Source organism: Vulpes vulpes, chromosome 5 (assembly GCF_048418805.1).
Source record: "Vulpes vulpes isolate BD-2025 chromosome 5, VulVul3, whole genome shotgun sequence".
Taxonomy (NCBI): domain Eukaryota; kingdom Metazoa; phylum Chordata; class Mammalia; order Carnivora; family Canidae; genus Vulpes; species Vulpes vulpes.
The window spans coordinates 21,166,700-21,288,595 of record NC_132784.1 but is presented as its reverse complement, the minus strand read 5'-3'; the positions used below and the strand labels follow the sequence as shown (position 1 = coordinate 21,288,595).

Here is a 121,896-nt window from a genome sequence, read left to right as displayed (position 1 = left end):
TCCATACTCATGTTTTCCTCTCACTGGAATATTCCCATTAGCTTTACAAGTGTTTTAGCTACCAAATTTGTAATTGTGTGTAATATAAAAACTCAAATGGTAAAATTAAACCTGTTAGGAGAAAGATCAGTCCCGTACTTTAATGCCACTCTTGCTTCCCAGAGGCAAACTCTGCCAACTGCCAAATCTTTCCCCTGGAACTTACCTTCCCCTTTCCAAACTTCAAACTTACAGTTATTCATTTTTTACTTAATTTTTTACTGTTTAGTCTCAGACATTAATTTCCCACTAAGAAAGATTAAGAACGTAAAATCACAATTTGTGGTTATGACCATATTTAGTGTTTATATCATGATGCCGGTATAAAAAAACATCGTTTTTAGGTGGGCCACATAGTATGTTCTGATTTCATTCCCTCTCTGTAGAACTTATTTTGGTTCTCTTATGTTTTTGTTTGTACATTTGTTTACTTTCCAGGTTATCAATCACTAACTCATCCAAAACTGTCTTCAGAGCTCTCTAAATAAATATGAAAAATAGATGGAAAGTCAGCTCTATGGGAATAAGAGCACTGAAATAGTAAATATGTGGGTAAATAGAATATATTTAATTTTCCTCTTTAATTTCTTTAAAAGAGCTATTTGCTGTTTAGAACGATAACTACAACATGATATTGTAGGGTTTATAATATACATTGAAGTAAAGCATATGACAAGAGTGGTGCAAAGGATAAAGCAGTGATAAAGGAAACAGTTGTACATGTTTTATAGTTTACATGAAAGGATGCAACATTAATTGCAAGTAGACTGTGATAAGGACACATAATGTTTAGAACTACCAAAAATGCAAAAGTACAGAATTAAAAGTAACAGAAGAAACAAAAGAATGTTAAAAACATTTTTTTAAGAAACAAAAAAGAGCAGGAAAGGAGCAAAAAAGGAACAAAAAGCAAGGGAAATACAGAAAAGCAAAATCAAGACAACAGATGTAAATTCAAACATATTAGTAATCATATAATGTAATTTATGTATTTGTTGTTTACACACACCAATTAAAAAGCAGACATTATTAGACCAGATAAGTAAGACACAACTATACTATAGATTGTCTACAAAAGACTCACTTTAGGTATAAAAACACAAACAGGTTGAAATTGAGAGTGGCAATATATGCATCATGCTAATATAAGCTTAAAAAGCTGATGCAGCTACATTAATATTACTAAAGCAGACTTCAAGACACCATCCTAAGAGGTGGAGGACTATTTTAAGATCAAGTCATTAGAAAAACATTAAAATTCTAAGTCTGTATGTATCAAATAAAAGAGCTTCAAATACAAGAAGTAAACATTGATGGGACTCAAAGGAGAAATGAACAAATCCACAGTTATATTTACTAGGCTACTGCTACCTTTAGGATGCTGCATTAGTCTTACACACATGGTTTCATTTACTTTTCACAATTCCTCAGGTTGTCTGGTTTATGATAGTTTAAGAGAAACTACTTTTCAATATTTACCTCATTCATGTGTCATGGGAATTATCAGTTTCTAGAAAGTTTGAAATCATTTCAATATAAAGTCAATCTAATTCCAAGCCTTTTTTGAAATCATTTCAATATAAAGTCAACCTAATTCCAAGCCTTTTGTGAAGGTAATTATATAACTGTTTCCATTTTTTTTCCTTGATCTAGTCAATTTGGGTAATTTGGAATTTAAAAGGGCTTTCCTGGACTTAGTCCTACTGGGATTCTCTCACTTGGATTTCTATCCCTAAGACAAGACACACAAACACAGAGGCACTGCATATCAAAAAGCACAACCCTTCACCTCTACTGAATTTCAGTAAAATCACCATTCCCTCTTACCCCCGGGCTGTCACAATTGTTCCTTTATAGGAAGTGCTTTTCTTCCTCTATGCCTGGCTAGCAAGTGTGGACTGTGAGATGTGCTACACCGCACCCTTTACTTCCCTTTCACAAGGTTTATATTTTGTTACTGATTTTAGTAAATTCCATCAGAACGGGACATTTCTCTCCTATTACATTCCTAGCTAGCACAATCTGCTGAATGAGTTCATTGCTGAATAAGTTCTTCTTGCAGTAGGTTTGCTTAACATATTCCACTTGCCATACAAGTTCTGCTGTATCTTTGTAATTTTATCTTTGCCTTCTCCTTTTTTGTGTGTCCTAATTGGTTCTTCCCACTTTGCCTCACATAAAATGTTTTGTTTATGCTTTGGAGGATATGTATGTATTCTATTCTAAATTGTACCAGAGGATAGAGTTAACGCTTCTTAATTTAAAAAAGTCCTTAAATGTTTATAACTCAAAGTTTAAAAACCAGTAAGAAAATTTTTAATTTTTTTAAGAAATTTTTAATTTTTAATTCCCATTTATGCAAAAGGAAGAATTTTATACTTTTATTTCCCAATTCCAGTTCCCCATCTTCCTCTTGTCCGGTTTCTTTTTTATTTATAAGAGATGACCACTTTTACATTCGTATTTATAACACTTGTATTTTTACATTTTATATAGGTTTTACTTCTAAACCAGCCAGGGTTCAACAGCAAGGTAAGATGGCCCCTTTGCAGGGAGGCTAATACCTGTCTCCATAGGTCTTCCTGAAGGGAAGGAGAAGGGGCAGGCAGGGTTTGGAGCCTACCAGGTTGAGACGACCCAGTTATGGTCAATTTTTACATTTCATATTTGTATATGTTACAATGTTAGAGTTCCTTCTAACAGTTTAATACTCATTGCCAGTCCTCTTAAGCCTCAACTTCCTATGCCTAGATCCATTTTTATTAATATTCATCATTGCCTATGCTTCGGGTACTGTGTTAATATACTACTTCTATGTAATTTAAATGTTAACTTTAGAAGTTACTACATAGCTAAGAGCTTTTGAGTCAAAATAGTTTTCAAAGTATTGTCAGAGAAATATGACTTTAAAATATTTATTTCTTGGATGCTCACACTATCTTTCCAATTTTCAAGTCACCCAGTGTCCCTAGGTTTGGGTTACTACTGATGAATCCTAACTGGAGCACTATAAATTTTCTCATTTCCAAAAATCATTTTTTAAAAAAATATTTATTTTTAAATAATCTCTACACTCAACATGGAGCTCGAACTTACAACCCCGAGATCAAGAATCTCATGCTCTACCAACTGAGCCAGCCAGCACCCCAAAATTCATCTTTTTTAATGAAAAATGATTAATATTTTTAGTCACTGTTTGTGTTCAATTATTCCTTTGGTAATATCAATTATGCAAACATTTGTTCTCCTGAACTCGTCCTCTGTAACGTCATGGTCTCCAACCTCAAGTAGGCCATCCACTTTTTTTTGTATCGGTTTAAACCTTCGAACCCCGAAAACCAAGAGTCAAATCCAGCCTACCACCTGCTTTTGTAAATAGTTCTAACAGAACACAGCCACACTCGTTTCCATGTTGTCTATGGCGGCTTTCACACTACAATGACATTGTTCAGTAGGTAAATATTTACTACCTAGGTCCTTTACAAAGTTTGCTGACCTCTGATCTAAACCCATCACCTATCTCCTTTACTCTGAATAGATGACTTCACAGGGAGTAAGATGTAAAATGTTAACTTCCAGACTCAAATAAAACAATTATATAAATCTGACTCTGCATCCTTGCATTTCTCCCTCCATGTTAGGAATAATCTTCCTGTCTAGCATCTTGATTCCATTTCTCTTCTCTTCTGACTAAAACCTCAGTAATCCCATCTGTTTCCACTTTGACTCTTCATCATTACCTTAGTATATGGACACTTCTACCATAAAGACAGCAAATTAAGAACTGATCCCAAATCCCATTCCAAAACTAGTTTCTTCCTTGAGGTCTTTGCTGAATGTTCTATGTTCTTATACTTAGGAGTATCCATTTTCTCATTCCAATTCTATTTCTCTCCCCACTTTAGACTCCTGTCACATCCTCTTTCAAATATTGAATTCATATTCTAGCTTCCTACTTGATGGCTCAGCATTGGACACTGTCAGCCAGTTCTTCCCTTGAAGCATACTTTTTTCCAACTTCTGAGATGGATTACTCTTCTGGTCTTATCTTTTGTGGCCAGTCATCCTCTTTTGTAAGCTGTTCTTTCTCTATCCCTGTTTCTTCCCTGTGCTATCTTCTCTACATTAACCTGCATGTACCGATCATTTTCTGCATGTTGAGGATTTCTGACTTTATAACCCAGGTCACTCTCATGTTTAAGATTCACATACTCACCAGATTGTCCAGTAGAAATCTTAGGCTCGACAGGCTCCAAATCAACTGTTTTTTTCCCCCCAAATTGTTGTTACTCTTGTGATTACTGTATCTGTGGATGGTACTACCCTCCATCCAATTGCTCAAATACAACACCCAGGAGTCGCTCTTAAATACTGTCTCTTTCTTCTACCACATGCAATTATTTCCAAGTCCTTGCAGTATTTCCTCATAGATTTCTCCCTTTTGCTCTATTTCAGGGCTCCTAGCCTACCAGAGCATTCCTCATCTCTTCAGAAATCCCCTTCTTACCTTTTCCTCCAGCTCCCTATAATTCATCTGAAGATTGATTGGTCATGACATACGGCACCTAAAATCCCTCAATGCTTAGGTTATATTGGATTCCTCTGATAGGCTCAAAAAAATCATGAACTTCACATTCCGATTTACTCTTCCCTTCTCTTACACATAAGGATATAGCCATATTCATCTTCATTCCCATACATGTTCTATATGAACCTTGGTCAACCTCTGTGATTTCACGTAATGGGTTGGATGACACTCCCACTAAGCTAACTTCTACTCAACTTCAATTTAGAAGACACTTCCTCAGAAGCTTTCTGGGATCTTCATCTCCATCCCAGATAAGGTGGCCCTCTTGTACTCTTATCTCAATTCACATACTGTATTACATAACTGTTTTCTTTAATAATATAGACTTATAAGGATATGGGCTATTTATAGTTTGTTTATATTATCAAGTTTGGTACAGTGCCTGGCACTCTATCTAATTACTTGGTGATAGAAATTAAACTGAATCATCTTTATTTTCATCTATTCTTGTTCTTGTGATCTGCGAGTATTTATAAGCCTTGTCTTCTTTTGATTCAAATTTCTGCTTTACATTTCGGCATTAATCAAGTTTGATGCATCTAATTTTGCTTCTCTTTTTTAACAACACATCATTTCTATTTTTCCTGATTTCTACCCATTCCACCATTTTCATGAACTGTACATCTTTTTGGCTAAAATTAAGCATATATTCTAATAACCTGCTATGGCAGTAAACCTGTTTTTGAGCCAAGTTTTGTTTTGGGGTTTGTGTGTGCTACTCTGTTATTCCTAAATTCTACAATTATTTGGGTATACCTGACTCCTTTATAAAAAACATTAAGGATGAAAGGCAATAGAAGTGGTGAAAAGGAAGCATTCGTAACAGAAAAGACAAACTTTTTTGCCACTATCCACTACAGATACATGCAAAGCTCTCTAATACCAAAAAAGGAGCAATAACGTATCACAAACAAGATTTCTACCAATGTGTCTATTTAAAAATACAAAACAAGTAACACTCTTGGCATTCTCTTAGAAATAAATGATTTTTGGGTGGTAGAACAGAGGAAACACTACATTCCAATGTTCTAAAAACTATATTCAGAGTGCTGGCTGTTGCAAAGTAGAAGGGGAATGGTTATACATACTTCATTTAAGGTTTAGAATTATGACCACTACCTGTCCTATTTTACTTTAACTGAATAGACAATGCTCTTAAGTTTTTTATTCTTCCAGGGGTAATTTAAGTGTGCGTGTCTGTGTATATGCGTATGTATCTGCTGGGTGTATGGAAGGTTTTCCACTGTGCATTTGTACCGCTACTTTGCCCATAATTTTTATGCATTGATTCGGTTACTGTTACTAAACTAGGCCTGGAACACATTGCCCCAATTCTGTCCTTTTTGAAGCCAGTAAATAATTAAGTTGTCAGTTAAAATTGAGAAGGGACAGGAGGACCAAGGAAAGGTGATCTTTACTACATTAAAGTTACATGACATTAGCATAAATCTTTCAATAATAATGCCTACATCAAAGCACATATAGGTATAATATCTCAGTTAAGGAATAAGTTTTTAGTAGGTTCCCCAAAATGGTAGTTTTCCTATGTAGGAAAGATTACTATGCTTAAAGTTACCACATGGCTCTTTTGCAAAGCACCATAGCAATCTGAAAATGAAAAAGAGTTCGTATTTTCAAATAAACACAAAATAAACCAATTAATTCTGAATAAGTAGTAACAACTTTATTTTAACTCAATGTGCTGAAATGCAAAAAATATTTTCAGCAACAAGATACAAAAAGTATGTATCTCATCATTAACATCAGCTGATTAAAAATGAGGCTGAAAAGTTCAATATAAGTCTTTACACATTTGAATCTTGAAAATCAAGTTCCCCCAAAATTAATTTCTAAATAATTTTAGCAGAATTTTATTTTCAAAAATGGGACTCACTTAAGTTATATCTTCATTCTAAAAAACTGGATGTGAAATTAACTAGGTTACAGTATACAACGATAAACTCTAACAAACAGAAAGATTTAAATATAAGAATTCCTTTTCAAACATAAAATCCACATACTGCAAACAGAAGACACGGTGTGGTGATTTTATTCCTAGTGAAGAGGAAGTCTTCCATATGGTAGGCACTCAATATTTGTTCAACTAGACCTAAAATTGACATCATTCCATGAACACTTAAATAAAGTAGAGCTTATAATCTGTATAAAAGAGGTTTGCAAAATACTCATGTGCTGAAAGTGCAGTCTTTATAATCTGAAAACAGTAAAACCCACCCACCTCCTTTTGCAAGAATACATTGAATATTTTTATTTTATCCATCAAAGAGCAAGAATGTCTGAGTCAGAATAATTCACCTTTCAAACACCTTGTTATGAGGAAAGCTTGCTGAGTTGGATTTTAATAAAATAATTTACTAAAGTCTCTAGTGTCCACTGGGTAGCAAATATGATCCACATTTTTATAAAGAATTTTACTTAGTTTTACATTTATGCACAAAACTTACATGGGCAAATAAATCAGTAATTATTTGGCAATTTAAATTCTAACTTAGGTCTAGTTTAAAAATAAGCTAATAACGTTCATGACAAGTTTTTAAGAGCTCTTTCTTTGCAAATATTTTAAAACTTAACTTTAAAACTGATGTCCTAAAAAGGCACTGTTTTCACATTTCATCATGCAATAAATGGTCACATTTGAAAATTATAATTTCCTGTCAACCAATTGTACCCCAAAAATAAAGCACATTTAATGAAATATTTCAACTAACCTGAATTCTCAACATTTAACTGAGTCCTATTTTCAGAAATTCACTCTTCTGAACATACCACACACAAGTCCAAGCAAACACAAGTACGTGCACACACACACACACACACACACACAAATGACATAATACATGCATGGTTCTCCAATTACTATTTCAATCAAGACAATGACACACGAGTATTCAAGGAGGTAACAATGGCAAGCCATAACATTATGGCACCTTCATATTTGTGCTCTAAATACCAATATATGTTAAAATTTAAAAATGAAAAAGGCACAAATATAGTGTTTCTATATCTCAGGCTGATGAACAGTTCTCCAATGGTTACTTTGATAACATGTAACATTTAAAACGAATCACTACTTTTCTAAGGAAAAGCTCTGTTTAGGTGATAAAAGGTAAACAAGAGCAGGCTGACAAAAGGCAAAACTGCTCAGGACAGAGTCTGTGCCTACAGAAAACAATGTGTGTGGTTTCAAAATGAAAAAATAAAAAAGTCTATTAGAGCACTCACATCAGAATACATTGTTTTTTTTTTCATTGCCTCAAGAACCCACAATACCAACAAAACAAAACAAAACAAAAACAAACCTTAATAAATAAAAAGAAAAAATAAATCAACTATGATATGATTCTGTTAGTATAATGATAGGCATTATATTATCTAAAAAGTGGACATTTCTACAAACGTGGATATTCTCACAGCACAGTGTTTGACATTTTTGGTACAAAATGTGCTACCAAACTTAAAACAAAAAACAACTTTATAATAAAACCCTTAAGATTTGCAATAAACACTATAAAGTAAGTAGGTAGGAGCAAGCCGCAGTGTTCATTATATGGGTATTACTGAAGTCACTATGGTTAGAAATGTAGATGCAAGCAGTGAATTAATTCACAATGTGCCTGTGTGCATTTGATATAAACTGATACACCAGTACTTTTGATGTATGAAAACAAGGTTCTATAGCCTGAGGAATTTTAAGACCGTGGCAAAATATCAAAATCTTAACTTGTATATGTATGTGTGCATATTAAATTTGTACATTGTAAATTTAATGGACTCAATCTGGTTAAGGAAGTAAGTTTCTGCTGCCTCCAATATTCTTACACAAGGTGGAGTCCAATAATATGTAAGAATCCTTCCATCCCAAGAGATTTTTCTTCAGATTTAACACAAGAAAGATTCCAATTAAACTACACAGACAGAAATGAAGATATCTGAAAATATCTTTTCAAACTACAGTTTGTTGTGGATAACACTTATTTGACAGTCTATGTTTAATGTAAATATGAATCACTCTTTATATAGTAAGACTGCTTCAGTGAATACCTAATAAAGAGATAACAAAAATAAAATCTATTTTAAAACTCTGGGCTTCATTTTTTTTTGTCCTAAATTCAAAAATTAAATAAACACATCATACAAATTTTAATTTGGAGAATAAAGTATATATGCGAATATATAAGAATATGAGTTTTTTTTTTTTCCAGTGACACCTTTTCCCTTATGGTCAAGTATAAACTTTGCCTAAGAAGCATATTGTCACTATTACAGGAAATCAGATGCAGTGACTTGCCACTGATCATTCCTATTTCTCTGGGACAATGCACCAGAACAGACCTCCACTGCGAACAGAGCTATCTAAACACTGAATATGTGTATGTGTTTAAAGCTAAATTCATTTATAATAAAGAACTGGCCCATGAAAAGCAGTTTATAAATAGTTTATCCTGTTCACATTATGCAGAATTTCAATATCATCCACAATGTTAGTACAGTAACTGAAACAGAAAGGAGAAAGCTTAGGGGGGAAAGAAAAGGTTCAGAGTGTGGCCTAACATATTTCTAAGGGCTCTCTCTCCTTTAGTCTGCAAATATCAGTTCACTGTTTTCAGGAGAGTATCCAGGATTTGTTTATTGTTCAAATTGCCTTCTCCAAAGTGTGATAAGACAGGAATAAATTCAATGATAAATATCTGAAATTCAAACCAATTAACTATAATCAAGAATATCTTTCTTATTATCACAAACATCCCAACTGCCTCCATCGATCTTAAAAAATTCTTTCAAAAGTTAAGACACAATTAACTATACCTTATTAATACCCTCAAAAACAAACAAAAAAAATATATGTACCATTTAGCATACAAAAGATACACATTAAAAGTGCATATATTTCTTAATTGGCCCACTCATTAATTTTACATTTGGTCATCCTTATTTTCAACATGGACAGAATTCTTCATATAAATGTAGGTCACTATAAATTAAAAAAAAAAAGTTAGTTCCGCACAAAACATGCTTTCTTTTTATTGAAATCTTAACCTCAATCAGTTCTCAATCATTGTAAACCTGAATAAAACCACAAAAAAAAACAAAAACAAAAAAAAAAAACACACAAGCAAAGGTTTGTTATGCTTCTCTTAGTTTGTTGGACAGTCAACACACAGACAAACATCACAAATTTTACTAAAAATTTGGGCCAACTCATTGCATATTTGCCCCAGAAATGAAAAATAAATTAGAATTGAAGCAGTGTATTGCCGAACTTACCTTAAAGGTAAGCAGGTTCTCCTATATTTATAGAACTTAGACTGGAGACATTATTAGTAATCTCCAATACAAGTGCTTTTAAGAAGAACCTAGTTTTAAACTTTGAGACAGCATAGGACAAACCTACAATATTCATTATGTTTTTCTCAAACTAATGGAAGATCCTTTTGTAACTTAATATCTTCAGTTATCAATATTACTGCATTATGGAGCTAGTGCAATCCTGCATAGCCTTAGTCAAAATGACAAGGCACAATAAAAAAATTAAAGTATATGAACAAGAGAAGTCATTGAAGATAATTTAAGGCCTTGAAGTGAATTAGAGTATAATCAGTCTAATTTAAAGCTGAAGAATAAACCATAAATTATCCACCTGAAATGCAAGCAATATGCTTTTTCAGCTTCTGTTCTGTGGACAAGACAACAGAAACAACTCTTGTTTATGGTTTGTGTATTAGAATCCTTCTGGACCTGGAGGAGTAAAAGTCAATTCCATTTTTCTACAGTTCATGGAAGATTTCAGGACTGTTTTAGCCGTTTGCGTGGAATGCCAAACTGTGGACACTGTGCAGACGCTAGTGCTCGGAAGGCTTCTGCTACTAAATGAGGGTGAGACTGAATCATGGACTTCCACCCTGATGTTTCCATTATGTCCGCTGCTTGGCTGAAAAATAAAATTAAGTCATATTTATTAAAGAGTTCTTTTCAAAATATTGTTATTTTAAAAAACAACTTTCAAATTTCAAAATGTTTTAAACACTTTGCCTCTCTATGTCATCAAGCCCTGTGAATTCATGAAAATACCACCTTTACCTTACTGGTATATTTTCTGTTGCAACGCAACTATTAAATTCTTCTGGAAGTGCTATACTCTGGAAGTATGTATGTGATACTATTCTCCATAATCCCAACTTCCATTGTTACCATTTCTGTACTAGCTCTTTCAAGAGTTCTTTTTCCTGGCTGTTACACACAGGTTTTCTCTAAAGTTCCAAGGCTGGACCTCTGCTCTTCTCCCTTAACTTTCATTATTCATCCTATCGTATCCACTCTTCACAACTACCATATGATGTATGATGGTAAGGACTGACTTGCTAAATCCTAGACCTCCCCACAAGGTACATTCCCAACCACCCTTTTTCCTTATTTTGCTAGGGTCTGAGGACTTACACTTTCAGAATTGTCGAATAAGAACTCAATAGGTCCCTCTTCACACTTAAGTTCTTCCCTCATTTTCAATCAGCTAATTCTTCCACCATTACCCAGTTATTCAAGTCAAAAAATGTGAGAAATTCTAGACCCCATTCTTTTCAATCATCACTATTTTAATTCCCCAAGATATTTCAAATACCCAGTTAAGGTTCACATCATTTTGCATTTGGATTATCACAACAGTCTCCTAATTTGTCTTCTAGTTTCCTATCTTGCTCCTCTCAAAAGAGCTTCCATGAGCTGTGTTAGTAACAAATAGGTCTATATTATATCCTCTGGGATCTTCTCATAACCTCACTCTGATCCTATACTTTTCTTATCACCAAACTTTCCACATCTGATTCCCTTTTGTGTGGGATAAACTTTTACACTTCCCTCTTCTTTACCAGGGTAACTCTTAGTAATACTTCAGGTGTTTATTTATACAATAATTCTTCAAAAAAGGCTTTCTTCCCCTACTTCTTTTACTATATGCTTGGATGGGTATGCTATACTTATATCTATTGTTTCACTTGATTTCAATTACTTGTCTAGTTCCTATTCGCCTCCTGCTAAACTATAAACTCCATGAAGGCAGGGGAAACATTTGCCATGTTCACCACTCTATTCTTTGTATAAGCACAGTGCCTAGGGTATTTACTGAATAATAAATACAAATATCTGTCAAATCAATCATCACTTACTGGTTCATGCTTCTACACTTTGGATTGAGCTATCCTTTCTGTTCACAATATCTGTTATTTCCTTCTTAGTTTTGCTAATTTCTAATTCATGTTCAGAAGACTCAGATGTCACCCAGGAAGCCATCCTTAAACCATCCAGCCTAAACATATCTTCTATCACATTACTTACCACATTTTAATGAAATAATATATTCATGTACTTGTTTTTTTCATTAGATAAATTTCTCAAGAGAGGGTTTTTTTCCCAATTGTTTTTATATGCAATGCCCTAGCATAGTGCTTGAGACACAACAGTTTGGTTTGTGGAACCAAACAGTAGCTAATAACAAATCAACTTTTTTCAATCTGCCTGACATCTTATTACCTGCATGTCACTATGTTTATAATTTTAACTGATTGTTTAGAATCACATAAATACCCCTCAATATACCTGACATTTTCATTTATTTAATTCAACATATATCTATTGAAGATCCGTATATACCATAGCTTCACCAGGGGATATGAAATAAACTGGTATTTTTTAACAGTGAAAAAAGTTGCACAATGTAAAATATTTTAACAGAGTAAAACTAGAACTTGAAAGTGGCTAAGCATCAAGAATCACAGAATTCATAGAATGATTCAAGAATCATTTACTGCTAATAAACTATATTTTAAATTCAAATGGATTTGGGGGATCATATTCCATGATGATAAGGTATTATCATACACTAACCAATATAAAGAACCAATAACTTGAAAGTATAGTCACTAATGCCTACTTTGTGAAAACAGAATTTACAAATTCATAATAGTTCAGAGTTAACCAATATCATATAGATAAAAACAGATAACAATGGGAGGTATTAGGTCAACGCTCCTTTTATTGTCTAACACTGTTTTTTTTTTTAGCTTATATCACCTTTTGATAATGTGTGAAAATGGAATTGAAGGATTTACAAGGCAAAAAACCAATCAAAAGCAGGTGCAAATTCTTGACACTATCAAGTCTTCACCTTCTGATTTTGAAAAAATATGAAAAGTAGACAAATCACTCTAAAAATGTGAGAAGAAAACATAAGAAGGGAATAATTAAGTTTTAGTAGTTCACATTCAGAAGGCCCAGGCTTAGGAAGATGTAACAACTACCATACCTCTTACAGTTTTACCAGGGAAAGGAAAGAACAAAATGCTACCATTTGGAAACATTAGGCAGCTCATCTAAAATACCATGTGATTCAAGGTACTTGGTTAACTTAAGAAGCAGTGGGTGAGGATTCAAATGAAAAGATTTTCTAGGCAGATCTGCAGGGAACACTCCTCAGAGGATAAAATGAGTATTTCCCACATTTTTAGAAATGCTTTCTGAAGGGGCGGGGAAAAGATCCCCGGTAGCCATTGAAATACCTGGACTCAGCTATATACTATGAGCATATGTGCTTAAGAAATTAAAATGTCCATCCCAGTTCACATTAAAAGCTGATCTACAAGGGAGCATAGCCTCAAGAATCCACTAAGTCAAATTATTATTTCTTAAAATTATTGGCAGTTTCATATAACTAATATCTGGATTCATACTTATTGCAGATGAGCAAAAGGCTATGCAAACACTTAATTTCATGTATGCAGATCAACTTTAAGTCAGAAACTGATGTCATCTTACTTGCTGTTCCAGTTTTTCCCATCTTTACACCCAAGCTGTCGAAGTACACTGCACCTGCATTGAAGATTTAAACACACTTAAAAAAAAGTCCGGTGAAAAAAATGTTGAAAGTGTCATGTCCACTGAAATACAGGCATATAGCTTACCTATTAATAAAGTCTATGGCTTGTGCTTTCAACTGTTCTGCACTGTGCAAATCTGCAAGGACAAGGGTATCAGCAACATTTTCTACTGAGAGGTTACTACACAAAGCTTCTTCACACATGACCTTCAGCCGTTCCAGTGCATACTATCCAAAAGGAAAACATAACAATTAAACATTTACTCAAACTACCAAGTTTTAAATACCTGGTACTTGTAACTTATAAAATACTTGATATCTGTAACTTAGAGAATAGTTAAAGCACACTACACTCTGAACTGAAAGTTTAAAAAGTCTTAATGTTATTTTAACCTAATATTAAGGAGATACAAATGATGAATTCAATATAAAGAGCAATTTTCTTTAGGAAATCTCAATTTGTGCAAAATACATACTGTCAATTTTAAAATCAGGGTTTTAATTCTTTTAAAAAACTCTTCTTGTTCAATACTCTTAATGAGTGAATTTCTATTCTCTATTTAAATGCCAAAGTGTATCAGCCAGTACACTGTATATTGCCACTGCTCAATCTTGAATAAATTCTAAAACTGAACAAACCACTTTGATAAACAGTTATTATGACAGCTCTAGCAGCTTTATTGAAGTAAAATTGATATACAACAAACTGCACATATTTAGTTTATATTTTGATAAGTTTATACTATATGGTATCATTAAATCATGACACTGAACATAGTCATTATCCCCAAAAGTTTCTTCCTATCTATAATTCTCCCCTCTTGTGCTACCCCAAGCGACACCTCTGATATGCTTTCACATCCTTGACCATACTTAATATGGTCTTTGTAATTTCAGCTTACAGTATGCATATAGAAATATCTCATATGGTTTTAATTTATATTCCCCATAATAATTAATGATGTTGAGCATCTTTTGATGTAGTTAACTGACATTAGTTCAGGAAGTGTTTGTTCAAATATTTTCTCTATTTTTAGAAAAAAAGATTGTTTTCTTATAATTAATTCCTGACAGTTCTTTATATAATTGAATACAAAAGTCCTTCAGCAGGGGCACCTGGGTGCCACAGTCAGTTAAAACAGCCAACTCGTGATTTTGGGTAAGGTCATGATCTCAGAGTCGTGAGATCAAGTGCCATGTCAAGCTCCTTGCTCAGTGAAGAGTCTGCTTGAGATTCTCCTCATGTCCCTCTGCCCTTCCCTCTCCTTATGCAAGTGTTTTCTCTCTCTCCCTAATAAATAATCTTTTTTAAAAAGCCCTTTAAAAAAAAAAAGCCCTTTAAGCAGATATATTCTGAATAAAAGCTGCTCATTGGATATATGCTTTGCAAAGTATTTTCTCCTAGTTTGTGGCTACTGTTTTCATTCTCCTGTGTTTTCCTGAAGTTTTTAAAACTTACATACATAAGTCTAATTTATCCATTTTTCTTTTCTGTGTTTGTTGTTTTCTGGTGCCAATAGCTAAGAAGTCTTTGCCTAACACAAGACTGTGAAGACTGTTTTCTCTTAGAAGTTTTAGATTTTAGGTTTACAATCCCTTTTGCATTACTTTTTTATTTGGCTTGAAGTTCATATAAAAAGTTCATTTTTTTCAGGCATTCAGGTATCCAACTGTTCCAACACCACTTGTTGAAAAGACTATCCCTTCTTCACTTAATTGTCTTTTCACTTTTATCAAATTAGATATCCACATATATGATAGATTGTTTCTATACTTTCCATTCTGTTCCAATAAATTGTTTCTCTTGTCACCAATCAACACGGTCTTAAATGAAGCTTTATAATAAGTCTTGTTACCATGCAGTTCTAGTCCTCCATTTTGATCTTTTTCAAAGTTGTCTGGCTGTTCTAGGTTTTTGCACTTGCACATAAATTTTCAAATCCACTTGTCAGAAAGCAAAATAAAAATCCTGTAAGGGACATGCTGGCTCTACTAATGAATTTTAAAAACTGAAATTTTAACAATATTAAGAATACTAGTCCATAAATAAATTTTTTTAAGATTTTATTTATTTATTTGAGAGAGAGAGAAGAGGGGAAGAGTGAGAGGGAGAGGGAGAGGGAGAGCCCTTGCTGAGAGGGAGGCTAAGGAGGGGCTTGATCCCAGGACCCTGAGATCATGATCTGAGCCAAAGGCAGCTGCTTAACTGACTGAGCCACCCAGGCACCCCCCAAATTTCTCTCCGTTTATCTAGGTAGTACCTGAATTTCACGTACCAATATGTTGTAATTAACAGGTTAGTTTTGATCTTTTGCCAGATTTATGCCTATATATTTAATATTTTTGATGCTACTGCAAATGTCATTTTTAATTTAAATTTTTATTGAGATAGTTATAGGTTCATGTACATTTGTCAGAAATTAGTAGATGCCAGCTTAGGAGAAAGATGGCAGTGGAATAGGAGGACTCTAGGCTCCTCTTGTCCCAGGGACACAACTACATAATTAGACTCATCCTAAATACCCTAGAAATAGACTGGAAGACTGACAGAACAAACTCCACGTAAGGGAGAGAAGAGGCCACATGGATAAAGGGAGGAACGTGGAGATATGGTTTAGGGGAGAAATGGCTGGTGGGTGCTATGGAGGGGAGGGAGCTGTGTTTATGGAGGAGGGTGAGAATAGAGGAGCACACAGGATAATGCAAAGGGGAATGTTTCCCCAAAAATACTGGCTTGCAAAATGAGAGGAGCTGAAATTCATGACTTCCTACAGTACACAGGGCTTAAAGCCTAGATTTTAACAGTCTGTGGGCTTGGCCAGGATAGAGTTTGGAGGTTACTGTCCTTCTCCTTCCTGGATGGAAGGCAGACAACAACCTAGGGACAGGCTGTGTGAAAACAGCAATCTGAACTACGACCTGGACACATCTGGGTAAGAGTATTTGCTCTTCTCTGAGAGCATCCCCAAGAGGCAGCATTCATAGACACTTCTCCTAGAATATAGGAGCTAGCCAGTGTCGGCTAAATCCTCCACCCCTCAGCATAAACACAGAGACAGCACAGCACCAATACTGGGTGCCTTACTTGTTAACTTCAAGCCCTACTCCCTTGCACTCTCCAGGATCATGCTTCTCAGTCAAGCTTTGATGAGTCCCAAACAGCAGGTCCTTCTTTTCCCCAGGAAACCAGCACAAACCCCTGCCCATAATACGGCAGGGCCAGGCACTTCTCAAGTGCACACAGGACATTCTCTAGAATAACGACAAATTAGGCTACAAAGAGGCCTTAACAAGAACAAAAAAATCTGAAATAATACCATGCATCCTTTCTGACCACAATGCAATGAAACTACAAGTCAACCACAAGAAAAAACTGGAAAGACCACAAATACAAGGAGGCTAAACAACATGCTATTAAACAATGATGGGTCAACCAAGAAATCAAAGAAGAAATTTAAAAAAGAAAAACATAAAAACAAATGAAAGTGAAAACACTGGTCTAAAACCTTTGGGATGCAGCAAAAGCAGTCCTAAGAGGGAAGTATATAGCAATCCACAGACCTACCTTGAAAAGCAAAAAAAATCTCAACCTAACTTTTCACCTAAAGGAGCTAGAGAAAACAACAGAGCAAGCCTAAAGCCAAAAGGAAGGAAATAATAAAGATTAAGGAAGAAATAAATGATACAGAAACTTAGGAAAAAAAAACCAAGAGAACAAATCAATGAAACCAGAAGCTGGGGAAAATTAATGGAATGGATAAATCTCTAGCCAGACTTACCAAAAAGAAAAGAGAAAGAACTCAAAATCACAAAGTGAGAGGAGAAATAACAATCGATGTCATGGAAATACAAACAATTTTAAGAGAGTATCATGAAAACCTATATGCCCAACAAATTGGCCAACCTAGGAAAAATGGATAAGTTTCCAGAAACATATAAACTGCCAAACTAAAACAGGAAGAAATAGAAAACTTGAACAGACCGATAACCAGCAAAGAAATTCAATTAGTAATCAAAGAACTCCTAACAAAGAGAAGTCCAGGATCAGATGGCTTCACAGGCCATCTTTAATACCTATTCTTCTCAAACTATCCCAAAAAATAGGAAAGGAAGGAAAACTTCCAAACTCATTCTGTGAGGCCAGCATTATCCTGATACCAAAACCGGATAAAGATACCACTAAAAAGGAGAACTACAGGCCAATATCTCTGATGAACAAAATACTTGCATACTGAATCCAACAATACAATAAAAAAGAACATCATTCACCACAATCAAGTAAGATTTATTCCTGGGCTACCAAGGTGGTTGGTTCAGTAGTATTCATAAATCAATCAATGTGACAGATCAAATTAATAAAAGAAAGGCTAAGAACCATGTGATCATCTCAACACATGCAGGAAATGCATTTGACAAAGTAAAACATCCATTCATGATTAAAAACCCTCAACAAAGTAGGTTTAGTGGGAACATATCTCAACACATAAAGGCCACATATGAAAAACCCATAGCTAATATCATTCTCATTGGGGAAAAACTGAGTCTTTCCTCTGAGGTCAGTAAGAAGACAAGGATGTCTACTCTCACCATTCTAATTCAATATACATAGTACTTGAAGTCCTAGCCACAGCAATCAGACAATAAAAAGAAATAAAAGGAGTCCAAACTAGCAAGAAGTAGTAAAACTTTCCCTATTTGCAGAAGACAATAAAAAAATCTGAAAGGCTCCACCAAGAAACTGCTAGAAGTTGTACATGAATTCAGTGAAGTCTCAGGATACAAAATCATTGTACAGAAATCTCTTCCATTTATTTCTAAACACTAATCATGAAGCAGCAGAAAGAGAAATTAAGGAATCCATGTCATTTACAACTGCACCAAAAACAGTAAGATACTTAGGAATATACCTAATAACAAAAGAGGTGAAAGATCTGTACTCTGAAAAATATAAAACACTGATGGGAAAAAACAAGATGAGCAAGAAATGGAAAGACATTCTATGTCTCATGGATTGGAAGAACAAATATTGTTTAAAATGTCTATGTTATCCAAAGTAATCTACATATTTAATGAAATCCCTATCAAAATTATCAAAAGCATTTTTCACAGGGCTGGAATAAACAATCATAAAATTTGTATGGAACCACAAAAGACCCTGAAACCAAAGCAATCTTGAAAAAGAAACGCAAAACTGGAGGCATCACAATTCTGGACTTCAAGTTGTATTACAAACCATAAAAATGCTAAAAGAACACCAGCAATAACATTTGGCCACACCAACTTCTTTCTGCATGTCTCGTCTAATACAAGGTAAACAAAAGCAAAAATAAACTATTGGGACTTCATCAAAATAAAAATCTTCTGCATAGCAAATGAACCAATCCACAAAACTAAAAGGCAGCCTATGAAACAGGAGAAGATATCTGGAAATGATATATCCAGTAAAGGTTTAATATCTTAAACATATGAAGAACTTACAAAACTCAATACCTCAAAAAGAATAAACCAATTTAAGAATTGGAAGAAGACATGGATAGACATTTTTTCAAAGACACTCCAATGGCCAACATACACATGAAAAGATGCTCAACATCATTTTCATCAGGGAAATGCAAATCAAAACTACAATGAGATATCACTTCATACTTGTCAGAATAGCTAAAATCAACATAATAAAGGAGGTGTTGGTGAGGATATGGAGAAAGGGGAACCCTCTTGAAGTTGGGAATGAAAACTGGTGCAGCCACCGTGGAAAACAGTATGGAGGTTCCTCAAAAAGTTAAAAATAGAAAGAACTACTGTATTACCCAGCAATTGCACCCAAAGAATACAAAAATATTAACTCAAAAGGATACATGCACCCTGATATTTATAGCAGCATGTCTACAACAGCCTGTATCCACTGACGGATGAGTGCATAATGAAGTTGTGTTATGTATGTACAATCGAGTATTACTCAGCTGTAAAAAAAAAGAATGAAATCTTGCCATTTGAAATGACATGGATGGAGCTAGAGAGTATTATGCTAAGTGAAATAAATCAGTCAGAGAAAGACAAATATCAAAATAATCTCACTTATATGTGGAATTTAAGAAACTAATGAGTAAAGGGGAAAAAAAAAAAAACAGAGAGGCAAATCGAGAAAAATAGTCTTAACTATAGAGAACAAACTGACGGCTACCAGAAGGGAACTGGGCAGTGGGGGGAAGGGGAAAGGTGGCACAGGATGTTAACTAGATGATGGTAATAAAGGAGGACACCTGTGATGAGCACTGGGTATTTTAGGAATTGCTGAATCACTATACTGTACATCTGAAACTAATATTACATTGTACATTAAATATCTGGAATTTAAATAACTTGGGGGGAAACAGATTCTATATATACCTGGCCTGATAATGACCCCACTAATAACATTTTACAAAACAAGTACAATATCACTCTCTCCCCACCAGTGTGTTTGTGTGTATATGTGTGTGTATGTATATATATGTACATACATATGTATATATACATGCACATATTCACACACATAGGCACATGGACGAAAGTGGCATAAACATCAATACTTTCAGAAAAGCCTCCCAATATGCTTTCAGGGTTGAGAACTACTACTGGCTTTGAGATTCTTCTGGTATTTTTACATTGTTTCTCAAACTTTAAGAAATCACCATTATAAAAAAATATTATAAGACTAAAATTTTTTCCTCTATGCTATCATGTTAAAAAAATCTCTGAATACAGGGAATTAAATTAGAAAAAATCTAATATTTTCTTTTTATTTTATATATTCTAACTAGCTCAAGATATTTTTATGCCTTATTCATTACAAAAAAATCTTATTTCCTATTATCTTCCTCAATATACTCAAGAACCATCTATAAATTGTATAAATTAATACTTCAATATTAAGTTATGTGGAGTTTTCACTTGATGATAGCTTTCTATATACATGAAGCTTGAGGAGATTTTTCAGCTTTTTAAGACCTAATTACTTACTTTGTCTGCAGCTGCCAACAAGTTGTCAGCCATTTTGTCAAGGTTTGGTGCTTTCCCTGTGTAAATGAATCTCATCATTTCTTTAAAAACCTCAGGGTCTACATCATTTATTTCCACTCGATTCTGATATTGAAAACAACAAAAAAAGTTATACTCAAAGAACTTACACACCAACACACACACACACACACAAATGAACCAAAGCGAAACTTTGATGACAATTTAAGTAAATCTGCACCCACGTACTCTAAAATGGAGGTAAGTAAATCTTCAGTAAGCTAAGTAGACAAAGTGAAGCAGGCAGGTCTAACAGGAGAAGCACTAACATGTAGGCATATAAAACCTCAATTTCTCAATTCAAGAGTACAACAAAAACCAAAACAAGCATGTCAAACAAAATGTGTGTTCAGTTTCTGACTTCTATTTTACAAGAAGGCAGCTATTAACTTTTTCTTTGTTGAATTCTGAGGTCATAGTACAATGCCTAAGACCCCATAACCACCAGTGCTATTCCCAGCTTTAAGCAAAAGTAGGGTCAGATAGTTCAAATAATTCCACACCCACTACCTTGGAACTCTTCCTTTTGCAAAAATGGCAAGCCATAGTATCTACTGACGCATCACCTCTTTGCTCAATACATACTGAAGTCCAAAGAGTAGTCATTCCTATCTTACTCCTACATTTTTGTGTTTGGTTTCAGTCACAGGATCAATGAAGCTGAACATCTAACACTAAACAATACCACACTTTCCTGCCCCTTTGCTGACAATGATATTTGACATTATTCATGTCTCTTTACGTGGAGTCATCAGAAGGCTAACCATAGTACCTGACAGAACAACTAAAGGAAAGAAGCACCTATGTGCTGCAGCCTTTAGTTTTACAGAAAGAATGAAGGAGAGCCACAGAAACAAACTTAGAGAGTTATTCAGTTAGAGCTCACATGTAATGCAACCAGCAAAGAATCAATCTCTGATCTTTAATCTGACTACATTTCAAGAATGACAAGTGAAGGCGAAACATTTGGGAAAACCAAAGAGGTAGTATATTGATTACAGTAAATATATAGTAACACTGATGTAACTTGTCATTTAAAAAATCTAATAAATATCTTATTTTAGTGGTAGAAAGAATGTAAGCATTATTTTTGTTCTCGGGAAAAAAAGGGTTACAAAATCAACCCATAGTCTAGAAAAGATTAATAAACATCTTCACCAGAGAACTCTCAAACAGCTATAGACCGGAACCATCCGTTTGGATAACAACTACCTATTTATTTTGCCACCAGATGGATGTCAAAATAGCTATTATTTGGAATATTCAACCACATTAGGCTACATCTATTGCTCTACTACAGAACACATTTTTTCCACTTTCTATTTCTTTTCCTATCTATTTCTAAAATCATAACGTAACAATAAGAACATGCACCGTTACTTTCAAAATATACATTTCCCTACTTTACATTTGCACAAATTAAATATTAGCCTTTAAACAATGTTTACCTTTTTGCTTTCTTCCATTTCATGTTCAAACATTGCATTAAAAACTGGGGATCGAGCTGTAACAAGATTAAGCATTATTATTTAATGCACAGATTTATGGAAAAAATGTGTAATATTACCCAAAAGTTAAAAGTACCTGCAAGTACAGATTTATGAGCTTTAAATTCTTGTCCTCTCACAAAAAAACTGCAATCTGTAAATCTTGTGTTTTCCCAGAGATTACCTAAGTCTTCTGCTAATCGACATTCAGGCACCTTCAAAGTATTTGTATTTGTATGTCCTGATATATTTACTGAATCTTGGACCACACTCACCTAATAAAAAGGGACAAGAAAAACACTTTTACAAATTAGTACCAATAATTAGTTAAGTCTGTATTTAAATTTCTTACCATTAAGATCATTTGGATATTTCAAAGTACTCCTGACCAAAAATGTTAATATTTGGAGACTAAATTTAAGGACACAATTTAAAGGAGAGAATATAGAAAAAAATTAGAAACAAGCTAGATCATTTTCTTTTCTTTATTAAAAAGTTTTTATTATTTGACAGAGAGATAGAGCCAGAGTGTACAAGTAGGGAGAATGGCAGAGGGAAAGGGAGAAGCAGGTTCCCCCACTGACCAGGGATCCTGAAATGGAGCTTAATCACAGGACCCGGGATCATGACCTGAGTCAAAGGCAGATGCTTAACCAACTGAACTACCCAAACACTTTCCAACTAGATCATTTTATTTTTTTTTTTAAGATTTTATTTATTCATGAAAAACACACACACAGAGAGAGAGGGGGGAGGGGGGAGAGGGAAAGAGAGAGAGAGAGACAGGGGCAGAGAAATAGGCTCCCTCTGTGGAGCCCATGTGGGACTCGATCCCGGGAATCCAGGATCACGTCCTGAGCCAATGGCAGACTCTTAACCGCTGAGCCACCCAGGCATCCTTAACAAGATCATATTCAAGTGACAATGTAAATAAATGGCTTATCGACTGGCTGGAATGCTTGGTTATTAAAGTAATTACAGCAATTATTTTTCAGGAAAATAAAAGTCACAAGATTATGTCAAACAAATAAGCAGGAGACATTTTTTCGTGAGGTGAAGGAAGAATTTCCCTAATTTTTATTTTCTCACACCACAGACCTATCAACATTTAAAGTTTATTACACATATAATAAACATGGCATCCCACTCATAATGACTTTTAATGGTATTTTAAAAACGGTTATAAAGCTATAATCTATGATACGTAATTTGGAAAGTATTTTAAGTATGATTCCATGTTTTGACTCTAGTAAAATTGATTTAAATATCTAGTAATATTGATTTAAATTGTAAAGTACAAGAATTCTCACAAAAGCAATTGCATTCATTAAAATTCATAGAAATCTTTTATAATAATCAACAGTAAGAATACAAATACAATTTAGTTCAATTTGTAGACCTCTTGTTTATGAAATAATAAAAGTTAGTATGATTTAAACACTGCTTTTATAAAGATTTCAATATAATATGGATTAAATTTTCTCTCATTAAAGGTGACTATATACCAAGTAAAGTCTTAAAACCACTAAGTCTTGTGCATCACTTTTAAGAAAGAGTATGTCATTAATATTAGAGACTTCATACTACATTTAATAAACTGAAGAAACTACTACTCAACTAGTAAAGCAAATGTTTCAGAGTAAATGAACCATTATTAGTGCTATGTATTAGCTACCTACTGTTTTAAGCTTCTTAGCTTTGTGGTCATGTTATATAGCAGTAACTATTCACTAAAAAACATTTCATAAGGCATTAATTAAATAAAAGTAGGCATAAATAAGGACACATATCAATATAGTAAACTATGTAGAAAATCTAACTTGGAAATGGATAAACTGGACCAAACTACTACCATGCTAACACAGAAAGTATAATAATGGTCCACTGTAAAAAATTTGGAGAACATTAAATCTCAGGAAGTTCTCTTTCATCCCGATGTATAAACCAGTATCTCATGGGAATGAATGGATACTTCTACAGAAAAATGAAATTTTTCATTTTTCTAAGGATGTTTTTATTAACCACTTTGTTTTTCCAACTTGCATTATTAACTATTTGGAATAATACATATAAAGAAAATCATCTAATCCAATTACTTTATTTTATAAAAAGATTTCAAAGGAAGATCAAAGAAGGTAACTAATGTGTCAATGACACTGGCAATCAGTATCCAAGGACGACTAGACCTATCATTCTCAGATTCCTTTTATTTTTTTTTTAGCCCATATTTCTACTACATAAATACTTCTTTGGATATCTTTTAAAATCAGTGGTACTACTTTAACGTAACCATGGTTCAAAACAGGATTTATCCCAACAGTCTTGTAAGATGATTTTCTAAATATAGGAGCCAAGAAAAGGCTTACATACACACGCACATTAATAAATAAATAAATAAAGCAATAAAGGTTCTATTAACTTAATTGTCCAAATTATTTTTAAATGACTACAAAAAAGAAAAAAGCTTCCACTAATTCTTATCTGATTGCCCTGTTACACCATCCATTATAATTTAATACTTTAAAAATGCTGGTATTGATATGCAGGATTTAGAGATCACTTTTTTTATCATAGACAATAATTATTTCTTCCTATGAAGCACTGTTTTTAAAAATTTCTAGACAGTAGGAAGTGGATCAGTTCAAGTATGTGCATAAAACATGCAGTCAAATCATTAAAATGTGACAACATATTTAATTTAGGAAAAGATTTTTTAAATTTTATTATTATCCTAACTCAAAATAATACATTAACTGTAAAAATTTGGCCAAAGTCAGGTGAAAGAAGAAACAGAATGATTAAAAAATAAAGCCATTTTTATCAGGCATAGATCTTGATGATGTTATATTTTTATTTTGTATATGTAATCATAATTCAGGAGAAGCTATATTACTGACATATACAACTACACAGTATTATCATGGCGACCACAAATTTTAACTAAGAATTAACATTTCATACTTCACGGTGTATTCAAGGGACTGTTTATATAGCAAAATTAATGATCTAATTAAAAATTAATATGGAATTAAATCTGATCATGTTCTTGATACCTATGATTAAAAAACTGGTACATTTTTCATTTTTTCTAGCACATATTCAAGTATAGGTAATCAAAATTCTTACTGAATGGAACCTAGAGTAAAAAATTCAGAAAAAAGTCTGAGATTCCTTCCTATGGTTAAATTGTTCTTTCAAAATAAAAAGGCAAAGGTACAATATTCAAAATTGACAAATGCTGCAAAGTGAAACCTCATACACACGTGTAAATTCTAATCAGTTGTGACTACCCCAGAAATCTGGGTTTCCTATTAATGTGAACTGAAGTGACTACTGTTTCTAGTTTTAAAAAATCTTAATTCTCCAAAGGAGTTTTAAAAACTAGAAAGTTACAATGGTTCATAGTGGTACAAATTTTGCCACTCTAATCAACTATATAACCATCCCTCACAGTGGCTCCACAGTGAGAAACTTTCAATAGTCCAACTGCGCATCATCTTCTAAAATAGTGGGTTTTAGACTTTTTGATTGTCATAGATAGGCATTCTTCTTAAAAATTTGGTTGACAGAAACAGGGCTGTCAACTTTTCATTTTGCCATAACAGGGCTTTTTAAAGAATAAAATCTAACCTCATCTATTATCACAAGTATTTTAAAACAGAAGTGATATCTTAGCAACAACAACAAAAAATACGATGGGAAAAAAGGTGTATCCCTCTAAATGAATTAACTTTATGAAAAACTCAATATGTGCATGTATTTTACCTATATCTGTATAGTCTTCTGCAATCAGGTAATAATAGTATGGGTCTATAGATTATGAGAGTATTTAAACTCTGTTAGATTTTAAAAGATGAGCTCATCTAAACAGTTTTCTTTTTTTCAAACATATTCCTCGATTCCTGTCTTCTGAATCTCTTTGGGAAGGAGACAAGGGGCAGAGCTCTTTACACTGCTAGAAATATCTACCTCTGGCTATTTGATTCACAGTATGGAACTTGCAAGATGAAGTTATGTCTTGCAGAAAAAGGGTAGCACCAAACTGCCTTACCTGTCTACAGCACCACTTGCAGGGGAGGGGGAGGAGGCAGTTCTTTAGGTAGAGCAGTGCAATGCTTCCTCCTCTTCTGCAAGCAGTGCTGGAGGTGCTGTAGAAGGAAGGGCATCAATGAGAGGTATGGAAGAAATGGTGGAGGGCATGAGGACTGTTTGTTCAAAGTACTTTTGCCCACCAATGCTAAATACGGTGCCCAGGGTAGAAGTCTCTACATCAGTAAAAAGATATATATTACAATTATCCAAAACTAAATCTGATCAATGCCAACTTAAACTGTAAGTCATGGTGGGTTATATTTTTAGGAGGTCAATAGCATGGATAAAAAACAGAACTTCAAAGAACATGTTTTGAAAAAAGATCTTAATTTCAGCCTTCATTCTGAATTTCTTGGTTGACTAGGTTCCAATATAATATGCTCAGGAAAATAGAGACACTACTTTAATTCTAAAAAAAATTATTTTTCTTAAAGTGTTTATTTATATAAAGACTTTAAACTGCAGTAAATTTTTAAACTGGACTATATAGCTTTTTAAGGTCCTTTAAATTTGAAGATTTAAGATATCTGCTAAAATTCTGGAAGAGTCTACATTAAGGATGCTAAAATTTTCAAATAACATAACCTGTATTTATTTAAAATACTACTTTGAATATATGTCTATTGGCAACAAATGCTTTAGTATTTGTTTTACAAATTATTTAATGATAAACTCTGCTGAAGACATCTGTGGTATGTGCTTTAACCAACCAAATAATTATATTCATAACAAATTCATCCTACAGTTCATTTAACTTGTCTAAGCGAAAATAAGATACACTATATTTGCATTAGTCTCTAGAGCCACATTTCAATTATTTTTCTGACAGCATAAAAATGTACAATTAGTTTATAATGTTGTCAAGAAATTCTACATATTTTCTACAAGGAGATTAAAGCTAATTTAGTAGCAGCTAAAGATACCATGCTTCCAAGACACTCGTTGGTCTACAATAACTTACTGAAATCTAACAATGAGTGTACTTGATCATAACCTTTCAATTAATATTCTTATGAAAATTATCAACTACCTTAAACATTTTGATAAAACTATGTTACTGGTGTATATTCTCTATAAGTGTATTGGTAACATAATATAATCCTTGAATTCACTCTAAAGAGGAATCACGACAATTTGTATAGATAAAACCATGAAATGATAATGATGATATAGCAAATTCCAGCCCCAAATTAAGAAAAATCTTAAGTGTAAATTATTACAGGGGCTATGCTGTTAACTGTTAAAATATGACATTTTATACAAATAAATATACCTCAGAAGTTAGTGAACAGGCATGGGCAAATCTTAATAAACATTTGGGATGCTATTGCTTATAATGCCAATAACATCTGTTTAATTAAATGAACTCAATTGTCTGAATAAGCAAAAAGCTTCCCAATCTTTTCAGGCACTCTCATTATGTATGTATGTACATATTTCAGTACGTATTCAAACTGATACACTACTAATCATGTTTAAAATGGTCAACCTGAATGTAACAAAAAATAATGAACATCTATGTTAGAATTACTCAGGATGAAGAAGATACTTAGAAATTTTCATATAAAGACATACACATCCATAGTCTCCCTAAGAGCAAGAAGTATTTAGTACGTGGTAGTTTAACTATCATATATAACTTATAGCTATAGACAAGGCATATTTTTCAGAATGGGCTACTTATTATATTGATTTCTATGACAATCTAGTCTTACTGATAAAACATTTACAAATAAACCTTATTATACCAGTTACTTAATTTCAAAAGCATACCCAATTTTAAAAAAAAGTATACACAATATCACTCTATTTTATATTTCTGTTTTATCATGAAATAAAACTTTGGGGTTCCTTGAAATAAAAAATGTACCCACCTCACAAAATAATGTAAGCTTGTCATCTGGTAAAAGACCATTAGCTTCATCAAGCAAAAAATCCCTTCGAATGAATTTTTTAAAACCCCAGTCTTTCCCTTGTACAAATCGATATGCTCTTTGGCTTTCTGGTGGAAAACAGAATAGAAGCTTAAATTAAAAAATCATCTAAGAATGTTAATGATAACACAGTTAAATGAAACCGCAAACATAAAATTTGGCCAATACGCCCATCATAAAAATAATAGATACATGTATTCATAAATGAAATGTCTTAAGAGTTATATCAGGACAAGATTGTTTCACAGCACGATTTGATTTTTGGCCACCATCAATGAACTCACTTTTAGATTTCTGGATCTCTTAAGTAAAAGAAAAGCCATATTAAATCTCCTGGAGAAGAAAGATCTTTCTAAGAATGCAAGCCCTTGAGTAAAGAAGGAGGAACAGAATATACTGGCCTAGGCATACTCCTCATCAGAACTTGATTAGAAACACACACCTCATTTCTTGCTTCTACTTTAAAAATGTACACTCTAAATCACCAGGGCATTCTTTAACTTTCTTGGGGGCATCTATCCCACTAATTTAAGTTTTACTGACCTGGAGAAATATCCATAAACTGGATATTTCCAAAAAATATCCAGTTTTTTTTTAAAAAAAGCTAAAGTCTCATCACTCCTAGATCTTGGGACATAATTCCATCACCCCTAAAAACAACTTTCATAAAAGTCTAACCATCTGGTTTTAGTATTATTTGTAAAAGACTTTATCAATAATGTCTAAGGTACATGTTTCAAATGCCTAATATACTGTAGGACTGCATATTATATAAAATAAACGAAATCCTCAACAGAAAGTATTTACAATCTATTATACAAAGAATTAACTGGAGGTGAAAAACCAGTAGTAATAATGTCTAAGGTACATGTTTCAAATGCCTAACATACTGTAGGACTGTGTATTATATAAAATAAACGAAATCCTCAACAGAAAGTATTTACAATCTATTATACAAAGAATTAACTGGAGGTGAAAAACCAGTAGTAATAAATCTAATTGAAAGACTCCACATTATGGAATGCTGGTAGCTCCTCAAAATTCTTATGTGGAAATCCTATCCCTCAATGTGATGGCATTAAGAGGTCAGTGATTGGAATTAGAGGAGTTCGTGAAGAGTGTATCCCTCATGAATGTCATTAGTGCTCAATTAAAAGAGACTCCACAAAGCTTCCTAGCTCAATCAGCCATGTAAAGACACAGTAAGAAGTGAGCAGCCAACAATCTAGAAGAGGGCCTTCACCAGAACTTCACCATGTTGACACTCTCTCTGATCATGAACTATCAGGTGTCAGATCTGTTAGAAACCAATGTCTGTTGTTTATAAGCAACCTGGTCTATGGTACTTTATTATAGCAGCTTAAACTAAGACACTTCACTACCATAAATGTCAGATACCAGGAAAATATGTGAAACTATGTATTACTTTGACAATAAAAAATATTATTTAAAACTATTCGGAGGAAATTTTTTTGTAATGATATTACTTGATTCTGTGCTTTACTTCTAGAAATCACTTAAAATTTAATGTGACAGTTCATGATATATTTTCCTACTATGCATACTGTACATTTTCACAATGCTCTTCTATTATGAAGCTTTAGGCAACATCATTTCAGCTGGCTATATATGTGAAGCTTGAAATGAATGTAATAGACCCGGAGACAGAAAAATTGATTTCCTTTGGTGAGTGTTCAGTCTACTGCTCAAAAAAATTCTAGTGACAAAATACCAGAACATTCAAACTTTTACATTGTTCCACAGATTCTGTTAGCTGGCAAAAACAGCAAAGGGGAATTATTTCCTGACCACAATTGTATTTGCCAAGAATTGAACTAGGCACCTTGCCCTAAAAGCAACTATTTTTCTAAGCAACAAGTATCATTTTAGGACATGAAAAAGTAACATTTTAATATTACTTTTAACAAATGTTGCATGTCTTATGACTAAGATTTTGTTTTGTTTTTTATATTTATATATTTACTTAACAAAATCTTTTACAATGCTTATTACATGCCAAGCTCTAGTCCATGCTGAAATCTAAGCTTTAGTAAAACAACCATAACTCCATTTAAAAATAAACAATGGCCACATAGCATATTTTAGGTTAAACAGATTTCAGTGGGGGAAAAATATCCTTTTCTAGGTAAAAGTACATAAGTTAACATGTAGTTACTGAGAAACTTCTTTACTCCAATTCACTTACCCATTGCTTTTGTTTCTTCCCTTTTAGCGTTTAGAAGGGAAAATTTGAATTTTGCTCGAACTTCACTTTTTGGACAGCTGACTAAAAGCAAATATAAGGACAAGTAGTCTTTACTTTCATCATCTAATCCCTTTGGATTTACCCTCAGGCACCTAAAATAAAACAATAGGCTCATATGGAGGAATATAAAACTTAAAACATTCAAGAGAAAAATAAAATTAGTTATTAAATAATATCACAAATACTATCAATATCTCTAGTTCTTTATAATTCTCTATACTATTAGGAACTGTTTCTTAATGGATATTAGTCTAATTTTATATTAGATTTTTAACAAAATCATAAAGTAGCTGAAGATTATTTCAAAAACAAAAATCTTACCATTTCATTTTGTCACTGGGGCTGGATGAGAATGTTGAACTTTTTAACACTTCACCCATCTCCTCTCGACAAAAACTGAAGTTATTGATGGTCCACATGTAGGAAAATTTCACTACTTTAACCTATGAGATTCAGAAGACCACTTTTACAATGATGACTTTTTGCTTTTAACTTGTCACATGTTAAAAATCTCCTGACCCACTTTCCTAATACTTGGAATAACTATAACAAAATGCTTTACAATATTTTCAAAAGACTACAAAATTTTTAAGTGACATTAAGTAAGGCACTTTTAACAGCATGTACCTGTGTATAACACCAGCTTTCTGCTATAGGACCAGTAGACATATCTCCAGGGAGAGGTGGGCTGGGTTCCCGAGACATTGCCACTTTATTGCAGTCTTCCAAGATTTATGCAATATCCCACACAGATGAATGCTTTACTGCAAAGAAAAAAAAAGTTTAACTTACTGATCGAAAAATTTAAGTGACTGAATCAAAAGTAAACAGTCATAAAACGATTAGTTTCCCAAATTCGATTATGAGGGAACATGCAAGGATTTTGTTACTTTAATAATTAAGAAAAAATCATAACCATTTGTGACATAACATTTAAAATCTAAACAAACAATGCTTATAGACATTATTTCATAAAGGTATACTTATCAAAATATCACAAACCAAAAATAACACTTAATAGTAAGGTTAATCATTGATAGCTTAATAGAGTATAAACATAAAATCATAAGATAACATGGAAACTCACTGACAACAGTTACAATTGAGCCTTGAACAAGGTTGAGATTAGGAGCACTGAACCTCCAGCAGTCAAAAATCCACATATAACTTCTGACTCCCCAGAAACTTTACTAATAGCCTACTATGGACCAGAAGCCTTATTGATAACGTAACAGGTGATTAACACATATTTTGTATACATGTATAATATATACATATTACAATATACTGTAGTCTTATAATAAAGTGTAGTCTTATACTAAAGTAAACTAGAGAAAAGAAAACGTTATTAAGAAAGTTACAGGGTGGGATCCCTGGGTGGCGCAGTGGTTTGGCGCTTGCCTTTGGCCCAGGGCACGATCCTGGAGACCCGGGATCGAATCCCACATCAGGCTCCCGGTGCATGGAGCCTGTTTCTCCCTCTGCCTATGTCTCTGCCTCTCTCTCTGTCTCTCTGTGACTACCATAAATAAATAAAAATTAAAAAAAATTTAAAAAAAAAAAAGAAAGTTACAGGGTTATGCCTGGGTGGCTTAGCGGCTGAGCGTCTGTCCTTGCTTAGGGCGTGATCCCAGGATTCTGGGATTGAGTCCTGCATCGGGCTCCCTGTGAAGAGGCCTGCTTCTCCCTCTGCCTATGTTTCTCCCTCTCTTTCTGTCTCTCATGAATAAGCAAATAAATGAAATCTTTAAAAAAGGAAATTTACAAACAAAATGCACTTACTGTATTTATTGGAAAAAAAATTTGTGTATAAGTGGACCTACACAGTTCAAACCCATGTGTTCAAGGGTCAACTAATATCTGATGCACCTTGATCCTCTGATATATTCACAAAAATCAAAGAGGCTGCAAAGTTAGAACAGTCCTGAATATTACTCATCTGTCAAAGCCTTGTCCAAAACACAGAGTGGGAACTAATAAGCAATATTTTATATGAAGAATTACTTAGATTTCCACAAGTGTACCTCTATCTCAGACAAACAGGTTTTCAAAGATTTTGTTCCTATCAGAGTGCCCCCTACTAGATAATATGTACTTACCATAAAATTTCCTCCTAGTGAGCTATTCTTATACTACATCCATTTGGACACATAATTAATTCAGCACAACCTGGCCAGGACATTAGTGACCAGAGGATGATACTTTCTAACTTGGAAAGTCTATAAAAGAAAAGTGAAACCCAAGAGGACACAAGTAGTGTTAGTTTGCAGGGGTGTGGGCAGAGATGTTTTAAGATTGCTTTCAGACATAGGCATATCACCCAAAATTCATATATTTGTTCTGTGTCTAAAACAATGGAACTATAGTATGAAACAAGAAACTAAAGACTGAAGAAAGCTATCGGAAAGATGCACAGAAACAAAATGACCTATGAAAGCTATGAAAAAATTTAATGAAGAAACATATTAAAAAATCTGCACCAGAAATAATAATATAAAACTACCACTGAGATATATTTCTGTGAAATTCAAAATGAGAAAAAAATGTTAAAGGTATACATGTGTTTGTTTCACTATGGCCCTGTTTTCATTTTTAAAGGCCTAAGGATAACAGGATAATTACTATAGAGTTCTAAGGGAAAAAGAACTGTAGCATAAGGATTCTATGCTATATTATGTTTTTATTCATGTTTAAAGCAGCAAAAATTTATTTCCAGATTTGTAAAATATGTAAACCACCTCCACAGCAATTTGGTGAAGGGACAGATTCACCCAAGTTATTTTCCAGCCAGCCAGATGAATCAAAAGCAGAAATAGAGACAAAAACTTCCATCATGATGGAAGTTCTGATTTTTATACCTCTGAACATTATAATAAACCAAAATGTTTTAAAACTGAATAGAAATATAAAAAAAAAGTTCTCAGAGCACTGTGACAAAAGTCAAATGAAAACATGAAATATAAAGTATGAAAATACCTGTGGCATTATTTGATGGCCAAGAGAATAATTAATATCATTTCTGGCAAGTAAGAATAATTTCAAAAAGCATTCAGAAAAATAGTGAGATATCAGCAATTCAAATGAAAAGAAAAAATTTAATCTCATTTGTAATCAATGAAATACCAAAGAAACCCCACATACAATTTTTTAACCTATAGTATAGTCAAAGGTTATTTTAAATTAATCTCCATAGTCAGCAAAACTGCAGAGGCAAACATTTACTAGTTAAGTCTTTTAATTTTTTTTCAAGACTTGTGAGAGAGAAAGAGAAAGCGTGTATGCACAAACAGGGAGAGGGGCAGAGGGAGAGAGCGCAGCAGGCCTCCTGCTGAGCAAGAAGTCTACCACCTGGGCTTAGACCCAGGACCCCAGGATCATGACCAGGGCCAAAGGCAGCAGTGTCACAGTCTGAGCCACTCAGGTGCCCCTGGTAAGCGTCTTTTTAAAACAATTTTACAAGAAATTTTTTACCAGATTCAGCCTAGCAATTTATCTTGGTAAAAGTATTACAGCCCTGGAAAAGCATAATTAAGTATAAATAAAGTACATTTTGTGATCTACATGTAGAACTTCACAACCATTAAGAGTATTAAATTTTCTTAATGACAGGGAAAGCATTCAAGATCTGTTGTATGTGGGTATACTTTCAAATAATAGAATACATTTAAAAATATATAATATATATACATAATATACATATATTTATACACACACACACATATATAAAGAGTATGCCTAAAAAGATCTTTTATAAATAGGATATAGAATTAATACAAGTATGGATGCATGAAAAGAACAGACTGGCACATAGATGCACTGAGTTGCACTTTCGCACTGCAGTTGCAACATGGATAAGATATACACCTAAATATTAATAGAGGCTATCTCTAGGTGGTGAGATTTTCTAATTTTTGTTTATATAAAGATATTTAAGTCATTTTTAAAAATAGAAAATAGTTACTTGCACACCATATGAACCCACAGAAAACATACGCGCGTGTATTACTTTCCAAGTAGATATTGAGGCATTCAGTTAAACACTAATGTTAATCTTTAATTTTCTTAACACACCAACTAATTTAACATTAATAAAATAAATAATTTTTTTAAACCATAGGAGTAAAGACTAGAAAGTTCTTTAATGCCTCTACAAAAGTTACTACTCTCAAGTATAACTCACAACATAAACATAATTCATATATAAAAGCCAACTAAATAAAAGGCTACAAAGATTTTTGGTCTTTTCCCAACTACATCTGCAAATGATGCAGTTATGTAATGGGATATGGAGAATTCTGGTGAGCAGACTACTGGTGAGCGCTCACAAGACATTATGTATCTTGTGTATTATTCTTCAACAATTCTATGAGATGTATTTCTATGTATTCTATGAGATCTTAACCATGACAAAATGATCAGATAGGTTAGAAAGCTTACTTTAGACTGTAGATAACCAGAAAGTAGTTGAACACAACGAATTTAACCAGCTCCAAAGTCTATATATACTTTTTTCCATGGAATCAGCTGTCCCTTCTGATATTACAGAGCTGAAACAGCCCAAACCTATCTAGCCCAACTCTCATTTTATAAATGTGGACCAAGAGGAGAGAAATGGACTAGAGAAATAAATTTTCCAAGTTTATATTGTTAAATATTAGAAGAAAAAAGAACTCCCAAAGTCCATTTCAATGCTTTTTCCAGCATTTTATTTTTTTCCTTCTCTACAAAAAAAAAAAAAAAAAAAAAAGAATAGTAGACTATCAACTACATCCAGGACATTCAGGACTTCCTAATCTTGTTCTTACAGAAAAGCTTGCAGAAAGAGAGAGCAAAACTAAAATAAGATCTAGAGAATAATGAAAGATAATCAACACATATTAACAAATAATGTAAAGGTTTCTTCCATATTCTACAGAGGATTTTAAAAATTTTAAGTAGGGTTTCCCAGTTTTACTTATTAAAGGAAAACAAGACTTGTTACTAAAATAAACACGTAATTTCCTACCTTAACAAAATGTTTGAGTGCCAAATTAGTGTTCATATGTTTGTCATAGACATATACATAACTCCATAAATTATAAAGAATTTCAAATGTTCAAAAATGTCATGGAACCATCTTCCCACTATCCTTGTGTGCCCTCTCGCCATTAAATCTCCTCTCCCTACTAGAAGTTATCTGTATCCTGAATTTATTATCATACCAATGAATTTCATCACATTATTAAACACTGGTGAATCTCTCAACTACAGAGATAGAAGCTCACAGATGATATAATAAAGTATATGTACACAGATGTCACCAAAAGTATCAAAGTGAGGAACTCCAAAACTCCATCCCTTCACAAAAAGCAATGAATAGGCTGGCAAAAACTTTTCTGGAACTCTGGAATCAAATGAAAACTTAAAATCAGGAATGGATGATGAAGAATGTAGCTGCTAATTTTCATGGAGTACGTTTTAGCATACATATAACCATGGCCCCTCCCTAGTTCAGCAGCAACCATGAAGACATCAGCCTATATTCCTGGTACTGGCTGCTGGTACCAGAGGGACCTACACAGACTTTTCTAAAAGAATTGTGGTTGTATGCTTTATCTAGGCTCTAATTCCCTGAAGGATCAGCTCTAGAGCCTGCCTTTGTTTCATATGCTTCAGAGCTTCCATAGTGAAAGTGAGGACTAAGGCAGAGTTCTAAACGGCCTGCCTAAGGAATGTCCTAACAGAGAGCATCGGCTGCAAGGCTAGAAGTGGTTTCCATGTATTTATGAAAGGTAAAAGTAAGTTGAAAATGAAAAGATGGGAAAAGATATACAAATAACCAAAGCAGACATCACTCAAAATTGTTACAAGACACAGAGAAAGACATACATATTGATAAAAGGATCAAGACAAAACAACTATAAACATATATGCACCAAACAACAGGATCCAAACTATATTAAGCAAAAACTAACAGAATGGGAGATATATATAATTCTATAGTAATGGCCGAAGGTATCAATAACTGACTCAACAATGCACAGATCAGGAATAATAAACACAAAAACAGAACTTGAAGAGCATTTAAAAAAAAACTAAAACTACAGACACCTATCAACAGAATATATATTCTTTTTAAGTGCACATGGAACAGTCTCCAGTTATACCATATGCTAGGGCATAAAACCAGCTTCTAATGAATCTTAAGACTGGAATCACACTAACCTAGAGGAAATGGACACATTCCTAAAAAAAAATAAATAAGAAAAAAAAAAAGAAAACACTGACTCAAAAGCAAACAGAAAATCAGAACAGACCTATAATCAGTAGAGACTGAAAAAAAAAAAAAAAAAACAAACCACACACACACAAACAAACCCAAAACAAAAAACTTCGAAGCATGACAACTTGAGGAACTCCACAGACTTGCTCTCCAGTAAAAATTTCAAAACTACAACCATTTGTTGTAGTTTTGGAAATAGTCCTGGGGACAAAGAACAAATGAAGAAAGATGTACTCAAGAAAATCTACTAGGGATTGTAAGAAAGGTAAGAGTTTGTGATGTTTGTACCAGGACCTACCTGCCTGATCTCTTTCTCCTAGCTCAGGAAGGCAAGAAACTCCACTACAGACTGATACAGCCAAAAAGCACAGGGCTCCCTCCTCCCTCTTTCCCCAGTGGGCTCAGGGGTCTCTCTTATTAGGAAAGTTAGGATGTCAACATTTCTCATCCTGCCTCCAGCTACCTATTGCTAAAGCTAAGGTACTAGATAGATGTGGCCAAGAAGTATGTGTGAGGAGTGGGGGGCTCTCTCCTTCGATGCAATACACACTGATGGGATGTAGACTCTGCCTTTGCATAAAGCTGCTAGAGCAATGGCTGCTATTGTTCCAGCTTCTAAAGTGAGGATTCCACACTGGGAGAGCCAACCCAAGAAGACATGAGGGTACCTTCCCACCCCCATTCCACCAACTGCTCAGATCCTAGAGCAGAGATATCGGGTGATATCACTGTCCCCATTACATACTCAAGCTCTGATCTGGAGATATGCCCTGTGGGATGGTGAATGGAGCCATAAAACATATAGCTTCAAATCTCTTCCCTGAGAAATACTGACTTCATTTGCAAGGGAATGAACAAAAGTGCTCTGAAAAACAATAGAGGTCCTGGTGAAAGGCAACCAGGAGACTGGAGGAATCACTGGACATAAAGACTAAACCACAGGTTTGGCTGGCTGGCTGGTTTGCCAGAGAGAACAAGAAAGGGAGGTAGGCAGAAGTAGGCCTCCTAGAGTCAGAACAAACCTGTAGCACTGACTTTAAAACTATCATTCCAAAGGAATTCAAATTTGATTAGTCTGTGTAGCAATTAATGCCTGAGTGTACTGTTGAAAATGAAAGTGTAATTAGCACTAGATTAGGGGACATTAACAGCTATATGTGGTCAGGAAGAGAGAGCCTAAAAGAGCCCTGCCAAAACCACTGTCATCTCAGTGTAATTGTAGGAAAACTCAAGGTTGTGCCCCTTCAGAAGAAACGTCCAAAGGTTAACATTCTGGTGTGTGTGTGTGTGTGTGTGTGTGTGTCTGTGTAAGGGGATGTGGGGGTAGAAGAGGAATGCAGACTCCACTAAAATAACCCAGCCAGACACTAAATAAATAAGTGAGATACAGTAGCATGCACTAGAAGGGAAAAACCAGCTCCAAGAATTTCTACATTATATAAACATGTCCAGTTTTTAACAAAAATTATGAGATGTGTTAAGAAGAAAGTATGGCTCATATAACAAGAAAAAAGGAGATAACAGAAACCAGTTGCAAGAAGATGTTGACTTTAAGAGACAAAATCTTCAAAGTAGCCACTGTAAATAAATATTCCTAAACAACTAAAGGAAGTGGATTAAATACAGAACATCAGTAAAGAGTCAAAAGCTACATATACACAAAAAAGATATTCTGGAGTTGAAAAGTACTATAATATTAAAATTTCACATATGGGGCTATATTCGTATACAGTAGATATGAATTGGGAGAGGAATTATTACACTTGCACAAAAATCAAGAGATTAGACACTCTAGACATAAAAGAGAGGAACAGAGACTCTGAGAAATGTGGGACACTATTAAACACACTGACATACAAAGGAGAGAAGAGACAAAAAGGAGCATAAAAAACATTTGAAGAAATGACTGAAAACTTCCCAAATTTATTGAAAATGATATATGCACATTTAGAAAACTCAACTAACTCCAAGTAGAATAAACACAGAGATCCAAAGACACAGCATAGTAAACATGATGAAAGGCAAAAACAAGAAAGGAATAGTCACCACAATGGCTACAATTAAAAAAAAAAAAAGGAGAAGTACTAGTGTGACGAGGTATAGAGGAATTGGAAAACTTGTATATTGCTGGTAGAAATGTAAAATGGTTCAGCTACTGTGTAAAACAGTTTGGCACTTCCTCAAAGTTAAACACAGAATTACCCTAAAACCCAGTTGTTTCAGTCCTAAGCATATATCCAAAATAATAGAAAACAAGTGTTCAAGCAAAAACCTGTACATGAATATTCACAGCAGCACTATTGACAATAGCCAAACATTACTAGCTAAAATCAATCCACAGGTGAACAATCCAAAAGACCATCAAGAGATAAATGGAAAAATAAAATGAGGTACGCCCATACAATGAAATTTCATTCATTTTATATTCATAAAAAGTAACGAAGTACTCATCTATGCTACAACATGGATGAACCACAAAACACCATGCTAAGTGAAAAAAAGCCAGACACAAAAGGCCATACATTGTATGGCTTCATTTATATAAAATATCCAGAACAGGCTGATATATGTGTGTGTGTATATATACACACACACAGACAGACGGAAAGCATAGTGGTTGCCAAGGGCTGCAAGGAAGGGGGAGCAGGGAACTGAGTGCTCAATGGGTATGGGGTTTCCTTCTGAAGTAATAAAGTTCTATAACCAGCTAGTGGTGCTGGTTACACAACATCATGAGTGTACTAAATAAACACCATTGAACTATACACTTCAAAACTGTTAAGATAGTGAACTTTGTTAGCTGAATTTTAGTCCATTAAAAAAAGTATATGCAATACATGTCCATATTCACATAGACATACTTCTTTTGTGATTAAAAAGGAAATAATTATAAAATTTCTTCTATCATTGCAGAGTCTAAATTAGCTACTATTATATAATAAAGTACTAAACAGATTGTTTTTAATGACTCTTAAAAACTACTAAATTTTTTGACATTTGTCTTCAATTGGGTATTAGCTATTAAGTTTCCTAGTATACTAGGTATCAAGTTTCCATCAATGAAATATGAATTAAACAGCAAAGTAAGGGTACCTGGGTGGCTCAGTTGGTTAAGCGCCTGCCTTCAGCTCAGGTCATGATCCCAGGGTCCTGGTATTGAGCCCTGCCATCAGGCTCCCAGTTCTGTGGGGAGCCTGCTTATCCCTGAGAAGAGTGCGTGTGCACGCTCTTGTCAAATATAAAAAAAATTCTTAAAAAAAAAACCCACAAAAAAACAGCAGAGTTGTTTTTTTAAAAATCATTGTCTGAAGAATATTATCAAAATTCTATCCAGTCATACAATGGAACTACCATGTTAATGAGATGCCACTTTGTGATATTAATTATCTAGCATTTTATTAATTCTTCAAATAACAAAATGTAAATTACTCTTCAACTGTGAAACACTATCATATTTATGCTAAAAGTTACCTTAACTACATCAAGAAGTTATAAGTGAAAATAGCCTGAAACTGCTAAAGCAATTTTATATACATGATGACTACGATTTTGAAATGAAAGGAAATAAATCAGTATGTAACTTAATATATTATGTTCAACAATTTTGCTAAGACTGTTGTCAGGAAGACTAGACTATTACATGTTTATAAAAATGATAAAGTAATAAATAATGTATGTGTCATAAATTTCTTACTCTCGAATTAAGAATATGATGACTTCGTGGGAGTACAATAAGTATTTATTATATGCTTAGATATATCATGCACTCTGACCTTGAACCATAAAAATAATTAACATATAGTTTCTATTCTGCAGAAGATTATAATATAGTAGGAGGGACAGACACATGGTAGCATACTTTCAATATGATGTGACAAGGGAATGTACACAGAAATAATGAAGCACTTTCAAGAAGGATATCCTGAAGATAGTCCCCGAGCTGGATTCTGGAGGAAGCAAATAAATGATAAGAAGACCACAAACTATAGCACAGATTTTAACAGCAAGTGTTCCATGCTGAGACCAGCTTGTGTCATTGTTTTGTCATGGATTCTACAATCTTATAGACATTGGGCCTTTCCTTTCTCTATTAAAGGAATTTTTAAATTTCTCTATTTACTTTCTCATTTCCCTTGTTTGTAAGTGAATAAAATGAAATTGTGTGTATGCTTACACTCTGCACAAACTGAATACTAGAACAGACATATAATAATGAAAACTTCACAAGTGACATTTGAGGATAAGCAGTAGTAAGGGCAGTGGTGGTAAGGGTGATAATGACCCAGACAAATAATTAAGGTATATAAACAGTACTTGAAGGCTATCACAGGGTCTTCTGTTTTGAGCATAACAGAATACCTGGCAGGCAACTTAGGTTCTGTTGCTAAAGTAGAAAACCTGAATTAAAAATAAAGTATCTGTTTAAAGACCTCTAGAGCTGCTCAAGCAATCAGGACCGGGATTCCAAGATTCCAGAGAAGAGGGAATAATCTAGAGGTAAACTGATAGATTCTAGCTACATTATTCTCTAAGAGTATCTGCTGCTCAGTCTAGCTAAAATGCAGAGTGAGAATCCAGGTTTTGCCCAGGTCAAGGGCTACTGCCAAGGGACTGAAATAAAGATTTTGTTCCCCTTGTGGGGTAGGAGATAAAAATAGGATACTTGAGGGGTTAAGACCCTGATTAAAAGTGCCCTTTAAGATTTCTGCCAAATGCTGACCTTGCATGGAGCAGGAAGCCAAGAAAAAAGCCTCCAAAAAACAAAACAAAGTTTTCAGATATTTCATACTGCTGAGAAGATAAGGACTAGATAGAGTTCAGGATCCGCCAGGGAAAGGTACTAGAATAAGGACCTCAGGTACTCATTTGGAAAGCCTGAAAAGGTAAACCGAAAGATGGAGAAAATAGATGAAAACAGAGTTTTATTTTAATGCCTTAAGAAACAATCAAGTGGAAATTCTAGAACTGGAAAATAACTGAAGTTAACAACTTAATACCTAAGTCTAAGCAGCAGACTAGACAGCAAAAAATAGAATTAGAAAACTTTAAAAAAAACAATAAAAGATACACTAAAGCACAAAAAAATATGAAAAATATAAAAAGTACTAGGACAAACTTGAGACACAAAGTCTCATATGTGTGAGTGGATCCACAATATTTGAAAAGATAACTAAAAATTTTCGAAAATTGGTCAACAAAACAATAAACTGTAATGTCTTTTAGGACTTAAATATATGTACAATTAAAATGTGTGACAACAATAATGTAAAAGACATGAGGATAAATGGAATAAAAGCATTCTAAGGTTCGAGCATTCTTGGGGAATAGTAAGCATAAGTAAAAATATGATAAACAAGGGCACCTGGGTGATGCCATGGGTTAAGTCTCAAACTCTTGGTTTCAGCTCAGGTTGTGATCTCAGGGTTTTGAGGTACAGCCCAGAGCAGAGCCCCCTGCCCCTCCTCATCACGCTTTGTCCTCAGCATGGAGTTTGCGGAGATGTCCTCTCCTTCTCCCTCTACCCCTCCAACTCGAGCTCTCTCTTTAAAAATTAGTGAATCTTAAAAAAATTATATGATAGACGAAAAGGGAAAAATATAAAAACAGAAAGTGAGACGGTACATAATAAAATAAATAACTACGATTATATATAAATGTTACCTATGCCAGTTATCAGTCTGGGTTAAATAAACAAATACTCGAAGACATAACTACTAAGTACAATATCAGATCCTGGAATGGGAAAAATATAATAGTGGGAATACTGTAGACAAAAATAATTCCACCAATGTTAATTTCTTTTTTTTCTTTTTCTTTTAACATTGTTGTTTTATTCAATAATATTGAAGCATTTACATTTAATGGCTGTTTAATATGGGGCTTAATATGGTGTTATGGTGTTAACATGATGGGAGGCTGTGTGAGGAAAGGAAAAAAAATGACACTATTTGCTGTTTGCAGAAGACATAAACATAAGGGTAAGAAAAGCTTAAATGAAAAGAATGGGAAAATGTATACCTTACAAATCCTAACCAAAACAAAGCAGGTATGCTATACTAGGATCAGACAAAACAGATTTTAAAGCAAGAAGCATTAGGAAACATAAAAGGGAAAGTAATAAAGAGAAAAAAAGGTCAATCACAAGAATGTAATTATTATTTTTTTAAGATTTATTTGAGATAAAAAGAAAGCATGTGCATAGGAGGGAGGGATTGGGGGTGGGGGGAGGCAGAGGAAGAGAAAAAGAATTCCAAGCAGACTCTCCTGAGCAGGGAGCCCATGTGGCTCAATCTCAAGATCCTAAAATCATAATCTGAGCAGGACACCAAGAGTTGAATGCTTAACACACCCCAGGCATGCACAAGAACATAATTCTAAATATGTCTGCATGCAATAGGATTTTGCTTTCAAAAATCATTTAAGAGGACACTTTAATTCCCTCAACAAGTGAAAGAACAACCTTAATGACATATATACACACATATACAGGAAGAGAACATGGCACTCAATAGCAAAAGAATCAAAAGTCTTCTCAACTGCACAGAAAACATTTACTGAAACTAACCATATTATTGCAATATAAAGAAAGCCTTGCAAATAAATTTCAGGTCACAATGAAGTCAGAGTATGAATCTTTATCATACTAAAATTAAGTCAAAAATCAATAAGGAGAAGATAACTAAAAAATTAAATCCCCAGAAATTACAATAGCATTGCAAATCTATTGGTGAAACAGAAATCACAATGGGAATCAGAAAATATTTTGAACTTAATATTAAAGATAAGGAATTTCCAAACTTGTAAGATGCAGCTTACAACTGATGCTTAGGAAATTTATAACCTTTCATGAATATACCGGAAAAAGAAGGCTGATAAATCAATGACTTAAGCTTCCAACAACAGAGGCTAGGGAAAAAAAGTTAAGCTCAAAGAAAGCAGAAGAAATAAAGGTATAAGCAGAAACCAATGACTAGGGGAAAAGATACAACAGAGAAAACACAAAGCCAAAAACTAGCTCTTTGAAAAAATAGTAAAATTAATAGCTTTCTAATCAGGGAAAATAAAGAGGACACAAATTTACAGCACCAAAAATGATACCATAAATGATAAGGCTATTATAAAAATGTTACTATTTAGTTGGTACTTCAGATAAAAAGAGAAACTATTTGAAAAAACATAACTTACCAAAACTGATCAACAGAAAGAAAAAATCATAAATAGCCCTATTTTGATTAAAGCTGAATTCATTATTAAAAACACTCCACAGGGCAGCCTGGGTGGCTCAGCGGTTTAGCACCTGCCTTCGGCCCAGGGCCTGATCCTGCAGACCAGGGACTGAGTCCCACGTTGGGCTCCCTGCATGGAGCCTGCTTCTCCCTCTGCCTGTGTCTCTACCTGTCTCTCTCTGTATCTCTCATCAATCAATAAATAAAATCTTTAAAAAATAAAAATAAATAAAAACACTCCACAATGAAAACTTCCACAGATGGCTTTACTGTATAAGCTGTTCCCCAGAACAGGACACAAAAACAAATTTATCAGTATGTATGATGAAACCAGTGTTAGTTAACTTTTATACCAAAATCTGTTAAGCACATTTTAAGAAAGGAAGATAAAGAAAATCTCTCATGAACACAGATGTAAGAACCCTAAATAAACTAATAGCAAAATCAAACCTACCATCGCATAAAAAGTATACTATATTTCACAACGAATGGGGCTTTGAGTAGTGCAAGAGCAATCAACATTAGAATTAATAATGTAATCATCCTGTTAGCAAAAAGGAAAGACAGAACACCTAGATAAATGCAGAAAAAGCATTTGATAAAATTTGATACTCATTCTGGACAAAAATTATTTACAACTAGGAATAAGAAAAGCTTTCTTAATTTTACAAGTATCTTAAAACATACACCTATACCCCTAAAGTAAGAGTTCCTACTGAGATAAGGGACCACTGTCAGTGCTTTCATTCAACACTGTACTAGAAGTTCTAGCCTTAAGGCAAGAAAAATAAGAGGTATTAAGAACTGAAAAAGAAAAATGATCATCATTCATAGATAACATGAGTGTGCACAAAATAATGGAATTAACAAGCAATTTTGAACTGAATCTCTAAAATTACACTGACAGTTAAAGTATAAATTAACATAACCACTTTGGGAAAATGTCTGCAATACCTATTAAAGTTAAACAAATGAACACCTTACAACCCATCAAATCCACTGCTGGGTATATAGCCAACAGCATATATACTAATATTCATGAAAAACATGTACAAAAATGTCCCCGGTTGGACTCTCTATATAAATATGAAAAAAAAAAGGATTAGAGTCTTGTGATAGACAAAAACTTCTTAAAAATGACCCAAATGTCAATCAACAACAGAATGGATAAATTGTGGCACATTCATATACTGGAATTCTATATAGCAAGGAGATTGCAGCATGGATGAATCTCACAAATAATGTTAAGACAAAAAAAGCCTGGCATGCTGTATGATTTCATTCATACAAAGTTTTAAAACAGGTGAAACTAAAGGTATAAGTCACAAGAGCAAAGGTATAAATGGCAAGATTTTGAGAACTTGTGAATGATAAAGTTTTTAATTTAGAAAAAGTTAATTCAATGACAAAGCGTTCTGTAAAAGATATAATAAGTTGGGTTTTGTACAACTCAAGAGTTTGGATAAAGGAAGTAGGGGGAGTAGAGGTTGAATTACAAACATATTCAAAAAGGCCAATAAAATTATACATAATTATTATAATTTTACACAAGTGTGCACAGAGCAAAATGAGACAATGAGATGAGTGTTATTTATTGGCTTCCTATGAACCCAATAATGCAGAGTTTTACTATTCCAGGAGGTGCTCCCTAAGAGGGAACAAGACTCTAGTAGCCAACCCCTGCAAATACGCTTGTTACAGATTCTAGCAAGCCACTAAACAAACTTCTTTATCAAACGTTTAAGTCATATAACTTAGGGATTTTTCTCTGCAAAAGTATCTTCAATATTACAAAGAGAATCAAAGTGAAAATTTATTTTCTAATAATCTGCTTGATAGCCAACTTCCTGGAAACTCATCTGCTCTACAAGTGCTATCTAAAATGTATAACTTTGTCCTAAATAGTAGCAGCAACTTATAATAATATCAAGAGTATTTTGTAAAGACTTCCTACATGCCAAGCTCCAGTATGTATCTAATTTGGTTTCCAAAATAACTCCATGAGGAAGGTAGCAAGTGCCTCTGCCAATGTTACAGATGAGCAAACAAGGGTGCAAAAAGGTTATTTAACCTGCCCAAGGTTTTAATGCTAAAATATGGCAATATCAGCCTTGACTTGAGCTTAAGCTTATAATAAATTCTTAAGGAGATCCTTTCCAGCACCTGTTTCTGTTTGTAACAGAAGGAAAACAGGGAAGAGCTTGGTTTAGAAACCCTGAACAAAGGAGATTCATACCCTCTTCCAAACTCAAGTGGAAAATATAGAGCCTTCTATCAATTGAAAATTCCTAAATACCCAGATCAAATATTGCACCTAGGATGGAACTCTGAAAACATAGCATGGTTCTAGACAGAGAAGTGAGCACATTTATCTTTTATATCTTAATCTAACATTATCAATGAGATTGCAAGTTTTTTTTTACAAAAGAATAAAGACATAACAAGGTTGGAAAATAAGGGTGATATTGGTGGATCAGAAATTGAGAAATTCAAGGCACATAAATGGGAATAAATTAGCAAAGACATTAATTAGATGCGAACAAATTATGGAAAAATTAAGGAAGAAAAATCACTATCCAAGACAGGAGAGATATCCACAGTTCTTTCAAAGAGGCCCAAAGAAGAACCGACCTTTCATCAAATACAAAGGGCAGGAAAAGGCCAAGTGGCAATCATAAAGTTAATTATTTTAGAAATAGTGTTTGGGCTAGCTGAGACAGCTGAGACCCTCCCCCCTTTCCAAGGCTAGCAGTTGTGGCTTCTACCATCATGCCAAAAGCCAGAAACTGCTCTCTGAGGGAAGGTGGCCACCTGTCTGGGGACATTCCTTATAAGACTGCTTGAGAAACAAACAGGACTAAGATAGGACACAGAAAATTTGGAATGGGGTAGGGAGAAGAGATAATTCCTAACAGAAATTAAATGCTACACAAAATAAAGCCATCCTTACTTTGACAAGTGGGGGAAGGGGGTGGAAAGGGTCCCCAACCTATGCACACAATCTAAAGAGAAGTAGGTAATGTTGAAATACTTTGTCCACTTAAAATGAATGCATCTCTAAAGCCTTCCCATTCAGGGAAGAAGCCTGATGGGGAAGAGACCTATGGAACTTCAGGGAAAACCATGCCAGCCAAACACCATTATTTAGTAACCTACTTATTCACCACAATATATTAATGGAAAACTAAAGACAACAGACATTTGGGAAAAGATCCAAAAATGAAAAACAAAACAAAATAACTGGTAGAAATAAATGGAGGCAATACAGAGGGCAGAATGGTATACTCAAAAAAAGTTCTCATTAAGTCCACTTGAATAAAACAAGAATAAGCTTTGAAAAAGTGGTCACAAAAGATTAATTCTTGCAATTCTTATACATGGCCATAATTGATGCATGAGTGCAAAGTAAAGGATAAAAGACTACTTTTGAGGAGATAGACCAAATATACAAAGAACATAAGAAATAAGAGAAACTAGGGACCTGAAGGTCAGGTTGAAGAGAGAATATTCACCTAATAGGTGCTCCTGAAGGAAATAAAAACAAGAAAAATGGGACATATAAAAAGGAAAAAAAAGAAAGCGAAGCTACTACCATGATCTGAAGGAAGACACAAGTTTACAGACTGCCCTCACCAAGTTTCAACATACTCATTGAAAAAAGTATCTATTCATAGACACATCTTAGTAAAACTGCTCAATTTCACCATGTTATCTACAAAGGAACAAGTTACACTGAAATCTGAATGCCATTAAAACATAGGATAAATGCTTTTAAGATTCATAAGGAGAAAAAATTTAAACTTAGAATTCCATATTTAAATTTATTCATTAATGCAAGCCAAATAAAGGATATTTTCAGACAACAAATACTTGAAATTTGTCAGCCTATATAGATAATTACTCAATGAGGTATTCTGAACCCAAAGAAATCCAAATGCTTTTTGCATGACACACCTTTATGAGTTAAAACCATCTGAACATATGCTCAGCATACATGTTTATAAATAAATATAGCATTATACTAATATATTTGTGTATTATAAAGCATATCAAAATAATTAAATAATCAGATAAACATAATTTCAGATAATATTCCGACACCCCTTAAAATTATTCTGTGTATCCTCTTTAATGTGGATGGATGCTTCATTTTGAAGACCACAGTTCTAAATCAAATGAAAAACAAATCCAAGGGGAAAAAAACATGGAATTGAAGAACAGAACTGAACATGTCTCAGAAGAAGAGAAGGAAATTGAAAAAAACTAAAGGAGAATCTACCAAAATTTGATATTTGAAAATTTTTCAATTGCAGTTTTAATGTACACAGGATTACATTTCGTTCTCTTTGAGACCATTCTATTTTGTTCTACAGGAAGTGTTAAATAATCACATTGTAAATATCTCAAGGTTTAAAACTTTTAGTATTGATCTATAAATAAAGCAAAAAAGAATATACAGTTAGAAAAGAAAATGTAAATACCTTCATGATATAAAATTAACAATGACTAATTGGAAGATGAAGGGAGTATGGAGAGGACCAAGGCTATCTATCATTCCTAGAGGTAATACTATCCAGAGCTAAAAAAATAAAAAATAAAAAATAAAAAATAATAATAAAAACCACTAACAGAAATAAAAGCAGTCCCATTTACAGTGAAAGGTGGAACTGGGAGTGGGAAGATTACTTCTTATCCTTTTCACTCTCATGTAACATGAATCTCAACACAATTAGGACTTCTATTTTTAAAAAGTAGTATTAGCCAGGAGGGGGGAGCAGTATATAATACAGTATGCCCATTTATTATATTATTATTTTCTTTAGTATGCCTATTTAGAAAACTGAAATTCATTACTCATTTCCATAGCTCACATTAAACACTCCTATTATCATCTCCATCACCCCCTTCATTTAAGTGCATTTTACTACTTAATGTACTATGATTTCAATGAAGGTTTTTTGTTTTATCTATTTCTGTACTGCAAAGCCTCAGTGTGTAAAGAGGGAGAAGGATTAATTATATGGCTTAAGGGAATTAATGGAATAGCTAATTATAACTAATATACATACATAAGAACAGAAAAGTCATATTGTAGTTCCCACTGCTTAAAAATCTAAAGTTCACTAAAATGTGTATACCACGAGAGAAGAAAAGTCTCCTCTTCCAAACAGAAAGTTACTGACACTCAGTAGAATGATTTAACTCAGTGGTAGTATATCCAGACACAGTGCTGAGAAGAATCTTTGGGGGAAGGAGCAGATGGTGATAAATATACCAATGGCAATATTTTAAACTTTCAAGAAAAAAACTGGCTATAGATGGGGAGACCATTCCTTCTTCCTGGCGATAAGGGGAATACCAAAAGAGCTGCAGGGAGTAGGAGGAGTACATGGACACCAGGAGCCATGGCTGCTGTTGATGAAATTATATGGGGCCTTAGTCTTAAAGGAAAAAAAAAATGCATGGGGTTGAAACAATACCTTTGTTTACCTTATAATCTACTTGCCTGGGCTTTTATTTCTTTCCTATTTTGACTACTGAGAGGCTTAAGTAAAATAACTGTCTTATAGTTTGAACTATAATATGAAAAGCAGAAGAATATTGGTAATTTTATATGATCCAGCTTAATGGTGCCAGTCTCTAGAACCACCCAGAAGGGTTGTTAAGCCAGAACGCTATGCCCAAACTCAGAATTAATGATTTAGTGGGTCTGAATTGGGCCCTAGAATGTGCATTTCTAACAAAGATCTGAGGTGGAACTGGTGCCGCTGATCTAGGGATCTCACCTGTATGAGGGTTCGATCGGAAAGCTATTAATATTATAAATACAAAAAAAAAAAAAAAAAAAACCCTCATCATCACTACCCTAACTATCCAGGTGTCCCAGCTCTGACTAAATCTTTCACTTTACTTAAGTGTTATCCTGCAGGATTAGGTCAGCTTTCAATTTTTTTTCCAGGGTCTTATGGACTCTTCTTTTGAAATTCACAACATCTGATCACTGAAAGTAAGTAGGTAATTTAATTGCATACATACATGGAAACTTTACAAGGATAGGCAAAACACAGACATTTAATGACAATTCTTTTTCTATTTGATGATTCCTAAAGGTCATTAATACATTGTGGTGAAGGTATCTACAGAGATTTAAAGCCTCTGCTTATTGCTGCCTTGTCAACACCAAAGTCCTCCCTTAAAACAAAAACCAAAAACGGGATCCCTGGGTGGCTCAGCGGTGGGGCGCCTGCCTTTGGCCCAGGGCACGATCCTGGAGTCCCGGGATCCCCGCATCGGGCTCCTGGCATGGAGCCTGCTTTTCCCTCCTCCTGTGTCTCTGCCTCTCTCTCTCTCTCTCTCTCTCTCTCACGAATAATAAATAAATCTTAAAAAAAAAAAAAAAGACTAAAAGTCAACCCCTGCATATGCACATTGTAACTTCAAAAAAAATCACTGCATTTCTGTTGCTTTATTAAAATTTCAGAGAAAGGATTAAAAGTAAAAAATCATTTAACAACAATCCTAGGTATAGATACGTCATTTTCCTTAACAACGGATAAAAATGGGGGAAAATAAGCTCTTGGGTCCGTGTATTCTATTCCTAGCCATTTTCTGCAAACGCTGAGCTTTAGCTATACAAAGAGTCTGGGGAAAGTATCATTAAGTCCCACCGGGTTCTACAACAACTTAATACAGTAAAACTCATACCCTGTAGACTAAGACTTACTTGATATCACCACATAATTTCCTCACACTGCGATGAACTTCTTTTAAAAAAATAAACTACAGATCATTTCAGAACGAGATTGCTTTTCCTACAGCATAACATAATTAAGGACACTCTGGATCTCTGGAAGCTACTTTTAAAAATCATTTGCAAACAACTACAATTTTATGTCCCGTGAGTTGCTGCAAGTTTAATTGTTTTCTTACTACTTATGTAATACACGTCAAATACAAGCACAATCAAGAAAAATACAAGCCTATCTGCAAATATATATTTTACTTTTTAAAAGGAGGTTATTTCCAGAAATCTCATAAAGACAGGAGGGGTTTTTAAAAATCAGCTTTCATTAGCATGACAGTTTTTAAGCATGGTTAATAACCTCATAAGGTAAGATTTTATTTTATTTTATTTTATTTTATTTTATTTTATTTTATTTTATTTTTTTTATAAGGTAAGATTTTAAATTGTGAACTCAAAAGTGGTGAGACTTTTGAGTTTAAGCAGTCAGGAGACTATTCATTCAAAGTGGCCAAGTTGCAAAACATTTGTTTTTTCATTTTTTTTAAATCAATTATTCATTCCTTTAGTCTCTCTCATATTCACTGACCCATTGGGGAACCTACACTCATTTAGACCCCACTGAAACTAGGAAGGATGACAGATAGCCCCTGACCTCATAATTTGAACTAGATCTTGTAGGTCTCTTAGGGAAAAATCTTCCATAATTTCAAACGTGCTTAAGAGAACAAACAAAATGTAAAAAACCTGATCGTGTCTTTTTTGGTAAAAATTTCAAAAAGCTAAAACTAAATGTTGTTACCCAAATACACGTGTGTGTGTGTGTGTGTGTGTGTGTGTATTTTTTAAAGTAGTCTCCATGTCCAGCGTGGAGCCCAATGCAGGGCTTGAACTCACAACCTGGAATCAAGACCTGAGCTGAGATCAAAAGTTAGACGCTTAACCAACTAAGCTACCCAGGTGCCCCTATATGTATATACTTTAAAGTAGCCCAAGTACAAATAAGGGAACAAGATCATCTAGATACTTTTAATACCAAAGCATTACCTTGAGTTCACGATAGTCTCTAAAATCAAGTTACTTAGGCATTAGTCTAATTTTTGAAAATTTTAGCAATGGCTTAAAGATCCTAACAAGACAATCAGAAATTACCTATGCATAATTTGTTCTGTTTAAAATGTATGAAAAGCATGACAATATATGTTATAAACTTTTTGATATAATTTAAAAATGTTAATTTGCCTAATTCAAGAACTAATTTATAAGTTACAGTACCATACCACACTTCTTTTACCCAACTCAAAGTAGTAAATTATCTCAATTAACAAATGATAATTTAATCTTATCCTTTCTATAAGCACCAACACTTTAATCTGTACATCTTAATTGCCACCTCTTCTATAAAACTTTTACTAACCAATCTATAACTCCACATATTTCCTCAGTAAAATGAATTACTCTCTAACTACTCAAGTACTTGTATAACCAATGCCTCTTGCATAGAATTTATTGTAGTTATTAGTACAATAATCCATAAGATTTTACTTTACACTTCAGAACTTTACTCTTTCACGTATTAGCTAACTGGATCCTCTAAAAACCCTGTGAAGTAGATACTTCTATTTTGCAGATAAGGAAACTGAAACACAGAAGCAACGTGATTCATGGTCATACAGTTAAGAAACAACAACAAAGTAGTCAAAAATTAAATCCAAGGGTTTTAGTTGATAATACACTTTTTCTTTATATATATATATATTTAAAAAAATTTTACTTATTTATTCATGAGAGAGACAGAGAGACAGGCAGAGACATAGGCAGAGGAGAAGCAGGTTCCCTGCGGGGAGCCTGATGTGAAACTTGATCCCAGGACCCTGGGATTACGACCTGAGCCAAAAGCAGATGCTCAACCACTGAGTCACCCAGGTGTCCCATAATACAACAATTTTTCTAATTCATCAAATACGCCTAACTAGTTAAGAGTACTGTATTTTTATATTTATGTAACCATGGCTTCATACCGAAGGCAACAGATAGCAAAGATATACTACCTGGTTTGAGTTAGCTATGGAAAAAGTATTATATATGTTTTAGGAAGCATATAATTTATTGCCACCTAGAAAACTAAGTAGCAAATATAATTTTGTATTACAGAATGATACAGGAAATACTATCAGGGTTTTAAGAATTTGGTTTCTGATATTAGACTTAAATTCAAAGCCTGAAGCTGTGTGAGGTCTCTGGGCCTCGGTTTTGTTTGTAAAATAATAATAAATGGTAATACTTCAACAAATGAAGTAATAAATGGCAATTACCTCATATGACTAGTGTACTATGTGGAAATGTATAGAAAACATCTAGATTGCGCCTGGTATACAGAAAGTGCTGAATAAATGTTTATTGCGCATACCAATATTAAACTCAAAGATAGAACTAGTTTACAAGACAGTAACAGTCTCATAAACTACTAAGAGGAGCAAAGTCCAATTTCCTCTAAATATGTTATTTTCAGGTCTTATTTTTGTTTTTTCAACCTTTATCACTTGGCTGTCCAACAAACTGTATCAGCTATTAACTGCTGCTCGCACATTGCTTATCTCTAATGGCTTCAGTTCCTTTTCAATGCAAGTAATGTGGAGGTATAACTGGAAAAAGAATGATGTCCAAATGTCTCTTAGGAATCATGTAACACTCAAGGAAACTTTTTTTTTTAAAGATTTTATGTATTTATTCATGAGATACACACACACACACACACACACACAGAGGCAGAGACACAGGCAGAGGGAGAAGCAGGCTCCATGCAGGGAGCCCAATGTGGGGTTTGATCCGGGGTCTCCAGGATCAGGCCCTGGGCTGAAGGCGGTGCTAAACCCCTGTGCCACGCGGGCTGCCTGCAAGGAAACTTTCTGGTGTAATGAAAATGTCCTGTATCTTGACTGGGCTGTTGTTACACAGGTGAATATATTTGTTAAAACTCACTGAAATATAACTGGAAGACCTGTATATAAAACAATGGAAATAAAGGACTTATAACCCTTGAACAAGTTACTTTTCTTTTCTGGCCCTTAGCATCCTCATCTTCAGAAAGAAGAATTCCTCACCCAGGAAGATTTCAGTGAGTATTAAAGGAGATAAGGTCTGAAAAGTACTAACGGTAGTTTCTGCAGTTAGTTGCCAATTCTGGATCCACTAAAATTAACCCTAGACATTTTTCAAATTTACCTAAGTCCTAAAACAAGGATTCAAGACAAAAGCTGTATTTCCCTTTTCTTACTTTTCCCAACTTTGATTGGTGTTTTTGCCCTCAGTTATGTTTTGTTGTTTTTATTTTTTACAAAGTCATAATCTTTAGCTTTCATATTTCTCTTCCTGCTCTAGGTTTTGCAGGGATCAAAATTTTTTACCTTTAAAGTGAAGACTTCTGTACCCATCTTGCTCAAAGCTAATCAATCTACTACTATTCCTTCCTCCAAGAGTTTAGTGCTTCAATGACAAAACACAGAAACCCACTGCCAGAGATAAGAATTTTAATAATTGTCTAGAGATCTGAAAGATATACAATTTTGAAATGTCATCTAGTCAGCCTCTGAAAATCAAGAATAGTCTCCAAATATTTCAGCGACCCTTAATAACCCACTAAGAAACTACCATCCACTGATTTATGTAAAGTTATATAATTTATTTCCGGTATTACTCTTTCAAATGTAAAAATGTCTAATTAAAATTGGGGTAATTAATTCCATTTTTGAAAATACAATTGTGTTAAAGAAACAGTTCCTTTTAATAGTTCTCAAATAATTTTTTAAAAGTGTCTAAGCAATGTCCTTTGTTCTAGAATTCTAGGACACTGAAACAACTTCACATTCATCTAGCATGTACTGAACAAACATTAAGTACCTAAAAGGTAAGGCACCAGGCACTGGAGAAATAAACACAAGGTCAGAGAGGCAAATACCTAAAGAAACTAACACAGAATTGCTAAAATAAAGTCCTTTCCTTACACCTGTGAAGAATCTAGAAAAAGGAGACAGACACAGAATTCTTTCAACCTTCCAGTGTGGCTTCCAGACCACTTTTCTAAACTTCTGCCAAAACCATATGACAACCACATGAATGAGGTGTTATGTTCTCTTACCCTCTTCTCCCTTTTATCATCTTCTCATCCCTCTTCCAGTCAGGCTCCTTTATGGAGGACTTCAACACTTGTCTCCATGTCTTTTTCACAGTTCTTGCCATCACTTTGTATGGCCGAACTCCTGTTCACTTCCAAACTCCCAGCATCAGAGTTACTTCACCTTCCTGAATGATCTTATCCACTTGAAATTTTAGCAATCTTTTTCAAAGATTCTGACTTAGAACTTATTACCTAAAATAGCTTGGGCAAATGATGAAAATTAGGCTTCAGTATACCATTTTTATAATAGAACTTATTCCTTTCTGTCACCAATTTAATCCCAATACTGATTCACAACATTTCATTAAGCCCTATCCATTCTTGTCATTATGCCCATTTTGGCCTCACTTATTCTAATCAAACTCAAAACACCCACAATACCTCACTTCAAACACTCTCTAGCAAACATCCTTCACATTTCTCTCCTTTGCTATTTTACTACAGCGATTCTGTAAACCTTCCACTCCATGTCAATCTAACCACCCACAACTTGCTCTTTCATTTGGGTTTCTGAGCAATGGTGTAAAAAATCTTTATAAGCAGAAGAGTAGTTTCTTAAGTGGATGCTTTCATTAAGTACATAGTTCTGTTTTTAACTGTTGTCAAAAGGGTTTGTTGCACAATAAGTCTTAACAAATAATGAAATAAATTAAATTAGAAATTCAGTTCCTCAGTTGTATTAAACTCATTTTAAGTGCCCAATAGACACAAGTGGCTAGTGGCTACCACAATGTAAAGTGGAGATTATAGAATGCTGCCATCATAGCACAAAGCTTTATTATAATTGTTGCTCTACACATTCCATGGCAGGACGAGACAGCCACTATCTATTTCAGCTCAAGTAGCCTATAATTTCCCACTGCCTACTGCCATCCTTGTGACTCCAATCTTGTAGGCTACAGCACCCGACATGGAACAAGTTGGTACCTAAAGTAGTCAATAAGGGCAGTGGCATCACCTATCTCTTAACACCTGAGACCAGAAGTTGGTTGCCCACCTCCCGTTATTTGCATCCCAGACCACTTAACAATCATAGAAATCCCCATCTTGATTAACTGTCATTAAAGGAAAGAAGGGTTAGAAAAAGAGAGTTGTACTTAGTAGATTCCTTTCAGATTTTACCACCTGTTAAAGACAGAACTCATTATTACACATTCATTTTATATATCACTAGACTAGATCACAGCAGCAGCTGGAAGTAAAAATCTACCAAACCCACCCAGGATTATAATTCAACAATTAGTAAATAATACTTCATTAAAAAGATATCTACTACAAATGCTAAATAGAACAAGGACAATGAGACACAAGACTAAATTAGTACTACCTAAATAAAAGTAGGATAAACCATTGTCCTCAAAAAAGGTAAAAGAAACTACACTTACTGGATCTTTCAGTTATTAAAATCTATGGAAAAAAATTGGCAAAATAGTATGCCTTAGGATAAAGGGTAGTAGGGATCCACATGTCTACATCATTATATCCAGCATGCACATCACCATTAAAATGACTTTATTTTCCTTAAAGAAAAACATTTTCTTGAAGAAAAACATTTCAGATAGCTGCTTAGTTTACAGGGGAGAAAAAAGAAAAATAAATCAAGAGAAAGAAATAAAGCAAAATGACCCATGAAGAACAATATGTTAGGAGATCCTGAATTTTAAGCCAGTCTTTTCTGAAATGATGTAGCACATGGTCAAACTGGAGTTAACAAAAGATTATTGAATCCACCTATCAGCCCTACCTCTCCACTAGGAAATGCTTTGCAAAATAACCTGAATCATTTTTTATACCTCATGGGAACACTTTAAGGACATGAATGCCATCTCAGCTCTTCTGATGAGCTAATAATTCCAAGATTCTCATGACTAGCAATAATCAGTAACTACTTACGAATGTGTAAAGCACAAGTATTTATCAAATGGCTGCTCTACCCAGGAACAGTATTTTCCAGCAGTAAGGAATGAAGTCAGATATAAAAATATTATCTATAAAAAAGCATATGAAAATGTTAAAAAGGGGTTGTGGCCTGGGTGGTTCAGTGGTTGAGCATCTGCCTTCAGCTCAAGTTGTGATCCCAGGGTCCTGGGATTGAGTCCTGCATCAAACTCCCTATAGGGAGCCGGCTTCTCCCTCTATGTCTCTGCCTCTCTCTGTGTGTCTCTCAGAATAAATAAAATCTTAAAAAAAAAAAAAAAAAGCAAATGTTAAAAAGGTAAAACTATCTTAACCTGCAGTTATCAGTTTATATGTGTGTTTTAATAGAAGAAATTAAGAATAAAAGGTACAGGAATGACACTTCCTTACATAAACTCTAACATGATCTACATTCATTGAGGAATAACCACAATCTTAATACTTTCAGGATACACAGGTAGAAATATTTTTTGCATCCTTGGTTTTCACTACACAATTTAATAATGAAAACTATATTAGCACCACTGCATTCTGTTGACACAAGATGAAACTCCACATATAATAAAAAATATTCTTTATAATAAAAAATTAAATATAAAACAGTACACAGCATGCTGTGGGCATATGGTAAAATTATGTCAACTTTCAAGATCTGAAAACTGAGTAAGCCCTGCTGTGTAGATATTTTCCTTATTTAAGGGGTAGCAGACCTTAACAACAACAAAAAAGTGAACCTACACAACCTACAATTTGGGTAGAAAGTTAAGTAAGAGCAAGTTCATTCTAGCATTGTGTAATGAGAGCTTTGAGCCAATGTTGCAGACTCACTCCATAAACTAGCCTACAAAACTTTTCTCCAGCTTGCAAAATCTTAAAGCCTTCCCCATGTTTAGCAATAGTTAGGCAGAAATACGCCATCTGTCAGAAAGTCAGTGAACTATACAGTGAAGCTATCATTTTCATGACAGTCTCATTTTCCTTAAATTATACTTAAATTTGTTTTATATTCTGCATCTTAACTGACAAGGCAGCCAGAATCATCTGATGGGTTTTGTGAAAATAAACATGTCTCTATTCCACTTTTCCTTGGTGTGCATGCGGGTACGAGTGGGAAAAGGAACCATGCTTATTTTGAAAACCTAGCCTTTTCACAATGCAATACCACTTTACATCCACCAGAATGGCTAAATAAATGAGACAATATCAAGCAAGTGTTGCAGAGTATATGGGACAAATGGAACTCTCATTCACTACTGATGAGAGTATAAACTGATATAACCACTTTGGAAAACAATGGACAATACATGCTAAAACTGAACAGAAGTACACACCATGACCCCACTACAAGGAAAATACACTACACAAATGTGTATGTGTGCAGCAAAAGACACATAAGAATATTCTATAGGAGCACTATTCATGGCAGCTCAAAACTGCAAACAACCTAGATGTTCATTCACAGTAGAGTGGAGGGGCACCCAGGTGGCTCAGTCAGTTCTACATTTGCCTTCAGCTCAGGTCATAATCCTGGAGTCCTGGGATCCAGCCCAGCTGAGCTCCCTGCTCAGTGGGAGCCTGCTTCGCCCTCTCCTCCCTGCTCCTGCTCTCACTGTCACTATCTCCATTTCTCTCTCTCAAATAAATAACGAGAATCTTAAAAATAATAATAATAAATAAGCCAAAGAATAAAAAACCCAGTAGAGTGGGTTTTATGGCATAATTTATGGCATATACAGTAATACAGTGACACAGTATTATAGAACAACTAGAATGAATAAGCTACTGCTATGCACTACACCAATGGATCATATAAAAATAAATGGTTCTGCCAGCACCTGGGTGGCTTAGTCAGTTGTGTCTGATTACTGATTTGAACTCAGGTCATGATATCAGGGTTGAGCCCCGTACTGGGCGTGAAGCCTGCTTGGGATTTTCTCTCCCTCTCCTCCTTCTGGCCAACTTGTGCTTCCTTACATATACTTTCTCTCTCTCTCTCTCTCTCTCTTTCTCAATAAAAAAATAAAATAATGATGATGATGATGATAATAAAAATAAATAAATATTTTGGGTAAGAAGCCAGACAAAGCTGTACATGCTGTATGATGCTGTATGATATGCATGTCTTCAAATGTATATTAAACTTCAATAAAAATTCACCTAAAATAAAAAAAAATACATAATAGCAGCTTAATGCCTACATGTCTGTGATAAAATCCTGTCCCCAGTGCCATGTTCCTAGCAGTCTAAAATCAAAACACTTTTTAAAATCTTTCCTCATGACAATTTAAAAACATTTTTATATTAAAACAAAGAAGGCTGTATTAACGTTATAGAAACCAAGAGTCAAATCCTTTTCTGGAGCAAACACTAAAAATATTTGAAAAAAAAATTTTAACACAAAGCTCTCCTCCACCACTACCTTGACCATTCATACAGAGCTTCACCTCCCTTCCATCAACAAAGAATTCACTCTTCTGCCAATCATTTAGAAGAAACCCTTGAAAAGTAATGACCTACCCTAGCAGGGTAGTTATAAGGATTAAAACTAAGAGTGCAGCATTGTGCCCAAGCATTCAATGATTAGACAGTATTTATAAATTCCAAATAATGAGGATTCCAGGTCAACTGCTATTTCCAATTCATCAATGTAAAAATAGAACCTAATATTTAAGAGCTGGTCAATAACCATTTATGGAATAAATGAATCACGGTGAGCTCAAAACAGAAAGAACAAAAACAAAGCAAAAGTGAGAATGAAGAAAAAAATCAAGAAGTTCAAAGGAAGGTCTTAACCTATTTTTATTATTAGAGCATATGACAAGATTTTAAATATCAAATGAATCAATCATGAAAATAAAAACTGCCTCAGTATTATTTTTCCTCCATGTATTTCACAATGCAAGAAGTGGGATGTTTTAACTAAAATTAAAACACCGTTCTTTAATTTGAAACTCTTTAAAAATATTTCTGAATGAATTTCTTATGAAGTTGACAAGAATCATTAAATATATCACAGGTTATTTTCAAGATATTCATCATAGCAATCAATATTCTGACCATGTCTTAACACACATGAAAAGACTATTTTTATGAAAATAAAAATGCAACTTAGATATCAAAGTTGTCAAGACTGTCATCTCACATTAGTTTTAAAAGACATAAAAAATAAAAATAAGATAAATCAACAAAACACTTTAATCTTCATTGGGTGCTCCAAATACCAATGGCCCATTTAATAAGGCCCCTTGTCCCTCCCTTTCAAACACATTTACCTGCATATCCTAGATCAGAAACAGCAATATTGTTCTTAATTAACCAACATTTACACAAAGCATTTAATTATGTAAAAAGCACTATTCTAAATGTGACTATAATTTGGTTCTTACATAATACTCTTTCAAGGTAAATACTGTTACCATTTCCTTTTTTTTTTTTTTCTCAGAGTTACCATTTCCATTTTATAGATGAGAATGTTGAGGCAGAGATGCTAAGTAACTACTTAAATTCAAAGGTTTTAAAAGTTATTTATTTATTTGAGAGAGAGAGAGGGAGAGAGAGAGAAAGCATGAGACAGAGCAGAGAGCACAAGCAGGGAGTGCGGAGAAGCAGGCTCCCTATGGAGCAGGGAGCCTATGTGGGGCTCAGTCCCAGGACATCAAGATTGTGACCTGAACCAAAGGCAGACACGTTAAAGCAGGATAAATTTTCATTTCATGTTTGGGAGGTGACTTATTTTGAAAAACTTTGGTCATAATCACAAAATGAAGTATTAATGCCACATTTCATGAATTCTAAGATACCCATTTTTTCCCATATTTTGATATTTCTAAAATTGATGGCATTTTGCAATCGTAATTGATAGTGTTTTCTCCCGTTGGGTACACAAAATAATGGTGCATCTTGTAATTAATGGCAAATACCATTCAAAAAATTATAGTATTATCTATATTTAATGAGATGATTTTCTAAATGTACTTGACAGTGTTGGGTACAAATGCTTTAAAAAGGGCAGTTCTTCCCTATAAACAAAATCTATGAGAAAATTCTATGAAAATACCTTTACACTATGGTAAGCTGCTAGTTTCTCAGGCCCATATTCAAATATACTTGATTATACTTTGTGAGAAAGAAATACAGATTTTGTTATACAATTCAATGATGCAACTTTCATTGATAAGTGACTTGCTATGGGGGGGAAGCACACAAATAAAACAGTGAAAATAAGATACTTGAGAAAATAAAAATCATCAAGACTAAAACATAAATCAAGGTACTCCCAAATACCACTTGATTCAAGCCAGTTTCTCAAATGTCACTGATAAAATACATGAAAAAAATATTTTCAAGTTTTAAAAAATATACTTTAGGGACATCTGAATGGCTCAGCCAGTTAAACGTCTGACTCTTGATTTTTAGCTCAGGTCATCTCAGGGTCCTTAGATGGAGCCCTATGGCAGGTTCTGCACTAGGAGTGAGCCTGCTTAAGATTCTCTCCCTTTCCTTTGGCCCCCCTCTCTCAAAAATAAATAAATAATACACTTTTAATGCAATCAGAAATGACAAATTTGCTTAGTGTCTGCCCACTTGAGCTCTAACAAAACTGGACATATTAAACTTGAAGCTCAAATGCCATGCAGAATAACTAAAAAAGGTTTAAACTGATCCTAAAAATAGCCGAAGTTTTTAATTAAATCAAATTCAATTAATTTAATTATTTTGTAGCTTCCTATGTTGATATTTGCCTTGACAATTTCAGAATGAATTTATATTCAATGATCGTGTGTGTGTGTGTGTGTGTGTGTGTGACTTCCAGGATGAAAACTACCTTTCAGGGAAATTTCCCACTAAAACAAAAATTGTATCCAAATTACAACTGAGTAAAGCGCCTTGAATCTATTGCACTCTTTACCTTAAAATCGCTTAATTACCTTGAGGGAGAGGGGTGGTGGGAGAAGTAGAAATGCATATATACACAATAAAGAACTGTTAAATTTACTTCAGAAAACATGTCCAGACAGGAAACAATAGTTTCTCCTTTGCTAACTAATCTCAAATAGTATTTTAAAAGAATCATACTACTTTTAAATCATACTACAACCTTTGAGATCTTGCATTACTTAATAGAGTAAAGCAACTCTTTTTAAATTGTCATTCCTATTTATTCTCATATCTAATAAAGAATGAGAGTAAATACAACAATCTCAAAGGAGTATTTTCTCAGCACACTGCACGAATTTTCTCATATTTCTTATATATTTTCTCATACTGCACGGATGAATCACTTCCATCACACACTTGCTTTTGGTGTATAAACAACCTATGGCAATCATGGTTTGAGGTAACACCATTTTATATTTGTAGATAATTTTCTTTATTTGCTATCTTTAACTTATGTAAAGTTTTGTTTCACATACAGTAGTTATAGAACACGATTCAAAATATAATGCTAATAATTATTCTGTTCTCCTTTAGAACATACAGAACATCAGAGCTTTACATATATGTATAAATAGGAAGCCTCAAAAGGTATGCCTCTAAGAACCATAGTAATACATGAAATATATACAGTTGTTACGGAAGATTCAGTAAGATTTAAGGAACCAAAAACCAGGGGGAAAGCAAGAACAAAAAATATTAAATAATAAAAATAAACTTTAAGTAAGAGCTACAATTTTCCTAACAAAATTTAAGGGAGACTGCCTTAGCCAATCAGAGTTAACATTTCTATAATAACTCACTGAATTCAGAAGCAAATTTTGATAATGCCCATTCCCCTTTTATTTTAAAGCAGACAAATTCTAGAACCTTTACTCCTTTACTGTGTCTTTAAAATCCATTTAACCTCATTTTCCCTTTTAACACACTATGTTTTTTTTATCTTGCCAATAAGTTTTTGCCAACCACAGTGCTCTTCAGAAAGTAATCCCTACAGATGACCTGTGTCCTACTATAGTGCAAGAGAGTAAATCCAGGGACATTTAGACAACTATCAAAAATAGTATTTATGGCATCAGGGGCCTGTTCTTATTCTATGGAGTCCAAAAGCACTATGAATAACCATATACCTGAGGTTTAGTAGTAAACTCTTAAAATCCTTACCAAAGCCTTCATTTTTAACTAAGTTTCAGAAAAAGTTTGTATGCATTACATTTCTCCCATTAAAAAAAAAAAAAATCAAAGCATAACCAAGATTTTTGAGTTATGCTAATCAATTACTTAATGATTCTATTAGTATGGATGTAATATATAAAGTCAGCCAATAAAAATAAAACATCACCTTGAAAAGAAATGCTACAACAAATATAATCTTCAACTTTTGAAGATATTCAGAGGTGTCTCCATATTTGGTGTCCACATGGGTAGTGATATTAATCAAAATGGCACACAGAAAGAGGTACACAAGTGCAAGAGAAAAACTTTTGAATGGCACAATCTACCATGCATATGACAATCCCTTGCCTTTGCATGCTTTCAAAATACTTGAAATATCATTTCTTTAAACTACTCCACCACTGCACTGCCCTCTCCACCTCTCTTGTCTTTCAGAAAGACTCAAGTGTCATTTTCCTTAGGAAGCCTTCCCTGATGCCTCTTCTCCGTGCTTCCAAGGCAACCTGAATAAGCTGCAATGACAGTACCAATCACACTAACAATATTTAACTGTCCAATGCCCTTAGTCTCTTAAGTTTAATCACAGTTCTAGAAGTTTAATATTCAATACCTGATGAATAATAGTTCTTTAAAAACATTCTGCCTGAGTATGTTCTGAATGAATGAGTTGTAGGAAGAATTCGAGATGCTTATAGAATATCTACATGGTGATAAATAGAAATAGAGTCTAAATTGAGTTAGGAAGATGGCTCATATTATAGATATGATAATTTTGTCCTAAATTTGGGATTGTTGCTTTGGCAGATTTAAACAAATTTCATCATCAACTAGTTTATGGATAGACTACTGAGAAATATAAAATTTTCATGTTGCAGGGTGCCTCAGCAGGTTGTGTCTGACTCTGGATTTTAGCTCAGTCTCATGATCCTGAGATCCTGGTGTCAGGCTCCATATTCTGGGCATGGAACCTGCTTAAGATTCTGTCTCCCTCTGCCCCTTGCCCCCAATAACTAACTAAATAAAAATAATAAAATTTTATTCATGTTGCTTAATCCAAAGAGTACTTTTTTTTAGTTGCCCACTTGAGTTCTCAGTTTCATTCAACATAGCTGACATACTTGATGATCCACTCCTTCCTTTTACAAATAGCCTATTGTCTATTGCCTTGGCTTCGGTGATGTCAAGGAAAATTTCTTCCCAACTCTGGCTATACCTTTTCAGTCTCCTTTGCTACATTTCTTTTTCCCAAAATTTAAATGCTGAAAATTCACAGGGGACTACTATATCTCTTTATCATCTCTCTCCCTGGGCAATCTCATTCCCCATCTGCCACAGTAAGATATCAATTGTAAGCCATATACTTAGGATTCCCAAATGAATTATGATCAATACTCTCTTTGCTTCCCAGAAACTAACAAAAAACAAAACACAACAAAAAACCTGCTCTTCTCCCCAGTATTCTCTGTTAGTCACAAGAATCGTCAACCCTAGAAATTCTGCCTTCTTTTCTCTCTAGACCCTTTAATCTAATTTATCACCAAATCCTATCAAATTACTCCCCTTTAATCTAGCTACTTTCTATTCCTGCCGTACTGGACCAAGACTCCATCATCTCTTGCCTACAGTACTATATTAGCTGAACTCAATTCTACTCAAAGGTGTGGTCTGCAGACCAAGAGTCATCCATGAACTGTTACTGGTCTGAAACAAGGTAAATACAGTATCTAGAAGTATTTAGAAATTTGTACACCGATTTGACAACTGCCACAACATCCATTTTATTCTGTGTCAGAAAAGTACCAGTACAGGTTAGAAACCAATCAAAACCAAACCAAAGCAGGTCCTTCTCCACAGATAAGTTTGAGAACCACTAGCCTAACTGGTTTCCCTGCATTTATACTTGCCTTTCTCCAATGTGCCCTCTGCAGAGGAATCAAGTATATTTTTAAAGAAAAAATCTAAGTAACTTATTCAGCTTTTTAACATTATCCAGTGGCTTCCCACTGCCAGAATTTAAGTAAAAATGCTTAGCAATGATTGACTATTGTTATCTGCTCTAATCTCATTTTGCATCACCCAGCTTTTCAGTTCTAGAAAGCTGAAATTGCCAACATTACTTGAGTAACTCGTTAATCCTTCAGATTTAACCTAAAAGTCATTTGTCCAGAGGAGAATTTCCTGATACATTAGTGGGTTTTCATTGCTTAATATTATTAAGTGTCCTTTGTGGCAATTATCATAATTTTAATTATTATTTTTGTAATTAGCTATCTAGTTTCTTAATTCCAATAGCTTCTGCTTCCAAGAATACAGGTACATTCCTTCCATTAACACACATTACCAGAGCCTAGCAGAGTGCCTGGCACATATTATTTGTTCAATAAACTTTTCTAAGTGAATAAATCTATGTTAGGAAACATAATGGTGAGCAGGACCACCAAAATGCAAATACCTTCAATATCTAGTCATACTTAAGACTTGGGATAAGTCTGTGTACTTACTATGTGCTTTACAAAAGCTACATCTCCTTTACTTCTCTAAACAACCTAAAAAAGGAAACTTCACTGTCAGAATTTTTTTTTTTTCTTTACCCAGAAAGGTGAAGAACTTGGCCTAAAGCAACCAACAGGAACTGGAAGATCTGAGAGGCAACAAAAAGTAATAGATTACCCAATATCATCTGGCTCCATTACTTATAAATCTGTGTGATTTTATGGAAGTCAAATAATGTCTCAGCTTCTCAGGTTCCTTATCTGTGAAAGAGATATAATAAAGCCTTCTTCAAGAGATAGTTATTATAACTGAGGTTTAAACAAGATGTAAATTATTTGAAACAGTGCCTGGCACAGTGTTTTATAAGTGTTAGTGACTACCATTACCTTTTATATTTTACCTGCTTACTTGCTTATTGTCTGTCAGTGCCACATTAAAATAAATTACAAAAAAGCAGATTCCATATTATTATTTTCTGATGGAGCTTTTCTCCAAAAATTAAGCCCTAAATAGAAACTGACTTAAGAGATTATTTACTCAGTTCTCTCAATGTACAAAGCTAGTACCATTTCAGGTCCATAAGAGAGGAGTTAATTCATTATATGCCTTGGATACCTTAGAGCAATTAGGGCTTGATATTCACTAGAACTCTTGGCCCAGAAGGGCTGCTCCTGTGTATCCTCAATGCCTGGCATGAAGTAAGTGCTCATTAAATAATTTTAGAAAGAATATGTACAAAATCAAAGGAAGAGTGCTCAGCACAGAGTAGATGCTGAATGTCAATTTCATTCCACCCCCTTCAAAGTTCCTACAAACTTTCAAAGTCTTACTCTAGGGGAGTAATTTTTCTTGAACCAGGGCTTACACCATTCAAAGCCAAAAATGCAGAATACAGACAACAGGAAAGCCAAAAGACAAAGAAACCAGTGTTGGCAGAAACTATGTGAAAGATAGGTAGAATCTGGATATGTGGGGGAAAGAGCAGAGGTTATTTTAGGCCAGAGAACAGCATAAGCAAAGGTACTGTCACTCAAAGTTTGGAGTACATCTCACTGGTGACACAAAACAGGATTTTAAGCTATATGTGGGAAAACATCTTTATTTTGATAGTTGCATACGTCACTATTTATAACATTATTAAACTAAACAGTACCGATTTGGATTTTAATGGAATTGTCATGGAATACACAGGAGGTAAGCAGATATGGCAAGAGCTGTCAGGGTTTTCTTTTTGTTTGTTTTCTTTTTTAAAAAAGAAAAAGGTTTATTTATTCATGAGAGAGACGGAGAGAGAGGCAGAGACACAGGCAGAGAGAGAAGCAGGCTCCACGCAGGGAGCCGGACGGGGGACTCGATCCCAGGACTCCAGGATCATACCCTGGGCCAAAGGCAGGCCCTTAACCGCTGAGCCATCCAGGTGTCCCAACTGTCAGGGTTTTAAAAGAGTGAAATTTGGGGAAATATTAAGGCAGTCATATTCGTAAACATAATATGTTGAGAGAGAAAAGCTACCAGTCTTTTGAGTGAAGCCAAGCTCTTGAGTACCAATTCAACATAAGAGACTGATGAGAATAATCAGTTTTAATTATTTAATTAGCAGCATACTGAAATTTTTATCCATAAAACCCTCCTTTAGCACTATGATAAACCTGCTATATATTTCAATTTCATTTATTCTCAAAACAAATACAAAATGTTAAGGATTACCTGAAGCTGGGACCGACCTGCTTGGGGCCTGGAAACTTACCTGAAAATAAGGAGCTAAAATTCTGCACTTTTCACACAAGGAGGAATTGATTTTTACAATACAAAATATGAATCATAACAACAGCAAAAAAAAAAAAAAGGTGCTAAATGAAAAGAGCAAAAAGTAGCCTCCTAGTTCCATCTTTCTTCCTCAAAATTGACCTACCAATAGCCAAACCCAGTAAAGCTAAGGGATGATGATAAAGAACATTTACCAAGCACTTCCCAGGTGCCAGGAACTGTTGTATTTTACCTGCGTAAGTTATGCGCTTATCACCATCATCTTATCAAGTATATCACTAGCCCCATTTTATAGCTGTAAGAATACTGAGGCACAGAGAGATTAAATAACTTGCCCAAGGCCGGAGCTGGTAGATGGCAAAGCAGAGGTTTAGATCCTGGCAGTTGAGTTACATCCGAGCTCTTAACCACCAGGCACCATTTCTCCCAAGAATAACAGGATGATAATTTGAAATATTCCACTTTTCCCATTATGGCAGCAGAGATGTAATTTTCCAAGGTATAAACCTTTTATTACTCAAATTTCCTGTCTAAGAAATAGTGGATTCAGCTGTAAGGAAAAACTGGGAAAAACAAGTATGATGGAACAATCTAGGCCCAGGATTATTGAAATACAGACAAAGCCTCAAAAAAAAAAGTATGGCTGAATGACACAGTCCACGGAGAGAGAAGCCAAAAGTTAGGATAAGCGAAAAGGTCGACCTTATTTCTAGTGGGTCTCACTGCTCTGAGAAGAAGGCGCCCACCGTGTCTCCCCTTTATCCAGTGCACACAGACCGTGGACATCTGGGCCCTGGGCCGCAGAGTTAGTTTGCCGCGAGCCGGTGAACGTGAGGGAGCATCTGTGAGGGGGCGGCATGTGCGCGCGGAGGGCGGAGGGCACGACCCCGCAGGAAGCAGGGAGGTCGGGCTGCAGTGGAGGGCGCACCCCCAAAACGGGCTCACGGGGTAACTTCACACGGACACGTGTCGGGGGTGAAAGGTGCGGGGCGGGGGGGGGGGGCGCTGGGGGAGGGGGACGGGGCAGAGCTCCGGCTGGGAAAGGAAACAGGTAGGTATCCCCGGGCGCGCGGAGGCACCAGGTAGAGGGGCGGGAGCCCGCGGCGGGGGAGGGGCGAGGCTCGGGGAGCGGCGGCTGCTCAGCCATGGGGGGGGGGGGAGGGGGAGGGGCCGAGCGGCGGGCGCGGGAGGCAGCCCCGAGGGAGCGGGGCTCCGGGGCCAGGGGCTCCGGGGCCGCCCCCTGCAGCGCCGGAGGGTCGGAAGCGCCGCGGGCGACGGCGCGGGGGACGGAGGCGCGGCGAGGACCCCGGCGGGGGAGGGGCACCTACCCGGACGCGCGGGGCGGCGGCGGCGGCGGCGGCGGCGGCTCCTCTCGCGCTGAGGCGGCGGCGGCGGAGGTGATGGCGGCGAGTCCCTGTGGCGGCCGCCTCCACCGAGCCGCATCCCTCCTCCGCGGCCCGCCCTCCTTCCTATCTCCCGCTCCTAAACTTCTTCCCCGGGATAAACAAACCCGCCGCCAGGGGCGGACGCCTCCGCTGCTCCCGCCCCCGCGCAGCGCGCCCCCCCCCCCCTCCCGGCCCCGGGCCCGTCCGGGCTCCGGCTTCCGAGTTGCGACTCCAGCCCCAGCCCCAGCCCCAGCCCCAGCGCGCGAGGGCGCGTGCGCGCGGCGGCGGCGGCGGCGGCGGCGGCGGCGGCGGCGGCGGCGGCGTGGGCTCGCCGGGCACTTCCGGCCGCCGGGATCCGCCGCCGGGTTTTGGGAGCCGCCGCGCGGCCGTGGGGGGGACGAGGCGCTCCCTACCCCGGGGTCCGCCCCTGCGACCCGGCGGGGAACTTCGCCTCCAAAGCCCGCCGGGGATGGCTCAGTCGGCGGACGAGGGGTGCGAAGGGCGGCAGCCGTTTCTCGGGGTTTCCTCGGGGCCGTGCTGGGCTGGGAAGCCACCGCGCAACTTTTACTGAAGCTCCGTGGCGAGCTGCCACCTCCGCGAAGGGGCCCGAGGCGGCGGCGGACGGCCTCCCGCGGGAGCACGGGCCCCCCGGGACGGGTCCTCAGGTGGAGGACGCGGGCCTCAGGCCCGGGCCGGGGCGGCCGAAGCGCAGCTGAGGCGGCGCCCCGGGGACCCCTCGTCGGCCACTAGCGCTGCAGCTGAGGCGCCGCCCGCAGAGAGGAGACCGCCCCCCGGAGTTGAGAGAAAGGTGACCGAGGGCACAACGTTTTTCAGCACTCGTGAGAGAGAACTTGCTCTAGCTGACAAGAACTCTTTTTTTTTTTTTTTTTTTTTTTTTTAGATTATTTACTCATGAGAGACTCAAGGAGAAGCAGGCTCCATGCAGGAGCCCGACGCGGGACTGGATCCCGGGACCCCAGGATCAGGCCTTGGGCCAAAGGCAGGCGCTGAACCGCTGAGCCACCCGGGGATCCGAGAATATTCTCATTTAAAGAGCTTTGAGGGACCAGTGCAGGCAGGAATATCATTTAAAGACCCTCCCCCACTCCCAGTTCCTTTCAGTTTTTTAAAACTGAGCATCAGTCAATTGTTTAACCTGTTTTCCTAAGAACGGGAGACCGAGAGCGATGGAAGAAAGACATTTTGTTATTTCACTAGGTGTTGAGCCCTGAAAGCACAGACTCACTCACTCGTATGATCTTTTAAAAATCACCCCCCCTCCCCCCGCAAACAACTTTCCAGTTTCATGGTAGAGATGATTCGCATCTCACAGATAAGAGCAACTGAGGATCAGAAATAATAAGTATCTCATCCAAGGGTAAATGGAGTTTGAATACTGGGAAAGCAGATCTCCCTCGCTTCAAATTAATAGTACTTTGTATTATTCGTGTATTTAACACGCAAAAAACAAGCGAGGGATACAACCAGTGATAAGGAGTTTCAGGAAAAAAAAAAGATCAGCATAACCATAAAATCCAAAATTGCCTTAGCCAAGGCTTAAAAAGCAGAAGTAAAAGTGAGCATTAGTGGGCTAGAGACTGGTGGGGAGAGGAAATAGCAATGCGAAATTCTCCAAAACGTAAGAAGGTATAGTTAAGGGCAGCCCCTGTGGCCCAGCGGTTTAGCCCCTGCCTTCCAGGGTGTGACCCGGGAGTCCCGGGATCGAGTCCCACATCAGGCTCCCTGCATGGAGCCTGCTTCTCCCTCTGCCTGTGTCTTCTGCCTCTCTCTGTGTCTGTCACGAATAAATAAATGAAATCTTTTTAAAAAAGAAAGTACAGTTAAAACGATTTGCTGTACCCATTGTTGGACTGTTAACTTTATGATATGTCACAGAAACAGTGGAAATTGTGTATGATTTCCCGTCCAGGCCTTTTAGCTCTTTCAACCCCTTAAATTATATCCTACCATCTCTTCCACTAATCATTCTTAGGCACTGATGTAATATACTCAGGCAATCAAATTATAATAAATCCTTGAGGTCGATTTTTAATTAAGAAATGAGTAGTACTTGGGTGACCCTTGACACTTAACAGGGTTCTAGTTCCACCATAAGAATGTCAAATAGCTCATCAGGATATTCTAATAGAATCCTTTCCCTAGGCTTGATCTTTTTGCAGAGTGAGGACATACCATTCTTTTTCTTGGTGACTTTATCCATTGATAAGGTAATACTAAGAGTAAATATGGCTTATAACTAATGCTAATAAAATTGTGATGGTTTGGCAAAGTAAAGGATGACTCAGTGGTCAATAAGCTTGGATTAAAGTTTGGTACTATGATACCAATACCCTAAAGAACTACCTTTCTTGATTTGATTTAGAACTTAACTGGATACCTATTGGAAAAGTAGACTACTATAGGCTATAGTTTATTGCTGCCGTAACTGATTTTTATAACTATATAAAGAAGTAACAGCTTTATCACTGGTGTAGAGCATAGTGTGCTTCCACCAGTCATTTATCAGGTTTGCATTGCTTAAGGCATTAACTGTTAGGGTGTTCTAACTCCTTAGACACCAAGAAACTTATGATACTCATTTTTCTGTTCACTGCCAGTTTTCTGTAGAAAACCATTCACACTCAGTGTAAGACTTGGAAGTTCTACTTACTGTAATTAATAGGTTGGCAGTTTATAAAGATCAGGAGAGCCACTCTCTTTCATGAGCGTAAATGAGGACTAGACTTTGGATCTTCCTGACCCAACTCTATGAGGCTGATCTGGAGAGCCAACCAAGCATCCCACTTTGATATTTTAGTGACTGCAGCATTTTAGTTCTCTTTTCTAAATTAAAATCACAGGTGCTCCCATTTCATGACCGGGTACAGACAATGGACTCACTGCCTTCCATACCACCACCTGTTTTGTGCTATCATTTTCCAATTCTAGCTATCAAAAAACTACAGCGTGCCATGGCAGACAGTTCACAAATTCATTTTTCTGTTAGAGTCAAGAAAGTGGCAGTATGCTTTTTAGCAAACATAATATCCTTCATGAATCCTACATGAGGTACTCTTGTATTTCCCGGGACATTTTGCTCATACCCCATCCTTCCCAGTGTCCACCAGGCTCTCCTCTCCTAGTGAGCTGGCTTCCCCATATTTTTCTAACCATTATCCCTTCCTGTCTTAAATTTTCTTCAAGGGAAACAAACTCAGGCCTTAATTCCATAAACTAACACTTGTGACCAGACATTTAAAATAACATTTAGCTTTTAGAATTTATATGGAAAGAACAACTTGGTTGCTAATTATTTTACACTGTTTTAAATTTTAGGCCTTTTACTTGGAAAACACTAAAGCTCTTTAATAACTTGTGAGTTATTTTATGGATAATTTTATTTTCTCATATCTCCATTTCTCTCTCTCTCTGGCTTTTTGCCTTGCATATGAATTCCTAGTTTTGTAATACTTTTGCATTATATGATACTCATTACAGATCTGAAAACTTTAGAATTATACCTACAACCCTTATGCAATGATGCCTATAGCAAGAAAGAGCCTGCAAGTTTGATGTACTTAACATTCAAAAGGCATTTCCAGAAAACTGAGATGGGGCCCACCTAGAATCTTGAGAACAGGATCATTTTTGTGTCCTTTGTTTAGGTCCCTCTTTGGCACCTTTATTTTCATGTCCCCAGCCACATTATTTCAAATATTTCAGGATACTCTTGTTTCAAATTAAATGTGCATTCATATATTTAATGCTTTGGTCCTTTGGATAATCTGTGGGGTCTACTGTAAGATGATTTTTGCTATTTCTCTTTTATCACCATATGAAGAGTACGAGTTGAGTTGCAGTTCATTAGTTGGCATACTGTTAACATTTTATAACCATTCAATCAAATGTTAATTTTAATCAGTCTTGAAACATTATTGAGGCTCTTAAAACATTAGTTATCCCTAGATTCTAGATCACTAATACCCAGTGAATGAGAAATGGCAATACCTCTATCTAGGCAATAAATCGTCTTGGAAAAGATCTTGGTTACCCTATCTACAAGTTTTCTGTTTACAATGGAATGGGATAAAAACAACAAAAATAATCTCTTTGACAAGGTTATCCAAAGCCCCTGCAGCATCCCTCCAGGCATGCTGTGAGAACTCATTCTCATCAAGGTCACTTACAGTTGCTGGAAATCTTTTAGTGTGCCAGGATCCAGGCGGTTGCTGCTGCCATGATCTAGTAGTCCATGATGACCTCTTTCTTCTTCAGCTTGGCTAGGTAAAAGCTCTTTCTCCTCTGCTGGGGCCCTGGCTCTGGCCCTGGCCCTGCCCTGCTGTCAGGTAACCCGAGAAGTTGTGGTTGATCTTGGACCTTGGAGATAGTCCCAGGGGAAGCCTAACGCTCTCCACTGTGCTCTCCAGCCCGAGGTCACCAGCCTCTGCAGCAGCCTCAAATGGCTCTAGAGGTACAGCTGCTCAGTCTCCTCCTCTTTTATCTCTGCTCAGTCATCACAATGTCCCCGGGTCAGGGTCTTTGGTCCCCTCCCAGAGAGACACACCCTGCTGCCAATGAGGATGATTTCTGGCTAGAGGAGTTTATTTAAAAAACTGCCCCTGCCAAGCCCACTGGGTGGTTCCTTGTCTCTCTAGCTTTCTCCCTGAAAATTGGAATCTATTCACTTCACTCTCCTCTGACTCTGATTTGAGAAGTAACCACTCCATGGTCATTTTCTCTGGACACAGTAAGGGGCCCTCCCGCCCTCCAGAGTAATCTCAGATGACGTCCTGTTTCACTTAGACTATGAAACCCCTCCCCTCAAGGAGGAGGCATATAGAATTGGGGCCTGCTTCCAATCTAGAAGTCCTAGAGGTCCCATTGGAGGAAATGTTCTAGCAGTGTTCCTGGGATTGCCCAGTAACCAATCACACTAGGTGAATTTGGGAGCCTTGGAACTTCTATGACTCAGTGTTCCTTGACTCACTGATTTTCACTGCTCTTTTAGTCCTTTTAGAAGGACTGAGTTCTCTGACTCAGTCCTTTCTTCTGCCTCTTGCCCCTTTGGAAACTAAGTTTAGAAACTTTAGAAACTAAGCCCTGCTGTCTAGCTTTTGCCAAGTTTGCATTCATACCCCTCCATAACACTGAGTGGCCACCTGCCTCCAGATGGTTCTCTACTATTCAGTGTCCTTTGCTGCCAGCCTGCCTGCCAGTTTGGAAACCCTGGTATGACCATTTCCAAAATTAGAAACTAGACTGTGCCATCTCCAGGGACACTGTGTTGTACCTCCCAGCACCCAGTCAAGCCCAACCTCTGCATATGTCTCAGATACCCTTTCCCTAAGCCTCCCTCTCTTCCCCACCCCCACATTTCTGGCTTTGGTGATTTGGGTTTCTGCCTTCCTCTTGCCTGCCCATCCTTGCTGAAGTTCTAACACATTCTTGACCATCCCTGCCTGGACTATGGGGGGCTAAAGAAGGGCCAACTAAAGGGCTACATAATCCCTGGATATTCTATTAGAGGCCTTATTCCACATCCTGTCAAATATAGTCTTATCTCAGATGAAAAATACAATGTTTGGCTATGCAAAATGAAAGATTCATATAATTTTCCTCTGAAATATTTATTAATCTCATTTTGCAGTTTTCTGTATATTTTAGAGCCAAGATATTTTTTTCCAGCTCGTAATTTGATAAAACCTGGAAAAGCATATGGGCTCTAGGGGCTGTGCCTTTAGTTAGAACCTGAGCCTTAAAATGATTTAAAAAAAAAAAAAAAACAACTGGCTCTGGGTGGGAAGGACATAAGCACTTCCACACTGGATTCAGGGTCATGCCTTCCCTCTACCTTCCGTTATCACTTAAATCTTTTTCTTTTCCAGTTTTTGATAACTGGGCTTCTCTGTTTGATCCCCTGACTCGGTCACTCACCTTTTATTCGAGCTGCTTACACAGACACTCCCTTTATTCCAAATGCCAGCTGGCCTGCTGGGATTTCACAGCATCACAAGACCCCAGATTTGCTTTCACAGTGCTTCTACCACTGGGGGCCCACTGTTACAATCTTAAAGCCTCCTCCCCTTAGGAGACTGTAGCTTTTGACTATAGCATTTGTTTGCTTGACCCTGTAGCTATGAGGATGTTCTCTGCACACTGGACTCTCATAAGTCTGCAGCTGCATCCACCTCTCTGGTGGCTCCTCCACTCAAAGAGACAGATCCAGTACTGCATATGGATGCTTCAGTCTTACCCTGTCTGCTGGGACTGACCAGGGATGACCACTTGTGTCTGAGGTATGATAGCTTCCAGGAATCATACTTTACATTTTTGTACTTAAAGTACCTGTTCACATTTATCTGCTTTAGTTATCTCATTCCGTAAAGGAGGACTTTTATGCCTCAGTTAACAACAGCATCACTGTTACACTTTTCTGGAGGTTTTTCTAATCATTGACTATTGCAGATTGAGAGTCTGCACAAGAAACCAAATATCCCAGTGATTACCCTGGATTATATCTCTTCTAAATATTAACCATTACTTAGCTGAAAGAACCATTAGAAATTTAGTTTTTCTTTTCTATGATTTCTGATTTTATAGTAGTGATTCTGCAATTTCAAAATATTTCTTAAAATTAAATTATGTATATTAAGTACAGATAGTGAACGAGTTAAGAGGGAGAGCCTACAGTAATACATTATGGCCTCTTTAGTCTACTTTCTCAGTCTTTTTCCCAAGAAAGAACATTAGGCCAGCCTTTTAAAAATTGTGTTCTCCTATAGGCTATGAATTTGAGAGGAAAAGTGATGAATGTTTTTATTTTCATGTTGTCAAGAACTCAGAAAGAAATTGCTTCTGTTTTGAATGTGGAGCCTACTGTGTGCAAAAGAGGTGTGCACACAGAGATTTCCTTTCTGAACATCTATTAGAGGGGGTTTTTTGTTTTTTGTTTTTATATATCCTTATTTCTCTAAGTTGTCATTATTTAGGTCTAGATATTTATGAAAAATGTTTTTGTCCTCCATCTGTCAAATTCCTTTTCTGAGTTTGATTTTTAGTTAACCTATTTATTGGGTCCAGGATAGACCTAAGATCTGTTTTTTCTTTTGTTTTGTTTTGTTTTTTTTGTTTGTTTTTTCCTTAAAGGAAAACATGATTTAATACTGGAATAATCATTTGATACCTTGAACTAATTTGTGGTGTCCTTGTGTTGGGAAAATGCCCACAGGACAGTGTGATGGCTCTGAGCTTGTGTCCTTTAGATCCATCTTTTGGCTTTTCTGTGCTCTAAATCTCAGACAGCTCCTGGCTATTTCCCAGGCCCTGTGTCAGCTGGCTTCCTATTGAATTAAGCCAATAGGAAGCACTGTCAGGAGCCTGGAGTGTGGGAGAATGGGAGAAACCAGTGTATTTCTCCCCCTCGCTTTCTTCCTCAGGCATTGTTCCAGCAACAATTACGTATCCTCCCAGGTTTCATCTCCTGCTTGACAAGCCTACCACAGAATCAGCCCTGGGCCCTGGCAATACGGTTTCCTCTCTCCTGCCTGTTTCAAATTATTATGGCTTCCTGTGGTTGCTAATCCCTGGATTCCTCTCAGTTTTTCCATCACCTGTACAATGGATTCCTTATATCAAATTCTCTGTTTGAAGTAATGACTGTGGTCTCTCCTTTTCTGGTTGGATTCAGCACCTCTGTCCATTTTATGTTTTTATAAGAATCTTACCCTTTTTATAGAGGAAAGAATGATTTTCACAAAGAAGTGGTCATTTTAAACTTGGGATGTGTCTGTGCGTATGCTCATGACTTGACTAATGTCTTTGTTCTTTCCGCTTCTTATCTCCTATACTTGCTTCCCACCTCCCAAAATAGCCAACCCATTCCCTGTTCTCTGCCACTTTCCACCCTTAAAGCATACAACACCTGTCTTTTGGCATCATATCACCTTGGATGCACAATGATTTATTTGCTTTTTTTAATTTTTAAATTCCTTTTTATATAATGTTCTTAACAAGACTGTGACAACTGTAAGATAGCAAAAAGGAGTACTGGATTTTTCATCCAGAATTTGAATCTGTGGAACCTTGCTTGAATCCTTAAGCCTCTTCTTGTACAACAGGCCCTTGGTAGTAAAACAGAGAAAAGATGACTTCACCAGAGCTATGAACAAATGAGATTAAAACATGAAAGGATTTTGTAAGTGATAAAATGCTAAGCAAATGCAAGAGATTATTTAAAGCTGTAAATAAGAGTAGTTATTTTTTTCTTAAAACAAATGTAATTTTAAAAGTCTTAGCAAAGGTATTTCACAGTTGGAATTTATGCTGAAGTTTAGTAGCTTCATATCTAACACATGACTTTTTAATTTCAGTTCTGTTGACATTTGGGACTAGATAATTCTTTGTCGTAGGGGACTATTCTGTACACTGTAAAATGTTTAGTGGTATCCTTGTATCTGTCTGCTAGATGCCAGTAGCACCCTCCCCTTCAGTTTTGACAACCAGAACTTCTATAAACATTGCCAAATGTCCCTCTGGGAGAAGAGAGAAGCAAAAGTACTGATCTAACCAAATCTACTTGGGAAAATGTCACTTCTTTTTAATTTAAGTTGTTAAAAATAAATAAAGGAGATGACTTTGGGGAAGGACTTCTAAAAATGCAACTATGAAACATAACTTAAGAGATCAATAAACCTTGCAATGAAAGTGAGTAGTTATTATCACAGCAGCAATGTATCTCACGAAGTATTTATGTTGGAGAGACTAATTTTCCTGCTTAGTTTTCTGGTTAGACTACCTAACCAAGATGGGCTTTCTTCATAAAATTAATCCTTTTGTTATTTATGTTAGGTATTTAAAAACACTAATACTTTATATCTATCATATGTTGCTATCTTTTGATGTCTTTTAAAGCTTCATTAAGTGTTTGTAGGAACAAATATTTCACTAATATTATGACTCAAATATTGTGGGTCTGTACTGGTGTAGATTGCCTTTAGTAGCAGTAGGAGTTAGAATTTTATAAGCATCATGGCTAGCCTCATATTATTATAATTCCTAATATGATACTCTTAACTATCATTAAATTACCATTGGAAGGCAATGGTAATTTAAAATATAGAAATTTAAATTTAAATTTATAGCTTTTTAAAATATAGAAATTATTGTTTTAAAAGTATTGATTCTAGCTTTCAAAGATGTCTTTTTTAGCTTATATTGTCAACAGGTTTCTAAGAGTGGTTTCTCATCTCCAACTGTGTTGGTTAGCTTTCTTCCTAGCTTACAGAAATACTGACCAGAGCAGATTGTAAAACAGGAGAAGCAGGGATGTCTGGGTGGCTCAGCGGTTGAGCACCTGCCTTGGGCCCAGGACGTGATCCTGGAGTCCTGGGATCAAGTCCCACATCCGGCTCCCTGCATGGAGCCTGCTTCTCCCTCTGCCTGTGTCTCTGCCTCTCTCTCTCTCTGTATTTCTCATTAGTAAATAAATAAAATCTTTAAAAAAAAAAAAGAACAAGGAGAAGCAGATTGTAATGATAAGGCTACTTTTGTTGGGAAGACAGAGATGTAGTGTCCTTGACATGAGTGTATTGCTAACTTTGTGGGCACACAGCATCTCTAAGACTGTTAAAAAGAATACTTACTGCTTCAGAGAATTAGATTCATTTCCTCATCTACTATTTTGCATTCTTCTGGTTAATCTTTCTTTGGGGGATGATGGGCCCTCTGATGATTAATAATGCTCTTTTAAGGATTTTTTTTTTTTCATAGAGTATTTCAATAAAAAGTCTTATGATTGAGGTAGATACTGGGAGTTTTGGATGAAGACAGTGCAATGAAATTGGGCCAGAAAGTTAGGACCCTCTTATTTGCTGTCATACTACCAAATTTGAATTACTGGATCAGGCCTACCTTTACATTCACTGCCATTTCCCCGGTAAATTACATATTATATCTGCCCTGCAAGTTCTCATCTATTAGACCCCTGTGGAGAAAATTGAATCAGTAAACTATCAGGACAAGTTTGGGCTAGCATACCACACCATGAATGAGTTTTCTACAGTGGAATTCTCTTGTTTCTGGAGAAGGAATCTGTCTATGGTATCAGTATTTGCTTCATTTGTTTTTGATTTTTAAGATCTGAGAAACAAAAAATGTGAGCGTGGATGCCAAATTTCCCATTATCATCAAATAAAGAAGAAAAGACATGGACCATTTCAGAGACCTTCTTGCTAACTCTGCTTCATAAGAAAAGCTCACAGATGGAGTTACAGGGTCTGAATTCACCTTCCTACCTTCCTTCCAACCAAAACAAACAAGAAACAAAACCAAAAAAGATAAAATACTTTAAACAGTGCTTTTTAAGGCACTAGATATCAGGCAATAAAGGACAATGATTCTTGGAAGATAAGAAACAAGAGATGAGGCCTACTATTGCCCCAGCATACTAACTTGAGAGAGTTTTCAGGCCCTGACATATGGAAGGAAAGCTGAGGTGAAGCCTAGTTAAGACCAGGAATTTAAGAAACAGATGTGAGAGTCCAGGGACATCAGGGCAGTGAGAGTTGCTGGGATAGGGGCAAAAAGCAGAGAGTTGCACAGAAAGAAAATAGGCAATGTGCAACTGGTACAAGTGTCAAATATTCAGCAAAGTCCTGATCAGCACATGCTGTGAGGGAACTACCTGAGACCCTGAAAGAAATAAAGACAACCTCTGTGTGGAGCACATAAAGGGCCAGAAATAAGGGCGCCTGGGTGGCTCAGCAGTTTAACGCCACCTTTGGCCCAGGGTGTGATCCTGGAGACCCGGGATCGAGTCCCACCTCAGGCTACCTGCATGGAGCCTGCTCCTCCCTCTGCCTGCGTCTCTGCCTCTCTCTCTCTCTGTGTGTCTCTCATGAATAAATAAATAAATCTAAAAAAATTTAAAAATAATAATAAAAAAATAAAGGGCCAGAAATCGTGCCCATTCCCTCCAGCCTGACTAGAAACACTTATAGTTCATAAGACACTGGGTAGATTATTGAAGAATGTCTTGCTACATTAGCAGGGAATAATTAGCTCTAGACTCAGAACCGCTCCCAATCTGTCAAACCATGAAAGCAAAACCTGAAAGGATCTATTTCCAATAACTTAGCATCATTCCTGAAGTAAGCTCAAGAAGCTTTATGAGAATTCAAAAGTATCCAGCACCAAACAAAATGAAAATCACAAAATATGCATGCAATCAAAGACTACCACACATGCAATGAGATAGAAAAATACAACCCACAATGAGAATAACCAAATGGTCAAAACTGTCCCAGAATTGATACAGATGATGTAATTAGTAGCAATGGACATCAAAACTTTTATGATTATATTATATATTCAAAGATGGTAAGTAGAGATTAAAAAAAAAAAGACCCCCATCAAATTACTAGAGATGAAGACTACAATGTCTAGGATGAAAGATAGGTTGGATGCAATTAACAGCAAATTAGTTGTGACAGATAAGAATTTGAAGGCATAGCAATAGAAACCATCCAAAATGAAACACACAGAGAAAAAGGAACTCCCCACATTAAAGAGTATTGGTGAGTTGCGGGAGCCTAAGGTAGGAGTAATTAGAGTTTCCACAAGAGAAAAAGGGGTAGGGCAGAAATTTTTTGAAGAAATTCAGAACCTTGCCAAACTTGATAAACCCACAAATTGAAGAATCTCGATGAAACCCAACCACAAGAAACAACAAAATTACAGCAAGGTCTATAATCACCAAAATGTAAAATGACGATAGAAAAGGAGAAAGCTACAAGTACCCAAAAATAAAAGTCACATACAGAACAACAAAGATAAGACAAAATATTTTTTTTTATTTATTTTATTTTTTTTTTAATTTTTTTTTAATTTTTTATTTATTTATGATAGTCACAGAGAGAGAGAGAGAGAGGCAGAAACACAGGCGGAGGGAGAAGCAGGCTCCATGCACCGGGAGCCTGATGTGGGATTCGATCCCGGGTCTCCAGGATCGCGCCCTGGGCCAAAGGCAGGCGCCAAACCGCTGCGCCACCCAGGGATCCCAAAATATTTTTTTTTAATTGGAAATAATGCCAGGTGAGAATACAGTGGAGCAGCATCTTTAAAGTAATGAAAAAACTTGTCAGCCTAGAATTACATGTCCTGCTAAAATATTTTTCAATGACAGTAAAGATATTTTCAGACATATAAAAGCTAGAAGAATTCATTGCCAGTAATACAAAAAATGTTGTAAGAAGTTAGTCAAGCAGAAGGAAAATAATACTAAGTGGAAACAAAATATACAAAGGAATGAAGAACTCCAGAATTGGTGACTATATAGTTAAATATATCATTTCTTTCCTACTCAGATCCTTTAAAAGATAATTTACTGTTTAAGCAAAAATACAAACAATGTCCTTTTAATACGTATAAGTAGAATGCATGATAACATTAGCATAAAGGTCAGAAAGGGAGAAATCAGAGTTTTTTAGAGCTTAAGTGTTTTACCATCACTTGAACATAGACTGTGAAAAGATAAAGCAATAAAATAGCTAAAGAAAGATATAGTGAATAGCCCAACAAAGCAGAAAGCAAATTCATTAAAAAAGATCCAGAAGATGGTAGAAAAAAGGAAAGGGGGAACAAAGAACCTATTTATCAAAGATAAATAGAAAACAACCATATAAATAATCACATTAAATATAAATAGTTTAAGCATTGCCATTAAAACAGTAAAATTATCTGATTGGATTTGAAGGCACAATCCAACTAACTGTATGCTGCTTACAAGAAATGCACTTCATATATAAAGACAAATATGTTAAAAGGATAGAAAAAAGATACAACATGGCTAAAACTAGTCAAAAAACACTGAGGTGACCATTAGATATTTCTAGAGCAAGACTATTACCACGCATAATCCTTCATAATCCTTATGAAATGATTTTTATTTCTATTGTAAACTTTTCATTTTGTAATGATTGTGATGGTCATTTCATAAGGATTAAGTAGTCAAAAGGATGTAATCCTAATGATTTATGCACATATTAATAGTGCTTCAAAAAAGTGAGGTAAAAACTGATAGAACCACAAGGAGAAATAGACAAATGAACTTGGAGACTTGAACAACCTTCATGACCAACTTGATCTGATTGACTGTTATAAAATACTGCACAACAAAAGTAGAATACACATTCTTCTCAACTGTACTTTAACCATTTACCAAGATCGGTCATAATTTGTGCCACAATACACATCTCAGAAATTAATATATATATATATATATATATATATATTCCAATCATACAAAATCTGTTCTCTGACCACAATGGAATTAAACTGGAAATAAGTAATATAAAAGATCTTTGAAAAATTCCTAAATATTTAAAAATTAAATACTGCACGTTTTAATGACCCATTAATCAAAGAAGTCAAAAGAGAAATTAGAAATCATATTGAATTAAATGAAAATAGAAACAACATAAAAGAATCAGTGGGATAATTCCCTTGGAAATTTATACCATCATACCTATATTTTAAAAAAAAGAATGGTCTGAAATGAATGACCTTCCACTATGAAAAACTAACAGGAAATTGAGCCCAAAGTAAACAGTACACATGAAATAATACAGATCAAAACAGAAATAAAGGGTGCCTGGATGGTTCAGTTGGTTAAGCATCTGCCTTTGGCTCAGGGCATGATCCCATGGTCCAGCATGGGGCTCCCTGCTCAGTGAGGAATCGGCTTCCCTTCTCCCTCTGTACCTCCCCTGTTTGTGCTATCTCTCTGTCAAATAAAATCTTTAAAAACAAAAAGCAAAAAATAAATAGAGAAAAATCTATGAAACCAAAAGATGATTCTTTGAGATCAGTAAGATAGATATACCTATAGTTGGACTGATCAGGAAAAAAAAAAAAAAGAAGAGATACATAATAAAAGGAATAAGAAAGGATATCACTACCGATTTTAATAGACAGTAAAAGGATAAGGGAATATTTTGAACAACTTTATGCCAACACCTTTGACAATTTGGGTGAAAGGTATATTCCTTGAAAAACACACTCAAGAAGAAAGAGATATACTGAAAAGACTGATATCTGTTATAGAAATTGGAAAGCATTTTTTTCCTCAAAAAGAAATGCTATAAAATTTGCAGGCCTCAGGCCTACTTGGCTTCACAGGTTAATGCTACCTGATTTTTAAGGAAGAAATAATATCAATTCTACTTTAACTTTCCAAAAAAAATTAGAAGAGGAAGGAATACACAACAACTCATCTATGAAGTCAGTATTATCCTGATATTAAAACTAGACAAAGACATTGCATAAATAACTCTGAAAAAAAAAAATAAAGATAGCTAATAGTCTCTGATTTCAAGAATTATGCTACAGCAATCCGAGTATCATGGTAAATGAGTTCAATGTTTTAAGATCAAGATCGATACAGAAAATCTAATAGTTTCTATTAGTAGCAAATAACCTGAAAAATGAAATTAAGAATTCTATGTACATTACTATCAAAATTATATTGCCACATAACATATCAAAATCAATTCAAAAGAGAGAAGACAAAATGTCAGAGCTACAGCTATGAAACAATTCAAAGAACACATGGATATAAATATTCAACCTTGGCTTAAGCAACAGTTTCTTAGATATGATACCAAAAGCACAATCAACCAAAGAAAATCTAGATATGTTTGACTTCATCAAAATTAAAAACTTTTGCATATTAAAAGATACTATCAAGAAAATGAATACAACCAATAGAATGGGAGAAAATATCTGTAAATCATATATCTGATAAGGAACTTTTATCTAGAAAATGTAAAAAACATTTACAACTCAAAAAATAAGAAGATGAATAACCGAATTTGAAAATGGACAGAAGATACAGGTATAATTATTTTAAACAACTGTCTTAATCCAGAAAAAAATTACTAGAATCAATGAAGAGTTCGGTATGATGGTTAGATACAAAATTAATATAGAAAAATCAATATTTTCCTATATATTAACAATATGTTAAAGAGTGAAACAAAAGGCACCTATTCTCAACAACAATAAAAACATAAAATACTTAAGAAAAATATGATTCATGTTAAAAACTAAGACTACATGAAACAATAAAAGATCCAATAAATGTAGCTACAAAGCTTCTTCCTAATAGACACTACTTTTCAGATACAAATCCTCCCCAAGGTAATTTAGAAATGTAACCCTAATCATTGTTTATGAAAGTTAAGCTGATTCTATAGGTCAAATGGTAGAGAGAGAATAGAAAGTAATATCCTGGAAAACGCGGAAGTAAAAGAGAGGTAGTAACTTCTCTTTCAGGAAAAAAAAAAAAGGAAAATATAATTATAAAACTATGGGGTTGGTGCAGGCAGAGATATTGCTGAATAAGATTGAATAGAATTTAGAAACAAGAGTCTGTACGCTGGGATTTAGCATTGTAGTTAAGAGCATTGAATCTCAAGCCAGGCCTTAGTGGTTACACATTCCTGAGCAAGGTGCTTAAACTCTGTGTTATACTTTCCTTATGTGTAAAATAGGGAGAAATGTACTACCCATATCTTACAGTTATTGTGAAGATTAAATGAGTTAATATGTATTTTTAAAAATGGATAAATGATTTGAATATGCATTTCTCTAAGGATCTACCAATGATCAGTAAACAATGTGTTAAAAGATGTTTACTGTTATTAGTTATCTGGGAAATACACATCAAAACCACAGTGAGATACTCCTTCATACCCACCAGCATGGCTGTAATTATAAAGTCAAATAACAATAGGAGTTGGTAAGAATGTGGAGAAATACACATTCCTTGTACATTGCTGGTAGGAATATAAAATGTTGCAGCCTCTTTGGAAAGCAGTCTGGAAGTTCCTTAAATCGCCAAACGTACAGCTACTATATGGCCTAGCAACTTCACTCTTAGGTATACCCAAATGAAATGAAAACTTATGTCTACACAAAAAGTCGTGCATAGGTGTTTATAGGAACATGAGTCATAGCCAACAGGTGGAAACAACTCAGTCTATATACTGATGGATGGATAAACAAATGTGGTATATCCATACAATGGAAAAATATTCAGCCATAAAAAGAATGATAGAGAGTTACCTGGGGACTCAGTTGGTTAAGCATCTGTCTTCATCTCAGGTCACGATCCCAGGGTCCTGGCATGGAGCCCCCCATTTGACTCCCTGCTCAGCGGGGAGCTGCTTCTCCCTCTCTCTCTCTCTCTCTCTCTCAAATAAAGAAATAAAATATTTTTTAAAAAATGAAATACTATTGCACACAATATAGATGAACCTTGAAAACATGCTAAATGAAAGAAACCAGACACAAGGCCACATGTTTGTATGAGTCTATTTGCATGAAATGTCCAGAATAAGCAAACTGATAAAGATGAAAAGTAAATTAGTAGTTGCCAGGAATTGGAGGTTAGAGGATGGATTGGAGAAGTTGAAAACTGACTGCTAATGATTATAGGGTGTTTGGGGGAGGGCAATATTGAAAATGTCCTAAAATTACAATAGTGGTAATTCTTGTACAACCTTCTGGATATATTAAAAGCCACTGAACCTCTAAATTATACACTTTGAAGGGTAAATTCAATGCTTGTTAATTAATATCACAATAAAAATGGATATAATAAGAGGGGAACAAACTTATCTTTCTGCCATCTAACCAGTGTATAAGCTCTCCTCCCATTCTCTCCTTAATCCAGTTACCACAGGCACCTCAGTACCTCAGTCAGTTAAGTGTCTGCCTTTGGTTCATATCACTATCAAACCTTTGGTCATGTTATGTTCATGGGGTCCTGGGATCAAGTACTGCATCCCATCTCCCTGCTTTTCCCTCTCCCACTGCCGGCCACTCTCCATGTTTGTGTTCTCTCTGTCAAATAAACAAACAAAATCTTAAAAACACACACACACACACACACAAAATAAAAACAAAAAAATTCCAGTGACCACTCCAAACACAGCATCGTCTCAAGATCACTGATAACCTGCATTTATCTAATCCATTGTCAACTTCTGTCCTAATTTACTCACCCTTAGCAGCATCAAAAATAGTTTGCCAATACATCCTTTTTGATATTTTTTCTAGAGTTCCATGAACTCACACTCACCTACTTTTCTCTTACCAGATTTGTATAACTAGGGGCATAATCACACTCTTCAGTTAGATTTCTGATAGGTTCCTAAAATTTTGAATGTATGAGATAGAATTCTATTTCCTATAACCCACATATGCATAGTAGGCCTGGTCTTTCTCATGAAAAGTTAACATATAATTTACTTAGGGACTCAGGCAAAAGCTAAGGAGGCACTTACCACATTTGATTATTCCCTTTCCCTGATCTTACACATTCATTTCAGTGGCAAGTTTTAATAGTTCTACTCTCAAAATATATGCTGAATCTGTCTAACTCTCATTTATTGAAAGATGTCAAAGAGTCTTTGTGGAATAGTGCCTGGGATATTAGGTTCTATGTGGTCCCCTGGGCCACTGTAAAGACTCTCACCTTTAGTTCAAATGAAATTCAAGATTTTGCCCAAAGTAGTAACATGCTCCAGCTTACATATTTAAAGATCATTCTGATTTTTGTGTTGAAGTTAAATTATATGGCAGTAGTGCAAAAAAGAAAATAGGGAACACAATGAAGAGACTATTAGTGTTTTGAAACAAAATTCACAGAAAACTTCTGAGAGACAGGAAGATAGTGGCAGAGTAGGAGGACCCTAGGCTCACTTGTCCCATGAATAACTAGATAATTAAGAACTCAGAAGTTCACCTGCAGACAGAAAAACATCTACAACTAAAGGAAGAGAAGAGGCCACATCAAAGAAGGTAGGAGGTGTGGAGATATGGGTTAGGGGAGAAAGATCCTGATTGCTGCTGAGGGGAGGGAGCTGTGGTCATGGAGAAAGGTAAAAGTAGAAGAGCACTGAGGGGAATGCACAGGAGAACATCACCCCATGGCCATTGGCTTGGAAAATGAGAGGTGCTCAATTTCATGAGTTCTTGCAACCAGCGGAGCTTAGAGTCTGGAGTTTTAAAGTCCGTGGCTTGGCTGGGAAAGAGCACCATGCTGCTCCAGGTTAGAAGGCAAGCAAACCACCCAGGGATGGACAGTGGAAACAGTGAACTGGAGAGTAACTGTGACACACAGCAGGGAGATTATTTCATCTTCTTGGACCATGTCCATGAGCGGCAGCATTCACAGAGACAACTTCCTGGGAACAAAGGAGCTGGCCAGTGCCATTTTCCTCCTTCACCCTCAGGATAACCACAGAGCCACCTGCAGGAAGTAGTGCAGTGTGGACACTAGCTTTCTAACTTAGTTCACTAACCTGTATACCCCTGTACTGCTGTGAAACAGCCCTTCTCAGTCATACCTACTTCAGTACCAGTGTGGCAGACCCTTCCCCTAGAAGACTAGCGCAAACCATTGTTCACACCACATCTCCTGACCAGAGAGTTTTGCAGCACCTCAGTTGAGATCGTGACAGGTCTCATTTCACAAGCAGCCTAGAGAACACCTAGTTAAAACTTGCCACATTTAGGATAGGATGAAACACTGCCTCCAGCAGGCAAGAAGAGTACTGTAGACAACTGGCCTAAAGGACAGAGTAACCAGAACACAGCAGTAGAGTGCATGCAGAACATACTGGAAATACTCCTTGGAAGTGCCAGGCTCTGAGCACTATATAACCTCTTCATTAGGCCATTACTTTCAGAAAAAAGAGACATAACTGGCTTTTCTAACACAGAGAAGCAGGCTGAGGCTTAAACCAAATGAGAAGACAGAGAAAATTATCAAAAATGAAAGAACAAGATAAGGTCATGGCCAGAGATCAAAGTGAAACAGATAAAGTAACACGTCTGATGGAGAATTTAAAGCAATGATCATATAAGGATACTCACTGGACTTGAGAAAAGGTTGGAAAAAAATCAGTGAGACACCTACCACAGAGAAAAAAAAAAGGAAAATCAATCAGAGATGAAGAATATAATACACAGTAACAGAAACAGGCTTGATACAGTGAACAGCAGGCTGGAAGAAGCAGAGGAACAAAGTCATGAACTAGAAGAGAAAATAATAGTAAATAATGAAACTGAACAAAAGAGAGAATTGTGCAACATGAGAACAGAGTTGGGAAATGTTATTACATCAAATGTAATAACATTCCTATTATAGACATTCCAGAAGAATAATAGGGACTAAAGGGGCATAAGATTTACTTGAGGAAATAATAGCTAAAAATTTTCTTAATCTGGGGAAACAAACAGACCTGCAGGTCCAGGAGGCACAGAGAACTCCATCAAAATCAACTAAAATATGTCCATACCAAGATATATTGTAATTACATTTGCAAACTATAGTGATTAAAAAAAAAATCTTAAAAGCAGGAAGACAAAAGAAGTCCTTATAAGGGAAGATCTGTGAGGCTAGTGGGAGATTTATCAACCGAAACTTGGTAAGCCAGAAGAGAGTGGCAGGTCGTATTCAAAGTGCTGAATGGGAAAAACCTGCAGCCATGAATACTCTATCCAGCAAAGCTGTCATTCAGAATAGAAGGATATATAAAGAGTTTCCCAGACAAACAATAACTAAAGGAGTTCATGACCACTAAACCAGCCCTTGCAAAAAATATTAAGGGGTACTCTGAGTCCAAGGAGAGACCAAAAGTGACAAAGACAAGAAAGGATCAGAAAAAGTCTCCAGAAACCATGACAAAACAAGTAATAAAATGGCAATAATTACATACCTATCAATAATTACTTTGAATGTAAATGGATTAAATGCTCCAGTCAAAAGACATAGGGTGTCAGAATGGTCTAAAAAAACAAGACCCATCTATATGCTGCCTATAAGAGACTCGTTTTAGATCTGGAAACCTGCACCTTGAAAGTGAAGTGATAGAGAAGATTAACATGCAAATGTATGGCAGCATAAAGCAGAGTAGCAATATTAATATCTGATAAACTAGACTGTAAAACAAAGACTAATGAGACATAAAGAAGGGCACTATGGGATCCCTGGGTGGCGCAGCGGTTTGGCGCCTGCCTTTGGCCCAGGGCGTGATCCTGGAGACCCGGGATCGAATCCCACGTCGGGCTCCCGGTGCATGGAGCCTGCTTCTCCCTCTGCCTGTGTCTCTGCCTCTCTCTCTATCTCTCTGTGACTATCATAAATAAATAAAAATTAAAAAAAAAATTTAAAAAAAAAAAAAAAAGAAGGGCACTATACCATAGTAAAGGGGACAATCCAACAAGAAGACATAAAAATTATAAATGTTTATGCACCCAACATGGAAGCACCCAAATACATAAAACAATTAATAAGCATAAAGGAACCCATTGATAATACAATAATAATAAGGTATTTTAACACTCTGCTTATACCAATGGACAGATCATCTAAACATAAAATCAATACAGAAACAATGGCTTTGCATGACACACTGGACCAGATGGACTTAGCAGATATATTCATCCTGAAGGAACAGAATATACATTCTTTTCAAGTGCACATGGGACATTCTCCAAAATAATCACAACTTAGCTTACAAGAGGCCTTAACAAGTACAAACAAACCTGAAATCATACCATGCATCTTTTCGGACCACAATAAAATGAAACTACAAGTCAACCACAAGAAAAAACTGGAAAGACCACAAATACAAGGAGGCTAAACAACATGGTATTCAACAATGATGGGTCAACCAAGAAATCAAAGAAGAAATTTAAAAAAGAAAAACATAGAAACAAATGAAAGTGAAAACACTATGTCTAAATAAACATGGGATGCAGCAAAAGCAGTCCTAAGAGGGAAGTATATAGCAATCCACAGACCTACCTTAAGAGGCAAAAAAAAAAAAAAAAAAAAAAAAATCAACTTAACTTTTCACCTAACGAAGCTAGAGAAAAAACTTCAGAGCAAACATAAAGCCAGGAGGAGGAAGGAAATAATAAAGATTAAGGCATAAATAAATGATACAGAAACTTAAAAATCAAACAAACAAGAGAACAAATCAATGAAACCAGGAGCTGGGGAAAATTAATGGAATTGATACATCTCTAGCCAGACTTACCAAAAAGAAAAGAGAAAGAACTCTAATAAAATCACAAAGTGAGAGAAGAAGTAACAATCAATGTCATGGAAATACAAACAATTTTAAGAGAATATCATGAAAAACTATATGCCCAACAAATTGGCCAACCTAGGAAAAATGGATAAGTTCCCAGAAACATATAAACTGCCAAACTATAACAGGAAGAAATAGAAAACTTGAACAGACTGATAACCAGCAAAGAAATTCAATCAGTAATCAAAGAACTCCTAACAAACAGAAGTGACTTCACAGGCCATCTTTAATACCTATCCTTCTAAAACTATCCCAAAAAATAGGAAAGGAAGGAAAACTTCCAAACTCATTCTGTGAGGCCAGCATTGCCCTGGTACCAAAACTAGATAAAGATCCCACTAAGGATCTACAAAAAAAAGGAGAACTACAGGCCAATATCCCTGATGAACATAGATGCAAAAATCCTCAACAAAATACTTGCACATTGAATCCAACAATACAATAAAAAAGAAAATCATTCACCACAATCAAGTAAGATTTATTCCTGAGCTGCAAAGGTGGTTCAGTATTCATAAATCAATCAATGTGACAGATCAAATTAATAAAGGATAAGAACCATGTAATCATTTCAACACATGCAGGAAATGCATTTGACAAAGTAAAGCATTCATTCATGATAAAAACTCTCCAAAAAGTAGGTTTAATGGGAATGTATCTCAGCATAATAAAGGCTATATGTGAAAATCCCACAGCAAACACCATCCTCAACAGGAAAAACTGATATTAGGAACAAGACAGGATGTTTACTCTCACTATTTTTATTCAACATAGTACTGGAAGTCCTAGCCACAGCCGTCAGACAACAAAAAGAAGACAACAAAAAGAAATAAACATCAGCAGCAAGGAAGAAGTAAAACTTTCCCTATTTGCAGATGATATGATACTATATATAGAAAACCTCTAATGCTCCACCAAAAACCTGCTAGAGCTGATAAATGAATTAAGTAAAGCTTCAGAATACAAAATCAATGTTCAGAAATGTTTTTGCACTTTCATACACCAATAATGAAGCAGCAGAAAGAGAAATGAAGGAATCAATCGCATTTACAATTGCACCAAAATCAATAAGATACTTAGGAATAAACCTAACTAAAGAAGTGAAAGACTTGCACTCTGGAAACTTTAAAACACTGTTGAAACTTGAAAACACTGAAAACACTGTTGAAATTGAAGATGATACAAAAAAAAGAAAGAAAAAAGAATAGACATTCCATTGTTAATGGATTAAAGGAACAGTTATTATTGAAATGTCAAAATTACTCAGAGCAATCTACACATTTAATGCAATCCCTATCAAAATATCAACAGCTTTTTTCACAGAGCTAGAATAAACAATCATAAAATTTGTATGGAACCACAAAAGATCCTGAATAGCCAAAGCAATCTCGAAAAATAAAAACAAAGCTAGAGACATCATAATTCTAGACTTTAAGGTTTATTATAAAGCTATAGTGATCAAAACAGTGTGGTACTGGCACTAGACATGTAGATCAATGGAACAGAATAGAAAACCTTGAAATGAGCCCACAAGTATATTAAGTTAATCTTCAACAAAGAAGGAAACAATATCCAATGGGAAAAAAAAGTCCCTTAAACAAATGGTGTTGGGAAAACTGGATATCAACATTCAAAAGAATAAAATGGGACCACTTTCTTACACCATACATAAAAATAAGCTCAAAATGGATTAAAGACCTAAATGTGAAATCTGAAACCATAAAAATCCTAGCAGAGGACATAGGCAATAATTTTATTGGCATCAGCCATAGCAACTTCTTTCTAGATATGTTTCCTGAGGCATGGGAAACTCTGCATCACTTGCCATCAGGGAAATACAAATCAAAACCACAATGAGATACCACCTCACACCAGTGAGAATGGGGAAAATTAACAAGGCAGGAAACCACAAATGTTGGAGAGGATGCGGAGAAAAGGGAACCCTCTTACACTGTTGGTGGGAATGTGAACTGGTGCAGCACTCTGGAAAACTGCGTGGAGGTTCCTCAAAGAGTTAAAAATAGACCTGCCCTATGACCCAGCAATTGCACTATTGGGGATTTACCTCAAAGATACAGATGCAATGAAACGCTGGGACACCTGCACCCCGATGTTTCTAGCAGCAATGGCCACAATAGCCAAACTGTGGAAGGAGCCTCGGTGTCCATCGAAAGATGAATGGATGAAGAAGATGTGGTTTATGTATAAGGGTGGGGGTTGGGGGTGAATGGGTGACGGGCACTGAGGGGGGCACTTGACAGGATGAGCACTGGGTGTTATTCTGTATGTTGGCAAATTGAACACCAATAAAAAATAAATTTATTATTAAAAAAAAAACTATTGGGACTATATAAAAATTAAAACTTTTGAACAGCAGGGTTGCCTGGGTGGCTCAGCAGCTGAGCAACTGCCTTTGGCTCAAGGCATGATCCTGGGTCCTGGGATTGTGTACCACACTGGGCTCCCCAAAAGGAGCCTGCTTCTCCCTCTTCCTGTGCCTCTGCCTCTCTCTGTGTCTCATTAATAAATAAAATCTTTAAAAAAAACAACTTATGAATGACATAGGAAATGGCCAAAAAAACTAAAAGATAACCTATTGAATGGGAGAAGGTATTTGCTAGTGATAAATTCAGTAAGGGATTAATATTCAAAATACATAAAGAACTTATAAACTCAACACTCCAGGGATGCCTGGGTGGCTCAGCAGTTGAGTGTCTGCCTTTGGCTCAGGACATGATCCTGGAGTCCCGGGACCAAGACCTACATCGGGCTCCCAGTGAGGAGCCTGCCTCTCCTTCTGTCTGTGTCTCTGCCTCTCTCTCTCTCTCTCTCTCTCTCTCTCTCTCTCTCTCTGTGTGTGTCTCTGTGTCTCTCATGAATAAATAAATAAAATATTAAAAAAATAAAACCCTCAATACTCCAAAACTAAGTAATCCAATAAAAAGGGGCAAAAGACATGAATAAGCATTTTTCCAAAGGTAACATATAGATGGCCAACGGACACAAGAAAAGATGCTTAACATCACTCATCATCAGAGAAATGCAAATCAAAACTAGATGAGATATCACCTACCTCACATCTGTCAGAATGGCTAAAATCAACACAAGGAACCAAGTATTGGTGAGGATGTAGAGAATGGGAAATCCTCTTGCACTATTGGTGGGAATGCAAACAGGTGCAACCACTCTTGAAAACAGTATAGGAGTTCCTCAAAAAGTTAAAAATAGAACCTACCCTACAATCTAGCTTTGTACTGCTAGGTATTTACCAACAGACTACAAAATCACGAATTCAGAGGGATACATGCACCCTTTTCTTATAGAAGCATTAATTACAATAGCCAAATTATGGAAACAATCCAAGTATCTATTGATTGATGAATGGATAAAGAAGATGCGTGTGGGGGATCCCTGGGTGGTGCAGCGGTTTGGCGCCTGCCTTTGGCCCAGGGCGCGATCCTGGACACCCGGGATCGAATCCCACGTCGGGCTCCTGGTGCATGGAGCCTGCTTCTCCCTCTGCTTCTCCCTCTGCTTCTCCCTTTGCCTGTGTCTCTGCCTCTCTCTCTCTCTCTCTCTCTCTCTCTTTCTCTCTCTCTGTGTGTGTGTGTGACTATCATAAATAAATAAAAATTAAAAAAAAAAGAAGATGCGTGTGTATACACATACAAAGACACACACACACACACACACTGGATTATTACTCGACTATAAAAAAAAGAATGAAATCTTGCCTTTAACAATGGCATGGATGCAGCTAGAGAGTATTATGCTAAGTGAAGTCAGTCAGTCAGAGAAAGACAAATACCATATTATTTCACTCATATGTGGAATTTAGGAAATGAAACAAGCAAAAGAGAACAAAAGTGAGAGAATAAAAGAGATAAACCCAAACAGACTCTTAAGTACAAAGGACAAACTGATGGTTACCAGGGGTGGGTGGGGGGAGAAGTTAAATAGACAATGTGGATCAAGGAGTGCACTTGTGATGAACACCAGGTGATGTATGGAATGGTTGAATCACTATATTGTACAACCTGAAACTAATATCACATTGTATGTTGACTAACTGGTCTTTAAATAAAAACTTGAAAAAAAGAGTTTAAGAGTGTGATTGTTTGGACTAAGGTGTTGATAATGGAGGTGTAAGTGGTAGTTGAATTATATACATACTTTTAATGTAGAGCCAAAAATAATTTCCTACTAAAGTAGATGCGGTGCATGATAGGAAGAGGAAAATCACATAATGTTACCAGGTAAATGGTCTGAGCAACTGGAAGGAGGTGTATGCCATTTCCTGAGCAAGGGAAGACCATTGAGGAAGTATGTTTGGATAGGAGATAAGAAGTTTGAACATTTACAGTTAATTTCTCAGATATCCAGATAGAGATATCAAGTAGGATATTTGATATATGAGTTATGAATTCTGAGAGGGCCCAACTATAGAAGTGAATTCTGGAGTTGTCAATATATATGTGGTATTTAAAGCCATGAGGGGATCTCTGGGTGGCTCAACAGTTTAGCGCCTGCCTTTGGCCCAGGGTGTAATCCTGGAGTCCCGGGATCGAGTCCCACATCAGGCTCCCTGTAAGGAGCCTGCTTCTCCCTCTGCCTGTGTCTCTGCCTCTGTCTCTCTTTCTGTGTCTTTCATGAATCATAATAAAAAAAAAAAAAAGATAAAGCCATGAAACTGGATGAAATCATCACTGTAGGCAGCATAGTTTTGGAAAAGGCTATGACTGAGTCCTGAGGCCCTCCCATAATTGGAAGTCAGAGGGATAAGTTGGAACCAACAAGGAAGGCTGTGATAAGATGGCCAGTGGAGTAGAACAAAAACCAAGTGAGTGTGTTACCATTTTAGGATGGGTGAAATTTCAGTCTATTTGAATCCTGAAAATCATGGCCTAATGCAAAGGGGAACATTGATTATGCTGGTAGAGAGATACAAATTGCTGGAGTAATGTCTTTGAATAGGCAAGAAAGTATGGGATTAAAATACTAGACAACATATTGGTCTAGATAGGGGCAAGGGCAGTTCATTCATAGTAACAAAAAGGAAGGCAACATGTGACACAGATGCCAAACAATGGGTAGATACTGTGGTGGGAAGTTCTCAAGGTTCTCTTTTGATAGATAAGTATGCTGGAAATGGGAAGACAGGTCAAGGAACTGAAAGGCCAGGGTAAATATTATAATCACCAAGAATTATGATAGAAGTGTTGGATAGAATGACAATGAACTAGGGACTAAAGTCTTCAAGGAATGAGGAGGATTCTTCAAGTGGTACTCCTAGGATGACAGATAATGTTATTATGGTGGAAAGATATGAGATTCAAAGATGGAGTTTTTGGGGAAGAGAGTGGGGAAATGATCTAGAAGCAGCAAAGAACCATAAGGAGGACACTTAGCCTACTACCAGGCCCAGGAGTTTGAGGCACCTGAAACGAGTAATTGGCACTGCTTATAAGGGCTATACAGGAGAAGCTTTATTTCCAGGGAAAGACATGTGGAAAGATGGAAATGCAAGGAATAAGGTTTGGATTGTCACAATGGCTAATAACTGAATGGCTATAGAAGTTTAGTATCGAGGGAAGAGGGATGCTAAAATTCCTATAATGTAAGGACAAACCTGTGCAAAACATAGGCTTATTCTCCCCAAATGCCAATAGCATCCTCCATTAGGAGTCTAAAGGTAGAATGTACATTTAGGGAAGAGCTTGATTATTCTCTTAGTTGGGTTCATCTAGGAAGCAACATTGATTATAAGTAGTTTATTTGGAGATGCTAAGAAAATTAGTAAAGGAAAAGGAAAGTGATCCAAGGAAAAGAAGTCAACCAATGGTGCACTATTAAGCTAGGTACCTCCATTGGTAACTGAAGCTTAACCTTATGGGAAGTTAAAAATGGGGAAAACTGAGAAAGAAGCAAAACACACTTCTCACATTTTTTCACTGTTAAGGCTGAGAGAGCTGAAGTAGATATACACATCTTAGAGTCCTTGATTGAGGGATGCAGAGGAGATGGATATGGGCAAAGCAGTGACAACCTCTATACAGGGATGTAGGATGAAGGTTTATCTGTAGGATAAATTACACTAAGCCGAATTTCAGGGCCTGAGGACAAGTACATTTGTGATTTTGATAGACACCTCTAAATTGTTTATCACACAGCATATACTTAGAGTCATAGCAGAAATGTATGAGAGTGTCTATTTCTTCATGCCCTCCTCAAACTTATAATCTATTTAACTCTTTGCTTTTTGCCAGTCTTTTGGTTAAACAAATATTTCAGTGTAATTTTAATTTTTCATTTATCTTATTAGGAGTAAGGGTGGGAAGCTTAAAATATTTAGAAGCCTTTATAGTTCCTTTTCTGCAAACTGCAAATATATATATATATATATATATATATATATATATATATATATATATATTTCTTATTGATCTGTAGAAAACCATCCTTTGTGTGTTGTAAATATTTTTCTAGTTTATTGTGTGTCTTTCTTGTGAATCCTTATGGAATTCCGTCTGTCACTCTCTCCACTGCTGGTCCAAACCTCCATCAGCTCCCACCTGGCCTAGAGCCCTGGCCTCCTACCAAATTTCTACTTCCACTTCTGCCTCCTGGATACTGTTCTCTATGTACAAGACAGCATGGCCTTTGTAAAATATGAATCAGATCATACTGCATCCCTACTAAAAACACCCTAAGTTAGGACTACTTCTCAGAACACTTAAATCTAAACTCTATGCCATGGTCATCATGACCTTGCATGATTCACACCTTTCCTACTCTTTGAACTCATCTTCAGCTCTCTTTGTGGAGAATGACCTTTCAGACCCTGGAACAAGCTGAACTTGTTCATGCTTTATGGCTTTTATGCTTTGTGTTTAATATTCATTGTGGCTGCAATGTTTTCCTCCAAATTACATGTTTCTCTTTCTTCCCCATTTGGCCATCAGCATGCACATTACCTGAGAGGCGCCTACCCTCCCCATCAAAGTCAAAATGGCATGCACACACAATCATACTAACACTCCTGGTTTTCAGATCTCTCTCAGTCTCTCTGTTGTTGTTGTTTGTACTTAGTGTAATGTCTAGAATATAATATACTCTTAATATTTTACCCAAAAGTATGCCTCAGAATAAAAGGATATTGTATTACATTCAGATTCTTATAAGTCATTCATAATTTAGGGTATTTTCTAAATTGTTTTATTTAAAAAAATATGGGGAATACAATTAAGTTGAAATGGGCAAAATCAATGCTAGTTTTAAAACTATGTTTATATAGGTTACTTGACTAAACTATTTTAAAGGGGCAAAAAAGACACAATAATATAAACATATTTAGTTTCTTGGAGTGGGGTGTTAATCATCCACTTAAAATTATGAAGTTAATCATCAAAACAAGCTTCTCAAATATCACTTAGAAAGAAATGTAAGAGAGCAGGTAAAATGGGTGAAGGGGATTAAAAGATACAAATTTATAGTTAAAAATAAATGTCATGGGGTTGAAATGTACAGCATAGGGAATATAGTCAATAATATTGCAACAACTTTGTATGATGACAGATAGTATCTAGACTTACGGGGATCATTTCATAATGTATAAAAATACTGAATTGCTATGATATACACTTGAAACTAATAGGTATTACATGTCAAAAAAAGGCAATGTAACAAATGTAAATATTGTAGAAATAGATTTTTAAAAAATCTATTCTAACATTATATGAATAGATATTTGTAGCTTAGAATAAAAATTACAGTTGATACCATTATACACATATTTTAAAAATGCTCTCATTCAAATAATTTTAATAAATATGCTCTGAAAACTATTAGATGATGATAAAAGCAGCTAAAATTTCTTGAGTCTAAAAAAATTTCTTGAGTCTACTTATGAAGCATATTTGCTTGAAGACTTAGCTTGACTCACAACAGATTTATAACAAACAAGAAACAAGTCTTTGTTTTTATAAGCTCTGAAGATTTAGAGTTGTGGGTTTTTGTTTTGTTTTGTTTTTTGTTTTCTTTACCAAAGTATAATGTAGCCTATACCGACAAATACAACTATCGACAATATAACCTTGAGTCAACCTAACCGTCTAAAGGTAGATTCACATGGTTTATATCTTTTCAATCTCCCCTACGTTCTTTTAAGGACAAAGCAATGTATAAATAATACTTATATAAATAAGTAACTCTGGACATGCTGCCCAGGAATATCCTCACCTTTAAGTATAAAATTTAAAAACTATTACTCTTTAAAAATTAAAATAATTCCTTAATGTTGTCAATCATATAGAGTTTATATTAATTTGTTTTAAAATATCATAACCATCATGCTTAAAAAAATCAGCTTGTGGATTTTATTTTTTAAATGTCTGCATTTTTGCAAGAAATATAAAAACAAATATTTCCTCCAAAATATAAAAACTTTTCTTGTTTTATTCTAGAACATGAAAGGAATACACATGGTCACCAGAACTTAGAGTTAGGAATATTGATTTACCAGAGGGAGACATTTGTCCATACTCTTAATACAAAGAATCAAATTTCCAGTTTCATAAAATATGCTAAAACCATATGAGAGAAATACCTGTTTTAGTTACTTTAATTACATTTTATAGCAAGATGTACTTTTAATAGTAAACTGTATTTTCCATATCCCCATTTCCTGCTGGTATGAGGATTTCTCAAAGTTTGACTTGAGACTATCTGTGGAAATACTACTTCTCTCTTCTTTGTGCATGCTGTACAGTAATCTACTCCCTTGGAGAATCTGAGTTTTGACTGAACTATGCTTAGTGGAGAGTGATGGCATTCTCTGGAGCAAGGATGGCAAAATGAAAAGTTCATCATTTCCATTTGGAAATGTCCAGTCCTCTATCCTGTATCCACTGCTTCTAGATTCATTCACCAAGAAACAGAGGGATCAGGGCAAATTTATTACCATACTGTACCAGCATGTGCTACTACATCTTTTTGCATAGCTGTTTGTTTCTCTCTTTACAATTCTTGATCCTAGAGTTTTATCTCAGACCAGACAGAATATATTCACCATGATATGCAGGAATTCTATAATTATATGCATTGGCACAAGAATCTAAATAATTACTAATAATGCCTCCTATTATTATTTATCATTTTATTAAAAAGAAAAAATGTGTTTTATTGCCTACAGTATTCTACAAGCCCTTCATTTGTTTTAATTATGAAGTTGTTATTGTGAAGATACTCTTTAATCATCATCATCTAGCTTGGAAATTCCACAAACTCAATTACTAAGTTAATGTCTATGGCCTGGTTTATAATAATATGGCTTAAATTAGTCACAATTCCAAAAGAGAAACAGCATGGTGTGGCAGTAGACCAAGGCCCTCCATAAGAGGCAATTGTTCTGGATTCTCGTGCCCCCTGAGTTGCAATGAGACCTCAGCATAACATTGAACTTCACGCCATAAAATGAAGACACAGGGGTAGTTACATCTTACTGATCTGAATGCAGGATAGGGCAAGATGATCTTTTCAGGCCTCTGATAAAACTAAACTTCTGGCTGACTTTGATTTAGGGTCATACCGAGAACTGAAAGTTGTAGAAAATACTTGACTCTTTTGGGTGGAGATCTATTTATCCAGGTATTATATATCTATCTACTCAAAATGTTTAGCTAGATAGAAAAAATTACTGATCCCTTAAAAAATATACCCAAGCTAACAAGATTTTTTGAATTTTGTTAGTAAATACGATGATTCTGGGAAAGAAGGAAGAAGAAAAGCCAATGGATGAAATTTCTATGAATCAGTCACTCCTCTTAAAAGGAGTGACTTCATATTTTTCCCTTACATGTGTCACAGAAGGATAGGTGAAAATTTATTCCAAGTTTTACAGGTCCAGGTTGCTATAACTGTGTACTAAAAGGAAAGCAGTGGGACTAGACTGAAGATAAAAGTTTTTTTGGTACTCTAAGGCAGTTTCCATCCATTTTCTTAAGTCTTCTCTTCCCAAAGAAAGTAGAATGACAGCAAATTTAGATTTGGGAAAGTACCGATTGATAGAACACCTTGCCACCAACACTCTGGGATCATTTGGCATGAAATAGGGGGGAAAAAAACAAAACCTTCGGCCAGTTCATTAAAAACATATGTTTGAAATCTCTTTTTGATTTCTGGCTCTTCTTGATGACTTTTCCAGACATCTGCTTTTATTTTCCTACAAGTTACTTCAAAGGATAATGAAAGGTGGGTAAAAAGATTTTTCAGGCTCTATGTGGAAAAAGAAAGTATAGATTATTTTTGTCCTTGCTTTGATCATTCTTTCTATGATTCTCCAGTCGGTTTCATAAACTATTACTAAGATCAAAACATAACAATTTCTGCTATCATTCTGAACAAGTATCTACCTGAGTAAATGTGCAGAAGTTTCTTTTCGTTAGTCTATTCAGGAGCATAGTTCTTAGAAACATATAACATAGAACTCCCATAACCCTATTCATTAAAAACTGATTTGTCACTGGCAAGGGTTCCATGGACTCTCAGCATATATAACAGCTTTGAAATAAGACTCAAGCATCATTCCTTTTTATGTAGCTACAGACAAGTACCTGTTGTCTGTAATGATCTCATTTTCCCTACCTTTGTTATCTCCAGTTCCTCCAAGCTGGAAATAGAAGTGTCCATCTCATGCTGGACCAGGCTGACCCCAGTTCCATAGCAGAGCCTGACCAGTTCGGGAGGTTATAACAGTTTCATTAGCACCACCTATTGATGAAGCCTACAACTATTCTTCCTGGGTTATGATTGGCTTGGTCTTTGGAAGCTCTTGGATTGGAGCATATGAATATTTTGTTGCAGGTTTTTTCCTCCCTGTTACCATCTTAGTGTAGACCATGAATCTGCTCTGCTTTCCTTGCTGGACTTGAGATAACTCCCTGAACTGGAATTCACTTGCCTGTGGCTCCAATTCCTTATTTGGCTTGCATTGAGACTCTTTTTCTGTGGACCCTGGCTCCTGGCAAGAGGCTTCCCATGAAGAGAATTATAATCAGCATCAGATGGATTTCTCGTGTTCTTCTTTGCCTGACTGATGGGAACCCTTAGTTGCTCAGCGTTGAGGCTGCCATGTCCTTTGGCTTTGAAGCATTTGATTTTCTGGCTATTCCCTCAGAGGCTAGCTGCTCAAGACTGGTTGGTATTCTCATGCCCTGTTCTTCAGTTTCAGCTTCTCCTTTCTTGGTCATACATGTTGCTATGTATGTGTCAAGTCTCAATCCACCCAGTTTATGATATCATGGCATTTATTTCTACATGCACATACAAATGCATTTGTTTCCAGTACTTTAAGATATTCTCAGTAAAGATTAAGGCATTGTATCTCTAATGTCCCCTGGAATTCTCAAATACTACTGTGGAAGAAGGTAGTCCTGAAGCCCTTTGGAACTTTTCAAGCCACTATTCATTGACCTAGAGAATTATACTTGCTGTTTATAACTTGTCCATCATCTTCTGGAACTTTGGCATGCCTGAGTGACACTTCGGATATCCACCTGAGACTAATCGAAATCACTGCTTATAATTCCATCACTTGATGGTTTCTGGACTCACCATAACTTCAGAAAGCATCCCTTCTCCTAATAATCCATTTCACACCTAAAGTTGCTTTAAACTTTGCCTTTGACTCAGTTGAGCAAAAAACATGATGCTGATATCTAAATAATGTGTTTTTATTTTAGAGATTCTGGCAACTGAGAGGCATCAAAGTTGTTACTCTAGCACTGGAGCTTTATTTCCCACAGCACAACTTTAGTCATACTGAGGTTCTTCCCATCTACTAAAAGCATTGTTCTATAAACCCAAGTTTTAATTCTCTTTAGCATCCTAGATATCTTCCCCTTCCTGGCATCTTTCCCAGATCATTTCTTCAACTGTATTCAGAAATTTTCATTTTTTCTAGTATATCAAATCAGAGAAGCATTAATTGCTCAGACATTTTTTTAACCTTGTCTTTTGTAAGAGAGATTAGATTCTTCTTTAGAACACAGAACACAAAACACAAAATTGATAATAATCTCAGGCAAAAGCATAATTTAGCTCATCTAGAGCACTGGAAGAGTCTCATTGGTGTTCCTACTTCCTGTGGTCACAGTGAACTATAAAATTCTGTGGTTCTACCAATAAATAGCCAGGCAACTTGTTTTTGTCCTGGTCCCTAAGATCACCTGTCAATATTGATTAAAAATCTGGATTTTGTCTTCCTCTCAAGCTATTATTCTCTGTTCATCTGAGACATATTAGTAATTTTCGACTTATGAATATTCATCCTGTCTCCCTAACGGTTGTAAGACATCCTATTCAACATAGTCCATAACTGTTACCCTGGGGATTTTTAATCACCATCATCCTGGGATTCTCTGTCTCTCTTTTAGGTTAAATTCCTTGTTTACTTGATCCTAGTCTTCTTCTTCCTTTTTGATGAAGTATATTCTCTTTTAGTTCCCTGAGAAAGGTTGTGTGGAGTATATCAGTCAGGATTCAACCAGGAAAAAACAGAACCAGTAGGAGATATACAGTAAGGGGATTTATTTCAAGGAACTGATTTATACAACTGTGGGAGCTGGTTAGGCAAGTCTGAAATCTGTAGGGTAGGCTGTCAGGAAAGGCAGGCTGGACACCTCGGAAGTGAAGCTGCAGTTGACAGATGGAATTCTTTTCTTTTTGCAAGAAACCTCAGTTCTGTTCTTAAAGCCTTTCAACTGATTGAATCAAGCCCAGTAGTGTATCTAGAATAATTTCTTATACTTAGTCAACTGATTATAGATGCCTATTTTTTCATTCTTTCTTGAGATCCTGAAAGTAGTCTAAAAGCTATAAGAGAAGCTTGGTGAGCTTGGTGAATTCTTATTCAATGAATTGACCTCAGATGACTTAGATATTGCAATCTCTTTTTAGATAGTGTTGGATAAATTTTTATTTTTGGTTCCTTTTTTAGCCTAGTTTGGATGACTATGCTTCTATAAATTCATCCCCATCCTTTCTATAGAAAATAAATTGATATGTTTAAGTTATTGCTTTTCTTATTTACAATTGATTCTTTGCTTGGATTTAGATCTCCTCAGGAAAAAAATAATCTCTTGAATATGGATCTATATGTTCTATGTAGATAAGAATGTATATTCTATAGCTGGCTACTTTCATCTACTCTGTTTTAATTCTCATTACTTTCAGTTTCATATTTTGATCTTTTTCTGATCTTACCTAAACTTTGGGAGTTTCTCATTATAGCCATCCAAATAGTATAAACTATATATATATTTGAACTTCTATTATGAAAATTCTAAGAATCCAGACATTCTGTGCTTTAATCATTAGAAGGTGAATTATAAAGCTTAGCATCCAATTTTCTACTACGACATGGGAAAAATTCATTCCAGCTTCATCCATAACAATAACAAATTCCAATTCATAACCTTACACAGTTGGCTTTAGAAGTACTAGCATTCCCTTCCCACATCCTTATCTATAGCTTCAGCCTCCAACCAAGTCCCAGAGACATATGATTCTGTATTTTTTGGAAGGTTTGCAATAATTCATTACTACATTCAAAATCCTGTGAGTCGAGCTTCAATGCTGGGTAATTACTTTAATGTGGAGAAGAGTCAAACTGCATGTGAACATGCTTCTCCAGTAATTTCTAATCCAAATCTTCAAGTAATAACACATCTTGCTTACCTTGTACAACTGTAGGGTGGGAACTCAGTTAAATATTGTTCATAATGGTACTTTGGACAGTAAGCATTGGAAGTATATTGGCTTTATTCAACATTGTACCTTTAGTAAGTATTCAGAACTATTTCTACACCAAAGAAAGGATTTGTTAGCATCACTGCTACTATTCAATGCTAGCTTTGTCAGGACATAACTAGATCAACCAGATGAAATATTCACAAATCAGTAGTTGGGGCAGCATTACTTGTTGCCAAGATATTTTTGTGCTGTGGAATCCCAATATATAAAAAGAATAAGAAGGGATTGCTGAGGTTGAGGAATATGGGATGCATAGAAAGAACTGAGTTTATCTTTCTCTTCATATCATGGTGGCCACCAAAGCACATCTATAGAATCCTGTAGCTTTGCAGAACATGTTAGGGAAACCATAGTCTACATTATTTCCAAGAACATTTTGGCTCTTTGGTTAATAATATATTGCTTAATTTTGCTATATAAGGATGTAGCCAGGAGGATTTGGGAAGACTCATTGTACATAGCCTTAAAATAAACATCCATGGGATGAAATTGGAAAATTTCATGGAAAATAAAACCTTTGAGTCTGGAGAGAATCTGAAATAAAAACAAAAACAAAAACAAAAGACACTACTATGGAAAAAAATGGGAGCACAAATGAATATAATCACAAGCAAATATTTAAAACTATACTAAATAGGGCACACCTGATTTTGTTTGATCTGGGAAACTAAGTGGGCTAATCTTGATAAGTTTGTAGACAGAAAATGTCTAAGGTTACCAAGAGCTATCTACATAAAAAATTTTAGAGCAAAGATGTAGTTGTGCTTACTAGAGATCTATTAAACAAATGTTCTACTTACCAGCACCTTAGCACAGATGTTTTGCTTGCTGTGAGCACAAATATAATTGAGACACGCCAAGATCCTAAAGTGTTTTATGAGTCAACAAGAGAAGATTACACTATATCCAACAGAGGTATAGTTATGATTATAATATAATATAACATGATGATAAACATATAACTATATATTGTTATTGTTAGAAATCTGTTAGAAATCTTATATGGTGTATCAGAAGCATAACTTTGCAATAACCAGAATATTTGTAGGGCCTGCATTTGCCTTAGCTGACTGATTATACTTAATGAGAGATGTTCTGTGTACAACTTCTAAAGAGCAGCTAAATTCATTGAAGGAACCAGAATCAAGGGTATGAAACAGGAAGGTGCTGAGGACTTTAAAGGTTGAAAGTGTTAGTAGAAAGGTTAGTAAGTGTTAGTTAGAAGGTATAAATTATAAGATGATTACATTCTGGGAATTTCATGTAGATCATGGTGACTGTAGTTAACTATTCTGTATTTTATACTCAAAATTTCCTAAGAGAATAGATTTTAAATGTTATCAACACACACACGCGCACACACACACACATACTGGTTACCGTATGATGTGAAGGATTTGTTTAATGTTATTGTGGTAATCATTTCACAAAATTATACTTGTATCAAATCATCACATCTTAAATTTATACAATGTTGTCAATTATATCTCAGTAAGGCTGGAAAAAATTAAAAAATTAATTTTAAAAAGGAAGAATCTTCTCTTGCTTACATGGGCTTAAATTCACTTTGTTTTTCAATTGGTATATTTATAGGGCATTTGTTTTTCAAAAGTAGATCCGTGTTTTAATAACAATGGCACTAATGTTTCGTTTGTACCCCTATTTGAATGACCTTGGCCAAATCAGAGTGGGCACAGCATAGAGCATACATTTGCTTCTTTCCATTGTTGCTTCCTTTTAGTGGGTATGCCGTATGGATAGCATTCAGAAATAGCGGTTGTATCTCCATACAGTGATGGGCTAGTCCTTGGTGATTCTAAAGGCTGAATGTTTCAATTTTGCAACCAAATGAATATAATCATAGAGACTTTAGTCTATCCTGACTAGGCTTTCATCCTTTCATTAATTAACATATGTAGTTAGTTTTTTATAGGCACTTAGGCATTGTATAGCTGCTATAGGACATATAAGGTTTAATCCAATATGGCTCTCTCCCTTAAGGATCTTGTTATGGTTATTCTTATATTTTCCCTTCTGGCTATCGCTGAAAATTTCTCACTTTTCTTCTTGGAACACCATACTAGGATTATATTTGCTTCCAAGCACTGGCCATGGCTTAGAAAAATCAGTCTTTTGCTTGCCAGGATCTCCATACACACTCTGCCGAGTCAAATTTAGTGCCAAAGGGAATGTGTGCTGTGTTTGATCAGCACTGATTTCTGAGCTGGGCCCTGGAAAAAGCAAACATGAATTTTGTCAGTATCTGTGGAGCCAGAGAAAAGTGTCCTGATTGCAATCTGTCCTGATTACAGCTGTGCTGGTACCAAGTGTGGCACTCAGAACATCTACTGTGGTCTCATGGCAACGAAATTTAATTTCTGAATGCAGCAAATGTTAGGGCCTGTTAAATAGATGAGCTGTACAACTGGTAAAGTATCCAATTCTTGAGCTGGAAGTGACTTTGTCTTTGATAACTTAGCCTTCCTCAAGAAAATCTGCTCTTACTACCCACCCAGAATTTCTTCCAATCCCCATGATGACACATAAATACCTACCCTGAACTCATGATGATAATTGGATTCAACATTGTAATTGCACATGCCTGACTTTTCTACTTTGTCAACAGCCTCTTCCCTGGAGTGTCTCTCAGTGTGCATGCCATATCCTGTTAGGTAGATTTTGAGACTGTAGGACTGCATCTCATAGTTTTATAAGCAAAGATCACATTTAATTCTGTCATTTTCAGCATTTAACACATTGTTAGTGCTTTAAAAAGATGAAATAATTTCTTAACATATGTAGGTATAGGGCATTTATAAACTTTAAAAGTACTTTTGTGTCTATTACACTCTGAAATTCCCACAATTCTCTGTGAAGGGTGGCAAATCCCTCTTTGACAAATAAGGAAATTGATGCATAAACATTAAGTGGCTTCACTGAAGTCACATAGATAGTGACAGAACTAGATGTAGCATTGAGTTCCCCTGACTCCTAGTCTCAGACTCTTTTGTTAAATATTGTCTAGTCATATCATTACTCCTCAAGAGCTATTCCCACCAGAAATTTCATTTTAATTAGCTGTTTCATCTCTGAAACTCTGTCATGTGGTTAGCATTAACAAAATCATACTGAAGGAGGCAAGGACAAAACCATCACAGATTTTCTCTATGACTCTTTGAGATAGGACAGTGCAACTTCAGATCCACCTTGATACCTACTTATGTTGAATTAAATCTTTATCACAGGCACTGCTGGGTGTCCTTCTCACAACCACTCCAGCATGGTTTTACAACATCATTCAACAATGAGACTCTTTGTCAGAGCTTTACTGGGCTTCCTGCCATATCTGTGGATCTATGATTGTGACTTTACTTTTAGAGCATGGAATTGATCTTAAGGATCATGAGTCACATTTTACAAATGAGAATAGAGGATATGGACTTAAGTTACTTATAGTTTTAGGGTCATGGGGTCAGTTAGGCTTCTTAATTCATTAACTGATTTACTAAGAAAATATTAATTTGAAAAACCTATTTTCTCTCAGGAAGTATTTTGGGTACTAGAAATATAGCAGTGGGGAAAAAAGGGAAACACAAAAATCACTGCTTCAAAGGAGTTTGTTTATATATATAAACACACACATATTTATATACACACGCACACACACACACATATATGCACAACACACACACACACATATATATATATATATTTATATTTATAAAATGATTTCAACACAAGAGAAAAATAATACTGGTGTCTTAGTCTCTTTGGGCTGCTATAACAAAAGATCACAAACTGGGTAGCATAAGGATAACAGAAATTTTCTTATCACAGTTCTAGAGAATGGAAGTCAAGATCAAAACACCAGCATGGTCACATTCTGGACAAGGCTCCTTCCTGGTTCATAGTTGGCACCTTTTCACTCTTATGTGTCCTCATATGATAGAAGGGGTTACAGAGTGTTATAGCATCTTTTTTTTTTTTTTAAGATAATAGCACTATACTAATCCCATTCATCAAGTTTCTAGCCTCATGACCTAGCACCTCCCAAAGACTCTGCCTTCTCATACTATCACATCAAGCATTAGGATTTCAACATATGAATTTGGGTGAGGTAGAGGAAGAACATTCAAACCACAGCAGCAGGAAAGGAGAGTAATGAGTTCTGGGGGCACTGGGTAAATTTTAAATAAGTTGGTCAGGGAGATTTTCATTAACAGGGTGATATTTTTAAGCAATAACACAAAGGAGGTGAAGGAGTAAAAATGAGAGTATCTGGGGAAAACCCTGTGCAAAGCTCCTAGGCAGGAGCATAGTGACATCTTCAGGAGACCAGGGACAGGTGGCAGGGGCAGAATGAGCAGGATACATGGTAGTGGGATACAAGGTCTTAGAGATCATGGGGAACTAGATCTGTATAGGACCTTGTAGGCCATGGCAAGGACTTTGGATTTTACTCTGAGTAAGATACTGAGATATTGGAGAATTATGAGTGGTGGAATGATATATTTGGTCTTAGTTTCAAATGAAAAATCTGGGTTTTTGTGTTGAGAATAAATTAGAATAAGAAGAAGGGTAATACCAGGGAAATTGGGGTACTTGGGTGGCTAAATGGTTGAACATCTGCCTTTGACTCAGGTCCTGATCCCGGGGTCCTGGAATTGAGTCCCACATCAGGCTCCCCACAGTGAGCCTGCTTCTCCCTCTGCCTATGTCTCTGCCTCTTTCTGTGTCTTTCAGAATAAATAAATAAAATCTTAAAAAAAAAAAAAAGAATGAGGGAAACCTGTTGTTAGGGGGCTGTTGCAATAATTCAGGCAAGAGAAGGTAGCAGCTCAGATAGGTGGGAGTGGAAGATGTTTGTAGTGTTTGTGGAAGGTTATGGAGGGATTATGATCTTGAAAGTAGTCCTAAAGTATGTTGTATTAGATCAAACTAAGCATACTTTATAGAAAAAAGGATGTGAGTACATATAACTGAGGTTTTCCAATAACTAGCTTTATGGGAAAGCTGCTTGTGAATTAATGTGGTTTTTCCCAGGAGCAAAAAAGGGAACTATCAGTTTGAGATGGCACAGATATCCTCTTTGGGAAATTAGGTTTTGCTAGTTGACTTCTAAAGCCACCATGAATTATTTTTGGAAACAAAGCAGGGAGTGTATACAGAAGTAACCTCTTTTCTTTTTAAAAAAGATTTTATTTATATATTATTTATTTAGTTAAGAGAACACAAGCAGGGGCGGGGGTGGAGAGTAGAGTCAGAGGGAGGATAGAGGGGAAAGGAGAGAGACAAGCAGACTCTGCACTGAGCACAGACCCCCATGTTGGCCTTGAATTTGGGGACTCAATGGGAGACTCGATGGAGGGCTTGATTTCACCACCCCAAGATCATGACCTGATCCGAAATTGAGTTGTCAGCCCAACTGACTGAACTGTCCAGGCACCTCAAGAAATAACCTCTTTAGGTCCCTACCAACTTACAGACATTTTCAGTTGTTTTTAATGTACTCAAAAAACAGAGGACTGGCTCATATTTTCATCATGATTTTTCTCTTTCCTTCAACCCAGGAACTCTCTGGTGGGGTATAGCAATTAGAAACCCTTTCCAGAAAATCTGCTAAAAGTTTTCCTTCCTACTGGCTAATATGAGAGTGAACCAGAGTGTAAAACTTGCATTGCTACTAACTTTGAACACTGCATGTAAACCACATGACAAGAGAAACTGTTATATGAAGAGTCTGTACTTAATGACTTGCTATTACTAAGTTTTGTAAAATTCTAAAACGCTGTGAGTTCCTTCAGAGTCCTTATCTACCCTTAATGGAAATCTATGTCCTATATGCTGGAGAACCCACAGAATCACATCTCTATATTTCATTCTGTGAGTAAATTCAGAAGCAACATGTCACACACCAATAAATCCAGCTTTTTTTCTCATCTTTTAAATGATTTATAGATATCAAATATTTAATTCTACCAAATGCCTCATTGTAATCAAGGAAAACAGTTATTGCAGTTTGCAAAAAAAAAAAGGTTTTAATTTGCATGTAATACGTGTTCAAAATTCATTTCAAAATGTACTCACTGTCTTGTTTTGAATTCTTAGTGTCTTTTTTTTCTTTGAGTGTTCTGTATGTTATGATTTTTCATTCAATGGCATTCCTATACATAAATCTCTGTCAGAAGTCCAAAAGCACATTAGCAGTGGTAAAACAAAGCCCTCAGAGGTAGGCATATTTTACTGTAAGATAACATTCCCCTTTTAGGCATTGTTTGCCATGTGTCTTTGAACACCTAGGAATTGTATTATCTCATTGTAGCAGAAGGCTTAGTGTTTTCTAATGTAATTATGTGATGAAAGAAAGTGTAGTTTAGAATGAACTATATTGTGCTACTTATGTTTTTAAATGACAGGTTTAATAACAATAAAACAGGTAACTGTAAGTAGCATACTAAGTGAAGAATGTAAAACTACATCTAACTTGAGGTACTGAGGACTTTCTAGACTAAGTCTCTGAAATGAGTAAATGAGTCTTAAATCACCTTAATTTATTTGGATTACTTACGGCAAATCTTTCCCTTATAAAAATATAGTAATTCTAAATAAGACATTTTGCTATTTGATTTGATTTCATTTCATTTTTAGCAGTCCAACATCCTTCTCTTCCTCTGATTATACCACCATGATTTCCTTTTGGGAAGTTTTTTTTGCCTACTGTTTGTAGCCTTAACATGTTAGTCAAAGTGCCCTACCCTCACCTGGTTAAGAGGTAAGTCCATGAACCTATCAGATGTTTGTTCCTTCCCAAGATTTGACTCTTGGAAAGAATAATAGAGAAAAAAAATAGAGTCCATTTATCCTCACAGAGGGGACCTGAGTAAATTCCAACTGGTTCCTGATACCTGGTTCTTACTATTAACATCACTGGATCTCTTTGCTGAGCACACTCCTGCAGTTGCTTCTTTGGTTCTGAGTCACCCCATGCCCTTCTAATAACTCCTTTTTTTATTTTTCAAGTTTTCCAAACTGGACAGCCCATCTAAAGATCCCTGATTGATATGCAAGAGCTTACACTCCTCCTCAATCTATGTTATCTTTCAGTATCAGTATGTAGATATGAAATATTTTTGCTCCCTTTCATGGATGTGTGTTTATATGTATATGTGCCTGTACATATGTGTGTTGGTATGTAAAACATATATGAAAATACCAGAATTACACCGCATCTTAATAAAGACTTCATCTTTCTTAATTAGGGAAAATTACCAGACTCAAAGCAGAAAACAGGTGTATTCTGAGGAATCTCCCTTGAGCATTCTCTCAAGTTCATTGGTGAGTTTGTAAGCCCTAACTTACAACAGAGCTTGAATGAGAAGAGAAAAGCTCTTTTAAAGTCAGTAAACTATGCTAAATACTTACTAATTTCATAACAGGTTTGTGCTTGGTACCTGAAGAAAGAATTTATAACTAGCTAAGTTCTATTAATTACTATGATTTCCTTTAAGGAAATCCAGCATTTCCGGAATGTTAGCATAAATTCCTTAGGAGGCTTAAGATAATCTTTTTTTTTTTTTTAAAAAAAGATTTTATTTATTTATTCATGAGAGACACAGATAGAGAGGCAGAGACATAGAGGGAGAAGAGGGCTCCTCACAGAGAGCCCAATATTGGGATTCGATCCTCGGACCCGGGATCATGGCCTGAGCTGAAGGCAGATGCTCAACTACTGAGCCACCCAGGCATCCCAAGAGGTTTAAAAGAATCTTAAAAAAGATATGATAGTCTAGAGATCTGAGGCCTATCAGGACTAAGATTTTGGACTTAGTCTTGCCTCTGTCACTGGATGCACTTTGATACTCATTTTACCTTTCCTAACCATAATTTTCCTAACAGTGGAATGAAGATGGTAATTTCTTTATCTTTATCTTTATCTTTATGAGCTTCATTTAACTCAGAAGTTGTATGAATGTCAAACGAGATTTTGTCTCATTACGTCGAGTGAAATAAGTTACACAGAAAAAGACAAATGCTGTGTGACCTCACTTATATATGGAATCTAAAAACATTGAACTCATAGAAACAGAGAGTAGAATGGTGATTTTCTGGGGCTTAGGGGTGGGGAAAGTTGGGAGATATTGATTAAAGGGCACAAACTTTGTTATAAGATCAGTGAATTCTGGGGATCTATTGTGACTAGTTATTAATAGTGTATTGTATATGTGAAATTTGCTAAGAGAATAGATTTTAAGTATTCTCACCATAACAATAACAACAACAACCAAATGGTAATTATGTGAGGTGAAGGATTTGTAACCAACCTTATTGTGATAAATATTTATATATTGGAAATATACTTTCAAATTAGAAGCCTGTAAAACTAAGATCATATGACAAACAAAAGAAATAGAAAATAATGTAACCACCACATGGAAGGAATTATATAATTTGCATGGGGGACCCAAAATAAATAAAAACTGAAAAGCAGATTTAAAACAATGTTAATCACAACTGTGCAAAAAAAGTGAGTATTCTTCAAATGGCAATTTTATGGGTGAACAACCAATTTTCTTTTTAGCAAGAAGCACATTTTACAGGTGTCTTATAAGTGGGAATTACTATTAACTACCTACCTATTTCTTAGCACCTCTGTTAGCTATATCTTTACTGTCTCATTTAATCCCCCAAATTATGTGAACTAGGAATTCATTGTATAGAGGAGGAAACTGAGACTCATAGCAATTAAATTACTTGTCAAGGTAAAAAATGATGAGTTGAGATTCAAATTCCTTGGGTACAGATATGCTGCATTTTATTGCACTTTGCTTTATTGCACTTTACAGATACTATGTTTATAAATTGAAGGTTTGTGGCAACTGCTTTGAGCAAGTCTATGGGCATCATTTTTCCAACAGCATTTGCTCACTTCGTGTCTCTGTCACATTATGGTAACTCAGAATATATCACGCTTTTTTCTTCATTATTATGTTTGTTATCATGATCTGTGATCAGTGATTATAGCTGGATGAAAGCTTAATGATGGTTAGCATTTTTTAGCAATAGTTTTATATTAAGATGTGCACTTTTTTAGATGCAATACTATTGCACAGTTAATAGATTATAGTAAAGTATAAACATAACTTTTACATGTGCCCTGGGAAAGCAAAAAAAAAAAAAAATTGACTTGCTTTATTGCAATATTTGCTTTATCATGGTCTTCTGGAACCAAACCTGCAATATCTCCAAGGTGTGCCTATATGCCTTTCCATACTTCCATGCAGGTTTTCCATATGCTAAGCCCACAGTTTGGACTTGACCATGTAATTTTCTTTGGCTAATGGGATATTAGCAAGCCTGATGTAAGCAGAGGCTTAAAAGCACCTACACTTTGGGGGCTTGTCTTCTTTGCAGTGCTTCTTCTTGGAACCCTGAAAGTACCCTAGAGAGGACATGTGGAGGAGAATTGAGGTGCCCAGTTGAGATGTAAAACAAGGATTCCAAGCATGTAGCCTCAGTTGAGTTTTTCCAGCCATCCTCAGGTACTTAAGCTACCTCAGCTGAGGCCCCAGACATCATGTAGCACAAAGAAGTCATTCTCACTGTGTATTGCCTAAATACCTTACCTACAGAGTCATAAGTATATAAGACAATTGTCATTTTATACTACCTAAATGTGTAGTGAGTTTATCATGCAGCAGTAGTAATTGATATTTAATTTAGGCTCAGTCTAAAGCTGGAGTACTCTTTATCCTACAATATGTTCTCTCAAAGTATTGAGCCTTTCTGTATCTCCTCTACTGAAGTCTAGTATGTTTTGCAAAGACATGAAATATGAAACTTTTACTTAAAAGCAAAAAGAACATCAAAACGATTCATTACATTTCACACCAGATTACTAGTTATTAACAGTTTGGCTTGTTTCCAGCTTATTTTTAATAAAAAAAATTATTCTATCTTTTCTTATAAATATTAAACATATTTATTATAAATAGTTCAAGGAGTGCCTGAGTGGCTCAGTAAATTGAGCATCAGACTCTCGGTTTTGGCTTAGGTCATGATCTCATGGATCGTCGGATCAATCTCTCCCCTTATCAGGCTTCATGCTTGGTGGAGAGTCTACTTGAAAGATTCTTTCCATCTTCCCCTCTCCCTCCTTGCTCTCTCTCACTCTGTCTCTCAAATAACTAAATAAATCTTTAAAAAAATAATTCAAATACTGCAGAAAAGCACAAAGATTTAAATATCAGTTAAATATCACCACATAAAAAGAAACTGTGTTAATATTAGATGAATTTCTTATCCAGTCATATATGTTTAAAAAATAGAAAGATACAAAGGAAGAAAAAATATTTTAAAGTATGATTATATTATGTATGTTTTTCTAAAGCTTCTATTTGACCAAAAAAGAAAAAACAAAATAAACAATACCCCCTGCTAAAATCCTAGTCGAAGTGTGAACTTCAAATAAATATTTCTTCCTTCTACGCACAAGATATTTCATAAAAGATTCAACTAAGTTTATGAAAGAAATTTTGGAAAAAAACAAAGAAGTTGGAGTCATTTTGTTTTTTTTTTAGGTCTCAATTTTAATAAAACAAAGTGAGTTCCTGCTATACACATAGTAATGATATTAGCAATTGCATATTTTCTCCCATCTCACTGTATCCACTTTCTAGATTTACTTAAACATTATTTTTTAACATACAAAAGTATTACGTATTATAATGTTGATTTTCTTTCCCTTAGAACTCTGTAGAACCAAGTTCCAGTACAAAAAAAAAAAAAAGAAAGAAAGAAAAAGAAAAGAAAGAAAAAGACCGTGTGATTTCTTCTCTCATGATAGTGACTGGCTTTTTCTGTCTTATGCTTCAATATTTTTTCCTTTATTCTTGATAATAGCATAACTAGCTTACAGAGAATAGCATAACTAGAATATAAATTGGTGATGTTTCCCTGCATCAAGTTTATTCAAACACAGTGCGCTCCTCCAATTTGCACCATTTATTTTCTTCTTTTCGGGAAAATTTTTGTTTCATTTTTTTTCTTTAAGTAGTCTCCATGAGCCCAGTGTAGGGCTTGAACTCACGACCCTGAGGTCAAGACCTGAGCTGAGATCAAGAGTTCAACATCTGACTGAGCCACCCAAGTACCTCCTGTTTCATGTTTTCAAATATGTTCTTTCTGCTTTATTTGTTTGATTTTTTGTGATCTAATATCTTTATATCTAATATCTTTAGACTCTTTTTGTCTTTCATATCTATTAGTTTTCTATAATCTCTTAGATATTCCTCCCTTTTTTTGCATTTTATTTCTAGCCTTTTCTTTGAGAGCAGTTCTGTATTCAGTAGATACTTTTTAATTTTATTTGCTCTTTTGAATTTATTTATTTCTCTCAAATTCACCAAGATCAGTTTTATTGTTTACAACTCAGGATCCTGACAAAATCCACCCTAGATGCTTATGATTTAGAGATATTAAAGACAAGATCACTGTTAGTGTGGAAGCAAGGCTAAGATAAAATTGCAAAACAAAACAAAAAGCCAAAAAAAATTTAAAAAAAAAACCCGCAAAGAAATACTAAGATGCCAGACAATGACAAACACTTGAGGCTGCTACCACCCTCAGGACTGTAGGGACAAGAGGAAGAAATAGTGTTTGTGGATTCCACTGACAGTTGACACATGTAGAAGAGGGGTCCCTGCCCTGTAAGTTGTGGAGGGTCATATCTATTGCCAGAGATGTGCATGGAAGTGTGGAGAGAGGAAAAGATCTACCTAAGTTTCTCCCTCCTCCCACCCTCTGATCTCCTATTGTCCACTTGGAAGCCCAAGGGCATGGGAACAGGGGTGATGAGGCTCAGGGGTCAGCTTCCCCTGAAGTACAGCAGGGCAGGGAGGAGCAGAGAACAGTGGTAGTAGCAGTGGTGGGTGAGAGGTTGCCCAATGAGAATGACCAGCACATACTTGTCAATTTATATTACTTTCTAAGGGATCAAAAAGATTTTAACTTCTCAATAAATCTCAAATATTTACTCCTTTCCACTGGTGTACATGTGTGTGTATGTGTATGCATATACATATTTGCCAAATTTCCCTCAGTGTCTTCATGAAGCCTGATTTTTCCAAATTTGCAGGAAGGTATAATCTTCAAAGGAAACAGGTACTATCCTTTCCCTTGTTCATCAGCTTGATTTTATTTAAAAGAAGGCAGAAGGGATCCCTGGGTGGTGCAGCGGTTTGGCGCCTGCCTTTGGCCCAGGGCGCGATCCTGGAGACCCGGGATCGAATCCCACGTCGGGCTCCCAGTGCATGGAGCCTGCTTCTCCCTCCGCCTGTGTCTCTGCCTCTCTCTCTCTCTCTGTGACTATCATAAATAAATAAATAAAAAAATTAAAAAAAAATAAATAAAAGAAGGCAGAAGACCCAAAGACTGTTAAAGCCAGAGAATAAGGTTATCCATCCTCAATTATTTTTTCTTAGATTAGCAAATTCTCATTTCATCTTATACTGTTGTTTTATCAATTCATTTTTGAGTCATTTTATTTTATTTTTTATTGTTATTTAAATTCAATTAATTAACATGTAATGTATTATTAGTTTCAGAGGCAGAGGTCAGTGATTCATCAGTCTTTAAAAAAAAAAAAGATTTTATCTATTCATTCATGAAAGACAGAGAGAGGGAGGGAGAGACACAGGCAGAAGGAGAAGCAGGCTCCATGCAGGGAGCCTGATGTGGGACTCGATCCCCGGACTCCAGGATCAAGCCCTGGGCAGAAGGCGGCGCTAAACTGCTGAGCCACCTGGGCTGCCCCATCAGTCTTATATAATACCTAATGCTTATTACATCATGTGCCCTCCTTAATATTCATCATTCATACCCTCGACCCCCTCCTTCTACCAACCCTCAGTTTATTTCTTATGATTATGAGTCTCTTGCTGTTTGTCTTCCTCTAATTTTGTCTTGTTTTATTTTTCCCTCTCTTCTATGCTCTTTTGTTTTGTTTCATATATATATATATATATACACATCACATCTTTATACATTCATTTGTAAATGGACATCTGGGCATTTCTATAGTTTGGCTATTGTGGACATTGCTACTATATAAACATTGGGAGTAAGTGCCCTTTCAGATCACTACTTTTGTATCTTTGGGATAAATAAACCCAGTAGTGCAATTGCTGGGTCATAGGGCAGCTCTATTTTTTAACTTCCTGAGGAACCTCCATATCATTTTTCCAGAGTGGCTGTACCAGCTTGCATTCCCACCAACAGCGTTAAAGGGTTCCCTTTTCTCCTCATCCTTGCCAACGTCTGTTGTTTCCTGACTTGTTAATTTTAGCCATTCTCCTTGGTGTGAGGTAGTATCTCATTGTGGTTTTGATTTGTATTTCCCCGATGCCAAGTGATGTGGAACATTTTTTTCATGTGTCTGTTGGCCATTTGTCTGTTTTCTTTGGAGAAATGTCTGTTCATGTCTTCTGCTCATTTCTTGATTGGATTATTTTTGGGGGACGCTGACTTTGATAAGTTCTTTATAGATTCTGGATACTAGCCCTTTATCTGATAAGACATTTGCAAATATTTTCTCTGTCAGTTGTCTTTTGGTTTTGTCTGCTGTTTCCTTTGCTGTGCAAAAGCTTTTTATCTCAATTAAGTCCTGATAGTTCATTTTTGCCTTTGTTTCCTTGCCTTTGGTGACGTGTCTAGCAAGAAGTTGCTGTGGCCAAGGTTACAAGTGTGGCTGCCTGTGTTCCCCTCTAGAATTTTGATGGATCCCTGTCTCACATTTAGGTCTTTCATCCATTTTAAGCCTATTTTTGTGTATGTTGTGAGGAAACAATCCAGTTTCATTCTTCTGCATGTTACTGTCCAGTTTTCCCAGCATCACTTGTTGAGGAGCTTGTCTTTTTTTTCCCATTGGATATTCTTTCCTGTTCTGTCGAAGATTAGTTGACCATAGAATTGAGGATCCATATCAGGGTTCTTTATACTGTTCCACTGATCTATGTGCCTGTTTTTATGCCCATACCATACTATCTTGATGATTATAGCTTTATAATAGAGCTTGAAGTCCAGAATTGTTATGCCATCGGTTTTGTTTTTCTTTTTCAACATTCCTTTGGCTCTTCTAGGTCTTTTCTGGTTCCATACAAATTTTAGGATTATTTGTTCCAACTCTGAAAAAAGTTGATGGTATTTTAATAGGCATTGCATTGAGTGTATAGATTGCTCTAGGTAGCATATACATGTACCAGTATGTGTTCTTCCAATCCATAAACATGGAATGTTTTTCCATTTCTTTGTGTCTTCCTCAATTTCTTTCATGAATGTTCTATATTTTTGAGTACTGATCCTTTGTCTCTTTGGTTAGGTTTAGTCTGAGGTATCTTACAGGTTTTGGTACAATTGTAAATAGGATCAACTTCTTAATTTCTCTTTCTTGTGTCTCATTGCTAATGTGTAGAAAGGCAACTGATTTCTGTGCAATTGATTTTATGTCCTGCCACTTTTCTGAATTCCTATATGAGTACTAGCGATTTTGAGGTGGAGTCTTTTGGGGTTTCAACATAGAGTATCATGTCATCTGTGAAGAGTGAGAGTTTGACTTCTTTGCCAATTCAGATGCCTATTATTTCTTTTTGTTGTCTGATTGTTGAGGATAGGACTTCTAGTACTATGTTGAACAACGTATGTCATAGTGGATATCCCTGCCATGTTCCTTCCTTAAGGGAAAAGCCCCGTTTCTCCCATTGAGAATGATATTTGCTGTGGGCTTTTCATAGATGGCTTTTATGATATCGAAGTATGTTCCCCCTAGCCCTATACTGTGAAGAGGTTTAATTAAGAAAGGATGCTCTATTTTGTCAAATGCTTTTTCTGCATCTATTAATGTAATGTATCACATTGATTGATTTGTGGATGTTGAACCACCCTTGCAGCCCAGGAATAAATTCCACTTGGTTGTGTTGAATAATTCTTTCGATAAACTGTTGGATCCTATTGGCTAGTATCTTGGTGAGAATTTTTGTATCCATGTTCATCAGGGATATTAGTCTGTATTTATCCTTTTTGGTGGGGTCTTTGATTTTGGTATAAAGGTAATACTGGCTTCATAGATAGAGTTTGGAAGTTTTTCTTTCCATTTCTATTTTTTGAAACAACTTCAGAATAATGGGTGTTAATTCTTCTTTAAATCTTTGGTAGAATTCTCCTGGAAAACCATTTGGCCCTGGACTCTTGTTTGTTGGGAGATTTTTGATTACTGCTTCAATTGCTTCAATTTGCTTGCTGGTTATGGGTCTGTTCAAATCTTCTATTTCTTCCTGTTTAAATTTTGATAGTTATTTCTAGAAATGCATCCATTTCTCCCAGATTGCCTAATTTGTTGGCATATAGTTGCTCATAATTTGTTCTTATAATTGCTTGTATTTCTTTGGTGTTGGTTGTGATTTCTACTCTTTTCTTCATGATTTTATTTATTTGGGTTTCTTTTTGATAAATCTGGCCAGGGGTTTATCAATCTTATTAATTAATTATTAATTCTTTCAAAGAACCAGCTCCTAATTTCATTGATCTGTTCTAGTGTTCTTTTGGTTTCTATTTCATTGATTTCTGCTCTCATCTTTATTAATTCTCTTCTACTGAGTTTTGGCTGTATTTGCTGTTCTTTCTCTAGGTGTAAGGTTAGGCTGTGTATTTGAGACCTTTCTTGTTTCTTGAGAGAGGCCTGTATTGGTATATATTTGCCTCTTAGGACTGCCTTTGCTGCATCCCAAAGGTTGTGAACAACTGTGTTTTCATTTTCTTCTGTTTCTATGAATTTTTAAAAATTCTTCTTTAATTTCCTGGTTGGCCCTTTCATTCTTTAGTAGGATGCTCTTTAGCTTCCATGTATTTGAGTTCTTTCCCAATTTCCTTTTGTGATTGAGTTGTGATTGAGTTTCAAAGCATTGTGGTTTGAAAATATGCAGGGAATGATCTCAATCTTTTGGTAATGGTTGAGACCTGATTTGTAACCTACTGTGTGAAGTATTCTAGAGAATGTTCCATGTGCACTCAAGAAGAATGTGTATTCTGTTGCTTTAGCATGGAATGATCTGAATATATTTGTGAAATCCATTTGGTCCAGTGTGTCATTCAAAGCCCATGTTTCCTTATATATCTTCTGCCTAAATTATCTGTCCATTGCTGTGAGTGGGATGTTAAAATCCTCTAGTATTATTGTATTATTATCGGTGTGTTTCTCTAATTTTGTTTTAATTGGTTTATATAATTGGCTGCTCCCATGTTAGGGACATAAATATTTAAAATTGTTAGATCTTCTTGTTGGATAGACCTTTTAATTATGATAAGGTGTCCTTCCTCATCTCTTATTATAGTCTTTGCTTTAAAAATCTAATTTGTCTGATACAAGGATTGCTACCCCAGCTTTCTTTTGATGTCCAGAAACAAGATAAATGGTTTTCCACCCCCTCACTTTAAATCTGGAGGTGTTTTTGGGTCTAAAATGAGTCTCATACAGATAGTATATTGATAAGTCTTGCTTTTTTATCCAATCTGATACCCTGTGTTTTTTGATTGGGGCATTCAGCCTATTTACATTCAGAGTAATCATTAAAAGATATGAATTTGGTGCCATTGTATTACCCCTAAAGTTTCTGTTCCTTTCTGGTCTTTTTTACTTTTGGGTTCTCCACTTAAGGGATCCCTTTTACTATGTCTTGCAGGGCTGGCTTAGTGATCATAAATTCTTTTAGTTTCTGTTTTCCTGGAAGCTTTATCTCTCTTTCTATCTTGAATGACATCCTAGCTAGATAACATATTTTGGGCTGCATATTTTTCTCATTTAACACCATGAATATATCATGCCAGTCCTTTCTGGCCTGCCAGGTCTCTGTGGATAGGTCTGCTGCCAGTCTAATGTTCCTACTCTTGTAGGTTATAGACCTCTTATCCTGAGCTACAAAAGATTTTCCCTTTATCTCTGAGATTTGCATTTTTTACTGTTATATATTGGAGTGTTGACCTATTTTTATTGATTTGAGGGGAGTTCTCTGTGCCTCCTGGACTTGAATGCCTGTTTCCTTCCCTAGATTAGGGAAGTTCTCTGCTATAATTTGCTCCAATATACCTTCTGCCCCTCCTTCTTTCCTCTTCTTCTGGGATCCTAATTATTCTAATATTGTTTCACTTTATGGCATCACTTATCTCTTGAATTCTCCCCTTGTGATCTAGTAATTATTTACCTATTTTTCTCAGCTTCTTTTTTCTCCATCATTTTGTCTATCACTAATTCTCTCTTCTTTTTTAATTTATTTTTTAATTTTTTATTATTTTTTTAAACTAATTCTCTCTTCTGCCTCATTTATCCTAGCAGTTAGAGTCTCCATTTTTGATTGCATCTCATTAATAACCTGTGATTTTGACTTGATCGATTTTAGTTCCTTTATTTCTCCAGGAAGGGATTCTCTAGTGTCTTCTATGCTCTTTTCAAGCCCAGCTAGTATCTTTATAATCATTATTCTGTACTCTACTTCTGATATCTTACTTATATCCATACTGATTAGATCCCTGGCAGTCAGTACTGCTTCTTGTTCTCTTTTTTGAGGTGAGTTTTTCTGTCTTGTCATTCTGTCCAGAGAGGAATATATGGACAAGAGAATAAAATACTGAACTGGCAACAATGACCCCAGAGAAATATACAATAAACAAATCAGAAGAGACCTGAAACTGAAAAAAAAATTAAAAAAGAGAATATCATCAGACAGGTGAACAGAACAGAGCAATACACTGGATCTTGTGTGTATTTTGGTCTGTTAGAAAACTGATTCCAAAATTGTAAAGAAACACACACACACACACACACACACACATATACACAAACACACACACACATATATATATATATATAAATAAAATTAAATAAAATGAAAGGATAGAATACAATTGTAAACATGAAAGTTAAAAAAGATTTTTAAAAGAGTTGATAAAATAAGAAGTTGGCTAAAAAAGGAAAGAGAAAAAAATTAAAATTGAAAGACTAAAAAGAATTGTGGAGAGAAAAAAAAAAAACATGAATTCTATATACTATTTTCCCCTAATGCTGGAGTTTTGCAGTTCACAATGATGGGTAAACTTGATCTTAGGGGGATGTTCTTGTTTATCTTCTGGGGGAAGGGGCCTGTTGCATTGATTCTCAGGAATCTCTGCCCTGGGTGGAATTGCACTGCCCTTGCCTGTGGGCCAGCCTAAATAAAGCTCTCAATATTGTTCTATGTGGCTTTTGTTACCTGAAGGCTTTCTGTGTTGCTTTAGAGGATGAGAATGAAAATGGCAGCCTCCCAATCTCCATCCCTAGAGCTGAAAGCTCAGGGCCCCACTCCTCAGTGTGCCCTCAGGGAAAAGCAGTCAATTTTTCCTGTTTTCCTGATCTCCTCTGCACTCTGTGTTCTCCCAGCCTGTGATAGCTTTTCTGTGTCAGTTATGTGACCTTG

At 35.8% G+C, this 121,896-nt stretch overlaps 1 protein-coding gene across 4 annotated transcripts; it reads right to left on the bottom strand.

Moving 5' to 3' along the window:
- Nucleotides 1–6,289: 6,289 nt before the first annotated feature.
- SPOPL (speckle type BTB/POZ protein like) lies at nucleotides 6,290–68,614 on the bottom strand. 4 transcript variants are annotated; one of them, XM_072757645.1, is made up of 12 exons: nucleotides 68,373–68,593; nucleotides 54,718–54,957; nucleotides 30,977–31,113; nucleotides 30,671–30,792; nucleotides 30,290–30,441; nucleotides 28,024–28,151; nucleotides 22,155–22,332; nucleotides 22,019–22,074; nucleotides 20,514–20,636; nucleotides 13,600–13,742; nucleotides 13,454–13,507; nucleotides 6,290–10,577 (listed from the first exon to the last, which is right to left on the bottom strand). In XM_072757645.1, exons 3-12 carry the CDS (start codon nucleotides 31,052–31,054, stop codon nucleotides 10,433–10,435), a joined length of 1,179 nt encoding a protein of 392 aa, XP_072613746.1. In that variant the 5' UTR covers nucleotides 31,055–31,113; nucleotides 54,718–54,957; nucleotides 68,373–68,593; the 3' UTR covers nucleotides 6,290–10,432. The 4 variants fall into 4 exon arrangements, with proteins under 4 accessions (XP_072613746.1, XP_072613745.1, XP_025841340.1 ...); XM_072757644.1 differs by lacking the exon at nucleotides 54,718–54,957 and having other exon boundaries at nucleotides 68,373–68,614; XM_025985555.2 differs by lacking the exons at nucleotides 54,718–54,957; nucleotides 68,373–68,593 and adding an exon at nucleotides 65,455–65,472.
- Nucleotides 68,615–121,896: the final 53,282 nt, after the last annotated feature.

What these genes read in the sequence shown, in the direction of transcription:
- SPOPL (XM_072757644.1), bottom strand. Translation starts at nt 31,054, where the DNA reads ATGTCTCGGGAACCCAGCCCACCTCTCCCTGGAGATATGTCTACTGGT. An exon ending in AAAGCTGGTGTTATACACAG is followed by an intron (nt 30,793 to 30,976) that starts GTACATGCTGTT and finishes TGAATCTCATAG; the next exon opens with GTTAAAGTAGTGAAATTTTC. An exon ending in AAATGGAAGAAAGCAAAAAG is followed by an intron (nt 20,637 to 22,018) that starts GTAAACATTGTT and finishes TTTCAATATCAG; the next exon opens with AATCGAGTGGAAATAAATGA.